Source organism: Ochotona curzoniae, unplaced genomic scaffold, assembly GCF_017591425.1.
Source record: "Ochotona curzoniae isolate NIBS_2020 unplaced genomic scaffold, NIBS_Ocur_1.0 contig_3622, whole genome shotgun sequence".
Classification (NCBI taxonomy): domain Eukaryota; kingdom Metazoa; phylum Chordata; class Mammalia; order Lagomorpha; family Ochotonidae; genus Ochotona; species Ochotona curzoniae.
The window spans coordinates 2,174,181-2,290,317 of NW_024465926.1; the positions used below are offsets into that span (position 1 = coordinate 2,174,181).

The 116,137-nt window shown below is 55.7% G+C and overlaps 3 protein-coding genes across 7 annotated transcripts; 1 reads left to right on the forward strand and 2 right to left on the reverse strand.

Annotated features, from left to right (window-relative positions):
- Nucleotides 1–8,874: 8,874 nt before the first annotated feature.
- Nucleotides 8,875–59,444, reverse strand: USP10 (ubiquitin specific peptidase 10). The gene is made up of 14 exons (XM_040982286.1): nucleotides 59,348–59,444; nucleotides 39,259–39,327; nucleotides 35,276–35,336; nucleotides 32,338–33,360; nucleotides 23,688–23,779; nucleotides 23,212–23,321; nucleotides 22,784–22,839; nucleotides 22,549–22,652; nucleotides 20,311–20,410; nucleotides 19,284–19,458; nucleotides 15,170–15,335; nucleotides 13,112–13,256; nucleotides 12,339–12,404; nucleotides 8,875–9,869 (listed from the first exon to the last, which is right to left on the reverse strand). The coding sequence occupies exons 1-14, from the start codon at nucleotides 59,366–59,368 to the stop codon at nucleotides 9,682–9,684; spliced, it is 2,376 nt and encodes a 791-aa protein (XP_040838220.1). The 5' UTR covers nucleotides 59,369–59,444; the 3' UTR covers nucleotides 8,875–9,681.
- Nucleotides 59,445–71,739: 12,295 nt separating this feature from the next.
- On the reverse strand, nucleotides 71,740–82,319 carry KLHL36 (kelch like family member 36). Of its 5 annotated transcripts, XM_040982287.1 has the most exons (6): nucleotides 82,201–82,250; nucleotides 81,740–81,851; nucleotides 80,179–80,257; nucleotides 76,241–77,314; nucleotides 73,958–74,115; nucleotides 71,740–72,425 (listed from the first exon to the last, which is right to left on the reverse strand). In XM_040982287.1, the coding sequence occupies exons 3-6, from the start codon at nucleotides 80,236–80,238 to the stop codon at nucleotides 71,873–71,875; spliced, it is 1,845 nt and encodes a 614-aa protein (XP_040838221.1). In that variant the 5' UTR covers nucleotides 80,239–80,257; nucleotides 81,740–81,851; nucleotides 82,201–82,250; the 3' UTR covers nucleotides 71,740–71,872. The 5 variants fall into 5 exon arrangements, with proteins under 5 accessions (XP_040838221.1, XP_040838224.1, XP_040838225.1 ...); XM_040982290.1 differs by lacking the exon at nucleotides 81,740–81,851 and having other exon boundaries at nucleotides 82,201–82,319; XM_040982291.1 differs by lacking the exons at nucleotides 81,740–81,851; nucleotides 82,201–82,250 and adding an exon at nucleotides 81,987–82,077.
- A 6,714-nt stretch (nucleotides 82,320–89,033) lies between these two features.
- COTL1 (coactosin like F-actin binding protein 1) lies at nucleotides 89,034–114,041 on the forward strand. Its single transcript, XM_040982293.1, has 4 exons — nucleotides 89,034–89,195; nucleotides 89,293–89,375; nucleotides 104,027–104,184; nucleotides 112,788–114,041. The coding sequence occupies exons 1-4, from the start codon at nucleotides 89,119–89,121 to the stop codon at nucleotides 112,896–112,898; spliced, it is 429 nt and encodes a 142-aa protein (XP_040838227.1). The 5' UTR covers nucleotides 89,034–89,118; the 3' UTR covers nucleotides 112,899–114,041.
- The last annotated feature ends 2,096 nt before the right edge of the window (nucleotides 114,042–116,137 follow it).

A 116,137-nucleotide genomic window follows, 5' to 3' on the forward strand; every position in this document is an offset into this window, starting at 1 on the left:
TTCATCCACTATGCCGCAGAAGCAGCTTGAACTAGCACTCGCGGGAAGACCCCACTGTGCCCCCGGGCTGGCCCCTGGCAGCTAGCCCTCTCCACATCCTGGCTCATAAACACCTATGTTGGTCAAGTGCTGTTACAGTAAGCGACCACCTTTTTCTCAGCCCCAGGCTAAGGGCTCTAGGTAGACTAATTAGCCACTGTTCCGCCCCAGGCACCTCCCCGGTGGGCACCGAAATGGAACCTCCCATTCCAAAGCTAGAACAACACAACAACATTGAGAGCAAGTACCGAAAGACACAACGCACAACAGCCAGCCGACTCTTCAGGCGGCACGCCCGGGACCAGCTCCCCTGGGCACCAAACCCAAGCAGGAGCAACTCCTCGGTTCCCCGCCCCCTCAGCGGCAACCACCTCACCGACAGCCACAGATGCTGTCATAGATGCTGTCCGAGGGGCAGTTCCTGCCCTTGGGGGCCACACATGATGTGGCTTGTCCTGTCCGGGTCCTCAGGCCATGCTAGGAAGCTGAGGTAAGCAGGGAGGCGCTGCGTTGTCATCAGCAAATGGAAAGCCTGCTGGCCGCATCCTCCCTGCCTCTCCTACCGGGCTGCCAAGCACCAGCTACCACTCTTGTAAGCCACCTGTGTGCGCACAAGCCTCAGGGGCCCAGCACAAAGTGCCCGGCCCGGTTCCCGCTCGCCCCTTTCCGGAGCTGCTGTGACCGGCTGGGCTCCAGCGCAGATCCCTGGCAGCAGGGTGAGTGGGCCCCGAGGGCCAGCCTCCCCAGCGGCCAGCTGCACCAGTACCAAGGGCTCTCAGCCTTGCTCCTGGGGTGTGTCACAGGCATACCACTGTGAGCCCAGAGAACGCATGGCTCTTCCAGCGACTTGCCGTGTGGGGCCGCAGGCCGTGGGACCTGAGCTGGTCGTGCTGGGCAGGCTGTGCTTCCGGTCCTGAAGTGGATCTGCCCGTGCACAGCCGGGGATCACCACATCTGTCCCACACATCCCGCTGCTCACTCTCTCGCCATCTGGCTGTGCCATTAGGGTGGTGCTGGGGCCACGAAATGTGCCAGGACATAGTCCTTCATGTGGGCCTGAGAGCTGAGCGCTCAGGGCCCGATAAGCCATGTAGACGCTGCGCCAGGCAGGGTCCCCCTGAGGGAGCTGGCAAAGGTCGAGGCTGGAAGTGTCGGGTGGCAGGAGGAGACAGCAGACAGGAGCTCTGCACCATCCCTGCAGCTTCTCTGTAAACTGCAAGCTAGAACATTCCCTGCCCCGAGCTTCGTAACTGCTCAGCAGGCAGCGTCTGGAGGTGTGCGGAGCTTGCTCATGGCTGTGTGCCTGTGTCCATGTCCACAGCCACCGCCAACAGAGGAATGCCATGATCCATTCCGGGGCCAGGACTGTCCCCACTGTTACCAGGGTGACCCTGTTTGTCCCTCCAGGACAGCCTTGGGGGATTTCAGCCCACGGCAGACCTTGACATGTCTTTGGGACAAAAAAATCGTCCATGCTAGGCATGGAAACTTACTCACCGCAGACCCCCACGGGCAGCCCCACCAGCTTTCTGCCCGGGTCTTCAGGGCAGCATCGTTCCGCAGCGCTGTGCAGTGGCTGGCTGAGCACAAGGGACCCGAGTGGGCAGGGAGACAGAACTCTGCTGGCACACAACATGGACGTCACTTGGAAACTCCTGGGGAATCGAAGTCCCTGGAACTAACAGTGTAGCAGGATCACAAGCTACAAGCTGCGCATACAAAAATCAGTTGTTTCCATAAACCCGAAAAAGAAAAATATATAACATCACCCCAAGACAACACATGCTGGCAAGGCTGTGAAGATACAGGCAGCCTAACCCGCTGCTGGTGGGCGTGTCTGCCGTTACGGAAGACTGTACAGAGTCCTCAGGCCCAAGAACGGACGCAGCGTTGGAGTCCAGCCAGCCCACTCCTGGGAACTGACCCAGAGGACCTGAACCCAGCACGTGAGACAGCTACCTGTGACCCGCCCCACACCTACACGGCTAAGCTAGGGAATCAGCTCAGGCCCACGACTGATGACTGGACAAAGAAAATGAGCTACGTGCACAATCGATGATAACTTGGCCATCAAAAAGAGCCAAAAACCAAAGTTGGGGAAAGATGCATGCCTTGCGTGGGGCGTGGATGCGTGGACACAGGGAGCAGGCGTGTCTCTTCCCCCAGCAGCCGGCAGCTGCACCCCTGCACGACCCCAGCCTGTGTAGCACTTGGCACAGGAAGGCAAGGGACCTGTTCACTGGTCAAAGGGTTTTATAGCCAACTGGAAGTGCCCTGCCCGCCCTGTTCTGGGCTCCAGGTCAGCGGTCCCAAGGTGCCTGTGCTGTCCCCAAGTTGCTGGGGGCCTGGCTCTCTCCCACTGCCCGTGAACTCCTTCAGCCACGAGGTGTTGAAATCTTGCTCTCCTATCATTTTTCATCTCCCTGCAACAAGAAGCAAGTCCTGGCACGGAGCTGGTGCTGAGGAAATGTTGGATGAGTAAGTCAATGAGGTCTAGTAATGCAGGCTGCTGGGCTTGGAGCAGGCAGCGGGGAAAGCCTGGCCTGACGGGATCCCAACCGCCCCGCCCCCGCTTACACGAGAACCAAGTCCGATGCCTCGAGAGGCTCTGGGGACTCGGTTATTAAGTAGTAATTAGGATTGAGGCTGAGCCACGCAGGGCTTGGAAAACTGTTTTCACATTCTTTTCCAAGCGTTTGATGAAACCCAAGACATTCTTCCCAGACGTATTTTCTCCTCAAGTTAAAAGCCCGTAAGTATTTAAAGGAGACGCTAATCCTCAGGTTTAGGGTTTGTTTCTGCACCAGTCAACGAGTGGTGGTGGTGGTCGGGGGGCTGGCACTCCAGGCTCCCTGAGCTGGAAACATGGGCTGATGTGGTCTGCATTTCGCTGCCTGCAACGAAGCCCCATGTCAATGCGCAGCCCTAGGCTTGAATTTTAAGAGGGTCTGAACGCAGCAAGCATGTTTCTCCATTACTGCAATACAGGTAGGTCTCCAGGCCTCACAGAGGACGGCGCAGGCAGGGGACGCACCTCCACCTGTCCACAGCCACAGGAGGAGAGACGACAAAGAGCCCATCGTGGACAGCTTGGGAACAAGAGATACATGGAATGACTGGGCACAGGGCTCAGCCCCGGCAGGTGTAGCTCCTGGTGGGGCATCTCAGTGCCTGCTGCTCCACACAGGGGGCGTGGAGATCACAGCTGAGCCTGGGCCTCGTTCCTGTGTGGGGGTACTCCCCACCCCCCGACACTCTGGTGCTTAGAAGGCGGTGCGCTCAGAAAGCACCAAGCCAGAAGAAAGAAGTCCCGATTCAGAACCACAGGCCTGCCACTTGCCAGCCATAAGGTTACTAACACTGCCAAAGTCTGGGTCGTTTCTAGGGGTGCCCACCCCCCTCTTGCAAGCTTGGGCACAGAGTAACATGAAGAGCATCGTGCACGGCCCGAGGACCGCACCTGGAATCCTGCCCAGTGTCCAGCCACATGTGTCCACGGGCACTGCAAGGTGACATCTGTGTCAGCAAAGCCTGCGTCTGCTGGGCCCCCAGGACAAACAGGGCACAAGTTGCTAAGACTTCTCCAAGAACTCGCAGGGCCCTGGCCAGCTCCCAGAGGGCTTGCCCAGCACACAGTGGATCTGAGAAACCACGGCATGGTTGAGTTGGCTTGCATGCTGCTGAGAAGTTCCCATCAGTGCAGACCAGCTTGGGCATCCTGCAAACGTGTGGTTGCTGTGGCCGAGCAGGGTGTGCAGCCGGAGCACAGCGCGCACAGGCTGGGAAGCAGCCCAGGGGGCCCCCATGCAGCTCAAACTGCGGTGTGGCGCCAGGGCGCAGCGCATGCCTTCCCATCACAGCAACAAGACAGCTAGGCTCCTGGCCGTCCCAAAGCAAACGCGAACCAGATGAACGTGCAGATTTGTGGCGGCCCCTGGCACTGGCTCACAGCGAATCCCAAACCACTGCGCGACAGTGAGTACACACAGGCCATCCTCGCTACACTGAATGCGCAGCCCTTGGGAGAGGTGCCACCCCGCCTCGGGTAAGTGCTGTGTGGAGCCCGCTGGGCATGTGTGAGCGCCAGCTGGAGTCCTGCCTGCTCCCACTACTGTGCCTGGGAAGGCACTGGATACAGCCTGAGTGCTCAGGGTCCTGCCAGTTGTGGGGAAGAACCAGATGGCCAGAGCTGACCCTAACCCAAGCTAAGTGCCAGGGGCTTCCTCTGGGTCTGTCATGTGGCTGCAGGGTTGCAAAGGCCTGGGCTGTCCTCTACTGCTTTCCCAGGCCACAAGCAGGAAGCAGGATGGGGGCGCAGAGCAGTGGGACTTCAATTGGTGCCCATAGGGGATGCTGGCACCACAGAACAAGGGATCAGACCCCATGCCACCTTGCCTCCCCTAATTTAGCTTTCAAAAACAGAGCAGTTTGGGGCATACCTTACAGTACAGCAGGTACACTGCCACTTGGGATGCCCACAATCCCGACTGGAGTGTTGCCTTGAATGCCAGCTGCTCCACTTCTAACCCAAGATCCTTTGGAGGCAGCCATAATGACCTAAGTGCTTGGGCTCCCACCACCCACAGGGGAGACCCAGATGGAGCTCTGGGCTCCTGGCTTCAGCCTAAGAACTGGCTAATGCAAACATCTGGGGGAATGAACCAGGGGCTGGAAGAGCTTGCTCTTTATTACTATTTCAAGTGTATTAAAATACAATTTAAAAGTTGGCACATCTGGGGGCTGGCACTGTGATGCAGTTGGGTAGGCAGTGCTTATAATGCACTACTTTGTGTTCAAGCTGTGCTGCTTCCTACTAGTTCCCTGGCCACATACCTGGGAAAGCCGTGGAAGATGGACCGACCGAGCACTTGGTCCCGGATGGAGCTCCTGGCCCCGGGTTTCTGTCTAGCCCAGTTCTGGTGCCTGCTACTAGTGTTCTAGAAATGAAACAGCAGGAGAAAGATTTCTCACTCTCTTTGAATAAATCAATCCACAAACCCAGAGCACCAGTTCAAGTCCCAGCTGCTGCTGACACATCCGGGAAGCAGGGGAATATGGTCGAGTGCTTGGGCCCCTGCACCCACGTACAACACCAACAGAGACCAGAGGATGGAAGATCTGACTCCCAAAAGTCTTACGTCACCATGGCAGCCCCATATGTGGACACTAGGGCAGCGCATTTGGCTGAGATGCTGGGCAGCGCTGGCCAGCCTCTCTGGGGAACACAGGGGTTGTGATGGGGAAAGCGCAGGCGACATGGGGTGACAGGACGGCCACATGTGCCCCTAGCCTGGGGCATCACAGTGATCTTAGGCGCACAGCAAGGTGCTACCTGGAGCCAGGATGGGTGCTAGGGCACGTCAGGTCAGGGACAAAAGCCTGGTCTTCCCAGGAGGCATGTCATCTCACCTGAAGAAGCAGAGCTCATGTTTTTTCTTTTTTTAAAAAGATTTATTTTTATTGGAAAGGCAGGTATACAGAGAGGAGGAGAGACCTTCTGTCCGATGGTTCACTCCCCAAGCAGCTGCAATGGCTGGAGCTGAGCCAATGCGAAGCCAGGAGCCACAAGCCTCTTCTGGGTCTCTTCTGGGAGAGCGAGAGGTCTTTCTCCTGCTGCCAGGGTCCCAAAGCTTTGGGCCGTCCTTGACTGTATTTCCAGGCCAAAAGCAGGGAGCTGGATGGGAAGCTGGGCTGCAGGGATTAAAACCAGTGTCCATATGGGATCCCAGCACATGCAAGGCGAGGACTTAAGCCACCATGCTATTGCATCGGGCCCATCATGTTTTTTTCTATAAGTCCAACACAAAATATCAAAATTCTCACACAGCAGGTCAAGAAGAGTTTCTTTGTGGGAAGCACAGGCAGGGAGTCCAGGGAGACGTCACGCTGCTTGAAAATGAAGCACACAGCCTGCATCTCGGACCCGGACAAGTGGCAGACAGGCTAGATGCCTGCAGATGTCACACCTGCACCAGTCTACAGGCGTGCGTGGGATACAGTGTAAACCGTGGTGGTGTGCTGCAGAGGAACAAAGGCAGGCACCTTAACATGACCGCTAAGACAGCAACTCCTTCACTGGGTGGTCTGCCAGGAAACCCACGGGCAGAGCCCCGCATACTCAGCCAGTCAGGGACACTTGCTGGTTCCTGCTGCTGCCAAGGACGGTGCATGGGACACTTCACCACCACTGCCCTTGGCGCAGAGCACAGCGGGACACACAGCTGGAGAGCACATTTACACTCAAGTCCCAACAGGAAGCCCACAGCTGGTCATTCAACTAAGACAGCAATTGTGAGGGCAGCAGGCACTGGGTGGGGAGAAGCAGAAGCAGCCGCTGCCAAGGGCTTGGAGAGCTGGGAGCCGTGTCCTTGCCAGCTGTGGGTCTTCCCTCAGAAACGTGAACAGATGGCAGTATGTCTCATAGGCCCACTGACTCAGGGATCTGGTGAAATGGCCCAGTTGGTAATCCTCTACCTGCAAGTGCCAGGATCTCATATGGATGCCAGTTCATATCCTGGTTGCTTCACTTCCGATCCAGCTTCCTGCTTGTGGCCTGGGGAAGCCTTGGGACCCTGCACCTACACAGGAAACATGGAGGAAGCTCCTGGCTCCAGATTGGCTCAGCTCCAGCCATTGCAGCCACTTAGGAATAAACCAGTAGATGGAATATCTTTTTCTCTCCTTCTCTGTAAACTTGCCTTACCCCCAAAATAAAAATAAAATTTAAAAAGCCCACCGACTCAGAAACTCAAGGGGGCCACTGTCTCCACGGAGGAAGCACAACTGATGTTTCTCAAGCTGGGGCACATGAACGGCCTCGGCCGTTCTCACACACTGAGCCCTTCCCAAGGGCCTCGGCACAAACCAGCTGCTGCTGATGCAAGTACTACGTGCACTGGTTCAATCAGCAAACGCAAAGAACCCAGAAGCTTCCCAGTCCGCTGGCCTGGGCAGGCGAGGTACCTCAGGCGACAGGAACTCGCTCAGACTTCAAAGCCTGAGCACAAGATGGCAGGCTAAGCTGCCTGCCACCTGCCCAACTGGCATCCCGTAAGTCCTGTTCAAGTCCTAGCTGTTCCACTTCACACGCAGCTCCCTGCAAATGCACCTGGGAGAGCAGCAGAGGGAGCTTGGGTATCTGAGCCCTTTTACCCTCAGGGAAGCCTGCAAGAAACCCCCGGTTCTTGTTGTGACCACTTGGAGAGTGAAACAGCAGAGGCTCGTGTGCGCTCTCACCCTCCCTGCAACTTGGTCTTTGAGCATGGTGAGGGGGTTAACCCCTGAAAGTCGCGGTCCCAGACACAAGGCAGCAGGAGATACCAGCACTGCTTCAAGCCCCAAGAGTGGACAACACAGACGTCCACTCTCGCCTGGGACCTGGGAAAGAGAGGGGTTTGCCAGACACTGAGTCTTGCACCCCTGGCCAGGCACTTCCCCCGGAGCCAAAGGCTGATAAAAGGCTAATCCAGTGTTTTCCATCCCATCCACAGATATGTATGGGTTCTGCCTCAGCAAAGCAGATCCGACAAGCCCTGTCTCGGCTGTGAACGCAGTCTCTGGAGGCTGGCACCACAGGCGCCAGGGATGACACAACTGTACAGCCCGGGGCTCAGTGGGTGCTGTCAGCACATGGGGCCTTCCTAGGCCTGGAGGCCAAGAGGGTGTACCCCGGGCCGCCATGGCTCTAGTGTCCCTCATAAGCAGACAGAGATGAGTACTCACTCTGAGGATGCAGGAGGTGGCAGCCGTCTGTAAGCCAGGACTAAGCCTTGTCTGCATGCCAGATCAATCCTGCAAGAAGGAAACCCTGTGCGTTAAGTCACCTTGTAGCTCCTCTTCTTGCCACAACGGGCCAATGACGGGGGCAACCATGCGTTCTGCCCAGTGTGATAAACACCACCGCTGCAGGAAGGGCGAGGGGAGGGTCCCTGGCCGAGCACCAGCAGGACAGGTGGAAGCCACCCCAGCCCAGGGGCAGTGGCTTTGGCGTGGATGCAGCAGCGCAAGATCGAGGGGCTGGACAGGTTCCTGTGGCCCCAAGGCCTTAATTCACTTCTAACCCTGTTCAGAAGACTCGAAGGCAGTCTTCACACCTGCATCACTTCAGGCTCGACCACACATGGACCTGAGCCGCCCAGAAGAGCTGGGGACTGTTCCTCACCAAGACCCACATGGAAGTGACCAGCCTCCTGAAAAAGCACATCCCACACCGGGTCAGAGGCCCTGGCATCCACCTCATGCCTGACCAACACCAGTGACAGAGGATAAGCCATCAGTGAAGAAGGAACAGGGCCACAGGGCCACAGGGCCACAGTCGTTCATCCACGGCAGGCTGGGTCACTGCCAAGGCGGACACCTTCTTATCCCTGCGCACCATGGCACCATCCAGCAGGGAGGTGGGCATGCAGGTCAGGCTGAGCCGACAGGGGCTGTGGCAGCCACGGAAGCTATGTGGATGCCACATAGTCAGCTCGGAGCCACAGAAGCCAAAGCTTGGAAAAACAGCCCAGCCACGTGCAAACCAACCCTGCGTCTCCTAGCGCACACCAGAGGTGTGTGTGCACAAGGCCAGGCGCTGGGGGCCACAGGCACGCCTGCATCTGCCCACTGCTGAGGCGCCTGCTGGGGAAGGGCTCCGCACCGCCACCACAGGGGCTCCACTGCCTGCACCACCACCAGCTGCTTGGTAAGAACCGCTAGGACACAGGAATGGCAGGAAAACCCAAACATGGAGAAAACCCAAACCCTTGTCCTGGCGGCTGTGGCCCAGGGCAGCACAGACCCCAGGCCCATCAGCGCTCGCTCGCCAGGCCCAGGCCCAGAAACACAGCGACATGAGAACACCGTTGTGACTTTTATTGACGGGTGACAACTTCAGTGGCAGAGGTCACAGAACTGTGTACAGTAGGGACGCAGCGTTACGGAGACAGCAGGAGTGACGGAGCGGACGCGAGGGCGCCCATCGTCAGGAGTTTGCCCACTTTTCACACGTGTACACAGAAGCATGAATGCAACTGGAGATCTCTGAATGCAGCAGTCACAGTGACCCACCTACGCAGACTAACACCGGAACCAGACGGGGTCTGCAGGGAGTACGGAAGCAGCTTCTTGTCACACAATTATTAAAACGTACTTTTCCTGTTAGGAACCAGCAACTTCTTTCTGTGTATGTCTTCTGAAGGAAGAACTATTTCTCCTCTGAAAACTGGCTCATTTTTACCATTTATCAAAAACTAAAGGGTGAGGGGAGGAGAGTGTGATGGATTAAAAAATTTATTTTTTAAGGAAAGATAAAATTCATTTTCACAAATTTACAAGTGTTGCTGCTGGTGCGGGACTCACTGTAAGCAATGAGACCGGGGTCCAACGCCAGTGCCCCCTCTCTCAGGAATCAGCATTATCTGGGAAATATGGGTGTTCGTGTGTATTCTGAAACCAAGCGCACTCTGTTTGGACCAAATGATTCTGATTGGGAAGTCAACACCAACTACGCTGTGCAAACCCCGCGGCGTCTCCCCTGCTTCCCAGCCCAATCCTGCCAAGGAGCGGAGTTTCCCTTAGAGAGCCACTAACGGGAGGCAGGCAGCTGGTGAGAACTGGTGTTCTACGAAGCGGGCGTCGGACACACACAGCGAGCCCAGGCTAGAGCAGGTCCACACGGCGGTAGTACAGGAGGTAGGCCGTGCGCTCGGCGGCTGGCTTCACCACCTGGTACTGGTTAACCACCTTGACCACCTGGTCATCGATGCGCAGCCAGCCGTTGAGCCCGATCTGGAAGACGTCGGTGGTGTAATGACCGCCCGTCGCGCTGTTGCCGTGATGGTAGACCACTGTAAGAGAGCACACGACTGTTCACGGCACCGTGTGACCCTCCACACATGCACCACGCGCACAGCTTCCCCGCGTGGGTGGGAGGCAAGGCATCTGTGCACACGCTGACCACCTGAATACCCCCGGGCTCCATCGCCTAAGGAAGGCTTCCATGTTCCTGACAACTCCACACAGCGAGCCAGGGAGCCACAGGGCCCCGACACACTCCCCACCCAGCCAGCCCGCTGCCAGGCCGTCCGTGAGGACAGGGGGATCCAGCACAGAGACTACAACAGCACTTGTACAGACGACCCAAAGACAGAACTGTCGCTGGGGGAGAAAGACACCGCAGTAAATCAGGTCGCAGCAACAGTGCTTCCACAGCGGGTCCCATGGTACCTCGTGCGAGATGCCCCGTGTGCAGACACACCATTAGGCCTATCTCTTCTTTTAAAAAAATTCTCTTTTTCTGTAGCAATCTTTTTATAGTAAAAAAAAAAAAAAAAACAAAACAAAAAAAAAACCTAAATAAATAAATAAGAGGCTTGGTGCGACAGCCAAGGGCTATCCTCCCATATGAGCACCAGTTCATGTTCTGCCTGTTCCACTTCACACCCAACTCCCTACTTTGCCTGCTTGTGGCCTGGGAAAGCAGTAAAGGACAGCCCAAAGCCTGGGGACCATGCAAGAAGCTCCTGGCTTTGGACTGGCTCAGCTCTGGCCACTGTGGCCACTTGGGGAGAAGCACATGGAAAGTCCTTCTCTCTGTAAATCTGCTTTATCAATAAAAATAAATAAACCTTTAAAAACAAAACAAGACATAAAAGACCCCACCTTCTATTCACTTTTGAAAAAAAAAAAAATCTTGTAATCCAAGCAAAAAGACCGAGTCCCAGGCCTCCAACTCACATGACTGCTGCAGGCTGCCAGGCGGACAGGGCTGTGGAGTGCACCCACATTCCGGGCAGAGCGCAGCTGCTCCTGGGGTGGCCGTGTGGCCTGTGAGCCTGCCAGGTGACCCCCGTGCCACAGGCCTCCTCGGCTGCAAGGCCCACTGGGCAGGGGCGCAGGGGAGTTCTGAGTAGCTTCAGTTCCTGACAATGCCAACAGCACACATCTCCTCGGTCCTGAAGCACAGTCATCTTCAAAATGGCTTTCTCACGGCCAGTGCTGGGCCACAGATTAAAAGGGCCCAGTGCTTGGGCCCCAGCCACGTGAGAGAGCCTGACGGAGCTCCTACCAGCCCCAGCCTTGTGACAATTCAGGGAGTGAATCAGTGGACAGATTCCTATGTCTCTCCCTGAATTTGCCTTTCAAATAAATAAACGGATTTCTGTCCTTGCATTTTACAGAGAATTCTACCCCTACCAGCAACCTCACTTCAGAGGTGAGAATGCAGAGAGGCCTCAAAGCAAGTGGGTATGTGCTCACACCTGGCCCCATCCTGAACACCAGGAACCGCCTCCCACACACAGGCAGGGCCCAGGGGCCCAGACGCAAGGAGAAGGGGAAGAACTGTGGATCAGCAGCCAAGCTCTGGGAGCAAAGTCCAAGAGAAGACAAGGCACCTTGTGGATGGCCAGGGCCCCGAGCCACAGCTGGGCCAGAGCTCCTAAGGCCTCAGGAACAGGAAACTCCTGTGGCCTCCAGGCAGAGTGGCGGCTGAGCTCTGCTACTGCGCTTTTCTATAAAATGGAGATAGTCCTAAGGAATAAAGGGCTCCTATTCAAAAACATCACAAAACTGTCCCAAAGACGCCTCCCACTGCAGGACGGGCAGTCGTACCTGCCTGATGCCCGCCTCAGGCCGTCAGCTGGGAGGCTGCGCTGACAGCTCTGGGGATGGGCTGTGGCGTCCCTTCCGGGAGCCCAGCGTGGACTTCTCGGCTCCTGCTGTCAGCCTCAGCCTGGCCTGGCTGCCAAGGGAATGAATGTGGAGGCTGAACCAGCCAGCAGGGAGCCCTTGCTTGCTCTCACCCTGCCTACCCAAGAAATAAACAAATACATTTTACAGCAGGATTCAGGGGCACTGAAGTCACAGCAGAGGTGGACAGTCGGGAGGACAAGGCCAAGAAAGAAGCCTGATACTGTGGGACTCAGGGCCCAGCTGTCGGGGGGTCAGGGCACCATTAAGCCCCCTGGAACTGTCCCGGGACCAAGCGGGGGCTGTCTGGCAACCAAGGGGTCTGTGCAGTCCAGGTCACTTTCCCAAACACCAGATGGCACCAGATGGCAGAGGACACAGGGACTGCCAGCTCAAATGCGCTCTGTTCACCTGGCTGGGTGACCAGCACACCAGCCTCCAGCTTGAAAACTTAGGGCAGGGGTGTGCTGGGCCCACCTCAGGGCCCGGCGTGGCTGTGTTCAGCCACAAGTGCTGGATTCTAGGTGAGAGGGAGATCCTGATGACTAAAGGCCCCTGAGGCCCCGGGCGACAGCTTTTAGCTGCACTGCAATAATGAGACAGTAACATTGCACATGCTTACTTACCTGCAAACAGCCTGTAGGTTCTGTGGCATTTAAAATTCTTATTTTTAACTCCTGGAGAAAGCAGTTCTGAAAAACAAAATAGCAACAGTTCAAATTCATAGAAGCACTTGTAGGACAGTGCAGGACAGCCCAAGCAGCTCCAAGGCCCCACTCAGGGAAGCCGCCAGCAGACTGGGGACGCACGCAACTCTACCCCGGCGGCAGAAAGCTCCCCTCGTGGGCGACACACGGTGCACTGCGCAGGAGAGCCCAGTGGCTGCACAGCTCACAGGGCATTCAGGAGCAAGGACGGCCAAGAGGAACAACACATCCACCAAAGCTACCCTGGGAAACCCAAGGGGCTATAGCACCTTCTACACATCAGTGGGCAGGGCAGGTGACAGAAGACCACGGATCCTAAGACAAGACGCCAGGACCCGCTGGCAGGCATCTGAGGGGTGCACCAACAAACGCAAGACAACAAAGCAGCAACACCCCGTGTCTCTCTCCAGTTCCCTGCCACAGTAAGTCAATCTTTCTAAATCACACACACATCTTGGGGAAAAACTTTTAAAAGTGTAAAAACTGTTTCCATAAAGATGCTCCTTTGATGAACAGAGCCTGTTTTGATAATCTACAAAGATGACAGGGCTGTGTCATTTTTGCCATGTTTATGAGAATTTTAGTGTAAAGATCAATTAAAAAGTCAATACTTTTTTTTTTTCCAAGCAAGGCTTGACACTGCACAGCGACAGTGGCAGCCATCACCCCGCAGTCCCCAAGGCTTCCGTTACCTTTACTGATCTCCAAGTCCACAGGGTAGTCAATATTCTTGATAAGTTTCTGGCACCCACCCGTCTTCTCATACACAAATCGCTTCAGGTGCAGCACGAGGACAGGAGGTAGCTTTTCCAGGGTCACCCTCCGGCTTATCTCAACCTAAGACACAACACAGCATCTCAGCAGACACCTCCAGGCTGCTGCCCCTCAGCCCTTCCTGCACCCCAAAACACAGCCAAGGAGCTCAGGCGTGACGTCGAGGAAGGACTCTGCTCGGAGGGAGGCGCCCGCAGACTGGAGCTCCTGCCTGTGCAGGGCTGACACTGACGCCGGTAGGCAGCTTCCTTGCGCAGATGTTCTCCACAGCACCAGGGCTGCCTCTCCAAGCACCATCCCTCAGCTCCGCGCCAAGCCTAGAAACAGCCTGCAGCTGCCAGACTATACCACGGGAAATGCCACAAAGCAACAGCAGCAAAGATGCCGGCTGGTAAACCCAACACGGGGCAGCGGCAGGAGAGGCGTGTGCTGGCCGTTAGGCTTTCCAAAGACAAACGCAGTCACTCTTGCTGGCTGCTGTATCAACACCCAACCTGCGTGACACTGCACATACACATGTGAGCCCCAGCCCCACGCAGCCAACCCTTCTCCCTCCACACTTGCTCACACCAGCAACCAGCTCCACACCCTCACTGCAACTAAGCCATCTCTAGCACACCTTGTGGCACTTCAAGATCTAGCATCTGACTTTAAACTTCAGCCACTCATGCAATGGCTAATGCAATATGTGCGAGTGTGTATTTTGGGTTTCCAGTCAGACACAGCAGGTACTCTAATGGTCATGTTCTCTCACAAGCTTTCCTTCTCATTTGGACTTAAAAGTACAGTAAAATTAAATTTAGGATTTAGCAAATAAGTGAGAAAGGTCACATTAAACACACGTTACTTACACCTCTTCTCACACACTGCTTTCCAAGTGCCCCAGGTCTCGTGGAGTGTCCACACACACACACACACACACACACACACACACACACATACACACACTGCCCTGCTGTCAAGGGGAGGTCATGGCCCTCCCAGCGCTCTGACTGCCTGCCACCACCTGCACCTGATTCAGGTCTGCCCCACTCCAAGCCCTGCCAACTCTGAATGGCACTGCAGCAAGGGCCAAAGGGAGAGACCCAGAGGCACCAAGGAGGGAGCTGGTGCGGGAACGTGCCTCTCTAGGCTACAGGGACAGCAGCCAAGGAAGGAAGCCCATGGACAGACACTGCCCAGCGAAGCCCCACCGCCCGACTCCTCTCCGCCTGCTCACTTAGGCCAGTGCCAGGTTTTTGCCTTGAGCTCCGATCACTTTTATTGTTTAAACAAAATCACCCATGAGCTGCAAGTCAGAAAACCACAGAGGATTGTGATAGACGTTGCAGAGAGCCCGGCTCAGTGTCCAGCGCCCATATACCACAGCCACAGCCAAAGGCATATGTGCCTAGGCTGAGTGGCCACAGGTCTCCCAGGCTGGGCTGTTCTTCTCCCTGGAGCCACCACACACTGCCCGCAACAGCAGGAACTGCTCACAAGAACCTGCCCGTATGCACCTCCCCCAGGCATTCACTGCCAATAGTACGACATGTGACAGAGAAGACACTCGCTCCTGAAGAGAGAGGTACCGAGCGGCACCCCAGGCCAGCCAGGGAATGCCACGGCCTCAGAGCACAGCCTGACGGCCGACAGGGACACCTGCCACCAGGCCTGCGAGGAAGAGAGCCTTCCTCCTGGGAAATCGGGGAGTGACAGGCATCAGCAATGCCCTTGAAGATCTGTAATCACACACAACACTGCTGTGCCTAGAACCTCTTTTCATGTCCTGATTAATCCAGTAAGAACTGTGCCTGTTCCACACAGTGCAGGGGCTGTAATGCCATGATTAGACTGCCAGAAGTTTACAGGCAGCTCAGGACACAGAGACATAGCTGGGAGCATCCACTTTTACTGTTTTGAAAACACACTCAGTCCACGAGCTCAGCAGCTGCGGGAACTCAGCAGCCTGGCGTCAGGATGAGCGGGCACTGTACCTCCTGCCTGGTCTTGGTGGTGTAACCCTGCACCGACTCTCTCGCCACCAAGCTCTCCAGCGCGTCCTGGACCGTGCGGATCCTATCGGACTGGATATCCAGCTGCAGCGTGAAGAATGGCTGCAGAGTGGCGGACTCTTTGGAGCTCTGTTGGTAGACCACAGACCTGCCAAGTGAGAGAAAGCAAAGTTGAAAAGAGCATTCCTTGGTACCAAGATAGAGGAAAGAAGACGGAACAAACTGGTCAACCACCCCAGCAAACATACGTGTGAATGGAGACCCTAAGGTGGACTGTATCAGACAATAGACCTTGGAAGGATTTCCTCATTCTTGGAGTGGCAAGACCTGACAGCAGTTCAGAACTATACAAGCCACCTATGCAGAAGCCTTGGGGCATGCCCCACCACGGGGACCCTGGGATGACATCTGGTGCCCGTTCCCCTTCCCGGATGCTGAGGCAATTGGGGTTACCACACAGCTTCTCCCCTTATCTCTCCCTGTCCCCCAGGCACAGAAAGAAGAAAAACAAAATCGGGAAACAACAGTCTCATCCACTTTCCCCCATTCTTTGACCCTTCCCACCCTAATCAACTATGTAAACATCATCAAAAATTTAAAAATTAAAAAAAAAAATCAAGAAAACTCAAAAGACCATCCCTTGCCATTTTCTCTTAAGATTAGCCAACAGAGGAATAAACACTGAAAGTAAGATTATTTATCTTTACTCTCAGAAAACCAGAGAACACAGAAGTCAACAATTCCTGAATTTAAAATAATTCTGCCAGATTCCATTGCCTTCATATTTCTAGCAACAGATCAAGCTATAAATTCCCCAGCCCACGTGTTCTGGAAAAATAACCAATTCACCTTCCAACCGCACTAGGTAATCAACATGCCCTCTGACCTGGGCTGTACGAAGCTGGTCTAACAACAGAGGAAATCCCGACAACCAGCAGATTTTTTTTAATGACATTTTTCCCCTTCAAAAAAATGAAAAGTGTGTGTACAATTAAAAAACCCTTAACATTCCAACAGAAAAGGCTTCGGCCTTTCCAAGAAGGGTGTCAACCCAACCGTGCTTCCCTAGCCGCCCAGGCACTTCATTTCCCCCAGGATTTTCATAGCGGCTGTGCTCCTCCCCTTCAGCCTGGGAGTGACACGGCCGTTTGCAGCGAGGGGCCTGGGTGGAGAGGGCTCCACGGAGATCGTGAGGACCACACAGCCAGCACCTGTGCCCAGGTGCAACTGAGCCTGTCCACAGCCCCTCAAGTGTAAAGACCTGGGGGCTGCCAGGTCCCACAGTTCCCAAAAGTCACAGTGGAAAGTCAGCAGCAAAAGCTGAAAAGAAATCAAGTGCTCCTCTTGTCCCGAAGGCATCAAAAACAAAACACAAACAAAAACTGACTGGAAAGTGGAATCTTGGAAGAAAACTTTCCCACGGGTCTGACAGGAGCTCCACGCTGGTGACTCAGCAGGAGATGAGAAGGGCTCCCCTGGCTGCACTGCCACTCTTCCAAAGGCAACCCGACAACCTCTTCAACACAAGCCACTCAGGGGCCGAGACCGGAGCCACGACAGAACCTGCGGCTTCTGGTCCTTTTGGATGGTTGTCCATGACTCGTCCAGGCTCTCTGGGCATGCACGCCATCTGCAACCTCTCCAGCTGTCTGCAAGTATGAGCTCCCCCCACCACCCTCTCCTCCTCAGCGAGGGTCCCATGGGCCCAGGGAGCAGGATCCCTACACAGCTGCTCACCACCCCAGACCTCTGCCAACCCCGCCCACATGACACATGCCCAGGAAGCACACCTCATGAGCCTGTCACACTGGCAGTCTCTGGGGACTGAGCCCACGACCGCACACAGACAAGAGACCCGCCGTTAGGCTGGCAGTCACATGGAGGCAGAGCGCCCTGGACATGGCCATTGCGAGTACTTGGGGAGCTAAGTCAGGTAGATGGGAGATGTGTCTCTGCCTCCTCCCAATCCTCCAAAACTTGTACAGTTCCTGACACACGCTGTGCACGAAGGCTGTGAGGCCCGAGCATGCAGAACGCAGCATTTCTGAGTCCTGGGAAGGAGGCACTCCTAGCACTGTCCATATTGGGCATGGACGGGAGGACGCCACGCTCAAGGAGATAAGCCCATACCGAAAACAAGCTGCTCCTCACAGGCCCAGGGCCACCCACAGGGACACTGGCATCTGCCAGTGCCTGTTAGAGTTTATGGCAAAGGGAAAATTTCAACTTGACCTTTGCCTTAGTTAAGAGCCCATTTTTTTATAGTCCATTACAGTGGCTAAATGCTCGCCTTGCATGCGCCAGGATCCCATATGGGCATCGGTTCATGTCCTAGCTGGTGGCCTGGGAAAGCAGTGGAGGATGGCCCAAAGCCTTGGAACCCTCCATTCCAAAGCAGGAGACTCCTGTTCCTGGGAGCCTGGGGAGGCTCCTGGCTTCGGATCGGCTCAGCTCCAGCCATGGCAGTTACTCGGGGAGTGAGCCAGCGAACAGAAGATCTTTCTGTCTCTCCTCTCGGTAAATCTGACTTTCCAGTAAAAATAAGTAAACCTTAAAAAAAAAAAAAAAGGAACTAAAAAGAAGAAATAAAAAAAACAACAACAAAAGAAAAAAAGGATTTAAAAGAGCCATTTCTTAAAAACACAGTGTGCCAATGTCCCCCAACCCCCACTCAGAGACAAGGAGCATCAAGATCAACAGTTAGTAACCACAAGGCTAATTAGCAAGCCAGATCCGCTCCGTGCTTATCGGCGCCTGTATCCATGCCTACTGGTCCTGACTAGTTGCCAAAGAGGTTGTGGAGTTTTGCTTTAAATTGGAGCAAAAAAGCTAATTTGGGTAAGATAGCACCGTTGGTTACCGAGTAAGCTGCAGCCTGCTTACAAGTGTCTACAAGTCAAGATTCTTAGGAAGCAGAGGACAGCCAAGTACTCGGGTCCCCGCTTCCAGGGAGGAGACTACGATGGGGCTCCTGGCTCCTGGTGTTGGCTGGACAGTCATCTAGGAAATCAACAGGCGGAAGAGCTTTACCTCTTCCATCCTGTCACTGTGCCTTTCAAACAGACAAAAAAAATTTTTTTTAAGATTTATTTCATTTTTATTGCAAAGTCAGAAACACAGAGAGGAGGAGAGACAGAGAGGAAGGTCTTCTGTCTGATGGTTTAATCCCCAAGTGGCTGCAACGGCCAGAGCTGAGCCAGTCCAAAGTCAGGAGCCAGGAGCTTCCTCCAAGGCCTTGGGCCGTTCTCCACTGCTTTCCCAGGCCACAGGCAGGGAGCTAGACGGGAACTGGAGCAACTGGGACATGAACTGGTGCCCATATGGGATCCTGGCGTGTTCAAAGCGAGGACTTCAGCTGCTAGGCCACCACACTGGGCCCAACAAACAAATCTTAAAAAAAAAAAAAAATCCAATACTTAGACAGAAATTGGGACTAGAACTACAGTGCTGGTATACTATATGGGCACCATTTTGGAGTTCCAGCTACTCCATTTCCCATTCATCTCCCTGCTTTATGTGCCTGGAAAAACAGAATAGTTCAAATCCTTGACCCCTACAGACGTGGGGATGCAGAAGCAGCTTCCGGCTCTGGACTGGTTCAGCTCCAGCCACTGCACAAATTTGGGCAGTGAACCAGAAGATCCTCTCTCTCTCTCTAATTTTGCCTTTCAAATAAATCATAAGTCTTAAGCAAACCAAAACAACAACAACAAAACCCAGAAATCCCTCAAGTGGGGTTTGGGAAGAGCGCCGGGAGCCACAGGACACGGGACAGCACAGCCCAGCCAGGAGGCACCAGCCCAGCCAGGAGGCACTAGCCCAGCCAGGAGCCTGGACTTCTGCCACGTGTCACCCTCACTCCCACACGTGTGTGCACACACAGGCTGGCTACTCGGCTTCGCTGCACTGATGCTGCACTATCCTTCAAGCAGATATGTGGATTTCACAACAAGCAGTTCAATGGCTGCTTTTCTGTCACTCACAGAAGGCTGCTGCCCTGGAGAGCAGCGTGGCCTTGAAAGCAGCCCAGGGGCAAGGGAGGTTAGCAGACCAGGAGGTCCAGGAGCCCAGCCAGATGTTCCCATGGAGCACACACCTGATGTGGCCACCGAAGATGCCCGTGATGGGGGTCTGCACGAAGTCAGCCTGGCGGGTGACGGACGTCTTGTTCCTGGGGCCCACTTGTTCCCACTCCTCCTCACTCCCTTCGCCTTCGTCCTCCTGCTCCTGGTTCACAGGCTGGCTTTTGGGCCCGTTGGGAACGGCCAGTTCTGAAAGGCAGAGTCTGCTTAAGCCTCTATTCATATCAAGAAGCATGCAAGACAAAAATAAACAGAGAATCTGTGTGGCTTCACAGACACCAGGCTGCACCACACAGAGCCATGGCTGTCGATGGCAGCTTCCTGGGTACCTGCCTGTACCAGCACCACAGGAGATGCTCTCTAAGAAGCATGAGGAGTGTGACCTAGTGTGACCTGAGCGTGTGTCCTCACGGTATGGCCTCACAATGTGCCCTATAGTCTGGCCTCAGGGTGTACATTCATAATGTGACCTCATGGTATGGCTGCAGCAGCGTGACCTATGCTACGCCCTACAGGCTGGCCTCAGGGTCACGCTGTGACCTACGGCATGATGTCATGATGTCACAGTGTGACCTACAGTGCAGCCTCACGTGTCCCCTCGCCATGTGGCCTCACAGTGTGACCTACAGGCTGGCCTCAGGGTGTGCACTGGCCTCAGGGTCACGCTGTGACCTATGGCATGATGTCATGATGTCACAGTGTGGCCTACAGTGCAGCCTCATGTGTCCCTCGCCATGTGGCCTCACAGTGTGACCTACGGTATGCCCTTACGGTGTGGTTTCCTTGTGCCGGGGGAATCCTTGTCCTCAGGCCACATGCTCTGCCATGGAAGGGTTTAATCTGGGATCATTTGAGGAAAACACCTATGTGCTCGGCGTGTTCAGGTGTAATTACATAAGTGCTGTGTGACAGGCAGTGGGAAAGCAACCAGTGCCACACTATGGAGTGATGATGGAGCGGCAGAACCTGACAGACAAGCGCGGGGCACGTGTGAAAGCCCCCCGGGCAGAGGGCCCAGGCGCTGCAGCCCGGACAACTCACTCTCACTGTGCGCCGCCAGGAGCTTCTTCAGGCTCAGCATCTCCTCGTGCAGCCCGTTCAGGATGAAGCCCAGGTACTCCTCAGCGTCCTCCTGCCGGCCCTGTGGGGTGCGGACAGACACACTAGGTCAGCCACGTCTGTCTACAGCCTGCAGGACACACTGCTCCTGCACCTTCAGCCTATGCCCTCACTGGAAGCTTTACCACGACCACATGAAAGGACTCCCACGAGCTGGCTGAGCTCTCTGGAGAACTGGGATCCTGGGGACAGGAGAGAAGGGGTGAAATGCAAGGAACACTTCTCTCCACGTGGAGCTAGCGCCACTTTCATCTTAGTTTTGCTTATTACTAGTTCCAACACTTCCCACAATCACTATTTAAACACTGAAAAAAACAATGTTAAAGGCTGGTGTGGCATGGCCACAGAGGGCGAGTTTAAGTCCCGGCTACTATGCTTCCAATCCGATGCCTGCAACATGCCTGCAAAGGCAGCCAGGTGGTGGCTCTCGTGTCTGGCCATGCCAGTGCCAGCCTCTGGCAGCCATTTAGCCACAGCCCGCTTCCCTCTGCCTCTCGGACGGCAGGTTCCTTTGGGGAGGCACTCACTTAACACCCAGTGATTCAGGCCAGGGTCACGGTGTAGCAGCTTCCCGCCTGCTAGTTCCACTTCCAACCCAGTTCCTAACATGCCTGGCAAAGTGGCAGACACCAGCCTGCACATGTGAGCTCTAGCCCTCCAAGGGTCCCCAGCTTTGGCTTGTCCCAGCCCTAGCCATGGTGGTCTTTTGAGAAGTGAACCAGCAGATGAGATATTTCTGTCTCTCCCTCTGTTAAACGCTGCCTTTCCAAAGAATAAACTGGTAAAACAATGACGCAGCGTTTTCTACGTGCACACACAGCAGAGCTGTGCACGGATTAGTCACGCGCGTTTCACAATCCTGCCCTGGCCTTGTCTGCATCTGTGCTATCTCCTCAGAGCAGAACTGCCGGCTCCTGGATCTGGGAATTCCTAGCTGCCAGGCCAGGGCTTACTGTCCTCTCTACCCAGGACCGCAAGCACGGCGAGACGGCTGCCCAGCCCTCCCTGGGAAGGCCTCCATCTGGATACATGGAGTTCAGGAGGGCTGCTGCCACCCCCGAGAACTCTGAGGGACCGTGCCTAGCGCGTGTGCAAGCCTGTGGCTAACACTGAAGGCCGGCTTTCCTTCTGGGAGCAAAGCAGAAGCAGCAAGAACCTGCTCCCCACAAAGCCAGGGCACTAAGCTGTAACAGGGATCCCTGACAGATGACACATGTGGTAGACATTATGGCACAGCGGCAAAAGCCACCACCCTGTGACACTGGTGCCCTATATAGGCGCTGTTTCCATCCTGGCTGCTCCATTTCTGATCCAGCTCCCTGCTAACAGCCTGGGAGAAGGAGAAGAGTATGGCCCAAGGGTCCTGGCATCGGCCTAGCTTACTGAGCCTGGCTAGTGCAGCTACTTAGGAAGTGAGCCAGCCATAGGAAAATCTTTGTCTCTGCCCCCCTCTCTCTAACTGTCAAATCAATAAATTAACCTTAAAAAAAAAAGTAGACAGCATGCAGGGGATCCCAAGTGCCCGTGTGGTTCCGCCCCGTCAAGCACGATGGCCGGGGCTCCGGCCCTGCCCTGCCTGGCCCTGCCCTGCCCCAGCTCATTTCTCTCATGCTTCTCCCATCAGCCCCTTTGCCCAGCCCGACCACAGTGGGCACTCAGTGGCAGGAGGAGCGCTGCGGACGCTTGTCACTCCCTCTTCACGCCTGGCTCAGGGGACAGAGCACTCTGAGGGAGTCCCCAGAACCATCCTCTCAGCACTGGGTAAGCAGTTCCACCCAGGAGGAGCGTAATGCTTCACAGAGCAGCCCCGGGCACCCTGAGTCCAAGGCCTCCTTGTTCCACACTGCCAAGCAAATGCTAGGGAGCTCAAGGGCGCTGGAGAGCTCTAGTGGAGCCCCGAGTGTGACAAGGACAGAGCTGTCCTGAGGATCCCCGTCCTTTCGGGCCTCACACACTCTACTGACCTGAGAGGCCGGACAGCACAGTGGTCAAGGGCCTGCCGCACGCGCCACTCTGCGCGATAAGGAGACGAGGGACACTCACTCCAGCCCTGACCCAGCACTCCCCACAACACGTGGCACTCACACAAAATGCCATCAGCCAGCCCTGGGCAGGAGGGCCCTGGCCACCCTGGCAGCAGCCCCGTCTGGGCTCTCTGACCTTGCCCGACAGGCTGGACTTGAGCACGGTGAGGAGTCGGTAGATGTAGGTGGGCTCGAAGGCAGCGCCGGGGCGCAGATCCCGCACCATCCTCTCCCCAAGAGCTGCAAAGGAGAGGGACACGGGCTCAACGAGAGGGGTCAGAGCACAGAAGCCAGGCCACCAGAGCCCTGCTCCTCCACGCAGGGCCGCCCCAGGCACCAGCTCCACCACCCCCAGCGCGCACTGGCCTCACCTTGCCGGGGCTTTGGAGGGACTGGCATGTTGGTAAACTCGTTCATCAGCCGAACACTGAACACAGGGAAAGACACCAAGTAGTGCATTTTATAAGACAGACCGACGACACAGAACATCCACCCGCAGGAGCACCGCAGACTCTAAGCAGCCAATGCTATAATAGCTACTGCATTTTAAAATCTTTTCTATATATATTTTTTATATATTCTAGTGATATTTTAAGCAAACACTGAAATATTTTCCACTAAATGTGAAGAATACAAATAAATAAAGCTCTAATTCCATTTATAATTAACTGCCATACAAAATCATGGTTAGCATATCTCTAATAATAGAAGGCCAGAATTCATTCACAGGGGAATCAAAAGCATCCCTACGCCACTGAAACAGCATGGCTCATGAAAAGAAACCCCGCCCTCTACTTACAAGCTGTCTATCATGGGGGTGGACGTGCAGGGCCTCTGTGTCTTCGAGTACAGGGGAATGAACTTCATCAGGTGGTACATTGGGGGGCAAGCGACCAGGGCCTGCAGTGTCTGAGTGCCGGCGTAAGGAAGCGTGAAGGAGACAGAACCGACACACCCCATGTCCCCCAGGCACACGCCACAGAGCACAGTCTGCATGTGACGTGGGGAGCACAAGCCCAACTCCCCAGGACAGCCGCAGGGCCATCCATCCACAACTCCATCACACAACCAGGTCAGCGCAACACAGCCTCTGCTGTGAGTGGGCACTGCCCTGTCACCGGACGTCACTATCATGAGAACAAAACCTGCTGTGCCTGATACATACATGTCAACAAATCTTCTTTCGGGGGTGGGAAAAGCTGGGGTCAGGGATGAAGGAGGGAACCAGGGAATGAGCCAGCAGGTGGCCTAGCGCTCAGCACCCAGGAAGGATACAGCGTTGATGTAGCACCAATTTCCTTTATTGATCAGCCCACGAGGTTGCAGCGACACTGGTTTATGGATCAGGGTTACATTCTCCAGTAACTCTGAAAGAATGAAGAAGCATATTTGTGAGGTTAGTTCCACTGAATTCCCAGGCTCCCCTCACCGCAGTGTTAACAGCCCTCAGTGAAACAAGAAAAGGCTCCACTCATCTGTGACATCACTCATCAGTGGCAGCTGTGACATTCAGGAACTCAAAGTCTTTTTCATGTTAATATTTCTCCAAACACACAGGTTTAAAAACAATGCATCAGTACAGAGAATGTGCGTGGTGCCTCAAGGACAAGGTCCCTCAGACGGGAAGTACACAGGGCTGACCAGTGGATCCTGCAACTCCTCCCAACCAGTGTGGTGCCCACCTAGCCACAGAGGGCTTGCCCAGGAGGCAGGGACACTCCTCTACGGACAGGTGTCTATGGTACATGGCACGGCCACTGTTGCGCGTGCTTGTGCCCTAATTCCACGTGCCATTTGCAAAGAAGCTGTGACTCATGCGCCCCAGCCACCAGCAGCCCTTCGTCGCCACCTCCACAGCTGTGAGCACTGTCTTCCCAGACTGACTCCACATCCCATGACAAGTCCCAGGACACACCTGGTGTGCTTCTGCATCCCCCAGCAGTTAACTGTCAGGACATAACGCTTAACACAATGAGGAGTGCCACCACCATTCTCCTTGGACCAACAAGCACGCTGAGACTTTGCTCAGCTTAGCTAACTGGCCCGATCACAGAGGCACTAGGCAGAGGCCCAGCACACAGCCTCCCTTGCTTTTAGATCACGTAGAGAGCCAAACTAAGTGGGAATGTCCGTGGAGTCAGCAGTCATCTAGCAACTGACTCACACTAAAGCCTTGCTCTTCCAAAGCAGTGCTTAACTGCCAGGTCCCAGAATCAAGTCAAATAAAAACAGGTTCCAGAATCCAAATGCACACACATACACACACACCCCTTCCTGGTGCACCGAGTGTCCTCTCCCTAAGTGAGGAACCAGAGGCAGAAATGGCGCATGGCTCGTCCTCACAAAAAACAGGAGCATGCAGGTGCACGAAGCCCACACAGCATCCACTGAGAACCAGCTGGCCGCTTCCTTCTGCTGCATGGACACAGTCCAGGACCCACCAGAAGGAATGAAGTCAGAGGAGGCAGTCAGCCCCTGGCACCACAGTAATCCTGCGACCCCAGCCTTATCTGCACCATTCACAGCCACAGGAACCAGCTTGTCAAAGAACGTCTCCCTATTACAGGGGAGACAACAGAGGCTGTGCAGAGATGTGGCTTGCTGCCTGGGCCAGCCTGCTCCTTCCTCACAAGACGTAAGCGACTCCAGCTCCAGCAGCAGGCTCCAGATGCCGACTCATGTCTAGACTTGGGATCTTCCACCTCCAAGAGGCTTTCACTACCACTTCACTACCACTACAGCACAGCCTTTCATGTCCGGGGAGTTACAGAAAGGTAATCATTTAACACAGTTTCTAGCAACAATCTAGAGTGGCAAGCCTCTGCAGCGCTGCCACTGAGTGCCCAATGTGGTCGGGTCAGATGCCAGGGCGTAATGTCCCTGAGCAGTGTGACGTGCATAGATCTACCATGCTAAGAGCAGCCAGGCTCTGAAACAACAGGGGCTTCGAGCCAGTTGCCTCCCCGACAAGGGCACTCTCAACACAGGGCCGGCAGCCTTCACGCAGCCAGGCTGCAGGCAGGCTGGCCGAGCAGAGAGCAGAACAACCATGATGTCGCCAGCTCCACACAGCACAGTGCAGGCCTGTTGCCAGGAGCAGCCAAGGCTGTGCAGCCTGGTCCAGGGTGGCAGGAACAGCACGGAGGGACATCAGAGCCCGCGGGGGCACTCCCTGGCCAGAGCCCAGCGGGACGCACCAGTCACTTTTTGCTTTCACGTGGCAACCAGATGATTTTCATTTCAGAGATGCTGCTGGGAGGCTCAGGCTTACCGGAGGGTGTATTCAGACTCAACAGAACAGAAGCACCGTGCTTCAGGGACTACACCTAGAGTAGAGGAACCAGGCCAGAGGTAAGGACAGCCAGCAGCAAGTGCAGGGCTCAGGGAGGCCCACGGGGCAAGGGGAGGGCAGGGCAGGCACACCAGTTCCTGATTTTCTCTGTGGGAGGGACAGGGTTGAAGAGAAGGCATAAGTTGCAGCCAGCGCTTGAAGATAGTCATTCCTGGGGGCAGCATGTGACTCTTCCAATAAAAATAAGTCTTTAAAAAATTATTTTAAACAAATCACCTGGAGAGCCAGTGGTTAGGCTTAACAGGCTAATCTACTGCCTGCAATGCCAGAATTCTAAAAAGGAACTGGCTCGATTCCCAGCTGCTCCACTTCCGTTCCAATGCCCTGCTTATGTACCTAGATAAGCAGCAGGGGATGGCCCAAGTGCTTGGGCCCCTGCCTTCCATGTGGCAGACTCAGAGGAAGCTCACTGGCCTGGCCCAACCCTGGTTACTGAAGCCTTCTGGGGAGTGAACCAGTGAATGGGAGACCTCTTTCTCTCTATACTCCTCCAACACCTCTCTGCAACTCTGCTTTTAAAGCAAATTAAATAAATTAAATAATAACCAATTTAATCAACTATGGAATAGTGAAGAACTGGCTGCTAGAGCAGCCTCAGAACAAAGTCCTTTCAGGTCCTTACGGCCTGTGGTGGGACCAGAGAGCAGCCCCCAGTCGGCACGCACTGACTGCCCTCCCACACATGGGACATGGTGTGCACGACTCAGCCCTTACCTCAAACGGATTCCGGCCCCAGGGACCAGGATAGGAAGCGTGCAGGTAGAAAGAATGTGGGCCGGCGCAATGGCGCAATGGCTCATTGGCTCAGTCCCCATCGGGCAGCTGTCCCAGGTGCTCCACTTCTTACCCAGCTCCCTGCTTGTGGGAAAGCAGCCCCAAAGCCTGGGACTCTGCACGATGCAGGAGACCCGGAAGAAGATCCTGGCTCCTGGTTTTGGATCAGCTCAGCTCTGGCCATCGTTGCCATCTGTGTGGAAAATCTTTCTGTCTCTCATTCTCTCTGTAAATCTGATCTGTCGTTCCAATGAAAACAAATGAATCTAAATAACAATCTCTTGCCCAGTGTTGGGGGTCAGTGTTTGAGCGCCACCTAGAGGTCTGATGACAACAGGCCACATAGACACAGTTCTACCAAACCCAACAGCCAGGGCCCAGAAACACCCGATGCAACAGACACAACTGGAGCATCACTGGCCAGGACCTTGTTGAGTGTTCAGCATTCTTTCAAAGCACCCTCTGGTACAACATTCTTAAATGTAGACAACATCTCCACACAGAGGACAGCCGAAGGGTCCAGGCCTCACTTGATTACTGCTACTCTAGGGGCATGTTTTCCATAAACCTCTAGGTCATCAGCACCCACTCCTGGTGCTGACCCCACCCTCAGAGCAGGCCTGGCTGACCCCACAGCCCCTCGCCACAGCATGCCTCCCGTGTGCCATGTATTGGTGGCACCTCCTGGACAGCAGGCCCTAACCAGGAGCCCACACAGCCAACTGTGTGGCAGCATGCCCAGCCCCGCTGGGGACTGCAGGGTCTCCCCACACACCCCTCTCTCAAAGTGCTCACTCCCCTTGCGGCTAAGGGGCTACCTATCTTGTCTTTCTCTTTTTTAAAGATATATTTTACTTGAAAGAGTTAACAGAGAGAGGTCTTTCATCCATTGTTTCACTCCCCAAATGGCAACAGCTAGTGCCAGGAGCTTCATCTGGGTCTCACTTGGAGGGTGGAGCGGGCAAGGATTGGCCCATCTCCCTCTGCTTTCCTGTGGCTATCAGCAGGAAGCTGGATCAGAAGTGGAATCGCTGCACAGGAGCAGGTGTCCACGTTGGACGCCAGCCTCAATCTGCTCCTTTCTTTCTCCTTGGGCCTTTGCCCACCCTTCCAGCAAACCGGACATCATTCACTTCCACAGAAGTGCATGGCTCTGCTTAGTAGGTAGTTGACAGATGAAAGAAACATTGGGAAAGCAAAATGCTGGTTGTGGCAATGGCACCATTCCAGCTGGCTAGGAAAGGCCCAAGAGACTGCCAAGGCCACAGTGCCTGAGAGGACCCCCCTGGCAAGAGCCATGGCTACAGGAGGACCTGGGCTGCCAGTCGGCAGCCCGTGGGAGGTGGGAGGTGGGCCGCTCCAGCCTCCTCCTGCATGGGCCAGCTCACTGCAGACGCCCCTTCACCACTAGAGGACAGATGGGGCAGGAGAGGGAACTCACCGGACAAGAGCTGGAGAAAACCAATTGTTCCAGCATTCCCAGACAAACGTTAACTTAAATTTCTTAAAACTTGAAAAGCTATGAATATGCTGGAAATGTACATTAGTAATATTCCACTCAAAAAGGAAAGATTTTTAGAAATTCAAAGTTATTGCCTAAGCTTTTCTCTCAAAATCCAAACATCTAGAAAAGTGCAGGCCTAGTTTTGTGACAAGGCCTACACATGGAGCCTTTTTCATCTACATATTTCAACAACCACAGAATGAGCCAGACACCTGCAGCCGAGAGCTAGCCGGGAAGGAGCCCCGGCCTGGAGCTGACAATTCCTGATCAGGAGCCAGTGCTCAGAGTGGTGAACCGCAAGTCAGGCAGCACTCGCAGCCTTCCCGCGTCCCTCTGGGCCAGCATCACCTCCACCCACACACTGCTCCTGAGCCTGCAGAACCACGCTCCAGAGAGGCAATATGGGCGGCCCGTTCTCCCGAGGAAGGACCAGTTGCAGGAACTGCCTCAACCCGACTCAGATAGGACAGAGCCGGGGAGCACGGGGGAGCCGGACTCTGAGGAAGACAGGAACCAGCTCCTCCACTGGTGGCCCACCTCTTTCTCCTTCTTCCAGGGCAAACCAGCAGGAGCTTCCTGGAGTGACCCACCACACCCCAAAGCCTTCCCTTCCACACTATTCCTGTAATTTCCTACTCATCCAGCTCTAGGAAGCAGCTTTGGCCCGTTTCCCCCAACACTTGTGGGGCCATCTGGAGCAATGTCGTAATGGCACAGAACTCCAGAATGACTCAGAAATGACATAAATTAACCAGTATCTTCACTGTTGCAACAGCTCAAACCTTTCAAAAGGCCGTTTTCAAGTTCAGCTTCCTGGTAGCATCTACTGTCACTCAGAGCTCCGCAGGGCTGTGTCCCCCGCACCCCATCTCAGCCTCCCACAGAGCTCATGTGCCAGGCTCCCACCGCTCAGGACCCGTTTATCCAGCAGCAACGCTGGCAACAGAAACCTTCAGGTCAACAAAAGCTATGAGATTGTTTTTTTCTTTCTTTTCTTTTAAGATTTACTTCTTTTATTGGAAAAGCAGATTTACACAGTGAAGGATCTTCCATCAACTGGTTCACTCCCCAAATGACGGCAATGGCCAGAGCTGAACTAATCTAAAACTAGGAGGCAGGAGCTTCTTCCAGGTCTCCCACACATGTGCAGGGTCCCAAGGCTTTAGGCTGTCCTTGACTGCTTTCCCAGGCCCCAAACAGGGAGCTGGATGGGAAGTGGAGCAGCCGGGATTAGAACCGGTGCCCACATGGGATGCTGATACTTGGAGCTGGAGAATTAGCCTGTTAAGCCATTGTACCAGCCCCAAATTATTCTTTTTTAACTGTTTTAATATTATTTACTTTCTGTTTGTTTGAGAGGCAGAGAGAGAGACACAACAGGAGATGGGGTGAGAATGGGTAAGAGGGCAGAGAGGTAGGGTGGATCTATTCCCATCCAATGGTTCACTCCTGGAAGGGTGAACTCGGCCAGGCCTCTGTGCTGCCTGCCAGGGCACACTTTAGGAGGATGCTGGAATCCTAGTCAAGACTTGACTCTAATCACTCAGATAAGGATGCAATGCCCAAGTGGCACGTTAACTGCTATGCCAAATGCCACCGTTGCAACCCCCCACCAGCTACAATTACTTTTACAAGTGATTCATGTTTTGTTTTAAAATTAGAATGCAGAGGGTATAACAGCACTGACGTCCATGAAACACCCAGATGCAGAGAGCTTGGCTGGCCGTAACCTACATCGTCTGGCATCACCCTGCCACAACATTCTGAGTGTCTCTTTCCTCACTGCCATCACTTTGGAGGAATACCTGCTACCTGTTACCTAACCAGGTGGAGCACAGCAAAGTGACCAAAACACCCCACCACCCACAGGCTACCCTCCATTCAGACACAGAAGGAGCAAGGACATGAACAAGCCCGTCCACCAGGGGTTGCATGTCCAACCCACACATTCAGAATCCTGCCACCAGAGCAGCCTACAGGACCATGGCCTTCTTGACTTCACAGCTTGAGGAGGAATCACTTCCAAAGTCAGAGGAAGGCCACACTGATTCACAAGCCCTTCAAACACCACCAGTCTTAGGGTGCGCTTTCACTTGCACCCCAAGACGGAAGTGTGGACATGAAGTCACTCCTCACACCAAGGTCAACTTGCAGGCAGTGCCGCTGTGCCCAGGAATGGCTATTGGGCAGGCAGTGGGTTGGACACGCAGTGCCACTCCTGTGTGGCACAGTCTAACAGCACAAATCCTAGCTCCTGCTCACTGGAACAGTATTTTACACGGGCATCTGGCCCAGACTCCTCACCTGGCATTATTTATACTGCTTTACAACAAAGCATGCTGCTGATGCATGATTTTAACAGCAAAGCAATCAAACCACACAGCTCTACTTGTGACTTCAAAGGATCTGGAAAATGACACATTCCCACAGAAGTCTGAACCTCAGAGTTCACTGTGCGCAGGGCACTGGGTTGCAGGGCACTGGGGGCAGCAAGGCCCGAGGGTGCAGGTGTGGCACAGCCAGCGTCAAACAGCAGTCTCCAAGCCTTTCACATTTCCTCTTCTCACCCGACTCATTTACTCCACGGGGCAAATGCCAATCAGTCCTCTCCCTGCACATGAACCAGGAACCCAACGCCTCACGCCAGCTCTCCACACCCACAGAAGACATTGGTGCAGCGCCTCCTGGCATGTAGGAGCCAGCTGGACAAACCACTGGCAAGGTCCAGGCGTGCTAAAGACTCGGCCAGAGTGCACCGCCGCTGCCTCTAAAGTGATTTTGTCTCTCTAATTTGTTTTAGACTTCTGGTTATACAAAAATTGGCTGGCATTTACTAAGCAGACTCAGTGATAGAAAAAATGATCCAGAAATGAAGGCAGCTGAAAATCAAAGAACTTGATTTGAAAGAATGGATCTGGTGTCGGCACTGTTCCTGTCTCCCTCTTTCCCCAAAGTTAACACACAGAATGTTAACCACGAGAGAACCAGTTAGAACCTACTGTCCTACCACCAACACATCTTCCAAGAGAACTAGAATTTCGCTTAGTTAAAAGCTGCTTAAAATCATTGACGCTTTGGCGCATTAAGAAACCTGTAGGATTTACCACAGTGACACAGCACGGTAAGCTTCTGCCTGCAGCACCAGCACCCACAGGGCACTGCTTCAAATCCCAGCTGGGAAAGCAGCAGAGGATGGCCCAAGTGCTTGGACCCCTCCACCTACCCGGCCACCCAAGAACTCAGAGGAAACTCCTGGCCCCTTCCTGGAGGGGCTCAGTCCTGACCAGTGCGACCAGCTAGTTCCCAAAGCAGAGGCTGGGAGAGCTCTCTCTGTCTGCCTATAACTCTGCATTTCAAATAAAACAAATCTTTAAAAAATAAAATACAAAATTAAAATGCTTGCATGTGAAGACCAAACAGCTGCACAGCCTACTGACTACTTTCTCATTTTAGAACTTCAGAACATTACATTTTGTATAGACATAAAAGCTCTTTTTGGAAAAAACTGCACATTGTCATTCTACTGTGACCCAAAGCCATCCTGTCTCTGAAGGGGCCCTGGTCCTGCCCTGGCTGCACAGTCGCCGGAGGGGCCCTGGAGGGAGCCCAGCCACCCAGAGAAGCTCCTGGGGAGTGAGCTTCTGCTTCTGGGGTGCACACAGCTCCCAACTTGGGGTTCCTCTTACCAAGCTGTGAATTAAGAAACTCTGTACTCCTAGCTCTTTCTTTCACTTACAAATAGCCTGGAACTAGGCAGCTCTGTATTGTTATTGGAGACTGCTCTCACTTCAGATGCTTAACACTTCAAAATAAAATTTTAACTTTGGCTGAACTCATCATTTCTCTTTTCCTGTTAATAGCTGACTCGGGTGTGCTAAAAGCTGAATGAAATCTAATTGCTCAATACAAATACAATATAAAATAGGTACTGAGCAAAGGAAAAGCTCTACGTTACTCATAAAATGACTCCTTGTATCTGAATATGAAAAAGACACGGGGTGGTGCTCATCCTGTCCACAGCAGCTGACGGCTGGCCCCGCAGGGCACAGGGGCACTCCACATACCAGTGGAACAGTCACTAGATCAGAAATGCACAAAATGGATACGTGGCTTGCCAAAAGAACAGGGCTCATCAGAAACTCAGATTTTTCCCTCAAAACAAAGGTCAGTCACTACATCCTGACATTCTTCAGGAATCCATCCTAACAGCCAGGCCCTTCAAGCACAGACATTCTGCAATTCCTCACCCAGAGACTCCTGGCGCTTTCACTGTGACGGGCACCTGTTAACTATACCTGCAATTTGCATGGCTACAGGATCCTCTGACACTGGAACAAGTCCTTCTTGGACTTCAACCTGCTTTTCAGAGACCGGCGGGGACGTGGCAGGCGGGGAATACTTGGCTTCCACATAGGCCACAGGCGAGGAGGGAGAGGGCTTAGAGTCACGGAAGAGACTGGCCCAGGACTTGGCGGGCTGGCTGGCAGCAGTGGCGCCCGCCACAGACACAGCACAGTCGGCAGAGGGACAAGAGCTCTCGGCCGTGGCTGCGTCTGAGTCCATGTCCCCGCCAGCGTGCACCTCCAGCCCGTTGGCAGCTGGGCCTTCCCCCAGCGATTCAAGTATTTGTCTATTTTCAGTAGCTTCAGTACCAGGATAGGGCTGACCCCCCGCTGTCCTTCCAAGGCTGTCTCTGCCAGCCTCCACAGGCAGGCACGACTGTTCACAAGCAGTCCCCTGGTGCCCTTCGGGCTGCCCTGCAGTCCTGGTGTCGCCGCCCAGCACCCCAAGGAAAGGGCCGCCTGGCACAGTGTCACCGACACAGTCTGTGGAGTTCTGAGGGCTGGGACAAGTCCTGGCCGTGAGCGGTGGGAGCATCTCGCCCATAAATTCAGCATCCTCTGGGCCCACGCTGTCTGGGAGCGTGGAGTCGGCGTGGCCGTTGAGTAGGGCTCCGGTGGAAACACCAGCCTCACCACCATCTTTCAAGTAACTGTAGTATCCAGGAGGCCGTTTCTTCTTCTTTTTGCGCTCCCTCTGTCCAAGACCGCCAGGGCCACCATCGTTTTCCCAAGCATCTGCCTCCAGCTGAGGACCGCGAGCCAGGGCAGGATCCAGGGATGGGCAGCCGGCAGTGCTGTAGCTAACCTCCTTGTCTGTGTCCTCGGGGCTCTTGCTGGAAGCCGGACACCCGAGAATGAACTCGGGAGCCTGAGGGTTCAGTGTGCTCGCGATGCTGCAGCTGGGGGCTCTTGGCACAGAACCACCGGGCTCCATGACCTCGTTGACGCCAAACTCAATTCTCTGAAAGTCTTGTCCTGGGAAGGAGAAACGGTTCACAGAAAACGCCATCAGTGAGCAGCGCTGAGAAGCGTGCACTCTCACCTCCTTGCTGAAATCCTAACTGCAAACCGCGTGTACGTGCAGACATGGAAACCGGAAGCCTGGGTGAATCCTGGCCTCTGGGCAGACACAATACCAAGGGTGCTACAGTAGGAAGCCAACAGCGTGGAAACCCCTCCCGGAACGGCCTCAGGCATGGCAGTGGGCGCTCGCTGCCAGGCTGGGGGGCGTTGCTGCACAAACAGCCTGCCGTACGAGATCCACGGCCAGGTCCACTCCAACAACTCCCAGGCCAGGGCAGGGGCACCCTCTCCAACAGACTAGGACAGAAGCTCAAGACTGGGACTGCATGGCCACCCCCGGCATTCCAGTCACAGCGACACGGGCATGCTTCATGCTGCCATCTCAGACAGGAGGGGCAGCACCCAATCAGCTGAGTCACCAGATGCCCCGCCTCCAGGGCGCCTTATACCTGAAGTTAAGGACTGGGAGTAATCCTCAGAGTGTATTTGTAACACACGACTGCAGGCTAGGCAGGTGATTCATCTGTTCTGAAGGGACACATTTCAAGAAAGGAATCCTAACACCCAGAGCACAGCACCTCCTTGCAGAAGAAAAGACGAGGGGGCAGCGTCCTGAGCCCCAGGGCCTGGGGAAGGAGACTCTAGCTCCAAACAGCACAGAGTCCCTGGACAACAGACGTGATCCCCAAGAACAAGGCAAAGCTTACACCCAAAGCCCCAACAGAAGAGAAAATCACCAAAGACAATGGATTATTACTACACCCAGGGCCACCCATCTGTCTCACATTCTGCGATCACCCATCCCCCGGATGCTGTGCCCCAGGCCAGGAGAGAGCCTAGGCAACGGGGACTGGGGCTTCTGAGAAAAGGGGCCTGCTGCCTTAGCAAGCAGGCAGCCGACTCCAGCTGGTTTCTCTGCAAAACACAACATGGATTTGAGGGAAGAGCCAGGAAAGCAGTGACTGGGAAGGGACAGCACCAGGGTGGAGGGACCAGGAGTGGTGGCGCCACCGTGTGGAGGTGGGGAGCAGAGAAGGAACGCTTGCAGCCAGCCTACCAGCCAGCCTACCGCCAGCCTGCACGGGGGCAGTGGGTCCCTCACACAGCGGGGCAGCAGCTCAGGAGCCCAGCGCCCAGGGACTAGGAGTCTTTTACTGCTTGCCCTAACTACGATTACACCTGCTCTTTCTGTATGACACAGCATTCGTTTCTCAGGAAGCTGCTGATAACTGTAGCTACAGCCAGGAATATGGCTAATGTCCTCAAGGGACGTATTTAAACGTAACTACAGTGAAGATTTCTCTCACCAATCTGGCCACGCCCACCCCATACGGAGTCCAGTTCTCTAGCTCCCAGGGCAAATGCTCAGCGTGCAGCTTCTCAGAAGCCTGCCAGGGCCATGAGAGCAATCTGGACTGAAAAACATCCGAGACAGGTGCAACTGCCTCGCGACCATGGACCTCAGTGTCCAGCTCCAGGCCAGTGCCAGGGACCACCAGAGCAGCAGCCAACACAGTGAATGAGCCAGGCAGGAACGACGCTTCCCCCAGCTGGCCCCGGCTCTCTGAGCGGCAGCTAGGGAGCACGGTTGTGCGCCTGCCTTGGCCCCAGGGACAGCTCAGAGACAACTTAGGAGCATGTGAGCCTGCTATGCTGAGCACTGCCAGAGGCCAGATGCACACCTGGCACTGTGAGGGACCCCACTGGCTTTAAAATGGACTCAGCAGTCACAGTGACTCAGTGGCTCAGGCTTGAAGCTCCAAGGAAATACATATCTGAGGTCCGGATGAGCACTGGGGGCAGCCAGCCCACCCAGCTCAGGTGGCTGAATGCGTGCGGCAGGGAATCCCCGGGAGAAGTGGCTTACCATCAGGTGGTTCATCCGCAGCCCGGCTGCCACACAGCACTGTCCCACCATAGGGCGGAAGCTGCATAAGGAATGGACAGATTTGCATGTTAAACCTCAATGCGTGCCATTCAACAATGGTGACATTTCATTACAACTCTTTCTCCTGGTAACTTCTTAACACAATAACATAAATGGAGAACTAGGAAAGCACAAACCACCTCAATTTATCTAACAAGGAAAAAGCACTCACTACAGGGGAGCACTCAGATACCTAGCATTACTAACCCTTCACAAACGAAGCCCAAATTGAAATGGATGCCCAGAAATGTTAAGTCACTTCCTGAGGGCACAGACACCTGCGGCCACGCCCAGGGCAGCTGCCAACTGCAAGATCAAGTTCTCAAATGAAAGGAGGAGCGTTCTTGCAGGAAGTACAACACTTGTCCACCTGAAAACCTTACATTTCTTAATTTTGTTTTTATCCATTCTTGGATCCAGATAAAAGAGAAAAATGCTTGACCGCGTTTCTAATAACTGACAGGAAGCACAGAGCAGGGCTGGGCTCTAACTCAGGTCATGGCCACACAGCAGGGAGGTGCACGCGCGGATGGGCAGCAATGAGCTCACCTGCAGGTGGAGGCCAAACGCATCTCATCACCACCACTGCCAGGTACCGTGCAGCCAGGTACCCTCTGGCCAGGCACCGTGCAGCCAGGCATCCTCTGGCCAGGCACCATTTCATGGGGATGGAAAAGATGTATGCAGTACCCGGAGTGACTCTACTTGTTACTCAGTTCCCAAATCACACCAACCGTAGCGTAGAGAAGGCCATCTCTGCCCCTGTGCAGGTGCCCCCCGGCTGCTCACTGATTCTCACACCCCCTCCGCACACTCAGGTGTGCTGTCAGAAAGAGGGACGGCACAACGAACGCCTTCACTTCCCACAGGGAAGGAAAGACTTACTTAAAGATATTTCTTAAAACTAAACACTCACAAATCATGCAGAGAAAAAAAAATGAGTACATTTGACATTAAAGTTAAAAATGAGTTCCCCGGGCCCAGCGGCATGCCGAGATCCCATATGGGCGCTGGTTCTAATCCGGCAGCTCCAATTCCCATCCAGCTCCCTGCTTGTGGCCTGGGAAAGCAGTCGAGGATGGCCCAAGGCCTTGGGACCCTGTAGCCGTGTGGGAGACCTGGAGGAAGTTCCTGGGTCCTGGCTTCGGATCGGCATAGCATCGGCAATTGCGCTCACTTGGTGAGTGAATCAACAGATGGAAGATCTTCCTCTCTGTTTCTCCTCCTCTCTGTATATCTGACTTTCCAATAAATAAATAAAAATCTTTAAAAAAATTAAAAAATGAGTTCCTCTGGGCTCAGTGTGGTAGCATAGTGGCTAAAGTCCTCACCTTGCATGCTCCAGGATCCCATATGGGCGCCGGTTCTAATCCCGGATGCTTCCCATCCAGCTCCCTGCTTGGGCCTGGGAAGGCAGTCAAGGACGGCCCAAAACCTTGGGACCCTGCACCCGCATGGGAGACCCGGAAGAGGCTTGAGGCTCCCAGCTTTGGATCAGCTCAGCTCTGGCTGTTGTGGTCACTTGGGGAGTGAATCAATGGATGGGAGATTTTCCTCTCTGTATATTTGACTTTCCGAAAACAGATAGACAGATAAATCTTTTTTTAAATGGGCTCCCCTTATTCAGCAAAAGACAAAAAAATAGTGCAGTATGTGACATGCAAAGTTCTTGTGTCACAAGCAGTGCCAGCGGTTATTAATCCCATAACTCAGACAAAAAAATAATAACAAGATAAAAGACAAGCCACGTGACTTAAAACACGCCATGGAGAAAACGCTCATCAGCAGAAGAGGAAGCTGCACGGCCAACAGACGCGTGAAAACAACAGGCTCACGTCTGGATGGTGCCCAGTTGGGCACAATGTGGGAGCTGAGTGAGAGGTGAGGAGCACTTAGTGAGAGGAAAGGAGCACTCAGAGAGGTGAGGAGCACTCAGTGAGATGAGGAGCACTCAGGTGAGGAGCACTCAGTGAGAGGTGAGGAACACTCAGAGAGGTGAGGAGCACTCAGTGAGATGAGGAGCACTCAGTGAGAGGTGAGGAACACTCAGAGAGGGGTGAGGAGCACTCAGTGAGAGGTGAGGAACACTCAGAGAGGGGTGAGGAGCACTCAGTGAGAGGTGAGGAGCACTCACAGAGAGGTGAGGAGCACTCAGAGAGGGGTGAGGAGCACTCAGAGAGGTGAGGAGCACTCAGTGAGAGGAAAGGAGCACTCAGAGAGGTGAGGAGCACTCAGTGAGAGGTGAGGAGCACTCAGAGAGGGGTGAGGAGCACTTAGTGAGAGGTGAGGAGCACTCACAGAGAAGTGAGGAGCACTCAGAGAGGGGTGAGGAGCACTCAGAGAGGTGAGGAGCACTCAGTGAGAGGAAAGGAGCACTCAGAGAGGTGAGGAGCACTCAGTGAGAGGTGAGGAGCACTCAGAGAGGGGTGAGGAGCACTCAGTGAGAGGTGAGGAGCACTCACAGAGAGGTGAGGAGCACTCAGAGAGGGGTGAGGAGCACTCAGAGAGGTGAGGGGCACTCAGTGAGAAGAAAGGAGCACTCACAGAGAGGTGAGGAACACTCAGTGAGAGGTGAGGAACACTCAGTGAGGTGGGGAGCACTCAGTGAGAAGAGAGGAGCACTCAGTGAGGTGAGGAGCACTCAGTGAGAGGTGAGGAACACTCAGAGAGGGGTGGGGAGCACTCAGAGAGGTGAGGAGCACTCAGTGAGAGGTGAGGAACACTCAGTGAGGTGGGGAGCACTAAGTGAGAGGAAAGGAGCACTCACAGAGAGGAGAAGAGCACTCAGAGAGGAGAGGAGCACTCAGTGAGAGGAGAAGAGCACTCAGAGAGGTGAGGAATACTCAAGAGAGGTGAGGAGCACTCAGTGAGAGGTGAGGAGCACTCAGAGAGAAGAGGAGCACTCAGTGAGAGGTGAGGAGCACTCAGTGAGAGGTGAGGAGCACTCAGAGAGAAGAGGAGCACTCAGTGAGAGGTGAGGAGCACTCAGTGAGAGGTGAGGAGCACTCAGAGAGAAGAGGAGCACTCAGTGAGAGATGAGGAACACTCAGTGAGAGGTGAGGAGCACTCAGTGAGAGGTGAGGAACACTCAGAGAAAAGAGGAGCACTCAGTGAGAGGTGAGGAGCACTCAGAGAGAAGAGGAGCACTCAGTGAGAGGTGAGGAGCACTCAGTGAGAGGTGAGGAGCACTCAGAGAGAAGAGGAGCACTCAGAGAGAAGAGGAGCACCCACAGCACGGTGCATTGACAAAGGCTGTGAGGATTCCAGTCATAACCTCAGCAGGAACTCTTACAATACCACTGAGCAGCAGCTGACCAGGAAGGTGCCGGGGTTGGCAAGAAAGCCTCCAGGGGTGGAGCCCTGGGAATTCACAAAGGGACACGGGGCACTCCAACATTTAATTTATTTATGCATGGCTAGGGATAGAGGTGTTCCATGTACTAGGGCGACCCTCAAATGGCTGCAATGGCGGAGCCGAGCCAGGGAGTCTCGCGGGTCTCCCGCAGGTGGAGGACCAGCGGCAGGCTGTCCTCCGCTGCTTTCACCAGCAGGGAGCTGGATCCGAAGCCCCAGCACTGACCAAAGGCAAATACCAAAGGCACAACTATCGGCACTGAGTAATTATAACCACCAGCATGGCCAATGGCGAGTCAGCATGACCTGATACTGTGACAGTGACCACCTGCCCCCCAATTCACCCCCGCCACAGCAAAGCCTTTCCTGACAGCTCTAGCAGAGGCCTTGGCCCTGGGGCGGGAGGTCCCAGCAGTGTCCACCCTGTCTTCTCCCTCTGGGCCACCAAGGCAAATGAGCCCAACAACTGCCAGCAGGCTCACAATGCCATCAATCTCTCCATGTGCAAAACACTGGAATTCTTAGTTGCACACGACCAGTGCGAGCCCCTCCCTAGAACCATTTCTTACCTCCACTGAAGAGCGAGGAGTCACGAAGAACTGATTGAATTCGTCAGGACTAAAGTCTCCAAAAATATACTGAAGGGGAAAGAAAAGAGTTACTGGTCAGAGAAAATACACAAATTACACACACTCAGAAAGAAAAGTTACCCATCCTAGCAAACATATGGCCTCATCACCCAGAAACCTTGTTTTTGCAGACTGACGGCAAATTCATTCCCAAGGATAGCATTTTCGATTACAAAAAAGCAAATACTACTGAGCCTTCCCTATACAGCGTCAAGACAGCCCGGGCTGACACGGCGTGCTGCGAGTCCGGCCATGAACACGCAGACCCTTGGAGACGGGCCCTGCATGAAAAACATACTAAGACAAAGCAGAAAACTCGGTTCAAAATGGAAGAAGGGAAATCCCACAGAGAAAGATTATCAGGCTTTACAGATATGCTTAACTTTCACATCTGACAATGCAATCGAGCATGACTACTGACCCTCATACGCCTGGACAGACATGGTCCTCGTGGGCTCTGACTCCACAGAAAACAACTGGTTACAAAGAGCACACACAGGAGCTGGAAGAAGAGTTAGCAGGTCTAGGTTGCCACAAGCAAGCTGCCATTCAGCCATTAAGAAATCCCTGCGAATCTGCTGGTGCTAGGCTTGGCAGTAGGTACGGGAACCACAGCGGCAGTGACTGTGGGCTGGAAGCCAGAAATGAGACAAAGGGGCAGTGCTCAGTTTTACTGACAAGGTGAACAGGTACCAACAGGTTCTCAGGGCAGGGAGGAAGCAAAACTGCCCAGTAAATCATTTCTGGAATCTACTCAAACTGTAAGCAAACAGCAAAATCAGAAACAGCGTCTCAGAGTCTGTCCATGCACTTGCGCAAGTCTACACAGACGCTGGACACCGGGGAGCAGCCCTGTGGCACAGTGTGACACCCATACCCCCAACAGGAGCTGCTCTGTCCGACCCAGCTTCCTTCTGGGGTGCTGGGAAGGCTGCAGGATGACAGCCGCGGTGCTTGGGAGGCCAGAGTGGAGATCCTGGCTCGGTCACGTGGAGAACAAGCTAACAGATGGAAGCACACTGGCTTGGCCAATCTGCCTTTTCAAACAAGTACAGAATCCTTTACCAAAAGAAACTGGGCGGGAGCGAGACAGCCACCGCAGGGAGCTCATCAGGAGGAAGCAAGGCGAGACAGTCGGCTTCCCCAGTGTGCTGGATGGTACAGTACCAGTTTCCTGCCCCCTCCAAACAATGTCTGGGAGCTAACAGGGATAAGGAAACACAAGTTTGGGTTTGGAACTGGGACAGAGCTCCCGGCCTCAGCCTCGCCTAGCCCGCTGGCTGCTACAGCTGCTCAGGTAGTGAACAGTGGATGACAGACCGCTATTCCCCTTCTCTGTAACTCCGCCTTTCAAATAAATGACATACAAAAAAGGCCATAGGTTATGGCTGAGCTGAAATATCCAATAGCAAGAACCAGATTGGGTTGAAGGCCAGTCAGGAAAAGCCACAGTTCCTGCTATGACAGGAGGTGGACTGGTAGGGCTGGCTCATGGACCCACTGGTAAGCGTGAAACCTGGCATTGGGAGAGGTTCTGATGGAGGAGCCTGGGCAACTCCTCTGGCAGGACACAGACCTGACAGGTAAGCGCAAGAAACATGATAGGAAACAGCCCAGAACAGGCCATGAAAAGTTACCCACTGGCATACAATTGGCAGGGGTTGGGAGAAGACCAAGCTGAATTTGTCCACGTCATCCACCGGCAAATCCAAGCACCAGTGTGGGTGGAGCCAGGTTCGGTCACAACAAAGTCTAGTGCACAATACGGAATGCCGCGGTGAGGTTGCCTGTACAGGATGGGACCGCAGTGCCCAACCAGCGTGAGAACAAGGAAGGGAGGGGGCAGGGCCGGCAGGGGAATAAGGGAGGGTTCCTTTCCTGGACAGCTACTCCCGCTGGAGAGCGTGAGCTGGGATAGGGCAGACCAGACTAGGCAGGGCTACCACACCTGTGCGCCTCATGTGGACTAGACCAGGGAAAAGCCAGGCTGGGCTGATTATTCCTACTGGTGCAAACAAAATTAGAGTGGGTAAGGGTTGTTTGGGCTTAGCTACAGCATCAGCTGGAAGAAGCTGGCACTGGGGGCCAGTTCTGTCAAGTTAAACCACAGAACTATCTGGAGAGTGCATAATCTGGGAGTGGGAGAGGCCTGGGAGGGAAATAGTGGGCTCATCCCTCTTGGGTTACCACTTCCACGGGAGGGCATAAAACTAAGACAGTGGCTGGGGTGGAATGGGGTGTGGGACAGACTGGATTACTGCTACACATACTGCCAACCCAGGGTAGGGGGCAGGCCTGGTGGGGGTTATTGTAGGTCGCTCCAACTGGGCTGCAGCTCCCACTGGTTTATGTGAGGGCCAAGTATGTGCTGGGCAGAACCAGGCTGGACTGCAATACCCGTTGGTTCCAGTGGAAGTCAGGAGTGAAAACAGAACCAACCCAGCAATTACAACCACCAGCTGATCAGGGCGATGGACTGTGCCGGGCCCTGTACTTGCTAGCACATACAAGAATCTGGTTTGAGAACACCTCAGACAAAGTTTCTTTGGAGATCCTCCTAATCTAAAGGCTGGACTCAGAACCCTAACCAAGAAAAGAGAGAAGACAGAACAGGTCAATCAACCATCTCAGCTATGATGGACTATGTCAATCAGTGGATTTTTCAAAGACCTCATAGTGCTTGGAGTGGCAAGATTGGCAGCGATTCATAACTGTTGAAATATCAAAACCACTTGAGCAAGAACCTCAGAGCATACCCTACATCCGGGACCTGGGGAGGGTAGGAAATTGGGTGGGCCTTCTCCCTTAATACCCCCCTTCAAACATGAAGGAAACAATATGGAAAAATACTAATCTTATCCACTTTCCTGTAGCCCTTGAACCTTTTTACCCTAATTAACTATGTAAAGATTGTCAAAATAATAAATAAATAAATAAATACATGGAAAAAAAAAGGCCATAGGTTTAAAAATGTCATCATCTATAACCTGAATGACCCAGTAAACCTCAATGAAAAAAAAGTCAGGCCCTCCCTGTGTAACATCCAAATCAGACGGACTCCCAAGGCACAGAAAGCAGGCTGCCAGGTGGGCCAGGAGAGTCTGGCCCAGGGCTGCAAAAGGCCCATGGAGGGCCCAGTACGATGGCCTACTGCTAAAGCCCTCACCTTGAATGCTCCAAAATCCCTTACGAGTGCCAGTTCAATCCAGGCAGTCCCACTTCCCATCCAGCTCCCTGCCTGTGGCCTGGGAAAGCAGTTGAGGACGGCCCAAAGCCTTGGGATCCTGCACCCACACAGGAGACCTGGAGGAAGTTCCTGGCTCCCAGCTTTGGATTGAAGCAGCCGGCCATTGTAGTCACTTGGGGAGAGAATCATTGGACAGAAGATCTTCCTCTCTGTCTCTCTTCTTTCTGTATATCTGCATTTGTGATAAAAATAAATAAATCTTTAAAAAGAAAAAAAAAAGCCCATGACATCACTGGTCTGACCCTGACCAGGGAACTCCAGGCAGTATCCCAACCCAACAAATCTACTGATTTTCAAGTTGATGTATACAGTTTGCCTAAATGTCCCTTGGCAGAAGAAACGCCCGTTTCAGGGATGGTGACATGTTATAAAACCGACTAATAAACCACAGAAGTAAAAAAACACCACGCCACTGATCACGGCGTGAGGCGGGAGCAGCCCAGAGCCTCTTCCGGGTCTCCTACATGGTGCAGGGTCCCAAGGCTTTGGGCCGTCTCCACTGCTTTCCCAGGCCACGGGCAGGGAGCTGGATGGGAAGCGGGGCTGTGGGGACCAGAACCGGCGCCCATAGGGGATCCTGCCACTTTCAAAGGAAAGATTAGCCAGTTGAACCATTGCAGTAGGCCCATAACATACCGTTTGAATACAAACAATAAATAACATTAAAAAAAATACTTTCAAACATCATCAAGATAGCTGAATTAACCTTAGCAGAGAACTAATAAAATATCGACTTTGCCCGAAAGGAAAATAACGCAACTACCATGTGATCCACCTCCCAAGCTGAAGAAAATCCATCTTTAGATTTTAATTTTTTTTCATAAATTTGATATGCGGAACAAAAGAGGAGCAGATTTTCCATGCACTGGTTCACTCCCCAAATGGCCACAACGAAGCCAGGAGTTTGATCAGCGTCTGCCTACATTGGTCTCCCACAAAGTACTTGAGCCATCTTCCAGCAGCTTCTCGGGTACATGGAGCAGCCGGGCCTGGAACCAGCGCCTAGCTGAAATGCTGGTGATGCAGATGGCGACTGAAGCCACTACAGCACAAGGCTGACCCCGTGAGATCTCAAGGGAGAACAAGGATGAAGGAAGCCACAGATGTGCTCGGGAAATATCAGCATTTTTCAGGCACTCTCCTCCTCTCTGTAGATCTGCCTTTCCAATAACAATAGATGTAAATCTATTTAAAAAAAACAATAGAAGAAAAAAGGAGGGGTGAAGGGAATGCTATAGGGTACTACCAGAGGACCCTCGCGCCGCGCAGCCCCAAGACAGCACGGGCAGTCTAGGAAAGGCACCCTTGGCTCATGCAACAAAGCCTCTCAGTCTCTGCCTGGACAGGGACAGGGATTTAAGGCAAAAGACAGAGGGACTCTGGGCCCAGTGGGAAACCCCTGCTGCATGCATCGGACATCATGCCTCAGGACAGGCTAGCTGTCCTATAAAACAGCCCTATGGCCAAGGCCAGAGCCACACACCTCGCCCCCCTCGCTCTGCATTTGTAAGCATCCCCAAGCCCCCAGAGCACCTGTCACTCCCCAACCAATGCAGACTCTCCTCTGACTCACTCAAATACCCCTCATGTTGCTCGTGCCCAGCTTGGCCATTAGGGCTTCTGACAGCCTCTGACCACAACTCAAGTGCCAACCTGCGCACGTGTGCACACGCGCATACACACACACACACACACACACACACACACACACACACACACACACCCCGTTGGGGTTATCAACACTGAGCACTCAGGGACCAAAAACTTCTCAATGCCATCTGCTCAGCAGAATTCTCTCCTAATGAAACTTGCCAAAACTGACAAATGCTGGACTACTCGAAGCCACCTGCCAGGAACGAGAGCGGTTCTTTTCAGAGACCACCGTGAAGGAGGAAGCCCGCCTTTCCATTCCCAGGTGCTGCCCCTGCCAAGGGGCTCTTCAACAGAGCTGCCAAGCGGAAGTAGCTACTGGAACAGCCACCCAACTGAGCAAACACCTGCAGAATTTTCCCCTGGATGAGCTGCTTTGTTTTTTTAAGATGTATTTATTTTTATTGGAAAGTCAGATTTACATTGAAAAGACTCAGAGAAAGATCTTCCATTTGCTGGTTCAATCCCCCCAAAGAACGAAATGGCTGGAGCTGAGCCAATCTGACGCCAGGAGCTTCTTCTGGGTCTCCCATGCAGGTAAAGTCCCAAGGTAATAATTGGGCCGTCCTCTACTACCTTCCCAGATCACAAGCAGGGCAAGGATTTAGCCACTAACCCATTGCGCTGAGCCCTGCCTTGGTTAATGCAAAAACAGAGTTCCCCCGAGAGGGTGGGCAGAAGAGTGTAAGGTGCACTGGCAGCAAAGGGCTCAGATGCCACCTGGTCAGTTCCACCTGACCACCTACTGGGACATGCCCTCCAGAGACTTCAGCGATGCAAGCACAGCTTACTTCATGATCCAAATTTCCAAGTTCACTGTTGTAATCAGAAAAGAAAAGCCCCTCTTACAGCGACTTGGGGCTTGACAATCCTGGCAGACATTTCTTCAATTCAACAGCTGGAAGACCTGCCTCACAAGCAGTTCTAATGGCCAGCAGTGGTCTAACCCAGGTTCTCACACACCACAGGCCAGGCCCACAGCTCTGAGGTCAGCGGTGTGGACCGACGGGTCTCGCTCAGCAGCTCAGAGGCTTTTCAGGAACAGCCAGCACCCACACTACAGACCAATGACCATGTGCAGGAGACCTATGCAGATAGCAGAGGGCAGAGCAGAGCTGCTCCTCCCACATGGAAAGGAATCATTAATCCTTAATTATGTGAGATGCACTTGACACACTGATGAACATCTAGGCCTGGCACATTGGTCCAACTGGCCAATTTTCCACCTCCAAGCACTGGCATCCCATACAGGCACTGGTTTGAGTCCCAAATGCTCCACTTCCCATTCAGCTCCCTGCTTAGGGCCCAGGAAAGCAGTAGAGGACGGCCCAAAGCCTTTGTGGAAAACCAAGAAGAAACTCCTGGCTTCTGAATTCAGACTGGCTCAGCTCAGCGCCTGGTCACTTACGGAGTGAACCAGCAGATGGAAAATCTTTCTTTTTTTTTTTTTTTTAAGATTTGTTTGTTTATTTATTGGAAAGGCAGATATACAGAGAGGAGGAGAGACAGAGAGAAACATCGTCGACTGCTTTCCCAGGCCACAAGCAGGGAGCTGGATGGGAAGTGGGGCCACCGGGATTAGAACCAGCACCCACCTGGGATCCTGATGCGTTCTAGGCGAAGCCTTTAGCCACTACGCCACCACGCCAGGACCTGGAAGATCTTTCTCTTCTTTCTATAATCCTGCCTTTCCAATAAAATAAGTAAATACTAAAGAAGGAAAGAGAAAGAGGAGAATGAGAGGGAGAAAGAGAAAGAGCGAGCAACTGTTCAATTCCAAGTGCAAGTGCTTCACTGTGTCTAGCCACCAAAACATCCAAGCCCTGACCCAGCGTGTGAAGGCTCAGTGGCTAACTCCTCACCAGGCAACCGCTGGGATCCCATTTGGGCGCCAGTTCACGTCCCTGCTGCTCCCTGCTTGTGGCCTGGGAAAGCAGTCGATCATGACCTAAAGCCTTGGGACCCTGCACCCATGTGGGACACCTGAAGAACCTCGTGGCTCCTAGCTTTGGGTCAGCTCAGCTCCGACTGTTGCAGCCACTTGGGGGAGTAAAACAGTGGCTGGAAGATCTTTCTGTCTTTCCTCTCTGTAAATCTGACTTGCAAAAAAAAAAAAAAGGAATGTCCAAAGCCCTTACCCATTTTCATCCTCTGAACTCATACTACGTAACTTCGTCAGGACTCAACCACACAGCTGTGACATGCCAGCTGCCCTGCGCCTTAGTCACTTACCACCCACACAAGCTAAGAACACCATGGCTGTCTTCCACAACACTTGCAAGCAGGAGCTGAAATTACTGCCCTTCACCAAACAAGGCAGCACTGGCAAATATTTTATAAACAGATCTTTCCCAATATTACTCAAATGCCTCATGTTATAACTTCGTTTTGATCAGTTTTAAAATCCCAAAACAGAATACTTTGCTTTAAACAGCCACAGATTAGTTTCTTACCATCATTTAGCAAAGCATTCCTCCCCCATCACCCCAAAACTCTTCATTGAACTAGAGACACCTGCCTTTCAGCTTTCAGCAATACGATTCCCAACCAGCGACAACCACAAAATGGATACAAACCATGTCAAAAATCACTTTCAATTTTCCTACTTTAGAGAGAGAGCTCTCACATCTGCCCAGTTCACTTCGCAAACGTCAGCAAACAGCTGGAGAGGGCCAGGAGCCAGGACTTCCACCAGGTCTTCCACAAGGCGGCAGGAACCACTGCCTGCCAGAGTGCACACCAGTAGCAGCCTGAACCAAGAGCTGAGACTCATGCAGGCGCCCCTAGCGGCAGCTTCCCCACCGCACCAGCCCTGGCCACTGCTTCTCGCACGCATGCATGTAACTTGTGAATACTCCTCAGTCCTTCCAGGAAACTGGAAGGGCTTTTCTAAGCATACACATGCAGCCCTGCGTCGTCAGGGACACAGCAGGACACATCACGACAGGACATATCAAAGCTGGCAGCCCCCTCAGCCACTCGGAGGCTTCAGGCACACAGCCTGCACCTGGACAACACCACAGTGCCTTCTCTGCTGTGAATGTCACCACAATCTGTAGCTACATGGCTCTGGCAGGACCGTGCCCCTGCTCAAGCCTGTCCCCTCCAGGCTGAGCACTGGGGTGCCACCGCTCCAGAACCTGACTCCCAGCAGAACTCAGGGCCTGTGAAACATGGCCCTCATGAGCTGGTGCCTGCCAGGGGTCCCCCTAGGATCCCTGGATTCTCCTAGGCAGCGTCCCACACTCCCAACGGGACTGCTGACCACCAGACCGTTCTCACACTTGACGCGTATAACCTGTGCTATGCACTTGGCATGCAGCAGACCCTGCCAACGCGAGAACGAGTAAGACAAAAACCCTTCCCCTCATGGGACTTCCTATTGCGGGAGCAAGGAATAAGCAAAACAGTGACATCATGCTATGACATCAAGGACATGGCACAGGGATGGCGGCACGAGCAGCCAGCTGCCAACAGAGACACCCAGGAGAAATGACTTGCTCTCCATCAGTTTTGTGCCATGGGGCCCCACATGTAGCCAAGCACAGGAAATAACCAGTGAGGGGCAAACCACGTGCTGGCTCAATGGAAGAAATCAAAATGTAACCGCAGCCAATCCTCAAGCTCTCCCTCCAGCTGTCAGCGACACAGCTGCGGAGACAGCGACTGGGCAGAGGGGGCTTCTGCACACGGAGCCCTCACCGCACACATGTGCTGGCCACTCCAGCAAAGGCAAGTGCTTGCGTCAGTTACTGCCATCTGAACTCAGACTGCACTTGCTGAGAAGCCGCCCAGACTAAAACAAGTAACTCAGATATGATGTGCCTATCAGTTCCCTGGAATAATGTGCACCTGTTTGTGCACCAGTGAGTCCCAGCTGCTCCACTTCCCATCCAGCACTCTGCTTGTGGCCTGGGAAAGCAGTGGAGGACAGCCCAAAGCCTTGGGCCCTGCACACACATGGGAGATCTGGAAGGTGTTTCTGGCTTCAAACCAACCCAGTTCTAGCCATTACACCATCTGGGGAATGAACCAACAGTCGGAAGAACACTCTCATTCTCTCTATGTAACTCTGCCTTTCAAATACATTAATAAACCTTTAAAAAATGAAATATATACCTATGTCAGATGACTTGGTCTGCCTATCTTTCAAATAAATAATCCATTAAAATAAGATAATTTCCGGGCCCGGCACAGTGGCCTACCAGTGAAAGTCCTCACCTTGAACGCGCCGGGATCCCATACGGTCGCGGGTTCTAATCCCAGCACCCCCGCTTCCCATCCAGCTCCCTGCTTGTAGCCTGGAAAAGCAGTGGAAGACACCCCAAAGCCAGTGTGGGAGACCCAGAGGAGCTCCTGGCTCCCAGCTCCAGATCAGTGCAGTACCGGATGTTGTAGTCGCTTGGGGAGTGAATCGTCAGACGGAAGATCTTCCTGTCTGTCTCTCCTTCTTTCTGTATATCTGACTTTGCAATAAAAATAAATAAATCTTTAAAATAAAATAAAATAAAACAGAACCCCATAACCCTGTAAAAGAGAAATAAGGAGAATACTGTAAAACCTTAGAGAAAGCTTGGAAATCATTCATTCCATGGTGAATGGCAGAGACAGCTCCCACTCGCTGACTCACTTCCTAAATGTGTACAGCAGCACAAGGTGGGGTGGAGCCGGCGGTGACCTGCCACCAGGGTCCCATGGTGGGCACTAGCAAGAGCCAGGACTCCAAAGCCAGAGACAGGTATTGAACTCAGGGACACCAGTGTAAAACACAGCTTTTATTTCCTTACTGTAAAGGCAGATATTCAGAGAAGGTGACACAGGATGAAAGACCTTCTGTCAACTGGCTCACTCCCCAACTGGCCACAACAAACCGATCCAAAGCCAGGAGGCTCTTCTGGTTCTCCCTTGCAGGCGCAGAAGCCCAAGGCCCTAAGCCCCCCTTGACTGCTTTCCCAGGATACAAACAGGGAGCTGGATGGGAAGTAGAGCAGCCGGGACATGAACCAGTACCCATAAAGGGGCCCAGTGGTTGCAAGATGAGGATTTAGCCATCAGGCTATAGCGCCAGGCACTCACATGCTTTTTGTTTGTTTTAACTAACTTTAAAGGGAGAGTGACAGAGATAGGGATTTACCCCACAAAAGGCTGCAACAGCAAGGGCTGGGACAGGCCCACGCCAAGAGTCAGCAACTTACTTCATTTTGGTCTCTTTTTTTTTTTTTAAAGATTTATTTTTATTATTTTTTCATTGGAAAGGTGGATATACAGAGAGGAGAGACAGAGAGGAAGATCTTCCGTCCGATGATTCACTCCCCAAGCGAGCGCAACGGGCCGATACTATGCTGATCCGAAGCCAGGAGCCTCTTCCGGGTCTCCCACGCGGGTGCAGGTTCCCAAAGCTTTGGGCCGTCCTCGACTGCTTTCCCAGGCCACAGGCAGAGAGCTGGAAGGGAAACGGGGCTGCCGGGATTAGAACCGGCGCCCATATGGGATCCCGGGCGTGCAACCACTTGCGCCACCGCGCCGGGCCCCATTTTGGTCTCTTTTTAGAAAATATCGTTGGGTGGCTGGCACAATGACATAACATGCCTCTATGTGTCAGAAGCCCATAGGGCACCAGTTCAAATACTGCTGCTCCATTTCCAGTCCAGCTTTCTGCTCATGCTCCTGGGAAAGCAGCAAGCCAGCCTGAGTCCTTGGGTGTTGTACCCCACGGAAGACTGGCGGAGGCTCCCGGCTTCCCACCACGTTGGTTTCAGCTATTATGGTTATTTAGGGAGCGAACAGAAAATGCAGGATCTTTCTGTCTCTCTCTGTAAAATCTACCTTTCAAATAGAAAATTTTAATCTTGAAAAAAAATATATCAAATGCTCCCCACCTCCTTAGAAAATAACCCCTGGGCTTCAGGAGAATCAGAAAAGTGGCTCCCCCTGGACTGGGCCGAGAGCACGAGTGGCTGCTCCCACGCCAGCCACGTGGACCTGAGATGCCACGACGAAACTTCCTTGCAGCAGCATGCAAAAGTGTTTGGGGTGAGCATTTTGGGGGAGCACATCTGCATGCCACACTGCCTAGAGCGAGCTGGTCTGAGTCCCAGTTCCACCAAGGATTCCAGCTTCCTGTCACTGTGTCCCGCCCAGCCAGCCAGGGAGCCTGGCCTCAGCCTGCAGCAGGCAGTCTCTCGCTGTGAACGGCTCAATCAGCCAATGGGGGAGTCCTCTTCCTATGCTCTCAATTATTGAAAATCTTGTTAACTTACAAAGCTAGAGCAGAGACACAAAAGCTTTCGTCTAATGTAAAATACAATTCGGTGACTCCCACCTACGAGCAAGTACTCAACAGCTAAGAGGAGAAAGCTGCACAGCCCCGAGTCCCCAGGGGCGCAGGAGCAGGAGCCTGGCTGAGCTCCTCCCCACAGCCAGGGACGCTCTTAAACATGCAGGTGCCATGCACAGGGTCCCGCCTAGGATGTCCGGGTGTCAAGGAGCCAGGCGTGACGTGAGAAGTGGGAGTCCAGATCAAGAAACACTGTGACATACACTGACTCCGAAAGATAACACTCACAGATGCCCTGAAATTTCACATGGGATGTATTTTTCCTTAATATTTTATAGGTATAAAATCAGGGGACAAGTGTTTGATTTTAAAGGTGACCTTCCCCGACACCCCCAAAAAGAGAACCATATCCCTAAGCCACCTTCCCTGATGATCCAGTGTCCGCCAAGGGCCTCCAGAGCTGCCTGCCCTCACTGTCCCCGAAGGAAGGGGCTACCAGACTCCAGATGCTCAGGGTACTAAGGTGGGCCGATCTGGAGGAAGGCCCAGGGAGCCTGAGCACAGCACACGGGCAGGACCCACTCCAACAACACGTGCTCATCGGGGGCAGCAGCACTGGACCCCCCGGCCCTGAGAGCTCCTTGCGCCTGCTGCCTGACCACTTCAACCTGCACAGTCCCACCACCAACCCCACAAGAGGCAATGCCAACTATTCTGTGTGGCCTCATGTGGATGAGGCTCCCATGGCCCCACGCTGCTCAGCACAGAAATCACCTCTCCAGAAAAGCTTCCCCAGCACTTGGCCACTCTCTGCCTTCCTCAGTCCCTCCATAGTCGGCTCCTGGATCACGCCACACCTGTTCTGCCCTTGCGGAGAAGCCAGGAAATTCTTCCCCAGAGTCCGGACGCAACCCTAGCCTCCTGCACACTGGACAAAGAGTGACTGGGGAGTCCCTCGGGAGCCCCTCCGGCTGCTCCTCCTCAGGGGCTCCCTGGCTCCTCTGGAGTGCCCCAAACACTCCCTCCACAGGGCCACCACACGCTCTTCCGACTGCACACTGTCCCCACTGACGCACGTGCTACATCCCAGCTGACACATCACCTCCACCCAGACTGTGTCCTCTTTCCTGGGGTACAGACCAACACAGGCAGCGTAGTGACGACATCATGAGGCGCTGTCCGCCTCCCTGGACCCCGTGAGCTCCCTGTACAGGAGGCGATGTTGGCCCCACTCAGCACTCCACTCTCAGCTGCTTGGTACTTGCTGAATGTACAAATGACCCTCCAGGTAAGTAGATGTGCTCCAGCAGGATGCTCCCCTGACTGACAGAACAATCACCACACCAGAGAAGACCCCAAACCAGCAGTTCCCGCTCACCAGCCTGCCGCCGTGTGACGTGTGGGAGCCCTCTACTCCTCTCTCCAATCTTGGGGTCCTTCAGAACAGTCAGCAGAGAAACCCCTTCTAAGTGGTTCTGTACATTAACTCCAACAGGACAGGTGCTGCCCTGGGAAGACCTCGCTGCATCTTCTTAAAGTCCAAGAGGCTGAAGGCAGGGGAGGGCTCTGGGAGGCGGACTGAGCTGGGAAGCAGCTGCACTGACATCCCACAGCAGGCAAAGAAGAAAATACAATTTCAGAGACAATGCAGGAAAATTCAGGTGGGTTACCCACCCCTCCACCGTGCACATGGCAGGAGTCCCACTACACCACACGAACCAAGGGGCCTGTCCTCCAGGGAAAGGCCATCAGTGTCCGACCACAACCCCATAATCACAGAGCATGGCTGCTACAACAAATACTTCAAAAGATCTAACAGGAGAAAAAGTCTCCTGGACAACGTTTACTGTCCAGAAGCCTCCACAGTGTTTATAATCACCAGTTTACTGGGTCTAATAAGCCACTTCTAATTCCAGAACTCTGACTCCACTCCACAGTAAAAACCAGGCAGGAATGAGAAGCCTCACTCGAGTGGATGCCTTCAGGATTCTGAAAACACTGCGAAGTTCAGCTCAGTGACAACCTTATTAGCGAAGACAGCATTATAAAATAACTGGGGCTGGTGCTGTGGCTCAGCAAATTAAGTCATTGCCAGTAGCCCCTGAGCACCAGTTCAGGGCCTGGCTGCTCCACTTCCGATCCAACTTCCTGCTGATGTGCCTGGGAAAGCAGCAGAAGGCCCAAGCCCTTAGGCTCCTGCACCCACACGGAAAGCCCAGAGGAAGCTCCTGCAATGGACTGCCCAGCTCCGGCTGTTGTAGCCACTCAGCGAATGGACCAATGAGACTTCTCTTCTCCTTTCCTCTGTGACTCTGCCTTTCAAGTAATAATTTAAAAACAGAACTTAAAAAAAAAGGCAGAAAAAGAAACATCATTAAGGATCTGAGAGAATTACACTTTTTATTTTAAATCTCTGCAGTGTCTACACACTTTAATAGAATTTATTTTCTAATTAAAACCGACATCAACAGAGCTGGGCATCTGGTCTAGCAGTTAGCATCTAAGAACCCTGGGTCAACTCTGGCACCTGACCAGCTTCTTGCCACGGCAGAGCGTGAGAGGCAAGATTACAGGAGAGTTGGGTTTTGCACCCCACGGGAGACCTGCCTCCTGAGGGGCTCTGGGGAGTGGATTTGCACCCCACGGGAGACCTGCCTCCTGAGGGGCCCTGGGGAGTGGATTTGCACAAGTCCCTTCCCTTTCAAAGCAGGCTCAGTTCTCTATTTCCTCCACTGGTTCACTCCGTAAACTCTCAATGAGGAACCACCACAGGCCGGTCAAGTGTGAACATTACTCCTTTATCAGCTCTTCAGAAAAGCCCACATACAATCATGGGACTCAAGTCACAACCTCTGAGCCTGACCCGACGCCTCTGAGAAGCCATGATCAAGTACAGGACAGAACAGCCACATAGCCAAAGAAGCTTACAGCACGCTACACACCAGGTCACTTACAGACGGACGCATCCTTTAAAAGCCGGTGACCGCAATGGTTACCACTACAGATTCACTCCTCGGTTCAACGATCAGACCAGAAGGCTTCCACTTCAGACTGCAATCAAATGAGTACTGTCTTGACACTCATTTAAGGGAAATTACTACTCAAAATACCCAGAGGATGGGGCTGGCCCTGAGGCGCAGGAGAACACTGAGCCACGCTACAAGACCAGCCCTAGCTCAAATCCTGGTTCACAACCAGCCCCGGCTAACATACCTGGGAAAGTAGGGGACAGAGCCCAACTGTCTGAACCCTTGCCAGTCACATGGGAGACCCAGATGGAGCCCCTGGCCCAATCCTGGCTACTGTAGGCATTTGTGGAGTGCTGCACCCATGTCGGAGACCTGTAGGAAGTTCCTGCCTCCTGGCTCCGGATCAGCACACCACCGGCCACTGCGCTCATTTGGGGAGTGAATCATCAGACGGAAGATCTTCCTGTCTCTCCTCCTCTCTGTATATCTGACTTTGTAATAAAAATAAATAAATCTCCAAAACAACAACAACAACACAGCCATGAGGCTGGAAGGTGAATGGAGATTTCAGTCACCTAGTATATGCTCGTCACAGCTCCGGCTACAAGGTCCACACCCCCAAATGTAGTCACAGAAACCAGCTTTACTGCATGGCCTCAGAAACACACCAGCTTCTGTCAGGCCCTCCCCGCACCAGCCCAGAGCTGTCCTCACCAGGGCAGGCGCCCACTAGGCACAGCCCAGGGAAGAGCTGGTGGTAGCCAGTGTTACCTGCACACTCCAACTCACCTACAGAAACAAGCACATGACATGAGCTCTGTTGTGCACAGTTTTAATGCCAATTTCCTCCACATGTGGTCTCTTACAGCAGGGCACAGGGCACACAGCTCTACAGTCACACATACACAGGCTTTTGCCACCATACTGCCAATGCACACATAAGCCCAGAATTGTCCTAGAATACCTTTTAATAGTTTCATGACTACTTTGCAGGACAAAAAGCAAGGACACACCAGTGTGTCAAAACCAAATATAGAGTCATCACAAAAACAAATGACAAGGAAACAATTCTATCGCCATTGATATGAAGGCGAAAAAGGCAAAACAAGGCAGCCAGATGTGCAGCCCATCCTGCAGGCACCATGGCGGGTTCTCCATGACGCAGCCAATGTGCAGCCCATCCTGCAGGCACCATGGCGGGTTCTCCATGACGCAGCCAATGTGCAGCCCATCCTGCAGGCACCATGGCGGGTTCTCCATGACGCAGCCAATGTGCAGCCCATCCTGCAGGCACCATGATGGGTTCTCCATGACGTAGCCAGATGTGCAGCCCATCCTGCAGGCACCATGGCAGGTTCTCCATGACGCAGCCAATGTGCAGCCCATCCTGCAGGCACCATGGCAGGTTCTCCATGACGCAGCCAATGTGCAGCCCATCCTGCAGGCACCATGGCAGGTTCTCCATGACGCAGCCAATGTGCAGCCCATCCTGCAGGCACCATGGCAGGTTCTCTATGACGCAGCCAATGTGCAGCCCATCCTGCAGGCACCAGGGCAGGCTCTCTGCTTACTGACCAAACTCCTTCATCTCAAATGTGTTAGTCATGGGGCCTACAGAACAGCTAACCTTGGCTGCACAAACACTGGCTGGCAGACACCTCATACACGCACTCAAGGGTCCTACCACGCCACCTGTACTGTCCCTCACATAACCCAAGGAACAGCTACAACACCACCCCACCCCTCCCAGCCCAACCTCACCCTGGCTACAGTATTCCCAGGAGAAGGCAGGCAGGACAGACCGCGTTGGAAGGGAGTGGAACAGAAACACAGACGGACAGGTGCCTTCAATGAAAATGGGGTCACGGCAGAAAAGCAGACGGCAGTCAGGAAACGGCTAGCTCTCGAGAAGCCTAGGATATGAGGACTCCCCTAGGTGCCCGACGCAGTCAAACAAATCCCGTAAGCCTACTCAGCTATGAGGCTGTTGAACCACATGGACTGCTGGCTTCTTTCCACACAAGCTCCTAACCCAGCTTGTACTGACAAAAAAGACCTTTGGAAGGCCACTGACACACAGGAAAACTGCACTCCAAGCACATGAGGTCTTTGGAAGCAAACATCCACTCTGCTGAAGTAGCACTAGTGACAAATGGTAGTAATCCAATGGCTCAAGGCCAGCAAATTCCACTGCAGACAGATTTATCTGCTTTACGCGACAGCAATTCTTGCATGTGCGGCAGTAAATAGGAATGTAGCAGCCTTACTGCAAAACGTAAGAGCAAGCGCTTCAGTGTCGGTCACTCTGCAGTTACCAGTGACAAGTGCCCTCAGCAAGCAGGCTCGCCGTGGATACCAGAGCCATCACAGCAGCCCCTACAGGCTGAAATCTGTAAAACACACAAGCAAGGGGCCAGCTCTGTGGCACACAAGTAAAACCGCTGCCTACGATCACGGCATTCTACATGGCCACTGGTTCAAGTCCCATTTGCCACACTTCCAATCCCGTTCCCTGCTAACGGCCGAAGAAAAGCATCAGAAGACAACGCAACTGCCCGGCCTCCTGCCACTCACATAGGCTCCCGACTCGGGCTTCCCAAGACCCAGCCATTGCAGCTATCTGAGAAGCAAGCCAGCATAGACGCTTCACTCACTCTTCCTCTCCCTGTGTAACTCGCATTTTTAAATAAAGAGCTTAAGGAAAAAAAGGCAAAGCAAAACAACTTCACTGTAAGTGATTAGAGAGTGGAGATGATACAATGTTTCCCCACTACCTGAATATATGTGAGCACAACAGAGTGAAGTGGCCAGCGTGCTTGCTACTAAATAACCATCACTCCCCCTGAAGCTTCCTCCCTGAGCCTGCTTATAGCACCTCATGTCCCCTAACACAAAACACCTTGTCCCCCAACATCTGCTCTAGGAAGGAATTTAGAATGCAGGCAGCCCTTTCATCACTCATTCTTGCACACAGTGGTCCACCAAGTGGGCTCAGCCCCACAAAGACCAGGCCCTGAATGTGGCATGCCAGCACCATGGACATGACCACACTGTACTACTCGGCTCGCTGGTTCGCTCTCTCTCTCTCACACACACTTCTGGCTCAGGATATGCTCAAATACTGTGGGGTCTCCGTGCAAAGGAAACCATCCTCCCTAAATATGTCATCAGCACAGTAAGTGGTTGCTCACAATGTGAGATTCCAATAAACACACATCTTATCCGGGAATGTCACTCGTCCACTCTCGGTGACTTGGGGACAGAGAGATAAGGTAACACTGTCACACAGGAGGAACCAGAACCAACTCCATCACCGAAGTAAGGGGCCACACCGCCACAAGCAGCTAATGACTGAGGTGGGACCAGCACTGGGGCAAAGCTAGCATTCCATAAGGGCACTGGTTCAAGTCCCAGCTGTTCTATTTCAGATCCAGCTCCTTTGCTAACACGCCTGGGAACGCAGTGGACGTTCACCCAAGTGATCAGGCCCCTGCCATCCACATGGCTCATGGGTTCAACATGGCTCAGCCCTGGCTGTTGTGCCCATTTGGGGATTGAATCTGCCAATGCAAAGCATCTCTCCTTTCTCTCTCCTTCCCTAACGGAAGTGAATCTGCACAATGGGCCAGGACAAGAACCAACCAGCTTGGACGTGAAATTCTGCTCTCAACAGTTCCAATGACAAAACCCCGTCTGAACTAAGCAGAACAGCCCCGTGGCTTTATCACGTCCCTCTTGGCAACAATTATCCAGAGATACACTGGCACTTCAACTCTGTTAAAATGTTCTAAGAAAGCTCAAAATGTTTCCAAGTTTCTTACCACCACACTTCAGGAAGGGGTATAAGAGGTTCAACAAATACTTTCCAATATTACAGAAACAGGCTACTGCCTATTTAAAAACCATAAACTGTAGCCTTAACAGATCAATTTTTTAAAAAGGACCTTTCTTGCTAACTTGTGGCTGTTATTCCCAATAGATCACAAGCAACAGGCATATTACCCTGCCTAGCAAGTGTTGAAGTGACCAGTATTTGCTGAGCAAATGAATGAATGAAATGGGTACTTGAGCTGCTAGAACCTTAGAACACAGGCAGGTGCAGGTCCCACCTACCAGGAGGCTCAGCCAGACTCCGCAGGCTCCAGCCCCGCGACTCTACCTTTCAAAAGAAACTAAGAGTTCCAACTGTCACCTTTGGTACCTGAAGCGTGGGGAAATCACCCAACTTTACCCCAATGCGTGGCTCCAGGTCAAAGTCCAGCAAACCGCGGCTCCTGGTTGCTAAAGATGCGCACAGCAATCCACTCGCAAGAACACAAGCTCTGGGCCCACGAGGATAAGCTTGAAATGACAATGTGGTTCACATATCATCACCACTCATTACCCTCATTACCTTCCAGCCTATTATGCATTGTGATCGGTTATTAAATAAAGGAAGTGATCTGTGTCTAAACATGCTCTCGTCATTTTGAAACCTCAATGAGTGTTAAACTTGTTCACGCTAATTTCAGGGGGAAATTAAGTACCAAATCTCTGGGGAGAAAAACATCTGCAGAAGTTACCCAACTCTCAGGTTTCTCTTTTCGGTTGAGAAGAACTAAAGAGTTAGCAAAGGTAAGCTCACAAGTGGAACAAAAAGTTAATAAGGTAGGAAGTGGGGGGGGGGGGTGGCGGGAGTAATTCTGATAGCAAACTAACAAATATGCCACAAACTTAACAAACTTGAAGCATCCTATATATACATATATATTTTGTATTGCAACCCGCATGGATAGCAGTAGATAGCAAAGTCACCCGACCAAACCGACCCGAGGTGCCAAAGGGCCGCACAAAGCCAGGGCCCAAGCAGCGACCACCGCTTTACTCGCCACCAATTTGCCAAACAGCCACTCTGACTTCCTTTTCCCACGTTTCTTTCACAAGCCCCAGGAGATGGTATAAACGCAGGCGTCAGTTCCCGGGGCTCCGACCGGAACTCCACTGCAGGTTGGACACCCCCCCTGGCTGCTCCCCACCCAGAGTCACCATCCAGTGGGCGACAGGGGACCCCCCCCAGAGCTGCCCGCCCTCAGCGCGTCCCAGGAGCAAGGTGCGCTCCGCCTTGGCCAGCGCGGTGGTCCGACCCTCTCTCCAGGCCCAGGCGGACAGGCCGGCAGCTCGGTGCGCACCAGCATAGCCCGCGCAGCTTCCCTACGGCGAACGGCTGCCCCTCGCCGCACCTCGGGGCTGGGACCCCGGCACACCGACCGGCCCCACAGCGTCCAGCGGGCTGAGGGGCGCGCCGAGGGCGTGGGGTCCCCACGTGGCCCGGGTGGTGCCGGGGGAGCCCCCCGGCCGCGCCCCGCTCGCTGCCCCACTGCACCCCGGGAGGCTGCGGGGCCGGGGTCCGAGCACCAGGAGGCTGCGGGGCCGGGGTCCGAGCACCAGGAGGCTGCAGGGCCGGGGGGCTGCGGGGCCGGGGTCCGAGCACCGGACATGCAGGGCGAGGGGCCAGGGTCCGAGTGCCGGAGCGCCGGGGGCTGGGGTCCGAGCGCCGAGAGATGCGGGGCCAGAGGCAGGGGTCCGAGCGCCGGGGGCTGCGGGGTCCGAGCGCCAGGAGGCTGCGGGTCCGGGGCGCCGGGGGCTGGGGTCCGAGCGCCGGGACATGCGGGGCCAGGGGCAGGGGTCCGAGCGCCGGGGACTGCGGGGCCGGGGTCCGAGCGCCGGGAAATGCGGGGCCGGGGGCTGCGGGGCCGGGGCCTAGGCCCGGGCGGCGGGTCCCGCGCCCTCCCCCACCCGCCACGCTCGCTCCGGGCCGCCTGCGCCCGCCCGCTGCCCACCGCCCGCGTCGCGCGCGCCCGCCAGGGCTCGGGCGCCTCCCGACCGGGGGCGCGGGCCGCCGGCTACCTGCGGGCTGCGGAGGGCCATGGCGGCCCGTTTGAATGGGACTCGGCGCGGCCCGGCCGCTCACGCTGCTTCCCCCGCCGCCGCCATCTTCTCGCCCGCACATCCACACTCGCATCGGCCGCCGCGCCTGCGCACTGGCGGCGCGCCGCGGGGCGCGGGCCGCCGGGGCGCTGCTGCGCGTGCGCGGCCGGCAGGTGGGCGTGCGCGGGCGCCCGGGGCCTGGCCGTCGGCCCCTGGACTCTGAGCCGCGCTCGTCCCCGGCGGGTGCGGGGTTGGCAGGGAGCGCTGCCAGGGCCTCGACCTTTTATCCCTCGAGGGAAAAGGGCGTGCAGGTGCAGAGAGGGGCCAGCGGGCGCGCCCCCGGCTTCCCACCTGCCTGTGGACACCGCCGGAGTGATGGTGGTCTGGCGGCAAGACCCGGACGCCCGAGGTCCTCCCGGGGTCTCCTCCCGGGGTCTCCTCCCGGGGTCTCCGCAGGCCCGAGCACCCCGAGGTACTCTCCGAGAGCCCCCTTAGGGCGAAGGCGTCGGGACAGCGGGGTGGGTGTCTCCAGGTTTATGGAAGGCGTTCACGTCATTCATTCATTTACCCTTCACTGACTCCGGCCTGGGTGGCTGCCCTGGAAATAACACTCTTCATTCCTGCCGAGCACTTCTTGCCCACCCCCTCACCTCAGCTACTGTGCCCAGGCCTGGGGGCCAAGGCCCACCCCCAATGCCAAGTCTGAGATTTGTGTTAAGAATGCAGTGAGCCCGAGGTCTGTCACAGGCTTCTGTGACCCTCAGCACACCTACCCCACCGTGGTGGCCGGACCCTGGGTTCAGCAGAGGAGAGTAACAAAATCCCTTCCTATCTTGTAGAAAACAGCCCCGGCTCTGTGGACACCTGATGCCTTGAAAAATACAAGTGCTACAAAGAAGACACATCGGATACAATGTATCTCGGTTGAACACTCCCCCACCCCGCTGTGTTACAAGTTAGTGCTACTGTTTGCTTTTAGGATTTATTGGTTTGTTTGAAAGGCAGTTACAGAGAGATCTTCTGTCCACTGGTTCACTCCCCAAATGACCACAGTACCCAGGTGCGTGAGCAGGGAACAGGGCGGGAAGCGGAGCAGCCCATCTGGCAGGGATGGCTTAACCCACTGCTGGCCCCTACTGCTTTTCTTTTTTTTTGGGGGGGGGGGTTAATCAGAGAACTCAGAATATGGATAACATATATGTGATTAGTGAATTACTACTGACTTTAATCATGTAATAATGATCTTCTTGTCACTGTTATGAGAATCCCTCACTGCAAGGATATACAAGAATTATGTGTGAATATCAATGTTTGCAAATTATTTTTAATGATTCAAGAAAAAACAAAATTGTATGCACAAAACATGGTGTGTAGACAGAGAAGCACACACTTTGCCAATGTTAACAGCTGCTGGAGTGGAGTGTCGGGGCAAAGTGGAGCTATTTTTCAACTTTATGTTTGAAACATTTCATAACAAAACTTGGGGAAAGGGCCCAGCATGAAAGTCTACTGATTAAATCCTTGCCTTGCATGTGCCAGGATCCCATACGGGCACTGATTCATGTCCCAGCTGTCCCATTTCCCATCCTGCTCTCTGCTTGTGGCCTTGCAAAGCAGTCGAGGACAGCCCAAAGCCTTGGGACCTGCAGAAGAGGTTCCTGGCTCCTGGCTTCAGATAGGCTTGGTTCCAGTCATTGCAGTCATTCGGGAAGTGAACCAGCAAACCGAAAATATTTGTCTCTCCTTCTCTCTTTCCAATAAAAATAAATAAACCTTTTATTAAAAAAAAAACTTGGGCAAGTAGACTATGGCATTACGCCTATGCTATAATTATCACTGCAGAAAAGCTAGATTTGCGTATGGATAGAGACTGGCAGGGCTGTCAGAGTCCACTGGTGCCCATGCAGTCTGCGATTTATTCTGGTAATTTTGCTTCTCAAAATATATTTACTTACAGCAGTGAGGAGAGGCACTTAGTCTGGATACTTCAGCCCCCATCAGATCCCTAACTTGGAGTTCCAGCTGCAGCTCCCGATTTTTGATTCCTGTTCATGCGAGCCCTGCAAACACTGTCAAGTCAAAGTCCTGGATTCAGATCCCAGTTCCTGGCTTCAGCCGTGGCCCAGCCTCATTGCTGTGGGCACTCGGGAGGTGAATCACCACAGTTTCTCTCTCTTCTCTCCCTCCCTCTCTGCCATTCTGATAATTTTTTCAGATTTATTTTTTATTGGAAAGGCAGGTCAAATCTATAGAAAGAAGGAGAGACAGAAAGATCTTCCACCTGCTAGTTCACTCCCCTAAGTGACCACAACAGCCAGAACTGAACTGATCCAAAGCCAGGAGCCAGGAGTTTTTTCCAGGTCTGCAGTGTGGGTCCCAAGGCTTTGAGCCATCTGCTGCTGCTTTCCCAGGCCACAAGCATGGAACTGAATGGGAAATGGAGCAGCTGGGACACAAACTGGTTCCTGAATGGGATCCTGATGCTTGCAAGATAAGGATTTAGCCATTGAGTCATTATGCCTGGCCCTCTGGCAATTTTTTAAAAGATAGATTTAGGGCCCAGCAAGGTGGCGCAAGTGGTTAAGGTCCTCGCCTTGAACACCTGGGGTCCCATATGGGCACCGGTTCTAATCCCGGCAGCCCCACTTCCCATCCAGCTCCCTGCCTGTGGCCAGGGAAAGCAGTCAAGGACGGCCCAAAGCTTTGGGACTCTGCACTCTGCGTGGGAGACCTGGAAGAGGCTCCTGGCTTCGGATCGGCATAGCATCGGCCGTTGGGGAGGCCGTTGGGGAGTGAATCATCGGACGGAAGATCTTCCTCTCTGTATATCCGCCTTTCCAATAAAAAAAATAGTAAAAATAAATCTTTAAAAAAAAAAGATAGATTTAATAATTATAATCAATAAAATCACCCCTAACCTTCTTTTTGTTTATTTTATTTGAGAGGCAGAGCTACAGAAAGAGGGAGAGTCAGAAAAATCTTCCAGCTGCTGTTTCATTTGCTAAATAGTCACAACAACCAAAGCTGGGCCAGACAGAAGCCAGGAGCTTCTTCCAGGTCTCCCACGTGGGTGCAGGACTCCCCCTGTGCACGCAGGGGCCCAGGAACTTGGGTTACCCCCCACTGCTTTCCCAGATGCAATGGCAGAAAGGTGGAAGTAGAGGAGCCATGACTAGACCAAAGACCATATGGATGGGATGCCGGCACTGTAGACCACAGTTTAATCTACTGCATCATAGCACCAGCCCTGCACAGGATCCTTAAAAGGAAAAGAGAGAAGAGGCGAGAGAAGCATAAGCCAAGACAGCGAGGAAACAGGGTAAAGCAAAGTTCGAAGATGCTGAGCTGCATGCTTGGAGACAGAAGCAGGAACCAGGAACCAAGGCATGCTGGCACCTGGGGAACCTGGAAAGAGCAGGAAGACAGATTCTCTCCCACAACCCTGGGGAACAGGCCCTGCCACGCCTGGAGTTCAGTCTGGAGAGATTTGGGCTGGTCAGAGTGGCAGGGTGGGGATGGGGTGGGGATTTCTCCAGCAGCACCTTGCTAACAGGAAATGAGGCCAGTTGCCAGCTGTGCACAGCCTGGAGGCCTCAAAAGCCACTCCACATCAGCCAGGGAACTTTTGTTATTGGCCAAGAGGAGCAGGAAATTTGCCCGAGGAGGTGAGCTCTGAACTAGGTCCCCAAGAGTGTTCGTCATGGGCTTGATCATTCTGCTCACCTGTAAAATGGAAGAATGCCACCCAAGGCCATGGGAAAAAGCTCGTGACAACAGCCCGGTATGTAGGCAGCCTAGCAGGACATCTAGCCCAGAGCAGGAGCTTTGTCCATCATGCAAATTGCCATCATGGTACTGAGGAGTTAAGGAAGGAAGGTGTGCTTGGCGCCAGAGGGACCGTGTTCATTGGCTGTGATGTAACTCAGGCTTTCCAGTGCGACCCTGGGTCTGGGGGCACACCTCCCCTCCCGCGCCCCCAGCTTCACAGGCTGATTGTTCCAGTGCTAGCAGGACTTTTCTCATGAGAAGGACAACGATGGGAGCACTGAGAGAAACTCCCTCCTACCCTCTATTTTTGTTTTTTTTAAGCGATGAATAATGGAATTTTCAACATTTGAAAGATCTGCATGACAGTAACAGGGAATCAGTGTTTTCCAAATGACTGACGCAAGATGTTAAAAAGTCCTGGTGAGTCAATGAGGACACACAGAGCTCACCACCAGACTTCCACATTCCCCTGTGGATTAGCACTTCCAGAAACACCTCTGCTTTGGGCGTAACGACAACAAAAATATCCATGTATCTTTTCCTTTAATTTTTATTTTTATTGGAAAATCAGATATGTGGAGAGGAGGAGAGACAGAGAGGACGATCTTCCATCCATTTATTTACTCCCCAAGTGGCCACAACAGCCAGAGCTGCCCCAATCCAAAGCCAGGAGCCCGTAGCCTCTTCTAGGTCTTCCACACCGGTGCAGGGTCCCAAGGCTTTGGGCCGTCCTCTACTGCTTTCCCAGGCCACAGGCAGGGAGCTGGATGGGAAGTGGCGCCACCAGGATAAGAACTGATGCCCATATGGGATCCAGGTGCATGCATGGTGAGGACTTTAGCCACTATGCTACCGTACCAGGCTCCATCTACACATATCTTAAAAGTACTCCTTCTAGGATTTTTTTTTTTAAAGGAAAAATGCTCCTTTCTTGAATGTACTGTCTGTGTAAGGGTCTCATCGCAAATGGAGGGCAGCACTGAAGGAGCACCCACCCAGCTGTTTCCAGATGTGTTCACATAGCAAGGAGATCTGTGGAAACACACACAAAGTCGTACCAGTCTTCTCCCAAAATGTTTTGTTGTAGAAAAGTTATTTCTCATTTTCCAGAAACTGATTTGCACAGTATAGGGTAAGTTTGTCAAATATGGTGTTCAGATATTTCCATCTTAACTTCCGGCATGATAAACACAATCCATCACAAAAACGGAACTTTCTGGAGTCGGCGATGATGGTGAGAACTCCAGCTCTGCCCTGTGCTCCTGCCCCATGCTCCTCCCTGCTAGCCTGGAACTTTCTGTCCCCCAGAAGGCTCCTCCCCCTCCCCCAACAGCACCCTTTCCCTCCTCACACCCTCCTCTGGTGCCTTCTTTCTTGAATATGTTTTCTTTCTTTTTTTTTTAAAGATTTATTTTATTTTCATTGGAAAGGCGGATATACAGAGAGGAGAGACAGAGAGGAAGATCTTCCGTCCGATGATTCACTCCCCAAGTGAGCGCAACAGCTGATGCTATGCCAATCCGAAGCCAGGAGCCTCTTCCAGGTCTCCCACGCGGGTGCAGGGTCCCAAGGCTTTAGGCCATCCTCAACTGCTTTCCCGGGCCACAGGCAGGGAGCTGGAAGGGAAGCAGGGCTGCCAGGATTATAACCGGCACCCATATGGGATCCTGGGCGTGCAAGGCGAGGACCTTAACCACTGCGCCACCGCACTGGGCCCTGAATATGTTTTCTGTGACTGTCCTCTGCTTCGTCCCCTGAACCTAAGCTCCAAAAACTCAGCTGTGTGGTCTCATTCCCTGGTGTTTTTCCAGCACCTAGGGTGGTTCCAGACACCCAGGATAGCTGCTCAGGAAAGGACGAGAGGAATGAGTGGACAGGTGACCTTGTGTCGTTCTCGCAGAGCACAGTGAGGAGGTAAAGTTGTGTGACTCTAGAGGGGGCTCCTTGAGATGAAACATAGATCAGCCACAGGCAGAGCTCAGGTCTCACGAAATCCGCTCTGACACAACCTGGAGGCCCAGAGACCCAGGGATTGCCGACAGGTGTGACTGGGAGGTGAAGCGGTGCACCTGCTACGTGGCATGAGGCAATGACCCATCTGGAGCGGACGCTCGGCCTCACAGCTAAGAGGCCAGTCAGCCGGATTCAACCCCCCCTCCTGCTGCTGATGCCAACTTCTTGCTGACACGCACCGTGGCAGGCGGCAGCGACGTCTCGAGCAGCTGGACTCCTTTCCCTACATAGAGACGTAGGTTCAGTTCCCATCTGCCAGCTCCAGCCTGCACAGTCCTAGCCTTGGACATCTGGAGAGTGAATCAGAGGATGGCACTTTCCCCATGTCTGTCTTCTGTTCCCGGCTCTTAGGCTGCCACTCCAACCCTGCCCCCAGCAGGGGTGTAACTTCCCTGAGGGCTGCTTCTCCACCTGTCAATTCCCTGTCTTGCCAAGGGGCATCTCCAGAGGGAGGCACTGCGCACGAGGTGGCACACACAACTCCGACTATCAGAGAGCACCCCTGGGACCTCCAGGCAGACGCTCAGCATCTGACAGGCTGGTCACATGGGTTGTTCGTTTTCCCACTAAGGTGCTTTCTTTTAATGGAAACTTGGGGAAAAAAAGTGTAATTACTATTTTATAGGTGGGAATTGCTGAACTGTGTTTGTTCCATGACTGAATGGAACTGATTCGCATATAAAACAAAGTGTCATTGGCCCTGCTCATGTATTGGTTAGAAAATGATTTTGAGTCAGCTATGTGGGCAAAATCTGAGGCTGACCGTCTCCCGGGAGAGAAAGAAAGGGGGAGCCTTCCATGTGTCACGAGCTTCCCCAATGAGACCAAGAACACCAGCAAACTAGATGAAGGCTTGGGGGCAAAGGACAGGCAGGCCCGGCCTGGCTTCAAGGATCCATTGAGTGGCCACCTGGCCTGACACGACCCCAGGTCCCACATTAGTGGGAGTCTTGGGTTGAGTAGTCCCTGTCCCCAGCCTTCCACACTCTGCCTCCAGGTCAGACACACCATTTACCGCTGCCCATGACCCTGTTATGGATGGAACAGGACCCCCTCATTCACACAAGCTCACATGAGCCTTTGATAGATTTGGTTGTAACTTGATCTAATTATGGGAGATGGAGCCAGAGAGAGGTCTGGGGTGGCTTGCCCTTCAAAGCTGGTTCTCACCAGTCGCTCTGGTATTTAGGCCAAGCTCTGCCTTGCCTCTCTGCTTCCTAGCTCCTCTGCACACTCCATCAGGACCACCCAGTGCCAGGCTAACAGGGCCACAAGAACCTGACCCAAAACCTCCAAACCATGAGCTGAAAGCCACCTTCCTTCCCAGGAAGTTCCCCTGGGGGATTTTAGTTAAATGCTGATGCAACGTGTGTCCCAACCTCTTAGCTGGGGGTGAGAGATGTTCAAAGGCCCCCACAGTGAACATGCTGAAATCCCCAGAGCTTCTGCTTGTTGCCCTACACACACACAGCTCTGGTAAAGTCTAATTGAATGATAAATTAAGCTCAGTAGGAGATGAAAAACTAATGAAATAGAACAATTATAACAATGCACTGTCATGAGAATTACTTCAAGTGTATGAGCTGTCATGTTAGATTGAAAACCTCAGTAACACCTCGGACCACAGTTGTCTGTGAGCAGGAACTACTGCCTCCTCCTCTCAGCCCATCCAGATCCGTGTGTGAAGCAGGCAGCAGTGCACAGGATGGAACCTCAGAGAGGCTTCCCCTTCCCGCCATGCTCCAGGCTGTAATATGCATGATTTGAATCTACGTGGGTCAGGGTGCTTCTGAGAAGCAGGACTTGTCAGAGGTGCATGTGCACTGAGAGAGAAACCATTGAGACCTCTCCATGTCTCTTGCTGTGCCTTTCAAATGAACTAATGAACGAATGAGTGAATACATGTCAATAAGCAGAGGGGAGCCTTGTGGCTGCCTGCTGCCTATGCACACTCCTCACCAACCAAGGGGATGAAACAGTGTCTTCCGTGGCACGTTCAGAGAAGCAGGCCATCTCCATCAGGGAGCCATCGCTTTCAGGGCTCCCCAGAACGTGGCTGCCCTTGAAGCCCCGGTGGACTTGGGCTCTGTAGGCCACACACCCTGAGGGACACAGATTCCCCAGCCGCATCAGCCCACAGTGCAAGGCACTGGCATCTAAAGACACACTACCTCTCTGGGCCAGGTACCAGGTGATGGGAACAGGACCAAAGCCAAAGCTTGTGTCTGGCTCACAGTCCTGGATTCTGCCCACGTCCTGGAGACATGAGCTAGTGCCTGCTCTGGGCACAGGACTGCAACCCTGGTCTCTTACAGATCAGCTTGGAACTGAAAGGCCCCCCACACTGGGGCACCCAAAACCCAGCAGTGCTGAGAGGAGTAGTGTATTTTTAGCACCTGTGGAAGCCAGAAGGAGCGGGGCCAGGGCCCCTGGGGGAATGAATCACCATCACAGGAGGCCTGGTAAACTGATCTCGGCCAAGGAGCGCACAAGGCCACCAGCCAACTAGACCAGCGACTAGCGGTCAGCAAATGCTGCAGGCCCATTCAAGGGCCTGGGCCACGCCCAGGGCTTCCTGTGGTCGTCAACAGGAAGCACGCAGAGGTGCGTGCCCAGGGCATTCCCTCGTCCTCCCCAGCTGGAAGCCTCAGCTTGCCTAGGCCATGGTCCAGAGGCCAGTTTTTCGCAAGAGCTGCCTGGTGTGGCTGCTGGAGGCTGGGGAGGGACTCCAGCCTCAGCAGCCCTGTGGTTGGAAAAAGGAGGAAGGAATCTTAACAGGACAGTGGTTCTCAAACTGAACATGCGTGGAACCTCAGAGGAAGGCAGGGCCCATCTCAGCATGTGTTGAACCTCAGGGGAAAGGCAGGGCCCATCCCAGCAGCAGCTGATTCAGCTGGACACGTGGGCCTAGGAATCTGTGCCTGTGGCCCCAGACCATCCCACTCCAGTGCACCCTCTGGAGGATGCCCTGAGGTTGGTGCTAACACAAGCCAGCAGTAAAGTTGCCTTCTGCCCAGCCCCTATTCCACTTTCTCAGCACAACAGCCAGAGCTGTCCTTTGGAGAACCTGTGTCCCACGGTGGCTTCCCCCACCTGGTTGATTGGTTGTCACCCTGAGCATTTTGCTTCTCTAACTTGGCCCTGCCCCCACCCATACCAAACTTCACTGAGTTGTAACTCTCCATCCACAGTGCTGATCGTGGAAGGGCCCAGTTGACCACGGAATGTCTAGCTGGGGACAGACCTATAGATATCTGGTCCCCTCTTACCTGGCAGTACCAAGTCACAGCAGTGGACACTGAGTTCATCCGCAAGGAGGGGAGTTCTGAGTTGTTCCACTCTGAGGTGATGGGATCCAGGGCCCGGCCTCAGCCAACGTGTGCTGGTGACAGTGTCCATGGATCTGCCCCGTCATCCTCTGCCCCTTGCTTTTCTGGCCTCTGGCTTTTCTGGCCTCCGGCCCCTTTGCTGAGGACTGGCTGAAGCCCCAGGGCTCGCTGCCTCACCTGCCTGCTCACACAGCTGTATCTGAGCACAAAGGCCTGTTCTGTTGCAGAGTAGAGAGAGCATGGTTTGAGCTGCAGACCCTGGGGTCCCTACTGGACCTCAGTAAGGCCCCTGTCTGCGGCCACGGTGGCAGCAGCTGGCCATGCAGGCTCATGCTGCCCACGTGCTATTCTCTTTTCTACCCCATGCACCCTCAGACCCTGCTCACCAGCTCCATGCATGTCGCCACCCCAGAACAAACCTTCTGCTGTGCCAATTTCTTTGCCACCCCTTCCAACAAGAAGCGCCACCTGGGTCCTGACCCCAGAGGAGCCTCTGGGATGGCCGCAAGGAATGCAGTGCAGCAAAGTGACAATCCCTGACTGCCTGGGCTGGGGCAGGAAAACTCACATGGTTTTTGCTGATGATGCTGGGACTTCTGGGAGTCCCTGGTTACATGATGGGAAGTCCAGCAAAGCTCTGGGGTAGAGATGCAGAGAGAAGGCAAGGAACAGGGGTCCAGGCCAGGCAGGAGGGCCTAGCTGCCAGTGCCTTCCCGTCCCAGCACTGAGCCTCCCTGTGGGGTGGGGAGGTGGTGGCCGGGGCTGTGGATCTCACCACTGGCAAGGTGGTGTGCCGAGGGAGGGTTCTTATCCCACCATTCTTTGGAAAGGAAGCCAGGGTCTGGGGGAAGAGGCTAGGGTCCAGTGGGGCACAGTTCATCGGCTCAGAGGCAAATTCTCATCCATTGTCTAGGGTGATGGACCAGGGTGGGCTCCTGCCTTCACCTTCCCAGAGCCCATTGGCAGGGGTCACCAGGGATGGTGCCACCCTGGGCTGGACTTGGCTGCTGGTGGCTGTGCGCGACTTTTGCCTGGGCTGTGCCAGTCAGAGGCTCTGGACGCTGCTTTCCTGTCTGGGAATCGAGTTACCCCAGCTGACACAATTTCAAGCAGCTTCGTTTGAGGTCATGGGGACCTGGTGCCTGATGGAGGGCCTGAATGGGGAGGGTGAAACACAGTGGTTGGAGGCACATGGAACCAGCCTGGAAATGCCCTGGATCCAGCACCATGCAGAGTGGGTCCGGGTCCTTTCTAAATCCTATTGAGGCCGAACATGCAAGGGGCTCTTCATCATATGGACAGAAAAGTCCATAAAGGAAATAAAACGGAGAGAGCAGAGAAGGCAGGAGCAACAAGGAGCATCACAGCCACCACACGGGGGTTGGGAGCGAGAGGAAGCTGATGGCCCGGCAGGTGAGTCATCTCGTGGTTCAAGAACTGAACAGTCCTGAAAACAAACAGAGCAATGTGCAGACAGTGAAGGATGGGAGACACAGAGAAACTTTGAACTTCATAAAATGACAAAGCCAGAAGCAAGGAATTGTCACACACACACACACACACACACACACACACACACACACACACAGAGCGCTCAGTAACGTTAGGAGCCAGAACACAGCCCACACGTTACTCAATCAGCAAATGCCTTCTGCTGATTTACCAAGGCGCCAGGGCTGGTGAGTAACCAAGGCCCAAGACCAAAGGGCACAACTCTGCCACCCCAGGCGGTTCACCAGGCCCCAAGCACATTTAGAGGGCGAGTCCCGTCCTCAATGGAAACTGGCAGAGCAGGGCTCCTGCCCCTTCTCCACAGGAAATGTGTACACCCGTTCAACTCTTATTAGGGACAATTCCCCCTGCTCCACCCACCAGGCACCCTCCGAATTCTGTCCTCACAGAGGGCAGCTCTACTGCACAGGACACGAATGGTCTGGAAGGTCCCACTGCCTCAGCTTTCCTGCTGGTGAAGGGAGGGCGGAGCCTGGTCAGCCCTTAGGCATCTCCAGGTCTGGGATCTGTCCCAACCACCTCACCCCAGAGGAGGAGCCTGGGACGAAACGCAGCACTCAGAGGCAGGAAGAGCCGTCCTGGACCAGCTCACGGGCCACGTGTGACTGCACGAACCAGAGGTCTGGAGATGCGGCAGAGCAAAGGACCCCAGCCCCAAGCAAGCTTGCTGCAGAGTGCTGCTCAACAAATTCTATCAATCCACTTCTAAACAGTTAAACCAACCTACCCTCTAAAACCTTCCGGCCTTGGCAGACACACAGCTCAAGGTCTCCAGCTGCCCACCCCTCTCTTCCTCTCCTGAGGCACCTAGCAGTAGCTGCAGCCCCTGCAGGTTTGGGACCAGCCAGCTGAGGAAACCTTGAGAGCCCAGAGGTCCACAGGGTGGCAGGTCTTAGAGCCTTGGAAGTGTTGGCAGTTTTGGGTCACCTGTTTGGACACCTTGCAGAACCTCCAACTTGCAAGAAACCAGGTGGAAGGCACACTGCTCAGCCAGCCACCCACAGCTAGGGACTCCCATTCTACCTCCATCTCTCCATGGATGCAAACCCTGAAGGAAGATGAAGAAGTTCAGGGGGGAAGACCAGAGACAGGGAGACTGCAGCGAATATCCACATTCCTCAGCAGTAGACCTTGCGTCCAGGCTCTGCCTAGGTGACACTGCCTCCTGGGAGGACCTGGGGCGGGGCCCGCGCGGCAGCCTGCAGGAGGGGCTGGGCTGGCTTCTCAGAGCTAGACCTACAGCCTGTGGCCGCAACCCTAGCTGCTCCCTCTGGCTTTCCTGAGAAATGAGGGCAGGGTGGGGGAGCTCAGAACAGTGCAGCTCTTCAGTGAGCTCATCAGACAACGGAAGGAGGTTTCCCACAAGTTCTGTGCTGCCACTTTCTCTCCGGCTCTTCTGGAACTTTCAAGAATTCAGGAAGCTCCATGGCCAACCTGGAGAGCACCTGACAGGAGCATCCCCTGACAACTTCCAGCTTCCCAGCACCCCAGAGATGAGGACTGTAGCTTCAGGATGCCCTGCCCCCACGGCACCCCTTCCCCTGAGAGCTTCCCCCATTCCTGGAAGTTTCCTGAGGCCCAGGAATCCACGCGTCCAGCACCACGGCCAGCCTTGGGACGTGGGGGACACTCCCTGAAGGCCTAGTTTGCATCCGCACAGCAGTGTGGATGATACCTGGAAACGGTGAGGTCACCCCACGTAGACAGAAGGGGACCAAGGACCTAGCATTTAAGCATGCATGCAAGATGTCAAATTATATATAACATTTAATCGGTTACTATGATATCCAAAATCATTAAAGTAAAAAAAAAAAAAAAAGCTGCTGAGTAGTACATAATGTTTTCAGGGTTCTGAGGAGTTGCAGCTGGCCCAGACAGCCCCTCACTGGCCACGCTCCTGGTGCCGCTTGCCCTTGCCCTTCTTCTTGTCCTCCAGCTGCGGCTTCAGGGCACACACGCAGGCTGACACACCAGCGATGGCCTTGGGCAGGTCGGTGCCCTTGCTCCATTTGTTGGCCTCACGGTCGTACACCTGCACCGTCTTGGAGAAGGCTGTGTTCTCCCAGCTGTAGCCACCCAGCACATAGATGCGGCCCTGCCACACGGCCACGCCCGACTCGCTGTTGGCGTGCAGCAGCGGGGCCACGCGTGTCCACTGGTTGCACTGCGGGCTGTAGGCCTCCACGGCTAGCACATCGAAGCGCTCCATGGACTCGATGTTGTCGTCGCTGCCCCCGATGGAGTAGATGCTGTCGCCCAAGCTGCACATGCTGTGCCAGCCGCGAGCCGTGATCATGGGCCGCCGCTCCTCCCACACGTCCGTGCGGTGGTCGTAGCACAGCAGGTTCTTGCGGTAAGGCCCGATCTGGTAGTCGTGGCCTCCGGAGATGTACACGCAGTGTTTGTAGACGGTGCCTGCGTGGCCGTAGGTGAACCTGCGGGGAGAGACCGGGAGGGAGCTCAGCAGTGTGCGGGGCCTCGGGCTTCTCTGGAGCACAGTTCACCCAGAGAGGAGAGGGGGCAGGTTCCACGGCGCTACACAGGCAGCAGAGTCGGCAGCAGAGGGCTCGGAGTTCCACCCCACCTGCTCCCCCACTGGGAGAGAAGGGCAGGGACAGAGCTGTGCCACGATTTACCACAGCTGAAAATGAGCAACAGGGGCTGGTGCAATGGCACAGCAGGCTAATCCTCAGCCCTGTGCTGCCAGCATCCCATACGGGGGCAGCAGCACTGGCAGCCAAGGCCGCGAGGGAACAGGTGTGGACAGGGAGAGTGAGGGCTGCTTTTAGGTCATCATGACGTCACCAGGCCTGTGACACGGGTCATCATGATGTCATAAGGTTTGTAACACAGCATGAGCCTTAAAGTGAATTATGTGGGCTGCAGGCACTAACTGTCCACATCGGCTCAGCAGCTCAAACACGTCGGCTGCTGCGCTGTGACGCACCAGAACTGCTTCCCAGGGGAGAGGGTATCTGTGACCCACTGGCCTTCCCGTTCTGCTTTCTACAGACCTACCACTCACTGCTCTAGACATGCCACCCCACATTTATACAAGGGTTAAAAACCAGCCAGAGACCAGGGCCACAAGAATACCGGACAGGGCAGACCTGGCTGGGGGTGGGGTGGGGAGAAGGGGTTACCTATGGATGACAAGACACAGTTCCCAGATGGACAGAAGCGTCCGTGTGGCGTCCTGGCTCCCGGCTTTGCAAACATGTCAGTCACTATCAGGGGAGGCAGATGCCATTGGAAAATGGGCTAATGAAGCCAAGACCAGCCTATGACGAATGCAAAGGGCACCTCCCTCCCCACATAGGGTGAGGGTGGCTCTGTAGAGGGTCTTCACCAGGCACTGCACCCCCAATTCCAGAGCAATCAGGAGCCATTAGGGAGTCACCTGGTCAGCCTCCGGGCACCATGACCTTGGCCTTTGGAATCTGCACACGCAAGTGGTTGTTAGTGGTCCCTGAAGTGGAGGGCCAGGAGCCAGGCACAAAGGAGGCCTGAGCATGGGCACCTGCCCACCTGGCCTTCCAACTCTGTGTTCCCAGGTGTGCCCCACAGCACAACGACTCAGAGAGGAGTCTCTGCTTATCGCATGGTGACACACTCAACAGGTGACACCTGGAGGCGGGAAGACAGCATAGAGTGGCCAGCTTCCTCCTGGGCTGGCACCCTGGCAGGACCTCATGAGTAGCTGTCATGCCGGGTGACACCATCAGCCCCGTCTACAGAATCCCCCAGAATCCCTCCCACCTGGGGTCAGAGACCTTTTGGCCAATCCTTTGCTGTCAGAACTCAGCACTGGCTCTATGGGACTCGGGGTCACAGGCCAGACACAGCATCTATTTGGAGTCACCCTCCACCCCTCAAGGGCTACCCCCGGCACTTCACAAGCCAGGACACTCAGAGCGAGCAGAGTGGAGCGTGTGCCCCGAGAGCCTGCCCTGCCGTCCCCAGTCACCTTGGCAAGCCGGCCACGTAGGACCAGGAGTCAGTCCTGGGGCTGTACATCTCCACCGATGAGAGTGCGCCATTCTCATTCCGGCCGCCCACGGCCACCAGCTTGTCTTCGATGGAGGCCAGGTAGAAATCCACACGCCGCTGGTTCATGGAGGCCACCTGCACAGGTGAGACACTTGTACTCCTCTTTCCGGAACCCCAGACAGCAGCAGCACCCAGCCCTGGTCCAGTGTGGTGGCACAGTTGGTTAAACCGACACCCTTGAAGCTGGCACCCCATACAGTGCCCTTCCCAATCCAGCTCCCTGCTGAGGCACCTTCAAAAGCAGCAGCAGATGGACCGAGCGCTTGAGCCCCTGTACCCACGTGGGAGACCCAGATGGCATTCTGACTCTGGCTTTACCATGGATCACCCAGCTATTACTATGGCTGTCTAGGGAGTGAGCCAGTGACTGGAGCATCTCTCACTCTTTCTGTATTTCTAATTCTGTCTTTCAAATAAATAAACTATCTTTTAAAAAATACAATAGAAAACAAAACTTTTCTATCCTTATAACTCTTGGACGTAGAGGCTTTTAAAAATCTAGCACTAGGATGGGCGCACTGGCTCAATTGGTTAATCTTTCACTTGTAAGTGACAGAATCCCATATGGACACTGGTTTGTGTCCTAGCTGCTCCACTTCCCATCCAGTTCCCTGCTGGCTGGCCTGGGAAAGCAGTTGAGGACGACCCTGGGGCCCTGCACCTGCATGGGTAACCAAGAAGCGCCTGGCTTTAGATCTATTCAGCTCCAGCCAGTGCAGCCATGGGGAGTAAGCCAGCAGATGGAAGATGTCTCTTTCTCTCTGCAAATCCGCCTTTCTAATTAAAACACAAAAAAACTCTCCCTCCATGTTACCCAGAATGCCGAGACCAGGAAGGCAAGACGGCATCCAAAAGTTGGGAAAAGAAGGTGAAACCCAAAGAAAAAGGGGCACTTCCAACAGGCTCCCCTGAGAGTGCTGAGCCCCAAAACAGCAGAGATCCAGAGATTCCCACGTGGTCAGAATCCTGCAGGACACGTGGTTGAGCAGTTTTTAAAAATACAAATGGATCCTTTCTCTCTTTTCCTTTCTCAGCCACCCAGGTGCACCTGGACAGGAAGCACAGAGTAGAGCCCAGGCCTTGCTTTTCTTTTAAGTAATTCTAGCAGACTGTGGTACAGTGAAGGGGTAAAGTCACAGCCTCTGGCAGCAGTACCCCACGTGGGCACAGGTTCACCACCCATCCAGCTCCCTGCTGACGACCTGGGAAAGCAGCAGAGGACAGCCCGAGTACGTGGGCCCCTGCACCTACATGGGAAATGCTGAAGAAGTTTGTGGCTCCGGCTTTGGGCTGGCCCAGCATTGGCTGTTCTAGCCACCCGGGGAGTGAAAGAGCAAATAAAGATCTCTTTCTGTTTCAGAAAAAAAAGGTCCCACCAAGCACCGAGCCGGTCACGGGCAGAAAACAGGGACCACGGCTGCCGTCAAGCCTGAGGGCGGGCCCCTGAGCTGGTCTCTCTGCTCAGGGTCAGGATTTAGCCGTGGGAGGGTGGTGCCAGATTTTGGGGAGCTAAGAAAAGCACCACTGACAATGTGGAAGTGTGAGCAGAAATGTGGAAGTGTGAGCAGAAAGATAGAGTGGGCGCTGGGCTGCAGGGGGGTGCTGGAGGGTAGGGCAGCCTCTCTGGGCCAGGTGCTCACCCATCGGCAGGAGTCCACACCCGATGCCAGAAGGCCGGTGTCCTCTCACACACCTCCAGAGGGAGGACGTGGGATCTGCAGTGGGTGAGGAGCCCCTCTGAACTCCCCCAGCCAGCATGGAGCCGAGCCGGGCGGGGGCACCTCAGGCCTGACATCCAGGTGCACCTTTGTCCTAGGACCTGCTGGCCACAGGGACAGCTGTGGACCCTGTGTTCTCCCAAAATGGAGACCTGGGAACACCACGGGCTCATCTCTAGGATGGCACGAGTCTCATGTGGCCACTTGCACCTGCATGAAAAGGAGCAACAAACTCAATTTTTCAGCTGCCTGGCTGCCGGGCTGCACGGTGCAAACTTGGGCAGGGTTGGGAGTTCCACCAGGGAGCCGGTGGGGTTGGGGGACAGAATGGGAAGGACATGACCCATCACTTTATCTTCACACCTTGAGCAGAAGCAGGACAGTGGCCAAGCCCCGGGAGCAGGGAGGCGCGTCAAGGCTAGGGCAGGCGCTTGGTCAGAACCCTCCAGAGAAAAGAAACAACCATGTGGCTTCAATCTCACCTTGATCCACTGTTTACAGCGGGGGTCATACCTATAAAGAAGGTTGGAGGCCGCATCCCCTCCGTTGTCCCTGGAGAAGCTGCCGCCCGCGATGAAGATGAAGCCGCCCAGCACGGCGACGCAGTGGTGGCTCCGGCGGGCCGGCAGCGGCGTCTCCTTGACCCACTGTTGGCTGCAGGCGTCCAGGTAGCAGGTGTCGTCGCTGAGCTCCAGACACCGCTCAGAGACCTCACCGCCCACGAACAGCAGCCGCTCCTCGTGGGTGCGCAGAGCCGTGCGCTTGCTCTGCAGCACGGGCTGGGCGGCCAGGCTGTTGTGGTAGCGCACCGCCTCCTCGATGAAGGCCTCGCAGTCCGTCTCCCTGGGCAGCAGCGCGCACACGGCCGGCTTGACGCGGTGCAGCAGGTCATTCTTGGGGATGAGTGGGAAGCGGATGTTCTCCAGCACCTGGTAGGCATGGGCCTCGCGCTCAGGCTGCTGCGTGAGCCACTGCAGCGCCGCCTGCAGCAGGTCGTGCTCACACTCGCGCTGCACCTGGCTGCTACCCAGGTACTTGCACAGCTTCTGCAGGGAGACGTTCTGCAGGAAGTCGGGCGTGAAGGAGAGCGTGCCGAAGTGGCTCAGGATGAAGCCGTCGATGAAGGCGTCCAGCCGCTTGAGGCTGTAGATGGAGGCCAGCTCCTGCAGGTACAGGTAGTTGTCCTCGCTCACCTCCTGCTCCAGGTAGTCACAGCAGAAGTCCACCGCCGTCCAGATCTGCAGCAGGTGCGCCGTCTCCAGGATGTAGTCGATGTTGCCGCCATCCAGTGCCAGCTCCCCGCCATACAGGAAGTCCACCACAGCCTTGAGGCCAATGTAGGAGGCGCCAACCAGCTCCACCTCCTTCTGGAAGGCCTCCCGCATGCCGATGGTGAACATGGAGTTGAAGTAGTCGCTGCACACAGCCAGCAGGTTGCGGTGGGCAGGCACGCGCTGCTCGTCTGCCACCAGGACCACATCGCAGAAGAGCCCACGGAGCCGCTGCTCGTTGAGCCTCTGCAGCACCGTGGTGGAGTGCTCCGCCCAGCGGTAAACCTACGGCAGAGGGCACGCGTGAGGGACGGGAGCCATGCCACCCGACCTCCCCTCGGGGGCTCAGACAGGGAGCAGACAGAACAGGCACACAAGACCCGACGGCGCTGTGGGAGAGGGTACATGTGTCACGTGTGCAGTCACATGTTCTGGGACCACGCTTCAGTGAGCCACTCCTCTGTGGCTTATAAAGTGGTAAGCACCCACGTGGTGGCAGGGACGTGAGGCACAAACTTCACACACTCAGGCGGATCCTGGCCCAGGACACAGCTTCATCACTTATCTCCAGGAACACGTGAAAACATTTGTGGAAAAGGAACTAAAAGGTTAGGGTTCATTTTGGTGCAACCCACTGCGAAAGGCACATGCAAAGCACAAGGACACGGCCTCCCCAGGGTCTCCCTGCGTGGCGCACTGCCGGGGCATGACACTGCATCGGCAATGAACGCGTTTCCCCGATAAAGAGAGCGGAGGTCTCCGCAGACTAAGAAACTCACCAACAGAGACAGAGAGGCAAGGCCGTCCTTCAACCCTAGCTCTGATTATAGGTTATAATGCAATGCAATAATGCCACATGAATGCCCTAAATAAACTCAACCCAGCAGGCATTGACAGTGTGCAAGTTGCCCCCCGTGTGCCTCTGAGCTGGAGGGATGCTCTCAGACCTGGACGAGGGGCTCTGCAGCCCGGGAGGGCTGACCAGCACTACTTTGGGAACGTTGCATGCTGCTATGCCTCAAGAAAGCACGAAACCTCAGCAGAATATTCCAGACAAAGCACTCCGAGCACCAAGCAGATGGCTGGTCTGTCTGAGGGCCAGAACTGGCTGGGCATCAGGCCTGCAAAGGGGAACCAGCATATGAAGGTTCCCTGGGGCATTCACCCCCACCCAGTCCCTGGGAGTGGCTGTGTGCCTCCGTGTATGTCACTATGCGTCTTTCCCTCCGCATGGTTCTGCCTCGCCCAGCCCAGCTGGTTCCCCAGGACACCAGACAGGAGCTGCCTGCAGTTTTCCTGGCTGGAGGGCCAGCCTTCGTGGCTCGGTCCTCCTAGGGACACGCCCATTTCTTGTGCCACTAACAGAGCTGGGCTGGCTGTTCTGGCTTCTAGGCAAATAGGGATGAGCTAGGCTCCTGTGAACACTGGTCAGGGACCCCCCTTGGGCGTGCCCTGGAGACAGGAACTATGAAGTCCTATAGCAGCAGGTGAGTGGCTAAGGCACAGGAAGGCATGGCGGGGCCCTGGCTGGCCACTACCTTTCATGAGCAACAGGGCGCCAGGATGCAGACCCGGAGTCCAGCCTCCCTCCACTTCCCCCTGATGGCATCCACTCATTGCTTCATTTTCTATTTTAAGAGCCTTCATCAAGCACAGCACCAAGTGGGGAAGGAAACACATGTGGCTGAGGCGGAGCGGAGCGGCCCCGCGAGGGGTGTGACACATTTACAATTCAGCACCAGAAAAGACGTGTGCATTCAAGGTCCACACAGCACCTGGCAGCCACACAGCAGGCAGACTCGGCCACTGCCGCACTGCACTGCCATGGAGCTAAAGCTTGACACATATGTCTCCATGCTGGTAACAGGGTCAAGTTCCAACACAGGAGAAGCTGCGGTAGGAAGAGGCCGTGGGGAAGGGTCTCTTTCTCTCATAGGTGACCAATTTGCATCAGAAGGGGTATACTTCCGGTAACGTGGGAGTAGATCAGATGTCAAAAACATAACCAACTCAGGGAAAGAGAGCCTCCCTCCTAAGACCCAGGCAGGACTCAGAGCTTGGTGCCACAGGACACGGGTCCTCGGGTGCAGGAAGCCAGCAGGTGCATAGCATTCTGAGAACCAGCTGGGCGGGGCAGGAGTCTTTGGGGAAAGAAGTGATTGGGGACATGAGAGCTGGCCTCTCTGGAAGACCACAGGGGCCCCTGCAGGATCCCAAGCGGGGTTCTTCCCTCTTGCTATCACCACCCCGAGAAGCCTTCTTTTCTTTCCTAATAGTTCCCCCCCGCCATCAAATGTTAGCACCACTGAAACACAGATGTCAGCTTGTGCACCTGCCAGGGGAGAGGGATGAAAAACCCACAAAGGAAACACACACAAGGAGCAAACTCCAGATGTTTTCGGCAACAAAACAGCAACTTGCCTTTTCCATGAAATCCCCACCGTGCAGAGCTGTGCTTTATCCATAGAAAGCCCACCGTTCCTCCACATGCCCGAGAAACCACGTTTACCAGCAGGTGCACAGGGCCAGTGATGGCAGCAAAATTTCCACTTTCAGCCAGGGGCTGGCCACCACTTCTCCTAGCCTGCAGTAGCCACAGCTGGGGACAGTGGCTGTACCATGTCCACCTGCTTGGGGACCCAGGTAGGATACCTTCCTGGCCCACGCACAGAAGTTGGCTGTGCAGGGGTGTGGCGGCAAGGCACAGTATTTCTAATCAGATATCTCCCTTCCAGTCCCTCTCAGGGTGACCATAGAGCCAGTACCATGCAGTTGGCAGTGTGGCCCTGCACATTTACCACCCCACCCCTGCTGGTTCTTGGGGTCCCAACCAGGCCCTTTAGCATACAGGGGTACACAAGGCACAGCCTCTCCGGGAGGTTGGAGATGGCACCCTTCCGAGGAGGGGATGGAATCCCTCCGGCACTCATCTGCTCCCCACTCCTACAGCCAAGACACAGAACTCGTGAATCAAGCAGTGACAGTGACACAGTCACGCTCTGGGGCGTCACACTGAAAACTGACAGCTCAGGCTGTGGGGGCCCTGTGCCTTCTCTGCCTCCCGACCCCTTGTAAAGGATTCGAACCATGGCCGGCTGGTCGTGGGTAAAGACCACCCCCTCGAGGTACCCAGGGGGCCCGTCACACACCTTTGAGGATTCGCTGATCTTGTATGGCCGGGACACGCGCGTCTGCCTGCTGGCCTCCATAGTACAGGAGCTCACAGCCCTGCAACGAGAACAGGGCACTGAGCCACAAACACCCACCTGTTGCTGAGTCTACTGAGGTCTCCAGGCTAGGTCAGGGTGACAGTCCTAACAGAGAGGCAGGGCCCAGACTAACGCCCTGAACTAAGACAGAAGGGCCCGGCACCAGGCAAGGCTGGTGCCACAGGCCCATTTCACAGATGAGGACACTGTGGTTGTGAAGCCAGTCAACGGCTCAGAATCAGACCCGGGTCTGTCCAGCTTTACATCCTCCGCCTGTGACAGATGGCTGAGCCAGGCCCAGGCTTGGAGAGGGGAGAGCCCCAGGCTCTCAGAGCAGCGTGATGTGAAGGAAGCAGGGTCGTGATCACCCAAAGGAGCATGGCGCACTGTAGACACACCGTCCTCGCTCTACAACCGTCAGCAAGGAAGCAGGAAGCCGAGCCGGGAGTACAGACTGTACCGGCCCCCGGTCATCCTGACTGGCCTCAGGCTGCTGGGAGACCCAGAGAACGGACGACAGCACCGTGTGGCACCAACGAAATGCCAGAGATAGGCAGGTGAGCTAACTGGGCCCACGCTGCGGGCAGCTGCAGGGTGACAAACAGGCTGACACTTGGCCTGGCGTGAGACACTCAGACAAGCTGGATGTGTCAGCCTCAAGCTTCAGCCATGGCGGGAGGCTCTAGGGACCCCTGTCTCTGGTCAAATTTACACTATGGCTCAGGTTCCCTCAGCATTTAAACGCAGAGGAAGGCTCTGCAGGAGACAGGCTCAGCAGGAACCACGGGAAACAGGGGTGAGGGACGCCCAGGGGAGGCCCCAGGCTGCAGCAGGGGCGCCGAGGGTGCTCGGCCACTGTCTGCTTACCTGCATGGCTCTAACACCAGCAGGCACTTGGGGTGAGGGAGAGGCGGGCAGGATCCCATCCCATCCAAGGGGCGCAACTGTGCGCCCTTCACAAGCCATGCCCCACCGGCTTCCTGACTGCACCCCCAGGCTGCTGCAGGTCCAGGGACAAGACAGGCCCACTTCCCTGGCCTCAGAGACACCGGCATGCGGGGGCGGGGGGATGTGAGGGTCGGCAGAAGGTCACAGCGTCCAAAGTGGCAGGTGTTCCTCGCTATCCCGTTCCGCAGCACACCCGGGGCAAGCTGGCCAGGGCTGTTTTGCCCTCAAATGCTAAAAGCTCTTTCTAGGCCAAGACATCTCTAGAGAGTTCCGGGGGTGGGGAGAAGTGGAGGGCGAGGGGGCCCCTTTTGTTCCCAGACCAGCAGTGTGGGGTGTTTGTACCCGCCCCCGTGTGGACTGGATGCAGGCTACTCCAGCCCCGCACGCAGCGACCACTGATCCCAGTTGCGCAGGCGGTCCTGCAGGAAACACGGGACAGGAGTCCACGTTCCGGGTTCCCCGGGAGCCTCGTGTCCCGGCTCCTTCCTGGCTGCTACCCAGACCCCGGGCATCTGCGCGGGAGGAACCCGCAAGGCTGCCTGGCAGCACTCACCCGTCCCGGGGCTCGCTGGTGGGGGTCTCCGGAGACACGGCTGCGGCTGCTGCCACCCGGAACCCCCTTGCAGAAACAACTGCACAACCGCCACCCGGCAGGCTCGAGCCGGCTGCCAGGAGGGGAAGGGAGGCGGAGCTGGGGCGCGCCAGGGGCCGGAGCCCGCGGTGGGACGCGGAGCCTCCACCTGCGCCCTCGCGGGGGGCACGGGCAGCGGGGACGCCCTCACCGGCCACGGATGTCTCACCTGCGAGGGCGGGGGCGGCCTGGCCAGCTCCGTGCGTCCAGTCCGCCCGCCCCGCGCGCGCGCCTTCGCACAAAGGGACGCCCGGAGGGGACGGGGGCGCGGCCCGCAGCCGCTGAGGAATCCCCGACCCCTGCCCGGCCCCCGCCCCGGCCCCCGGGAGAGCGCGCGCGGGGGCCCCGGGTCGGGAGGGGTGGGCGTGCGCGCGGAGGCCCACCTGCAAGGAAGCGCTACGGACGCGGTGCGGGCAGTCCCGGCGACGAGGCCGGGCCGGGGGCGCGGCGGGGCCCGGGCGCCGGAGCCCCTGGGCCGGGCCGGAGCGCAGCCATGGCTCCGCCAGGAAGTGCGAGGCCGAGGGCGGAGGCGGCGCGCGCGGCCAATGGCGGCGGCCGCGAGGAGGTGGGCTCAGGCGGCGCGAGGCGGGGCCTGCGCCCGGGGCGGGCGGCGCGGGCTGGGCGCGCACCCTCGGCCGCTGCGGGAGACCCCCGGCCGCTGCGGGAGACCCCCGGCACGGCTTCGCGAGAGCCGCTGCGGTCCCGCCAGGCGTCCCCGGGTCCCTTGGGTTGGGGCACGGTGTGCAGGGGACGGACGAGGACCCGGTCCTTGCGGAGCAGAGTCGAGAGCTGGCCGGGGTGGGGTGAGGGACATCGCGGCGACCGCGCTGCGGTGGGGAGCCCGGTCCGCACCCCCCGGCCCACTTGGTGCCTCACTGCGCAGTGTTTTACTCGGCTTTCTCATCAGTTTGGCTCTCCCGGGGGATAGGGGTGGGGGTTAAATTTTGTTTTTGTGCCTGTCCGCGCCCCCCGCCCCCGGGACAGGCCGGAGACTTGTCAGTTCTGAGCCTGATCCGAGCAGCAGACGCAGGAAGACGCGGGCAGAGTGCGTGTCTGTGCGTGGAATGCACAGGCCAGTCCGCAGAGGCTGGTCTCTGGGGCTGCGGAGGCTGTTGCGGGCCCAGGTTGCTCCATAGGGCCGTGGGAGGGGGTGGGGAGTTCTGAGGACAGCTCAACCTCAACTCCCCTGCCTCATACAAAGAATTTTTTAAATGTTGATTTTTCACCTGCTTCAGAGGTGCCGGCAGCAGCCAAGGTTGGGCTAGGCGAAAGCCAGGAGCCGGGGGAGCTCCATCCGGTTCACATCGCTGTCCCAAGGACAGCTGTGGGGACAGACGCAGCCATGCTGCCTTCCCCAGCTGCCTGTGTGCACGTGAGGTCAACAGGCACCTGCTCTTTCCCCCATTGCAAATATCCTGCACTTTTCTCATGCTGGCAGGTTCTCTCCGATGGACGGCTGCCTGGGATCCCCCGATGCCGGTTGTGCACTTGACTTCGTGATAGGTGCTCAGCTGTTGTTCCAGGATTGATAACTCCAAGCAGCCAGAAAAAAAGTTGCTTCCTCTCCCCTGTGGCGCTGCTGTCCCCCCACCACGGAGCTCTTTGCTGCTGTCGCATGACAGGTTCCTCCTGGGCCCTAGGCAGCAATGTGCACAGGCCCAAGCCCACGCCTTCCTGCACTTTTGCATAGGCCTTCCCGCGCCGAGTGTCTTTGCAGGGGTGAGGACGCTCTGGGGAGGCAGAGGGGGCAGAGGGGGCCGGGTTGGAGCTGAGTTCACTGCAGTGCTCACCACCCTGTGTGCCTTTATGCTCACTGTATAAATCCACGGATAGACTTTGAGGATTTGGAGATGACAGTCCCAGGCTGTGGAGCCCCAAGTGTGAGCCCTTCTAAACGCGGGCACCTGTGTGAATGACTGGGCGCTGATGGCTTCCCTGATGGAGAAGTCGGAGCTGTCACAAAGGAGAAGCACCCCGAGCGTGTGTTACTCTGTGCTCACTGCCGTGTGCAGCAGCAAGGGCAGGGCAGGCTGTGTGGGACAGCGGGTGGGGCTGCCCCTCAGGCGTCCACCTCCCACCACCCAGTGACGGTTCGAGTCCTGGCTATTCTGTGCCCCTGAGTAGCAGTGGAGGGGAGTCACCTGCTTAGGGGCCTTGGATGGATCCTGGCTCCTGGCTGGCTTCAGCCTGGCCCAGCCCAGGACAAATCTCCCCTTCTAACAGCCACAATGGCTAGGGCCAGACCAGCTGAAACCATGATCCTGAAATGCCATGCCGATACAAGTGGCTGGCTGGCACCGAAGCACGTGAACCATCTTCTGCCTTCTCAGCGAGCTGGATCAGAAGTGAGATAGCCAGGACTCAAGTAAGTACTCCAATATAAACAGCCTGGGCCAGGCCAGGCTATCTGTGCCCAGTAAGCAGCACGCAGGGTGGCTTGTCACAAGGGCTGTGAGCTGCTCTTTCTTTCAGAGCCCCAGCTACCTGGTAGGCCCAGAGGAAGCTGGGCCTGTTGGGAATGGGGCCGGTGGGACACTTCCAGGCCTAAGCTCCTGCAGGACCGGCAGGAGGAGAAGGCGGGGCCAACCCCTGAAGGCCTGCTCTTCTTGGCAAAGGTTTGTCCTTGGCCCAGCTTCTCTCCCAGGGGAGGTAGCCTCTGGGCTAACCCAGATCACACCCACATGTGGAGTTCCCTGTGTTTGTAACGGTTAGATCAGTGGGGCAGGGGATCAGCAGGTGGTAAGCCCGCCAGGATCAGAGCAGCCATTGGACAGAGCTGTGCCAACAGCAGGTGCCTGGGCCTATAGGAGGGACGCCTTACTTAGCAACCAGCTCCGCTTCCTTCTCCTTCCTCCTGCTCTCTGTGCTGGAGCTCAGTGAACCCAACCAGCTTCACTGTGCCTCAGCATCCCCAGCTTCTAATGGAGTTGCCCTTGTTCCTGTAGGAACAGGCCTGGCGACAGGACGCTGTGCCAACAGAAGGCACATCCTCTGGTTCGGCCTCTGCCTCTTGCTAGACTAGAACCCGAGTAGGAATGTTGTGTTTCTTATCCTCATAGCTTCTTGAACATATAGCACAGACTGTTCTATTGGAGATGCTCCCCAACGGGTCCCCACTAGGTGTGACCTCAGGGTCACTGTCTGCAAAGTGAGGGTTCATCTACACGAGTGAGAACCTGCTATGTGCAGGAGGAAGCAGCATTTAAAAAGACAGCTTTTGGTTTTTTAAATAATCATGGCTCTCCTGGGGCTGATCTTACAGAGGAGGGACCATTACAGCATTAGATGTTGATTAGATGACTGAATGAGATGGAGTCGGAAACGCATCTCACATCCCTGGCACATCCTGAGTGTTTGGTAAATGTTAACCGCTGTCTCTTCTCTCTGCCTGGCTCCCTCCACCACAGCTCTGCGGCCAAGGACAGCCATGATAGCATGCCTCTGCCTTTACTCCCGTGCCCATGACAGACATTGCTAATTGATGGCAGCAAACTTTTTGAGGCACCTGTGAGCAGAGCATCAGGCAGCTCTCACCGAGCCGCCCTCCCGGAGCTGGCCCTTGCCATCTCCTGCCTTCACCTGCATGTGCTCGGGAGCTGCAGGGCCTGCACAGTCCCAGAAGCGGAGCCCTTGGTCCTGCCCGAAGGGCTCAGGCTCAGGTTCCTGCCCTTGCTCAGGGAACCTGCAGCTGCCCTGTCTGTACCTTGTCCACGTAGCAGCTGCTCCTGCTATGAGCTGGGGCTGGTCCCTGGCTTCGGGCGTTGGCGTTCTGCTTGTGTTGCAAGAATCCCGAGTCCTGTTGCTTCTCTTTGTTCGAGAGAGAAGGGTTGTTTCCAGACTGAGCAGTGATGGCCACAGAGCGCTGTGTGAATGCCAGTCCTCACTTTTAAAGTGGGAGAGCAAGACACGTGGACACACAGTTGCAAGCTTGTGAGATAAGACGGCAGAGGCTGTGGGAACCCAGGGGAGAAGGAACACAGGGTCCCTGGGAACAAGCTGCTTCCCGGACCAGTGCCTCTGCCACCTGCCGTCAGTCCCTCTGCCCTCCCCCTGCAGGGCCTGACCGCAGAGCCCTGCCTCCACACGTGGCTGCTACAGCCAGGGCTGGGCCAGGCCAAGGCCAGGTGCCAGGAGATCTCTACCCGCGTCTTCCATGGGGATGACAAGCACCCCAGCACCTGGCCATTCTCTGTTGCCTCCTCAGGTGCATCAGCAGGGAGCTGGAGCAGAAGCTGAGTGGCTGTGGGTTGCCAGTGCCCCAAGTCGAGGATTAACGCTCTGCCCTGGGATTCTGTGTCTTTGAAAGCTGGATGGGAAGTGGAGCTGTCAGGATTAGAACCGGCACCCAAATGGGATCCTGGTGCATTCAAGACAAGGACCTTAGCTGGTAGGCCACTGTGCCGGGCCCGAGGCCAGGCACTTCCGTGTCCCCTGTGTGTCAACCTGTGTCTCCTATGGACAACCAGAGGGGGACTGGGCCAGCTGGATCCAGGAGCTTCCTCCAGTTCTCCCATGTGGGTGCCAGGGCCCAAGGACTTGGACCATCTTCTGCTGCTTTCCCAGGCTATTAGCAGGGAGCTAGATCAGAAGTGGAGCAGCTGGGACGCAAACCAGCTCCCGTATAGGATGCTGGTCCCACACCACAGGTGGAAGATTAGTCTGTGTGCCACCACACCAGCCCCAGCCAGCTGGCATTTTAACCACTATGCTATCATGCCGGGCCCCCTAAGTTCTTAATGTAGTTTAAAACACATTAAATATCAAATGTTATCAAATATTTTATTTTCTAATAAAAACAGCATGAGTTAAATTGCATTTCTGCTTCCATTTTGCAGTTCTTAGCTCACACAGTGTTTGTTTCTGGCATGCTGTTTATTTTTGTGGCTTCGCTGGGCTAATGGGCAGGAAGCTAAGGTGTTCAAGACCGGCTTTCTGTGAAGATCCAACCTGCTTCCACTCTCCAGCCAGCAGAGGGCGCCCGCAACAATGCAGTGAAGCAAAGATGGCAGGGCACCCTGGGCACCTTCACAGTCCCTGCAGGCATGCTGGGCAAGGGCCACTTGCTTTTGTGGTAGCCTAATTCTTTGAACTAAGTCTGTGGTGAGCCATCCCCTGCTGTCCCCCAGCCCTGGCGGTGCGCTTGGCCTGCCCTTGGGCACTGTCCTCCCTTCCTGGGTGTGCCCTGCCAAGGTCCCAGCACACACACACAGGTGGAGGCTCACACCCGCCCCGGCTTGTCCACCAGCCCAGGGGCACTTCACAAAACATACAGGAAGAATCTCAAAAACGCGCTCATTTGGGTGCAGGGAAAGAGCCATGGCTGTAAGGGGTCTTCAAGCTATGGAGACGCTCTCTGGGGGCTCACCATGCGTTCATCAAAATGCATTCACCTCTCGGTTCCGTCTCCCCAAGCCCTTACACAAAGCAGGGCTCCTTTCATCTTCTCAGGCCCCAGTCCTCCCTGGCGTGCCTGCGTCGTCACCCACACGAGGCTGGGCATGCAGCTGATTCCCAGCTGTGTCGGTTAGGAAGGACTCTGCACGCTCCTCACCCTTAGCCCGTGGACGGCCAAGGCGCACCCTGGAGCTCAGCCCGGCCTGTGGTTCCAAGGCAGGGCTTGGGCATCACTGGCCTGGTATGGGAAGTGTGTGCGCTGCCTGCTGGCTTGCTGCCGGGCTCTGGCCGCTTGCAAAGCTGCGGGTTGCCAGGCTGTGGTAGGTTCCCCGGGGTCTCTCAGTCTTGCATTTCCCAAAACTGAGGACCCGGTGTTTGCTCGGGCACAATCTTGTGCCCATTTTTCTTTCTCCTCGTTTTTGTTTTTCCCCTCCCCTCCTCTCCCCTCCCCTCCCCTCCTCTCCGCTCTTTCTTTTCCTTGGTCCCTGTACCTTAGCAGGACTAGCTCCTTGAAGATGGGGTGTTTTCCCGGGCTTTGTCTTGGTGTTTGTCCTTTGCCCCTGGTGTGTTGGATGCATCTGTCCCCGTCGAGCTTCCTGGATGTTGGCTGAGGGTGAGATAACCCTTTCCTCCTTGAGGCTGGCATGGGAAGCAGCAAATTCTCCTGGGCCAGGCTTCCATCTTCCCACCTTCTTCCTGGTCAGCAGTGTGGAATGGGCCCATCTTTTTTTTTTTTTTTTGCCTCCTGATAGACAGCCAATTGTCCCCTTCTGTGGAGCTCTGTCTCCAACAAAATTTCTTTGTCTTGTGATTTACAGTGACACCTGCTCCTGCCATGCCCCTCCCCCATTCCTCCTCCATTCACTTTTGCTTTTGCTTACAGCAGACTCTGATAGTCTCTGGGAACTGCCCCTGGCTTGCGGGGCTTAACCACTTCATGACCAATAATGGACATCTAGCCTATCGATTCCCATTTCATTACACTGTCACAGGAGCCGGACATGGTGGTCACTTCAGTGGCCCTCTGTAGGAGGTGACCTCAGTGGCTGGCCACACTCAGGGAGAGGCAGCGGCCACTCTGGGAATTGGCCTTCTGATGTGACGCCCTCTGACCTCGGTGGGCTAGCGGGCTGAGGGGCTGAGGGAGTGAGTCAGAATGGCAGTGGCCAAACAGAGCAGGGATGCCACCAGCATTTGGAAACTGGCCCCTTTCTGACCCCTGGATGGGAAATGCTTGGTACTTTCCAATTCCTCCCCCAGAGTGAAAAGCCCTGTACTGGGGTGGGGGCTGTGGCCCCCTTGAATGTATCACCGTAAGGAGCTCTGGGCCCTGCAGCCTGGGAGATAAGATGGGGTGAGGAGAAGGGAGGGGAAGAACTCGGGCAGAAGGGGTTCTGGGTGGGTTCAGGGAGAGCAGAGGGAGAAGCGAGCAGACACAGGCTTGGGGAAGCAAGCAGAAGAAGCCGGGAGCGGAGAGGGCGGAAGGCGGAGCAGCCCGGAGCAGGACTGGGAAGCAGCAAGGCCAGGGAGAGGGAGGGCGCGCCGGGAGCACGCGGGCCTGGGGAGAGGAGAGGGGGCGGCGAGGCGCCTGGGAGGACGGAGAGCCAGCGGGCACAGCTCCGCCCCGCCCCTCCCCCGCGCCCAATTGCGCAACCCACAGGGGCTGGGATTGGACATGGGCAGCGAGGACGCCCCGCCCCGAGCCTGGACCCCCCAATTGGCAGGGTAGCAGGCGGGGCGTCCGCCTCCCGGACGGCCAATGGCTGGGGGGGGTGGGGCGGCCGCGGCCCAGGTCCCCGCGCGCGCTCGGTCCGCAGAGGCAGCGGTGTCCGCGCTCGGCGCTCTCCTCGCCCTCGGATCGCTGCAGCCGCCCGGGGCGCGCTCGGTGGCTCCCGCAGGACCCAGCCATGGCCACCAAGATCGACAAGGAGGCTTGCCGGGCGGCGTACAACCTGGTGCGCGACGACGGCTCGGCCGTCATCTGGTGAGGCGGCCTCGGGCATCCGGGGCGCGCGGGGGCGGCGCGGCTCGGCCTCGCGCCCCCCGCGCTGACCTGCGTGTACTCTCCTTTCCACCCCCAGGGTGACGTTCAAGTACGACGGCTGCACCATCGTCCCTGGCGAGCAGGGAGCGGAGTATGAGCGCTTTGTCCAGCAGTGCACAGGTGGGCGCGCCCGGGCCCCCGGAGCAGGTGTAGGTGGACCCCGCCACCCTACCGAGGGCAGGGCTTGCGGCTCCGGCTGCTGCACCCCCGGGGTCCCCTTGCCCGTTCCGGAAAGAAATCTTCTTGTGGACTGGGTGAGGGCCGGGAGAGGGTTAAATGTTCAGTGTCCAGACTGTAGAGGCAGATACAAAGAAGATTCCCTCTGAGCTGAGAGAAGATTCGGGAGAGGCTGCGCCCAGCTAACACGGTGCAGGGTCCTGGCAGCTGCACATGCCCCCTCGCTAATCTGGGAGGGGTCTACCCAGGTGCACGGGTAGGGGGCAAGTAGGGAAAATGTCCAAGTGTGGCGGGCTCAGTCATGTGTTGCCTGTCCCACCGCCTGCCGTGCAAACACCCAGGGGCCCGTGGTCAGCCAGCTGGGGACTTTGGTCACGGACCTCCGCTCCCAGCCCCCAGGGCGTCAGCTTGGGAGGCGGACTTGAAGACAAAGGCGGCTGAGACTGGAGGTGAAGGCAGGGCTGGGCGTGGCTGGCTGGGGTCCCTGGGGGCCCCTTCCTCACTGTGTGGGTTTGGGGCAGTTGCTTAACCTCTGGGTACAGGAGAGGACTGTTTTCCTGCATGTGGTCTGGCCGTCTGGGTGTCGGGGTGGTGCTAAGCCAGGTGGAGGCCCCTGGGTGCGGCTGGCCTGGACTGCTTCTTCCTGGAGTGATATTTTGTGTTTAAGTCTATTCAGAGGATACTTGGGAAGTCTGTGGGCTGGATGTGAGACAATGTGTGTGATTGAGAGAGAGAGAGGAACTTGCTCCTGGAGTTGACAGCTTGAGGGGAGGGGATGGAAAAGGAGACGTTTCAGAGGGAATGAGTTGGGGTGGGTAGTTTCTCCCTTCCCTGCTAGGCAGGTGAGAAAGTCCCAGAGGAGCCCCTAGCCGAGGCGGTGGCGGACCCCCTGAGATTTCCTGCTGAGAGCTCCCTGCAACACGCAGCCCCCGCTGTTGGGACCTGGCTGTGCCTGGAGGACATGCAGTGCTGTGGGCACATGGTGTGTGGTGGGTAGGGGGTTGGGGGCATCGGGTGCAGCCCCCGACTCGCATCGTAGAGCCCTGCTTCTCAGCCCGCTGCTCTGCTTTCCCCTCTGCAGCCAGTGATCTCTCCCCATGGGTGCACGCCTGGCCATGGCCACACTGGGCCACGCTGTGCTGCGCTGGACCAACGCTGGGCCACGCTGGGCTGCTCTGGGCCACACTGGGCCGTGCTGGGCCACGCTGGGCTGCGCTGGGCCACACTGGGCTGTGCTGGGCCACGCTGGGCTGCGCTGGGCCACGCTGGGCTGCGCTGGGCCACACTGGGCCGTGCTGGGCCACGCTGGGCTGCGCTGGGCCACACTGGGCCGTGCTGGGCCACGCTGGGCTGCGCTCGGCCACACTGGGCCTTGCAGCAGCAACAGCAGCATTTCTGCTTTGCAGCTGGCAAGCCCCTTCCCTCTGTTCTGCCGCAACCCCCAGCAGGGAAGGTGATAAGGTAGCCAGGAAGGACAGTGTCCTGTCCCTACCCTCCCAGCAGATGCCTGGGGGCCTTGGGGAACACTTGGTCCCTCCAGCAGCGGCTCCTTGGTTTTGTCCAGGCCTCCTGCCCCCATGGTGGGGGGAGGTGGGTGGGAGAGTCAGGCGGTGTGGGGGGTGCTAAGACCACTTTGCCTGCTGCTTGTTGGTCCCCAGGCAGGCTCTGGTGCTCCATAGCCATCTGTCAGACCCCCTTGTGGGCGAGTTCTCAGTGTGGTCTGTTCTGGTTCTTCTCAGGGTGCTGCTTCCCTTCCTGCAGGCTGCCTGCCGGCTTGCCTTGTCCTGCCGGGCCCTGGGGACTCAACACCCTCCCCAGCCCCCAGCACTGGCTACATCTAGTCACACCTGCACTTGCCACAGCTTATCTTGGTCCTGCCTCTGAGGTCCTCTGGAGAGGCCCAGAGACGTTAAGGGGTTTGCCCGAGATCACACAGCCTGGAAGGGCAAGCTGCCCTGGGGTGGGGGTTCAGAAGAGAGGCCCCTCCCACTGCCCTGTGGGCTTCCGGCTTCCATCCAAGACACTCAGGGGACCTGGAGGACCCCCACACCCTCAGCCTCTTCCTGTAGACGCTGGGGTGGGCATCTTGCTCAGCGGCTTTCTCTCCCTGCCTCCTCTACTCTCTGGGGGGTGGTTTCTTCTAGATCGTTTCTTCTGTCTCCTTGCCCCCCAGCCTTCTGTCTGCCGCCCCGCCTCCGCATGCTGCCTGCCCACTCCTCCCCTAACCCTGTCTCCCCAGAGCGGCTGGCGGCTGGCGGCTGGCGTGGCCTCCTCCATCTCCAGGTTCTGCCTTTGGCCATGCCCAATTCCTCCCCGACACCAGCCTGGCTCCTCCCTCCTCCTGGGGGCTGCCCGTTGCGGGGAAGCCCAGAGCAGGTTCCTTTAAGCCAGACATCCCTGTGTGTGAGTTTCCTTGCAGGGGAACTCCAGTGGAAGTGCCCTGCCAGGAAGGCTGTCCAGGATGGGGCTAAGGCCCCTGTGTGGGGCTGGGTGGGGCTGGGTGGGGCCGGGGGCCCGGGGTGGCTGGCACCTGCTCCAGCCTCAGTCCATGGGTGGGGCCATAGCGTGAGCCGCTGCCAGAGGTCCTGTGTACATCTCCAGACCTCTGGGTGACCCGGCCTGGGTCACAGGCCTTCTCCTGTGTGAGTAGAAGCCAGCACCAGGGCAGGGGGCGTCCTGGAGGCTCCAGAGGGGGTGGACCCCCGCCTCTCCACAGCTGTCTCTTCCTCCTTACTGCTGGGGTCTCTTAGCGCTCCATCTTCCTCTGTAGTGTTTACTTTGTGTGTCACTGCTCACCAAAGCGCCCCAGAGCACGTTTTGACTCTGCTCGATAACCTTCTGTGGTTCCCTGCTGCTCCCTACTGAATGATGAGCTGGGGCTGGGGTGTCGGCCACCCCATCGCTTCTCTCCCCGTTCACAACTCCTGCCCAGACAGCTCAGCCTCCTCGCGCACCTGCAGCCTGGCACCGTGCGACACGCTCCCCCACCAAGTAGAGATGCACCTGCCTGTCTCCTCTGGGCCTCAGCTGCTCACTCGGCCCCGTGCACCCTTCTTCTCTCCAACTCCTGGTGCTGTGTGATCAGAAAGCCCTAGGCTGCCATGTCCTGCATGCCTCTCACCCGCCACGTGGCCTTGGGCAGCTGGCTGCTGGTGTGGAACGGGGCTCCTGGCCATGCCCAGGGCAGCAAACTGAGCCGTCACCCTGAAAAAGGACTGCCCGGCTGCCATGGGCGCTGTCCTTGTCGCTACTCTGCTCTGGCGGCTTCCTCCTCCAGGGATGGCCTCACCACACACTTCCTGTTTGCAAGTTTCCCATGCGTGCCCAGCTTGAACGGTGCACATAAGCTGCCTGACTGACACGCTATGGGTCTAGGCCCTTAGCCTGGGCATGACCACAGTGGCCACCAGCCTTTGGCAGGTGGTCAGCTCCATGGTCAGGGCTTTGGTGTACATCACCCTGTTGGGGTTCTGGTACCTGTCACTCCTGTGACTGCAGCAGATGCACTCCTGCCATCCTGGTAAGCCTTCTGCCACAGTATGGTCATGAGGTTAAGGAAGTCAGACTGGTACCTGGGGCACAGCGGGTGTTCCTGCAGCAGGAGCTTGCTGTGGCATAAAGTGGTGCCAAAGTGGAACCCACAGTGAGGTGGGGACAGGAACGTCTGCAGGTCACCCCATGGAGCCCCAGGCAGCTAGGAAGGACCAGGAAAAGGGCCCTTGGACCCATGGACAGGCTGTGATGCCGCTGACCACAGTGCCACGTGGGGCTGGCTGATCATACGGAGTCAAGGAGCCAGTGCCCTGGACTGGCTGGGAAGTCACATTTCATTTTTACACTTTAGAACTGATATTCATTCCCTGTGGAATATTTTAGAAGAACCAAGACAAAGCAAGCCAGAACTCAGATGCAGTTTCATCTCTCGGAACTTTGTTCATTCACTCACTCAGTAGCTCGTGTAGCTGCTCTGCGGGCCCTGTCGTAGGACTGGGATGGACACAAGCAGACGGTCCCATGCCTGAGGGCTTCTTACTGTCACCACCTAGGACTGAGTGCTGGGGTGCTTTTATCTGCGCTCCTGAAGTGTTTTCCCATATGTATTTTGTGTGGTAACAAGGATTGGTGCTGTGGGCCCCCCTCCTCCACCTGCAGCCCCCAGTGTCCCCCGAAGTGCCTCTGAGGAGTTCTTGTGTATAAACACGGCCTCGCTGAGGCCCCAGAGGACTCCGGCACAGGCGTTTTTATTTTGGAAAGAGCTCAGGCATCTGGGAATGAGTCCAGCTTCCGGCTGGTGCAGACTTAGAGCGATCGGCTCGGCGCGTCAGCGGTGGGGCTGGGGTCGCCTTGGCCGGTATCCCTGGAGGCCTGGCTCCTTCCTCTGTATGGTGGGGGTGGAGATGGCACATCGTGCTCGGGATTGTCACAGGATGTGTAGAAGGTGGGAAGGTCACTGCCGGCGTGCAGTGAATGCTCACCAACGTGCAGGGGGTGGAGCCCTGATTAGTGGACAGCTCCTGCTCATGGAGGGCAGCACGGGGCAGGAACTCGGCTCGGGTTAGATGCCCTGCCATGGTGCCAGATGATGGTGCAGGCGGTAGTCCCATGATGCTCTGGTCAGCCTGGGTATGTAGCCCACAGCATCACTCAGAGAGAGATGCAGTAGTTGGTCTGTTTTGCCCTGCTGGCACCTGCTTCCTTCTGGGGAAATGTTCCCTTCCTTTTTCTGTAATCCTGTTTGCTCAGTGTCATTCCAGTGGGGCTGACCGACTCCTCCCCAATGCGTGAACACAGGAACCAGCCTGGCCTGTCAGAGGACTCCGTCCCCTCTGCTGGCCGGTTGGTGCAGGCCGTGCTGCTGTGACCGCAGCTTTGTTGGACAGAGTTGTTGGGAAGGCTTTCCTTTGTCTTTATGAGGAGGGGGGTGTTGAAGCTGTAGGGTCCTGGTTTGCTGGAGCAGTGCTGGAGGAGGGAGTGACTGGTGGAAGACAGTTCCGGCCATGCCTGCAGGTCAGGCAGTGGAGAGCCAGCTCAGCAGCTGAGAGACCAAGTGGCAAAGGACCTAAGCCGTTGGATGGTCACAGAGTTAGGGAGGGTGTCACAGGACAGAGTGAGGTGCACATCGCGGCAGCTATGTCCTGAGGAACAGCCACACCGCTCCTATCCATGTGCCTGCTTTTTAGAAAGTATTTATTTATTATTTTTATTGAAAAGGCAGATTTACAGAGAAAAGAAACAAAGAGAATGATCTTCCATCCTCTGATTCACTCCCTAGGTGGTCACAACGGCCGGAGCTAAGCTCGGAGCCAGGAGCTCCTGGGTCTCCCAGGCAGGGGCAGGTTCCCAAGGCTCAGTGCTTTCCTAGGCTGGGAGCTGGATGGGAAGTAAAGCAGTGGGACATGAATTGGTGCCCGTATGGGGTCCTGGCACTTACAGTAGGAGGGTTAGCCCGTGGGGCCGTGGCATTGGCCTCATGTGCTGTCCTGCACTGGGGAGAGCAAGGCAGGAGAGAGAGTGCCCGTTGTGCCAAGAGCATTGTGAGATTCCCCAGGGAGCTTGGCACTTGTCACTGTTTGTGGGACGTCAGGGAGTACTGAGTGGTCTGTCCGCCATGTGTTCTACAGATATTTGTTGAGGACCTACTGTGTGCTGGTTAGGCTGATGAGGCACGCCCCACGCGTCACTTGTACAGAATCCTCTCTCGGATGCTTGCTTGTTCTGTATGGTTGGGGCGGGTGGTTGCCGCCCTCACAGCCAGCCTCCTGCCTGATATGTCTGGGTACCACATGTACTCAAAGGCTGGAACAGGGCCAGGCTTTGGGCATCTTCATGTCTGGGAGGAGCAGCCGCCTCTTGGGCTCAGTAATTTTGTTTCTCCCCAGTGCTTGTCATTGATCCCGCCCCGGTGTCTGCATGGCCGAGCCTGTTGGGTTCCCCTTTCGTGTCTGCCTTCTCGTGGTCTCACTTCTGTCTGCTGCTTCTCCTTCTGCTTTCTGTCCCCAGTGTTGGGCGTCGTCCAAGGCCCACACCCTTGTCTTCTGACCAAGGTGCTTGCAGAGGGCCCGCTGGGCGTCACAGCCTTTGTTGCCTCCTGACCTCTTTCCCCGATGCCTGGAACTGGAGTCCAGGCCAGATGAGTTTTTAAACTTTAGGTGACAGGTCATCCCCTTGGTCCCCCGAAGCTTTTGTAGTGTATGCTCCTCCGGGCCAGATGCTTAGACATGGCACAAGGGCCTGCTGTCAGTCAGGGGCTGGACAGCTCTCTCTGCCACACAGGCCTACGGCTGCAGACGCCATGGGGCGCTCTGCTGGGGTTGGCTCATCCTGAGAGCCCTGACACCCTGGGCACAGCTCAGCCAGGGTGAGTCGGTGTACGGGGAGGGAGTGTTTCGTCAGAGACCCAGCGTCGTCAGCTTGAGGTGTGTGGGAGCTGGTTTTGAGTCCACTCTATGTCCGAGGCTGCCGGCTGTCCCCTTGCCGCTTCTCTACCTGTGGAGTCTTCCTTGCGCTGTTCTCATCTGTCATGCTTTGCTGTGGCAAGGCCCAATACACCGGTGTCCCCAGGCACACTGTAGACGGTCAGGTGTGTGTGTCTGTCTTCAACTCCGTGGTGGCGGGGTGGCGAGGGAGCTGTCCCTCGGGTGCCGGTCTCCTTGGGGAGAGTGTCTGTCCCTCTTTAGCCGGCTCTCTGGAGCACCCCCGGGAGCAGAGGGCAGCCCTAGGCCGTGGGCTCACAGCCTCTCTCCTGCTCCCTTGTGGCCCAGGGCTTCCCCAGGGGGACAGTCCGGACCTCTGGGGCATTGAGCTGCTTCCCAGGTCTCAGAGGAAGGGCTCAGGGACAGGTCGAGCCCTTGCGGCCCCCTGCTCCAGCCGCACGGAAGGCAGGGTGACATAGGGCTCTGGGTCACACTCGGCAGAGCCACACCTGCTGCTCATCTCCTCACTCCCTTTATCATGGGGTCGAATCTTTCTCTATCCTGTTGTCTGCCGTGTGCCTGACCCAGGGAAAGTGGCAGTGCCCTGTGGTGTCACCTTGGCTGAAATAGCTGCCCAGTGGCCCTTCCATGGGGTCCACCCTTGGGAACAATGCCAATCCCTGGGCAGTGTGGTTGGCTGCCGTCTGCCTTATTTCTCATGCCTGGCTTGCCAGAGTCAACGTGGCTGTTGAGTCCTTTTCGTGATGTTGTCTGGCCTAGACTGTCCTGCCCCCTCTCCCTCCTTTCGGACCCTGTGATGGCTTTGGGGTTCTTCCTGCTCCCTCCCCAACACTTTCTCCATCTCAAGATCCTTAGTACAGTCCCTTGTGCCGGGAGGGTTCGTGTATCTGGACCTCTGTACACCTCTAGGGGTTATTCTGCCTGCTGCAGCCATCTCATGACTTCGTAATCTCCTCCGTGACTCAGTGCAGGGTGCACTGCTACTAATCCCATTTCATAGATGAGGAAAGCTTCGTGAGGGGAAGGTACTTCCCCCGGGCTCTTAGCTGGCCCCCACACTCCTGTCACCTGCTGCTTCCCAACTCTTGGGCACTTGGGTTTGGAGGGAGGAAAATGTGCTTTCTGGGGTATTGTCCGGCCTTTGTGGCTCCACGTGGGGAAGCTGGGCGGCCCTGGAGGCCCTGCCTCTCCTGGGGCGCCCCCTCCCCTTGCCGGGCTATCAAATGCATTGCATTGTTCCCATGTGTAGGTCAAAGGAACCCTGGGCCCGGGCGGGCCAGAGGTCGGCTGGAGTTGGGTAGGGGATGGCCTGGAGACAGGCTGCGGTTGCAGATGTAGAAGGACTCAGTCCCTGGGGGCCCCGGCTGACCCTCGGTCCCCCTGGCGGAGGACAGAGTAGGGCCTGTGTTCACCACATACGGGCCTAGGGTGCGGGCATGCCACTCACTCTGTGTTCCCGCCCTAGCCCTTTCTGGCAACTTCCTCTCCTCCTCGGTGTTCCTGTCTCCTGAGGAATCCAGATCCTGGGCAGAAGGTTAAGATTTTGTTAAGATTTTGAGCACTGAGATAAGCTTAGTTTTTAGTTTGGTTTTCCACAAACTCTCCCAAGTCCCCCTGCATGGAAAAAGGCTGAGAGCAGCTCATGCATGCATGGTACAGGACAGGCATCACTGCTTCTGGTACTGCCAGGCACTTTCATTAAAGGCAGGTTCGGGCACCAGAGCAGGGCACCAAGAGCTGTCCCACGAGGAGTGGCTGTGCCCTGCTTCCCTGAACAGAAGAGGCCAGGCCTTGCTAGTTTGTTGCGGGCTTCCCCAACCACGTGGGTATCCAGATCATGGCCCCCCTGGGGTTCCACAGAGTAATAGCCTTTCCTTCCTCCGGTTGTTCTGGCTGGGTCATTGGAATCTAATGAAATCGCAATTAGGCAGGGATCACGGCAAGGCGTCCCTGTGTAGGGCAGGGGTGGCAGAGGAGCAGCCCCAGTGAGCGTCAGCTCTCGCCCCTGGCCGGAGCCTGGAGAAGACTGAGTGCACCTGGCCCTGTGAGGGGCAGGCCTCTGCATCTGGGTGATGGGGTTTCCCCAACATGAACATTTTAAAGAAATCTATTGCAGGGGTGGTTAAAAAGACTAATGCGGTCCTTGAATTCACTCCCCCAATCCTCCTATGTGGCAAGTGATCCTGACTGGGCCAGGCTGAAGACAGGAGCTGGGGGCTTCATCCAGCCTTGTGCATGGCACCCAAGCACCTGAGCCGTCGCCTGCTGCCACCCAGGACTTGCCTTGGCGGGAAGCTGGGCTCCCAAGCCCATAGGCCAAAGCAGGTGCTCTGATGATGGGTGTCCTCACTGGCATTTGAGCTGCTGGGCCCACTGTCCACCCATAGCGAGTATCTTCTTCCTCCTGGGTGGTGTGAGGCCACCAGTAGGTGTCCCTACTCCAGGCCTGGCCCCTCACTGCCTGACCTCATCCCACCCACACTGTGAGCAGCTCAGGGTCAGCTGGCCCGGCTTTGGGCAGCAGGGTCTTAGCACTCTTCCTTACTTCCTTTCAGACCAGCTGCTCGGGGTGGAAGCTGAGGACTCAGCATTTTGGTTGTGGGTTTTTTTTTTTTCCCCTGCTGTGCCTTGTTTGCATAACTTCTCAGGAGTCTATATAAGGTAAGGTCAGCCACAGAGCAGCCACTTCCTCCCGCTCCTCTTCCTCCTTGCTCTGAACTGGAGTGTTGGGTGGAGAGATGAAGGGGTCTGCTTGTCTCATAGGTCATACACCAGGCTCTGTGCTCCATGCTGGGATGGGACAGAGATGAGACCCCTGGGGAAGAAGCTCAAAAGATCAAAAGTGTCCAGCAGCTCCCTTCAAAGATGATAAGGTCGATGGTTCTGCTTATGTGAAGTTTTGGTCAGGAGTGACTTTGGGAGGGGCAGAGGACACTGGAATACCTTTAGGAAAGAAGCAAGGACCTCAGTCCAGGTGGACAGCCTGGTGAGAACCCTGTGTGAGACCGATTGGTCAGCACTTGCCCATTGGTGATCACTTGAGATTTGGAATTTGTGTGGCCGTGGCCTGGAGGGGCCTCAGGGAGTCCTTAACAGCTTGGTGGGGGTTATGTGCCATTCATAGTTTTTGGGAAATTGCTGGAGAGGCCCGTCCTGGTGGTGTGGTGATTCTGGAGAATTCTGACTCCTTTGTTTTGCTCTTTTCCTTGTCCTGGGACTCTCCCTTCTGCCTTGCTGCTCTCTTTTCTTGAATCCCTCACTCTGTGTCCAGCCCTGGCCAGAGAGGAAGGAGGCATACACTGGACATCAGACAGGAAGAAGGGAGGCAGCATGGGGAGATCTGGGCAAAGCTTTGTGCTCTGGGAGCCCCTCTAGCTCCCCGTGGGCACTGCCCGGGGGATCCCAGTACTGTTTTCACCAGTGTAACCCCTCATTATCCTGTGATGTGGCTCCTCACTGACCCAGTGGTTGGTTGGTTTGAGAGTGGAGTTTTAGCACACTCTTTTAAGGTTCTCCCTGGCAGGAAGGGAAGGGGCCCACAGATCCTGAACTGGGGATTCTTGGTTGCCATCAGCCTGGGTTGGAAGGCAGTTGGCTGAGCTTCCTCTGTCCCTGGTGGCGGCCCCTCACATGGGGGACCTTCTCTGCCCTTGGGGGGTGAAGGGGGTGTGGAAGGTGACACAGGTCTGTTGTTTCTCTGCATCCTTCCTCGCAGCGGCTCTGCCTTTTCTGGGAGCTGGGGGCGGGGGGGTGTTGCTGGGGCTGGCCAGGGGCTTGAGGGGGAGGCGGAGGAGCTGGCCTTGTGACTGTGACCCGGTAGGGAGTGTCCTTGCAAGGTGGGGTGGGGAGGAAGGGGCGGGACGGGCCCCTCCCTGGCACATTGCAGCCCTGTGCTCCTGCCTGAGGCCCCTCACATTTCCTCTTCTCTCTGCAGCCAGCTGAGCTGGGCAGCAGAAGTATCGCCCAGGCCTTACCCTAGGGCCCCAGTCCCACCTGCGTGGAGAGGCGGGGCCTGGAGGGTCTTGGGTACCCTGTGGAACCTCCTAACCTGGAGAACTGAGGTACTCCACTGTGCCTGCACCCCTCAGAGCCTCGTTTCTTTGTAAAATGGGGCTGTGAGCCGTGCTGACCCCACAGACACTGCGGTGGGACAATGTGTGAGTCTAAGTGCTTTGCTGGCCAGCAGCTATGAGCCTTGTCCCTGCAGTGACTGAGTTAACGCTGTGTGTGCCCAGGAGGCCCCACTTGGAGACCAGGAGGAGGCAGACTAGGTGTGCTGGCGACAGAGGTGCCCCCATTCTGTAGCTAGGACCACTGAGGCTCAGCCTGGGGCTTCCATCTGCTGCTGTTAAGCTAGATGATGGGGACTCGGCCTCAGGGCCCTGTTCCTCGCCACACTCCACACCAAAGCAGGGACCAGCTCTGCCAGGCCACTGCTGTGCTGCAGGGGCGGCCACTGGGCCAAGGAAGAGCAGGCAGAGTGAGTGCAAGAGCCGGAACTTCCTCCTCCTGCGTGCCAGGTGTGGGGTCCCCGTGGGCAGGGGCCCTCTGTCGGGAGAGGAGGTCGGGAGGCTGCCGGGCTGCTGGTGGCGGTGGCACGGCTTGGGTTTTGTCACCCAATTCAGCTGGCTTTCCCGTGTTGCACTGGATCCCCAGTGGCCTGTCTGCAGGCATAACCTGACCCTTGGATGTTTAGAACCACGTTCGTCAGCAGTCTGGGTGACCGTGTTGTTATCAGATAAGCATGCCTGCTGCCAGGAGCTGGGCTGCCCCCGACCCCCCTCTGCCCTGAGTTCTACAAGGTCCCAGCGTCCTTGGGGGGGGTGTGACTGACTGCGTCTGTCCCATGCCAGTCTTGGGGCTGGTGCTAGGCACTCGGGCTTGCATTGGTAAATGCTTGTGGCTCTTCAGCAAGGACAGGGGACCCTAGGGGGACAGTGCTGCCTGAGGTGGACTGGGAGGGTCTGAGAGACACACATGCTAGAGGGCCAGCCTCAGGAACCAGCCCCCGGGAGACGTGGGGAGACTCCCCCGTGGCCAGCCCACACACAGGGTGCTCCAGAGCAGGCCCAGCAACCTTCCCACCTGGCAGCTCTGAGTAGACAGGCCTTAGGATCCAGATGGGGTCCTGGGAGCTGCAGTCTGTGTGGAGCTATAGGGACGTGGGAAACGGGGAGTGGCTACCATGGAGACACACTCTCCATGCGGTCTGGTGGGAGGCAGCTGGCAGGTTGAGGCCAACACCTTGGTTCAACACCTTGGTGCTGGATCCCTCACAGCACCCGGAGCAGAGACTGTGAAGCCATCTGTCTGAAGGCCTCTGCCCATGCCCTGTGCCCCCAGCAGCCACACGGGGCCACACACCTCTTCCCCGGAGAGGTCTGATGGCAGCTCTGGGCAGAAGCTCCCACCGTGTCCTACCAGGGCGTCTTGTAGCTCTTGTGCTGTGTCCTAGGGGTCGGCCTGTGCAGGGAGGTGTCGCATCACCCCGTGTGTTCATGCCGCACTGAATAACATGTGCTTCTGAAGAGGAACGAGGTGCCTTGGGTCCCAGTGGTTGACTCCGTTCCCATGACACATCTGGGACAGCCCAGCCCACTGGGACAGAAAGTGGGGCGGGGAGGGCTGGGGTGAACAGCACCTGCTGGGAGGTGTTGGTGAGTGCCCCTCTGGAGGCCCAGCACCCTCAGAGTCGGGTGCTGGAGCTGCTGCACGTGGCACTGGGTGCCCCGATACGGTTCACCTGTGGAATGTTGTCTTACGTGACTCCTGTCCTGATAAAGAAAAGGCAGGTGGAATGAGAAGGGCCCACAGTGCAGAAAGTCGGTGCCCTGCAGAGTGAGCTCCCTGCAGGCTCCTCCTCTGTGCCTGCTCCCGTCTGGCTGCTTACCAAGCCCTGTCACCCCTCTGTGAGGCGTCTGAGACCACCCTGTCCCCGTCAGCCCTGACCCCTCCGCCAAGGAGGGCTCCGCAGAGCCCTGGGGTCCCTGAGCCGAGTGCTCTTGAATAGCAGATGATAATTGGATGTCGATGGTGAAGGTGCTGCTGGCCTTGTAATGAAGACGCAAGGAGATTATGAAGTACACCTTTGTTTTCTGAACAGACTAGTGAGACAGCGCGCTGGGCGGCTGCCTGCAATGCCAGCCTGCCTCGTTGGAGAGCTGATTCTAGTCCCGGCTGTGTACTCAGACGCACAACCTGGGACACCCTAGTACTTGGTTGGGTCCCTGCCACTCATGAGGGAGACCAGGATGAACTTCCAGCCCTGATCAGCAGATGGAAGATCTCTTCCTGTGTCTCTCTTATTGCTCTATCAAATCGATAATCTCTGTTGTGTATCTAGAACTTTAATAACAAGCAACCCATGACAAACACTGTGCCCGCAGGAGTGCTGCTGGACCCTGCATTGGGGCATGCACCACAGCTTCCCTGCCTGGCCCCCCAGGTCTGAGGGGTTACCTGGTACCCAGAGGTGCTCTCCCCAAAAGGCATGCTGCAGACAGCACCCTGGTATTTGGAGTGGCCAAGTGAGCTGTATGAGCTCAGGGCTGTGTCACTTGTTGACAGAGGGTGGTGGCTTAACTCGCGGGTTCCTGGGCTCCCGGATGTGGTGTGGGAGCCAGCGTGGGGTCCCCGGAGAGGTTCTCTAAAATCTCAGGGTTGGCCTGTGCCAGGCAGCCCGGAAGCGCAGACCCACACTCTGCCCCATACCTGCTGAATCCAAATCCATGCTTGGTTAATTTTTTTTTCAATTTCATTTCATTTTCTCTGAAAGAGAGACTGAGGGAGATCTTCCACCCATTGCTTCATTCCTCCATTGCCTGCAGCCGCTGGGAGTGGGTCAGGCTGAAGGTTAAAATCAGGACCTCAGGTCCCATCTCCCCGAGGGTTGGCAGACCCATCTCGTTGCTGCCCCTCGGGGTGGGCAGTAGCAAAAAGCTAGCATCGGGAGTGAGCCAGAACTTGAACACTCAGCTCTGGGTTATGGCGTCCCAAATGGCTGACTAACCATTGAGCTGCACGTCCGTCCTGTTCTGCTTGCGAGTTTGCATTCTGGTTTTCTGATTCTTTTGCCTGTGCTCGGCTTCCTGCTGATGGGCGAGCACCCTGGGAGGCAGTGGGCGATGGCTCAAGCACTTGGGTTCTGATGAGTTTCTGGACCCTGCCATGTGGCTCTGGCTTGGCCCGGCCCAGCCTGGCTATTGTATACATTTGGGGATTGAACTAGCAGATGAAAGAGCTTCATCTTTTCTTTCAAATAATGCAAAAGCCAGTGTAAAATAACCAGCTCACTCACAAAGGAAAAGAGGAAAAGGCTGTAGGGACCCAAATCTGCAGGAGGTTTGAGAGGTGGGCCCACTGTGTTCAGTGAGAGGGACCGTCTCACGCCGGCGTGTCACCGTATGGACGTAAGCTGTCGCCTGAGAGGCAGGGGCTCCTGTACCCAGCACTTGCCAGGCTGCAGCGCTGCAGGCTGATGTCATAGCGACAGTTAGGGTGGGAACTGCCCCTGTCGTGAGCTGAGCCGGACCTGCGGCTTCCTCCTCAAGGCGCAGAGCGTGGGTGGGGAGCACAGGAGGGGTGTTTGGTGGTCGTTTTGGGGGAGATTGTGAAGCAGCCATGTGGGAACTGTGGTGAGGCAGCAAAGCAGAGGGTTACAGAGTGCAGCCCGGTCACCGCCAGAGTGGCTGTGGTGTAGCAAGCACAACACGCCCCTTGGAAATGCCGTCTAAACACCCCAGGCCCATTTCCCTTTGGGTCCTCTCTCCCTGTCCGATCCCTGGCACTCTCTCGTGGGCACCACATGGCTTTCCTGTTGCAACAAAGGTTCTGAGGTTGAGCTGGGGGATGGCTGCCCCCTCTGCGATGCCAGTGAGTGACTGGAGCCTGGGCCTTGGAAGGCCAGAAATGTCAGAGAGGCTGGTCCAGATTCCAGCGTGACTTTGAGCTGCCATTGACCTGTCTGAGTCCTCATTGCCATCTGTTGGATGGACACTGAAGTGCCACTGCAGTCAGGGCTGGGGGACAATGTTGGCCAGCGCAAGGAGAGCCTCCTCCCTGCCCCATGCACCTGTTGCTGCCGGCATGCTCACAGCTGCAAGGCCAGGGCTGTCCGGGCCCAGGAATGACCACAGCGTCCCTCTCTGCTCTGGGCCACAGATGACGTGCGGTTGTTCGCCTTCGTGCGCTTCACCACGGGAGACGCCATGAGCAGGAGGTCCAAGTTCGCCCTCATCACGTGGATTGGCGAGAACGTCAGCGGGCTGCAGCGGGCCAAGACCGGCACGGACAAGACGCTGGTGAAGGAGGTGGTCCAGGTATGTGGTCCGGGCTCTTCTGGGGCTAGGAGGGGTGGGGGCATGGGTCAGCACCCAGCTGGACAGAGGGCCCCGGGTAGGATTCCTGGGAGTGTGACTCAGCTGGGATGTTGGCCGAGCCATACTGCCATTCAGGGTCATCACACCATTGCTGAGACGGTCACTTGGCCCCAGAATGCAGGCTGGGGCAGGTGCTGTGTTGGCTGTCCCAGTCATCACACCCTCAGAGCAAGGTGGATAGCCACCTCCCTCTGCCTCTGGCACTGATAACCCGCATGGGCCAGGGTCCCAGGGTCCTGCTCCGTGGGGCAGGGGGCTTGCCTCGCTTGGTCTCTGAGCTTTCAGGTGCAATAATGCGTTCAGGTTGGCCTGTGCTTGTTCTAATGGCGACTACATTGCTAAAAAATAAGCCTGAAGGTCAGCGCTGGGATCCTGGACCCCAGGACAGAAACATGGCAGAGTTTGAGTCAAGTCTGGGGTGCAGGGAGATGCTGCCGGCCCAGGCGGGCTTCTCCTGGTGACAAGTGTGCCACCGACAGTTGGGGGGAACTGTGTGTGCCTGCGTGTGCCTGCGCCCGTGTGTTGTGGGGGAGGAAACACTCTGTACTATTTCCTGCAGCTTTTCTGTTAATATAAAATTTCCAAAAGAAAGCTTTTGTGTGAGAAACTAACTGGGGGTGGGCGTGTGTCCTGGAGGGTCAGCCAGCAGCTCGGATGCCTGCGTCCCGTGCCAGACAGCCTGAGTTGGAGGCCAGCCCAGCTCCAGTTCCAGCTTCCTGCTGGTGTGCACTGTGGGAAGCAGCAGGCAGTGGCCTGACTCATTGCATTCCTGCCAAGCACAAGGGAGACCCGACTTGGAGCTCCTGGCTCCTAGCTTCTGGCTGGGCCGCCGTGGACATCTGGGGAGTGAGCCAACAGCTCAGGATTATCTCTCTGCCTCTCAGATAACAAGAGGAAGAGGTGAATCTCATCTGAGTGCCATGCCAGGGGTAGCGTCAGTGCTCGGTAACCTCCATTCCCATCACATCTGCTGGGCGCTCCTGGCAACCCCATGTCAGCCAGCTGTCTGGCCCTGCCCCTGGCTTTGGGATGCCTTTGACCTTTGGTCCCATTGTCCTGGCCGGTTTTCTCCAGAGCACTGGGGTTTAACAGCCCACTAGTTTTTAGGGCTCTCCTGGGTGGCAGCAGATGGAAATGTGTAAGATCCTGTGCTCCCTGGCCAGAATGCTCTGTGGGACCAGCTCTCTGTGGCCTGCCCCTCTCTGGGGGGGGTTAGGGAGAGCTGGTGGGGCTGGGGCCTGGCAGGGTGGGGCAGGGACCCCTTCCCAACTGCTGACTCTCACATATTGTTTTTATTCTCTCTCACTTTTTTAAAACGTAAAATATAATGAAATGGACCCCTTGGCCTTTCAAAGGATCCAGTGCAGTGGCATTTGGCATATTCAGTGTCTGACAACCATCACTAGCATCAAGTTCCAGAACATTCTTGTCACCCCCAGAGGAGTCCTAATACCCCTTGGAGTTATCCACAGTTTCAAATTTTGAGTGGGTGGATGGGTGAGCCTGCGACTGAGTGGGACTGTGGGAAACTGGCTCTGTGCCCAGAGCCTTCATGCATGAGCCAGCAGGAGCTGCAGTTCCTGTGTCTGCACACCCCGTCAGGTTCGGCTGCCTTGGGGCCCACGCTCATCTCCGTTCTGGTTGGCCTTAGGCCTCAGCACAGTGGAAGTGGGTCCTTCTAGGTCAGAAGCACAGAAGAAAGAGACCTCTTTTCTCCGTGTCTGTGTGTCTCAGAAGCCAGGGATCTGATTGGCCTCAGCTCGGGTCACATGGCCAGCTTGTATGGCTGGCAGCTATAGTGTAACGCGGTGCCGATGTGTACTGGGGGCCTGTCGGGAAGGAGGATGTGCAGTGGAGGTTTGCCCGTCAGCAGGGCGTTTTCTGTTTGTGCGTGCTGCCAGAAGCTCCCGCAGCCCTCCCACTTACACTGCAGCTTTCACTGTGGCTAATGAGGCTGCCTGGGGCCTGCTGACTTTGCATGGTCACTGAGCAGGGCCACTGGCTGTCCCCTGGGTCACATGGATGCTGTCCGGGGGCTGTCCTGCACTCCAGCGGGAGCCCTGGCTCAGCTTCTTCTTGCCACTGTGTACAGGTTGGCGTTTGTGTAAGATGGTGAATGAACTGTTAACTGGCATGAATGGCATCCTGCCCCATCCTGCACTTTGTGCACAGTGGAAGGTGGAGTCCCTGGGTAGTGGCTTTTGTTCCTTAAGTTTTTTTTGAAGATGTATATTTTCTATTTAAAAGGCAGAGCTAGAAAGGGAGACAGAGATCTTTCATCCACTGGTTCACTCTCCAGATGGCCACAATGGCTGCGTTGGTTGGGTTGTGCCAAAGACAGGGACCGGGAACTTCTTCCAGGTCTTCCAGGGACCCAAACACTTGAGTCAAATTCTGCTGCTTTCTTAAGTCAGTAGCAAATAATTGGTTCAGAAGTGGAGCAGCCAAGACTCAAACCGGCGCTGCAGGTGTGGGCTTACCGAGTTACACCAGTGTGCTGGCGTTATCACTGGGCAGGTCATGATGCATCGACTTTCTACCCAACTCTTCCTTCCTGGGCCTCAGTTTCCCCATTTTGCACATGGTAAATCAGATGGGTGGACATGTTGTAATTTGCCAAATTCTGAAATAGTTTCCTGTTCTTTTCCCCCCTTTAAGAAAGTGGGCAGGTTATTTATGAATTGGCCTTTGAAAGAACCGCAGTGTGTAGACAGGCCTGGCTGTGCAGTGTTCAGGGGGCACAGCCTGCGTGGCTGCGACAGGGTGGTGCTCGCAGCGTTGCTGCCTCTCCCGGCATTACAGGGATCCAGCGAGCTGATACAAGCAGTGTCTGCTTGGGGGACTTTTCCCATGGAGAGTGTGGCCACATGGGCAGCACATGGGATCTTGTGATCCCCCTCCACCCCCGTCAATGCCCGATTGTCTTGCCAATGTCTGAGACGAGACCACCGGCCAAATCCCAGCTTTGTCCCAGTGTCACTGCTGACTTCACACAGTTCTGGCTCCTTCCCTGGCGGGTCACATTGATGCAGCAGGAGGGAAACCAGGCCCTGGCAAGTCCACAGCTTACGCGAACAGGCCTGAGGCTCCGGAAGCTGGACGCGAGGTCTCTAGCCCACATTCAGAGCCCGGCTGAGCAATGAGCCATGTCCATGTTCAGATCCCGGCTGAGCAATGAGCCGTGTCTGTGGCTGCTGGAGAGGGGACAACAGGAGACAGAAACCAGCCTGGTGGGGGCAGCGGTGGCCTGGCAGCAGGGGCTGTGGGTGGCTTGGGCTGGGAGACACTGGCCTTGTACCTGGAGAATGCGCTGAGTGGCAGCACGCATGGCTGCCCTGCCGTCACTGCTCTTGGGTCGGCTGCACGGAACTGTCCTGGACAGGACACCTGCCCCATTTGTCATGTAGAGATGCAGAGAAGTCTACACCCAGCTTTACTCCCCACATGTCCACCTTGGCCAGGGCTGAGCCAAGCTGAAATCAGGAACTAGGCATTTAATCCAGGCCACCCACGTGAGTGGCAGAGTCCCAAGCGCTTAGCCCATCACCTGCTACCTTCCTGCATGTGCCTTAGAAAGAAGCTGGAAGGGTTGACACCATGACATAGTAAATTACAACTCTACCTCTGGTGCTGGTATGCTGTGTAAGTGCCGGTTTGAGTCCCAGCTGCTCCACTTCCAGTCCAGCTCCCTGCCTGTGGCCTGGGAAAGAAGCAGGGCATCTCCTACTTTTATGGTCTCCTATTTCCATTTGCAGTCTCAGAATTTTAACGGTTCACTGCTGCTTTGTGAATGAGTGTGGTGGGCCATGTGCAGCCTGTGAGGTGTGCTGTGTGTGTGGCAGCCGGTGAAGTGTGTTCTGTGTGTGTGTGTGTGTGTGTGCACTTTCTCTGCGCAGCACCTCCCTGTGCCTCAGTTCTCATTGGTCTTGTCCAGCTCACAGATCTGTGACAGTTACATGAGACTGCGTAATGGATGCTTGGCGAACGTGAAGTATCCAACATAGATGCTGTTTACTTATTTATCTGACTTCTGTTGAAAAATGGAACCAGCCTGTGTTTGCTTACAGTGAACATCTTTGTGTGTGTGTTGAGGTTCTCTCTTGGGGAAAAACTCACCGTCCTGGCAGTGGGGCAGGAACAGGAGGTGCTGGGCACAGCTTGGACTGGACAGGAACCAAAGAACCCAGATGCCATCTCCAGCTTGTCAGCTGACCGATAGCCGGGGGCTATTTGGAGCTTTGGGTTAAGAAGGATTCAGAGGTTAAGTCTGGACTCAGCAGGGGACACGGAGCGGGAATGCCATGAATGATTTATGATTCTGCCATGGACGCAGGAGCTGTCCCCCATCGCAGATGAAGCAGTTGTCAGAGGTCAGGCAAGATGCGGGCATCTCCCACTACAGAAGTTGCCAGGCTGTGTCTGGAGGGTGGGGTGGCTGGGCAAGTGGGTGGCACATAGGGCTCAGGTGCTCCTGTTTGGTTGTGACCCAGATCTGCCTGCAGCCCACCCTGGGACCCCATGCCTGTTCCTTCCCCCATGAGGCAGGCCGCTGTCACCCTGAGCCACCCTGGATGGTGTGGAGGTTAGCCGGCCAGTCCGTCCAGCGTGAGACCGGCCTCATCTGCTGGTCTCCCTCCTGCTTGGATAACTTATGCCTGTCCAGAGCCTCTTCTCTTCAGATCAATTTCCTTGTTCTGATAGAATCTTGCCCTTTAGTGGAGTATTTCAGGAGATGATGGGTGGGAGGGAGGAGTGGGGGCGTACCTGGAGGTCTGACTGCAGAGGCTTTTTATCCGGCCCACGTTGTCCCAGGCTGCCTGAGGCTTTCTGCCGCACTGTGGGTCGTGGGTGAGCAGGGAGGCGTGCTGTGGCCTGTGTGTGCCTTGCCCACCCATGGCCCTCTGACCCGTGTGTGGGAGGAACGGCTCTGTCTTCTGCTCTTTGTGGCAAGGGCTTGGCATGGCCTGAGGGAAGCCCAGCCTTCCTTTTCAGATCTGAGTGCGTTGTTGTAAGCCAGGTTCCCCAGAGCCCTGGACCCTGCAGTCTGTAGGGGGACTTTGTCCATACCCCTATACTCTAGCCATGCGGGTGTGGGTCCCTAGTGACTGATGGGGGAGAGGGCTCTGGAGAGGCCTTGGTCTGGTCCCCCTATTTTCATGGAGACGAGTGTGCTGGGCCCGAGCTGTTGTATGTTTCCTCTTCTCCTTTTCCTGAGAGAGCGAGAGAATACACTTCCATCTCCTGATTCACTCCCCAAATGGCTAAAACAGCCAAAGCTGAGCTAGTCTGAAACCAGGAGCCAGGAGATTCTCCTGGTTATCCCAGGTGGGTACAGGGGCCTGAGCACTTGGGCTATTAACAGGGAGCTGGACTCAAAGTGGAGCAGCCTGGTCTTGGATGCTGGTGTTGTCAGGCAGAAGCTTAACTTGCAAAGCTACCACACAGACCACATCTTTTGCTTCCTTCAGAGCCCTTTGCCTCTCTTCCTTCTCTCAGAGACTTCCCGGGGCCGTCACTTCCCCCTCCCAGGCACGGGAGAGCGGCTGGCGGCAGGAGTTGTTGGGTGACCCTCGTGCTTGGTGTCTGGTATTCCAAGGAGAAGACCTGGCCCTCCTTTTCTGTCCAGCTCTCCCATGGGGAACCCTGGGCCCAGCGAGGCCCACCACCTGAGAAGCAGGCCCAGGCTTCGGCCCCAGGGAGGACATGGGCTCTGTCCTGATGGGCCTGGAGCATGGCCGCTGGCCCTGCGGTGTGTCTGCTGACCCTGGAGCCTCAGAAATGCGTGTGTGGGTCACAAATTAAAGATGAGGGAGCTGTGGCATTGCATGTTAGGCTGCCGCTGGGGTCACCTGCGCTCCCTTTCGGAGTGCCTGGGATCAAGTCTGCCTCCGCTCCCTGTTTAGCTTCCTGCTACTGTGTGCGAGGTGGGGGGGCAATGACCCCAGGACTTGTTGAACCACTTGTCTCCCCAAGGCGTGACAACAAAAACCTGTCTTCAGAAGACAGAACAAGCATCACTTCTGTCATCTGAGGCAGAAAGCAAAGGACGGATGTGAGTTTGGCTGATATTTTGGTGTTAAATTTGTCCCTGGAGTTTGGTTTTTTTTTTTTTAAATATGTTAACACCAAGTGTATTTTTGTTTGTTTGTTTGTTTTGTTTTAAGTTTTGCTCCTTTACATTTATTGTGGTATTGTGTTGTCCTGCGTTGCTGCTTATTCGGGGTTATGGCCTGTTTTTCCGTGTATGTGTATGGTTTTAAGTCGGGCTGTGCACAGCTGCAAGTGTTATTCACTTTAGATCTTATCAAGCCCGTTTCTTCTTAATCCACACCTTGAGATAGCTAACTGACCCAGGCGCCACAGCACCGATGTCTTTGAGTCACCTGCCGGAGCTACGACACGGTGGAGAACTTTGGACGCCGTTGGCTGTGGGCTTCGCCGCTCAGGCGCTCAGCACCTCCTCCCCTCCCCCGAGCTGTCGGGGTCCAGGGTTGGCAAACCTCTTCTGTCTGTCAGGTCCAGCTTGCCCAATCCCACTGTCCTGGTCAGGTCCATGGGGGGGATACAAAGTTTCTTTAGGGTGTTTTTGTGCCAAGTCTCTTCCTGCTTAGCCCAGGGAACTTATCTTAAAAGAAGAAGAAGGAAAAAAAAGCTGATACAGGGAGGGAGGGTTAAATGAGAAAGGGCATGAGGCTGTGCCTGGCACACCTCGGCTGCTTGGTGAATATTAACCTCCCTGATAGCAAGGACACTGGAGAACTTGAACTTGAGGTCCTTCTTGGCAGGATGGAGTCCTTTTATTTTATGTTTATTTGTTTGATAAATTTAGTTCTTGATTTTATTTTTCAGGAACTTTTAAAGAAAAGAGTTATTTTTATTGTAAGGTCAGATCTACAGAGAGAAGGAGAGACGGAGAGGCAAAGATCTTCCGTCCACTGGGTCACTCCTCAAGTGGCCGCAGCAGCTAGAGCTGAGCTGATCCGAAGCCAGGGGCCAGGAGGTTCCTCTAGGTCTCCCGCATTGGTGCAGGTCCCAAGGCCTTGGACCGTCCTGGGGAGTGGAGCAGCTGGGACATGAACCAATGCCCGTATGAATCCCAGCACATGCAAGGCGAGGACTTTAGCCACTAGGATACTGTGCCTGCCACCACCCCCTCTTTTTTTTTAAAAAAAAAAATTTACTTATTTTTATTTAAAAGCCTTTGCGTGTGACTCCAGCTTCCCATGTGAATGCCAGTTCAAGTCCTGGCTGCTCCACTTCCCGTCCAGCTCCAAGGATGGGCTAAGTGCTCGGGCCCCTGCACCTGCTGAGAGACCCAGAGGAAGTTTCTGGCTTTGGCCTGGCCCAGCCCCACTTGGGGAAGACCCAACTGATAGATCTCTTTCTTTGTAAATCTGACTTTGAAATCAATCAATAAATAAATGTTAAAAACTGGGATCAGACAGTGCCTTTAGTGGCTGGCTACTTGGGCCTGGCGTTGGTTTTTTTTTTTTAAGATAAATTTTATTTTTGATGCAAAGTCAGATATACAGAGAGGAGGAAAGACAGAGAGGAAGATCTGTTCAATGACTTACTCCCCAAGCGGCTGCAATGGCCAGTGCTCCGCCGATCCAAAGCCAGGAGCCAGGAACTTCCTCCAGGCCTCCCGTGTGGGTGCAGAGTCCCAAGGCTTTGAGCTGTCCTCGCCTGTTTTCCCAGGCCACAAGCAGGGAGCTGGATGGGAAGTGGGGCTGCTGGGATTAGAACTGGTGCCCATATTGGATCCTGGTGCATTCAAGGTGAGAACTTTAGCTGCTAGGCCACCACGCTGGGCCCTGGCATTGGGTGTTGAGGCTCACTCCACAGTGGCCTGGATCCCTGCCCAGCTCCTTTCACTGGCTGGACACGAGTCCCTGTGTCCTCAGCTCTCCCTGGGTGCAGGTGTGTATGTGGCCCTGGGCGTGCGAGTGCTGGGGTTTGAGGACAGTGTTTGCTCTGTGGGTCCGCCTGGCGCCAGCCCAGATACTCAGTGATCTCGCTGGCTGTGATGACTTTTCTATACAGACTCGGGTCATATGGTGGCTTTCTTGGCCTTCGTATCTGGTAGCTTCCTCTGGGTCGTATCTGCGCCATCATGAAGCACGCCTGCTCGCTGAATCTTAGGAGCCCATTGTAAATGCCCGTTTATCTCCAGGGCTTAGGGTTCTTTGATAAGCCAGCTCACCTGCTTCCTCCATTTCCACTGCCAGCACGTACTGAGGCCCTCATGTCCCTGATCTGAGGACGATGTGCTTGCCACCCAGGGACCCCAGGATCAGGCAGTGACTGCCGTGTCCGTCTCTGTGCCCCATAGCCTGGCCTTGGTGTTTATTGACTGAATGCCAGCAAGGTCCAGTGACTGCCTCTCCATCTCGGGTTCCCTGCCACCAGCTGTGCTTTCTCTTCACTCTGGAGTTTCTGAAGCTTCAGGTGCTGGGGACCACCTGGCACATGGACTGGGCACCCAGAGGTCTCGTGCCGCCTCCTGGTTAACTGGGATCTATGTGTTTTCACTGTTCTTGCAGAATTTCGCAAAAGAGTTTGTGATCAGCGACCGGAAGGAGCTGGAGGAGGATTTTATCAAGAGCGAGCTCAAGAAGGCTGGGGGCGCCAACTATGACGCCCAGACGGAGTAGCCCTGCCCTCCCATGCCCCTCGCCCGCGCCACCTCCTGCTCCCAGGGCCTGGGGACCGCCGGTCTCGGCTCCCAGCCCGCCTGCCCACCAGGGAGAAGAGATGCAAGGAGAGGCAGTGCCCAGCCCCGGCGTCTGCCCCCCACTGCCCTGCCTACCCTGCCCACCTCCCATGTCCTGCTGTGCCCGCCATGCCCCATCTCATGAGCTCATGCCCCAGCTTCCTTCAACCTCCTTTTCTTCCCCCTCTTTCTTCTGTTGGTCCTGAAGAAAAATCATTTTAACGTCAAGGTTGTGCCCCTCATCCACTGTGAGGGTGCTCCGTGTGAGGCCCAAGCAGCCCCAACACCACCACCAGCACACTGCTCCTGAGCCCGGGCCAGTGTCGCCAGCCTGGTTGTCCTTGGCCCTGGGGGCCACTGTGCCAGGGCCTGTGCCCACCTCCCGCAGCCTTCGCCAGCACACACACGTGTCCCACGAGTCACACCCAGACCCCTTGGAATTCACTCCTGGGTCCTCGGCTCTGCTTCGTTCCAAGTTGCCTATGCTCTGCGCTAGGTGGTGAGAAGTTTGGTCCTGCCCAGCCCGAAGCAAGCGAGAAAATTTGCCTTAAACCCTGCCTGGCAGTGGCTTGGTCATGTGGTCTGAAGCCACCCATTCCCATTCTTTCCCTGAAATCTCATCATGGCACAAGCAGGGACAGAGGCCGAGTCCAGGTCTGACCTGGGGAGCGTTTCAGGGTTCACTTTTGGGGACTCCCAGGACCCCAGGGACAAAGGCTTCAGGTGAGGGTTGGGAACCCCAGCAGAACCAAGAGCTTACCCCATACTGTCCAAAGGTCGGGCTTAACACTATGGGGCTGGCCCCCTCACTGTGTTTGGGGAGTGGCAGCTCCAGCCCCCACAGCGGCTAGGAAATCTGGGGTTTCAACCTGGGGTCTGCACCCCAAAGTCCCAAGGTCGCTCTACCGTTATAGAATGGCGCGGTGGGCATGGTGCCCGCGGAGCCCGTTTCCCAGCGCTCCCCCCTCCTTCGTCTCCCCTGCTCCGCTCCTGCTGGGGAAGAGGTCTGGCCTGCGTTGGGGCTGTGAAGAACATCTCTGTGCTCAGTTTACAGAAATAAACAGTTTGCGTTTTTCAAAAAAAAGAAAGAAAATAGCTAGGTTTATTGATCCGCCTTACAAGGTTTCTTTGCTGTGGGCACAGCGGTAGCCATCGGCACACCAAGTGGAGGTGAAACACGTTCCCACATAGTGGCTAGCTCAGTTCGTGTACCCCTCTTTTTTTCTCAATAGTTTATTTATTTGAGGGGTAAAGTGACAGATAGAGAGACATTCCACCTGCTAGTTCACTCCACAGCAAGCCAGGGCAGGGTCAGGAACTCCTCCTGGATCTCAAGTGGGTGCTGGGGTGCCAGTGCTCGGGCCATCCTCTGCCGGATCACAGGTACGGTCACCAGGACGTGGACAGCGCTCTCATAAGTGTCATTGTGTCAGCCCATGTGCAGCCACCAGTCAGCAGATGCTGTTGTGTCCCCATGGCCACCCTTGGGGGATAGGGCTTTGCCCCAGGCCCCCTGTGTCCCAGTGGTGGCGGGGTGGGGGTGGAGGAGGAGAGTATGGGAAAGTCCTGGCCTTGAGGCGGGGCCGTAACATCAGCTCAGGTGTCCTAAGGGGCCCGGAGCCCTCCTTGCTGGCAAAGCTGAGAGAATCCATTTTCCTGGGCTTGGCTGTGACACCGTTTCTGAGCTGAAGTCCCTGGGGACTCGGAATGAGGCCGGAGCAGCTGCTGCTGGGAGCAACTGGTGTAGAGAGGCAGGGGTAGGGAGAGAAAAACACTCCAAGCCCTGCCAGGTGTGTGGGCAGGCCGTGGCCATGCCACTTGGCAGTGGGAGACCACGCGTCACCTCCAAGCCACACCTGGGCTCTTGTCCGTGCACAGCTGCCCCGGCTGTGTGGCTTTTGGCAAATGAGCTAATCTCCCCAGGCCTTCTTTTTCATCATTCGATGAAGGACACAGGAGCAGGTCTTGTGGAGCACGGGGTCCCTGTCTCATCGCCCTACACTCATAACACTGCACTACTAGGCACCGCTCAGCCAGGCCTGGCCAGCAAGATCAAAGCCCAGCCTTGGCCAGACATCATCTCTGCCCAGAAGAGACTGGTTGCGTGGGGCCAGGCTGGACGGGAGCCTGCACCTGTGGCACCTGTATGTTCATCATGGCTGTAGCCTTGCATCTGCTCAGGCCTTGGCCTAGGCCGTGGGAGCCCTGTGATGCTGCGTCAACTCACACCAACTCACCCACAGCCCTGCCCTGCGTGGCTGACCCCCTGCCCCAGGGACACAGGTACAGCCCAGGAGGTGTCCCTGGGTTCTGAGAGAAGCTGAGTAGTCTAGTTGGGTGGGCTATCCAGGAGGACTTTGCAGAGGAGGCAGCATCCAAGCTGAGAACTCTGGGAGTGAGGAGACAGGCTCTGGGGCGCAGCTGGCTGCTTCCAGAGAGGGGTCTTGCGGGAGCCTGGGTGGTGAGTGATGGCTCCCAAGGCACTGAGGTTTGGCTTTTATCCCCCGAGGTGCCTGGCAGAGCTGCCTGGGGCTGCCCCACCTGCCCCACCTGTGCCTGAGTGCACCTCCATCAAGCAGGCTGTGTCTGGGCCCTCCAGCTTGCCGTTACACAGCCCGGACTCCCATAGGAGCTGCCACTCACTGGCTGTTTGGTTTCCATGTTCAGAAATAGCAGTTACCCTAGTCCTCCCCTGATTGTGTATCAGACTTTCAGCAGGTGGTTTCTTGCTAGGAGGGAGGAGGGTGTGTCTCCCATTTGGTAGCCTCCCTCATGGCCCCCACCTCAAGGACCCTCTGGCCTGGGGTCTCCGAGTACAGAGAACAAGGGCCCACGAGCACCAGGAACAGATTCTGGCCTGGTGGTGAAGACGCTTGTGTTTCAGGCACCTGAAGTTGATAGCCGACACTCCCGACTCCAGCTCTGGCGGCTGCAGACCCCAGAAGCAGCAGTGGCAGCTGAAGGAGACCTGGATGCAGTCCCTGGCAGCTGGTGCCCGTGCAGGCATCTGGGGAGTGAACCAACGGATGGGAGCTCTCCCTGCCGAGGACGGAGGGACCTCCTGTGGCCTGCTCCCTGTGACAGGCTGTCCTCCTTCCAGGCTCCCCTGTTCCCTGCTCCTTAGTGAGTTGTGAGTGTGCCTGAGAAAAACCAGCAAAGGAGGTCAGCCGGGAGGCCTCG

Bases quoted from the DNA above. Each gene is read 5' to 3' on its own strand.
- USP10 (XM_040982286.1), bottom strand. From the start codon at position 59,368: ATGGCCCTCCGCAGCCCGCAG. The intron at 22,840-23,211 runs GTAAGTAGAGGG...CCCTGTGTTCAG, and splicing joins ACCCCCATGATAGACAGCTT to TGTTCGGCTGATGAACGAGT. The intron at 19,459-20,310 runs GTGAGTTGTCCG...TCTGCCTTTCAG, and splicing joins CCTGGCGGCGCACAGTGAGA to AACTGGCCGTTCCCAACGGG.
- KLHL36 (XM_040982290.1), bottom strand. From the start codon at position 80,238: ATGGAGGCCAGCAGGCAGACGCGCGTGTCCCGGCCATACAAGATCAGC. The intron at 77,315-80,178 runs GTGTGTGACGGG...CCTCTGCCGTAG, and splicing joins AGATCAGCGAATCCTCAAAG to GTTTACCGCTGGGCGGAGCA. The intron at 72,426-73,957 runs GTGACTGGGGAC...CTCTCCCCGCAG, and splicing joins TACGTGGCCGGCTTGCCAAG to GTTCACCTACGGCCACGCAG.
- COTL1 (XM_040982293.1), top strand. From the start codon at position 89,119: ATGGCCACCAAGATCGACAAGGAGGCTTGCCGGGCGGCGTACAACCTG. The intron at 89,196-89,292 runs GTGAGGCGGCCT...TTCCACCCCCAG, and splicing joins GACGGCTCGGCCGTCATCTG to GGTGACGTTCAAGTACGACG. The intron at 89,376-104,026 runs GTGGGCGCGCCC...TCTGGGCCACAG, and splicing joins CTTTGTCCAGCAGTGCACAG to ATGACGTGCGGTTGTTCGCC.